The sequence below is a fragment of the Eulemur rufifrons genome, chromosome 6, assembly GCF_041146395.1.
Source record: "Eulemur rufifrons isolate Redbay chromosome 6, OSU_ERuf_1, whole genome shotgun sequence".
Classification (NCBI taxonomy): domain Eukaryota; kingdom Metazoa; phylum Chordata; class Mammalia; order Primates; family Lemuridae; genus Eulemur; species Eulemur rufifrons.
The window spans coordinates 15,899,962-16,041,570 of record NC_090988.1 but is presented as its reverse complement, the minus strand read 5'-3'; the positions used below and the strand labels follow the sequence as shown (position 1 = coordinate 16,041,570).

At 54.3% G+C, this 141,609-nt stretch overlaps 1 protein-coding gene across 1 annotated transcript; it reads right to left on the bottom strand.

The window, feature by feature from the left end:
- Positions 1–62,403: 62,403 nt before the first annotated feature.
- On the bottom strand, positions 62,404–127,403 carry NECTIN1 (nectin cell adhesion molecule 1). The gene is made up of 6 exons (XM_069470787.1): positions 126,668–127,403; positions 78,412–78,762; positions 77,551–77,853; positions 77,132–77,249; positions 75,481–75,632; positions 62,404–66,620 (listed from the first exon to the last, which is right to left on the bottom strand). Exons 1-6 carry the CDS (start codon positions 126,744–126,746, stop codon positions 66,073–66,075), a joined length of 1,551 nt encoding a protein of 516 aa, XP_069326888.1. The 5' UTR covers positions 126,747–127,403; the 3' UTR covers positions 62,404–66,072.
- Positions 127,404–141,609: the final 14,206 nt, after the last annotated feature.

The following is a 141,609-nucleotide window of genomic DNA, read 5'->3' as shown; positions in this document are numbered from 1 at the left end:
CTTTCGTGAGCAAGAACTTCATGTAATCAAAATAAGGGGAAAAGGAAAGGAAATTTTTGTCCTAAGGTAGAATGTCCATATAAAAAAGGAAGTACAGGACAAAACTGAAGCTTTAAGCAAGTTATAGAAGGTTTGTGGAAGATTAATCTTGTGAAGGGAATTTTGTGTGTGACCAAGTTGGCTAAAATTAGAAGAGAATTATTTATAAGTTTTTCTAAAAAACTGTTCATTAATATCAAAAGCACACTGCTGCAAGGCCAGGGTCTGGGCCCCTGTGTTGGAACAACAGGGTTTTCTCAGAGTATTGATCTGCTCTTTAATAGAAAATTTTAAGAGGCTATAAAAGGTTTATGGCAATCTTATTTTGTGTGCTCAAAGCCAACTGAGGTTGGATGGATTAGTTGATAAGATTTCATTAAAATTAACTTTAGTATTGATAATATACTAATATAAAAGTAAAACGTGGTTTTCTCCTTTGAACAAGAATTTCATGTAGTATTAATAAGAGATAGTAAAAGATTAGGTTGCCTTTTGGGTAAACTGCAAAAGAAAAAAGGGTTGGGGAGAGCATTTGCCGCATGCTCTCTGCACTAGGTCTCTTGCTTGGGAACTGAGTCTCCTCTCTATCAAAGAGTAAAAAAACTTTGCTTTTTGAAATCTTCATTATTTTGGCTAAATGAGTGGCTATTATATTACAGTGACCTGTAATCCTATTTTGATCATATGTCTTAAACCTTTCTTATTTTAATACCAAGTGTTTTAAACTATTAATATTGGACATACTTCCCAAAATTAAATTTCAAATTCTAAAATTAGGTCTTTTTGATCTGAACTAACTTGGACATCACAAATAGGAACCCCTGGAAGTCCAAGAGAGATATATTAGGTTTACTTGGTATGTTAAAATCATACAGGAAGCACTACCAAATAAGAAATGGTGTTTGGCCGGGTGCAGTGGCTCATGCCTGTAATCCTAGCACTCTGGGGGGCTGAGGTGGGAGGATTGCTTGAGCTCAGGAGTTCCAGACCAGCCTGAGTAAGAGGGAGACCCTGTCTCTACTAAAAATAGAAAAAATTATCAGGTCATTGTGGCTCATGCCTGTAGTCCCAGCTACTTGGGAGGCTGAGGCAGGAGGATTGCTTGAGCCCAGGAGTTTGAGGCTGCAGTGAGCTACGATGATGCTACTGTACTCTACCCAGGGTGACAAAGCAAGACTCTATCTCAAAAAAAAAAAAAAAAAGAAGAAAGAAAGAAAGAAAAAAATGGTGTTTAATTTTCTCTGAGTTGTATTTGTATAGATACGTTGCTAATGTATGTCTAAAATTGTGTGAGATTCTTAAAAATCTGATATGCCTTGGTATATTCAGTAAATTGCTTTATTCTGATGCTTTTTTTTCTAAAAGCTTTTTGCATATTCTAATGTGTTGTGTCTTCGGGGATATTCATGGAAAGGACCCTAACAAGTACTCTTGAATACAAGTTTCTGGTAACTTTGGAGATTATACAATTGGACTAGGTTAAAAACTTCCAGAACTCTAATAAAACACTGATGGATTCATGCAGATTGTTGACCCAACATCAAGCAGAATAAGAATTAATTACATGACACCTCACTGACAGAGGATTGAAATGATTTTTTTAAACTTTTTATTTGCAATATTGCTGATTCTTTTTATACATATTTTTCCAGAGTCAAGAACATTTTTTTTCTTCTGAGCTATTTATAGTGTACAGCAATTGGGTAAAGTATACTTTTGTGAGCAAAATTGAGACATTTACCTTTCTCTCTCCCTGATTTCTCCAAAATTTGGAAACTATTTGTGAGTATTCTTATTTTATGGTAATATAGTTATTTACATAAATTCAATAAGAACATGTTTTCTTTTGCAATAGGACACGTTGGAGACAAGGGTAATTTTACCAAGGCTTTGACTGGAATGGCGTATGTTCAGATATGACCAGACTGCTTTGACAAATTGAGGTTGACTTCGCAGACCCAAGAAAAAGCGTCTTGGAAAGACCAGCCCGGTGCTTTGTCTTCACCGTTCTCTTAGAAGGTTCCTGATCCTGCGGTCAGTAAAGAATGTCCCTTTCTTATAGGCCCAGGGACCTCAAGATATTTTGAGAATTCAAGAAGAGAGAAATTCACCCAATTTATACAGGTATTATTATTATAGGCACAGTCTGACAGTGAATCCTTAGCCTGGCTTTCTAACCTCAAGAGGCTTTTAAATGTCTAATTTGAGATTCTGTATGAAAAAGTTCCAGGAAAGCGAACTTAAAAGAGCCTATATGACCATTCACTGTTCTTGTTGCACTGTATGTAAATGATCAGGCCAAGTGTAATACCAAAACTTATTTTACAAGTAAATTGGTCCTGCTAAGATTTTATCTTTGGTAGAAATGGGGAACCAGAGAGGGGAAAATGATGTTTCGGAAGAAAAGGGTAGCACACCTATTATTATATTCCAATCTTGAGTGCTATTTTTGAGTTATTATTATTTTCCTACAATTTGAACTAAATCTTGACTTATTTCCTGGCAACAACTCTCTCAATAAGGACTCAGTTTTAGTTTTCTCCATGATGTTTTCAGTTGACTCCCCAGTAGAATGGGGTTTGTTTCATTCTGGCATGCAAATTCTCTTTTTGATTATAATCCTTATGTGCATTAAGTTTCTACTATGTATCTCTCTTTCTTTCTTTTTATTCCTTAGAGATAGGGTCTCTCTGTCACCCAGGCTGGAGTGAAGTAGCAGGATCATAGCTCACTGTAGCCTTGAACTCCTGGGCGCCAGTGAGCCTCTGCTTCTGCCTCCTGAGTAGCTGGTACTACAGGTGTGCACTACCGTACCCAGCTAGTTTTAAAAACTTTTTTGTAGAGATAATGTTGCCCAGGCTAGCGTCAAATTTCTGGCCTCAGGCAATCATCCCACCTCAGCCTCCCAAAGTGCTGGGATTACAGGCATAAGCCACCACCGTGCCTGGCTCTACTAAGTATCTCTTGTTGTTTTCACTTCTTCCTAGAAAACTAAACTCTTGGTACGCTCAAGACTACAATGATTCAACAAATGACAGCAGCTATATAAATCAGTGACTTGATTGAGGTCTCATTTTCACCACCTTGTGATGCCATTAAGAGCACCAGTGTGATTTTATTGCTCTTCAAATTCTTCACTGGTATATATCCTCTTCCCCTCCCTGCCATGTGGGACAGGACCCGTCCAGGAATAATCCTTCCCAGTGACCCAAGACTAAACTCTTGAACATAAAAGGAACCCAAACTGGTTCACCTATGATGCTTTATTTGAAAGATCTTGATGAAAAGGGGGAAAATGGGGGGGGGGGGGAAGAGCTCAGAGCATTCAGTTTGTATGAGGTATGCAAAATTTATCAGGCCCAGAGAGACAGGAGTATAGACTTCAGTCATACCCTTCCACCCCACCCATGCCCCGGGGTGGAGGGGGGGGGCGGAATTGTTTAAAGGAGGCATTTTGTTTCTGACTAGCTGCCTCACCCGTTTTCTTCATGTTCCTGGAAATTATGATACAAAAAACAATGTATAGCCAATCAATAATTTATGTCATTTTATCTATCTATTTATTTATTTATTTAGAGACAGAGTCTTACTTTGTTGCCCAGACTGAGTGTGGTGGCATGATCCCAGCTCAAAGCAACCTCAAACTCTTGGGCTCAAGCGATACTCCTACCTCAGCCTCCCAAGTAGCTGAGACTACAGGAATGTGCCACCATGCTTGGCTAATTTTCTTAACTTTTTTTTTATTTTTTTATTGTTGAGACACGGTCTTGCTATATTGCCCAGGCTGATCTTGAACTCCTGGCCTTCAAGAGATCCTCCTGCTTTGGCCTCCCAAACTGCTAGGATTATAGGTGTGAACCACCTCTCCTGGCTAGTTTATGCTATTTTAATGAAAATTTTGGGTAAACATCTTAGAAACTGCCTCTTCTTTTTTCCTTTAAAAAAACCACTTATATCTACGTTCATGAGGGATATTGGTCTGTAGTTTTCTTTTTTGTTGTGTCCTTTCTTGGCTTTGGTATCAGGGTGATAATGGCTTCATAGAATGAGTTAGGGAGGATTCTCTCTCCTCAATGTTATGGCACAATTTCAGTAGGATAGGTGCCAGGTCTGGTAGAATCTGGCTGTGAATCCATCTGGTCCTGAGATTTTTATTTTTGGGATTTTATTTTTTATTACTGATTCAATCACACTACTCGTTATTGGTCTGTTCAAGATTTCTATTTCTTCTGGATTTAAGCTTGGGAGGTTGTGTGTTTCCAAATGTATCCATTTCCTCTATATTTCTAGTTTGTGTGCACAGAGGTGTTCGTAATAGTCTCGGATGATCTTTTGTATTTCTGTGGTATCAGTTGTAATTTCTGCTTTTTCATTTCTGATTGATCTTATTCGAATCCTCTCTTTTCTTCACTGTTCTAGCTAGTGGTCTGGCAATTTTGTTTATCTTTTCAAAGAAGCAACGTTTTATTTCATTGGTCTTTTGTATTTCTTTTTTGGTCTTAATTTTGTTTAGTTTTGCCCTGCTCTTTGTTATTTTTTGTCTTGTGTTGGCTTTGGGTTTGGTTTGTTCTTATTTTTCTAGTTCCCTGAGGTGTGACATTAGGTTGTTAAGTTCTGATCTTTCTGTCTTTTTGATGTAGGTATTTAGTGCTATGAACTTCCCTTTCATCACTGCTTTTACTGTATCCCCGAGATATTGGTAGCTCATGTCACCATTGTCATTCAATTCAAAAAATATTTTGATTTCCCTGTTAATTTTGTCATTGATCCAAATATCGTTCAGCAGCAGGTGGTTTAACTTCCTTGTATTTGTATAGGTTGGAGAGTTCCTCTTGAAATTAATTTCTAGTTTTATTACACTGTAGTCTAAGAAGATACATGTTATGATCTAATTTTTAAAAATTTGCTGAGACTTGTTTTGTGGCCTAAGATACGGTCTATCTTGGAAAATGTTCATGTGCTGATGAGAAGAATGTATATTCTGCATTTTTGGTGTAGAATGTTCTGTAAATGTCTGTTAAGTTTATTTGTTCTAGAGTATCATTTAAGTCTGGTGTTTCCTTGTTGATTTTCTGCCTTGATGATTTGTCTAGTTCTATCAGTGCAGTGTTTGATATCCCGCACTATTATTATGCTGCTGTTTATTTCAACTCTTAAGTCTAGTATTATTTGTTTTGTGAATCTGTGAGCTCCATTGTTAGGTGCATATACATTTAGGATTGTTATATCTTCTTGTTGAATTGTTCATTTTATCATTATATGATGGCCATCTTTGTCTTTTTTTACTGTTGATAATTTAAAGTCTATTTTAGCTGATATGGCAGGCTCTGTCACACAATGGATAGCACATTGGACTTCTAAAGTCTATTTTATCTGATACAAGGATAGCTACTCCTACTCACTTTTGGTTTCCATTTGGAAGGAATACTTTTCTCTACCCCTTTACCTTGAGTCTATGTGACTATATGAGTTAATTAGGTCTCTTAGAGACAGCAGATATTTGGGTTGTGTTTTTGTTAATCCATTCCACCAATCTATATCTTTTGAATGGGGCATTTATTTAGATTATTTACATTCAGTGTTAATATTGATAAGTGAGACATTGTTTTAGTCATCATGTTGATTGCTACCTAGTTGCTTTGTGTTCTTCCTTTAGTTACTGCTCTATAAGAGCTATGATTTTTTACTTTTGAGTATTTTTACATCGATTAATATAGGCTATTATTTTTGGTGTTTAGAACATGCTTGAACATTTCTTGTAGTGCATATCTAGTGGTGCCAAATTTCCTTAGTGTTTAGTCATCTGGGAAAGTTTTATTTATTTATTGTTTTTGAGACAGAGTCTCACTCTGTTGTCCCAGGTAGAGTGCGGTGGCATCAACATAGCTCACTGCAATCTCAAATTCCTGGGCTCAAGTAATCCTCCTGCCTCAGCCACCCAAGTAGCTGGGACTACAGGTACATGCCACAATGCCTGGCTAATTTTTCTATTTGTTTTTAGTAGAGATGGGGTCTCATTCTTGCTCAGGCTAGTCTCAAACTCGTAAGCTCAAGAAATCCTCTCACCTTGGCCTCCCAGAGTGCTAAGATTACAGGCATGAGCCTCTGCACCTGGCCCATCTGGGAAAGATTTTATTTCTCCTTCATTTTTGAATCTTATTAACAGTTTTGCAGGATACAAAATTCTTGGCAGACAGTTATTCTGTTTAAGAAGACTAAAGATAGGACCCCAATATCTTCTGGCTTGTAAAGTTTCTGCTGAGAAATTTACTCTTAGTCTGATGGGTTTTCCTTTGTAAGTTACTTGATGCTTTCATATTGTAGCTTGTAGGATTTTCTCCTTCAATTTGACTTTGGCCAAATTGATGACTATGTGCCTTGGTGATGTCCTCTTTGCAACAGATCTTCCAGGAGATCATTGACCTTCTTGTATCTGGATGTCAAAATCTCTAGCAAGATCAGGAAAATTTTCCTCTGTTATTCCCTCAAATATATTTTCCATGCTTTTTGCTTTTTCTTCTCCAAAAATCCTTAACAAAATACTAGCAAACTGAATCCGAAAGAAATAATTCACCACAATCAAGTGGGTTTCAACTCAGGGATGTAAGATTGGTTCAACATGTGCAAATCAATAAATGTGATCCACCACATAAATGTAATTAAAAACAAAAACCATATGATCATCTCAATACATACAGAAAAAACATTTGATAAAATCCAGCACTGCTTCATGATAAAAACCTTTAACAAACTAGGCATAGAAGAAACATAGCTCAAAATAATAAAAGCCATATATGACAAACCCTCAGCCAATATCATACTGAATGGGATAAAGTTTAAATCATTTCCCCTAAGGACTGGGAAAAGACAAGGATTCTCACATTCACCACTTCTATTCAACGTAGTACTGGAAGTCCTAGTCAGAGCAATCAAGCAAGAGAAACAAATAAAGGGCCTCCATATTGGAAAAGAGGAGGTCCAACTATCCCTGTGTGCTGATGATATGATCTTATATGTATAAAACCCTAAAGACTTCTCAAAAAGACTCCTAGAGTTGATAAATGAATTCAGTAAAGTCCCAGGTTACAAAATTAATTTACACACATCAGTAGCATTTCTATACACTAATAACAGCCAAGCTGAGATTCAAGTCAAGAACTCAATAACATTTAGAATAGCTGCAAAAAAATTAAAGTACCTAGGAATACACTTAACTATGGAGATGAAAGATCTCTACAAGGAGAACTATAAAACACTGAGGAAGGAAAATGTTAATGACACAAACAAACGGAAAACCATCCCATGCTCATGGATTGGAAGAATCAATATTGTTAAAATGATTGCCCAAAGTGATTTACAGATTCAATGCAATTTCCATCAAAATACCAATGTCTTTTTTCACATAATTAGAAAAAAGAATCCTAAATTTCAGATGGAATCAAAAAAGAGCCCAAGTAGCCAAAGCAATTCTAAGCAAAAAGAACAAATCTGAAGGTTGCACATTACTGGACTTCTAATTATACTACAAGGCTATAGAAACCAAAACAGTGTGGTACTGGTATAAAAGTAAACACATAGATCAATGGAACAGAATAGAGAACCCAGAAATAAAACCATACACCTACAACCAACTGATCTTTGATAAAGCAAACAAAAACATACATTGGGGAAAAGATACCCTCTTCAATAAATGGTGGTGGGAAAATTGGAGAGCCTCATGAAGAAGAATGAAAGTGGATCTTTCTTTCTTACCATGCACAAAAATTAACTCAAGATGAATTAAAGACTTAAATGTAAGACCTGACACCATAAAAATTCTATAAGGAAACTTAGGAAATAATCCTTCTGGATATTGGCCTAGGCAAAGAATTTATGAGTAAGACTCTCCCCCCCAAATACAAGAAAAACAAAAATAAATAAATGGGACTTGATTAAACTAAAAGTCTTCTGTACAGCAAAAGAAATAACCAAGAGAGTAAACAAATAACTTACAGAATGGGAGAAAATATTCACAAACTATACATTTGACAAAAGACTAATATCCAGAATCTATAAGGAAACTAAAAAAATTTCCAGAGAAAAAACAAATTATCTCATTAAAAGGTGAACAAAAAACATGAACAGACATTTTTCAAAAGAAGATATACAAATGGCCAACAAACATATGAAAAAAATGTACAACATCACTAATCGTCAGGGAAATGCATATTAAAACCACATTGAGATACCACCTTACCCCTGTCCAAAAGGCTATTAGTTAAGTTAGAGTATTATTTAACATAACTAAAAGAGTGGAATTGGAATGTTCCTAACACAAATGATAAATGCCTGAGGTGATGGATACCCCAATTACCCTGATTTGATTAATTAACATTGTATGCCTTTATCAGAATATCACACGTACCCCATAAAGATATGCAACTACTATGTGCCCATAATAATTAAAAATAAAAAAGAATGGCCATTATTAAAAAGTCAGAAAACAATAGATGTTTGCATGGATGCAGTGAAAAGAGAACTCTTAAACACTGTTGGTGGGAATGTAAATCAGTACAACCTCTATGGAAAACACTATGGTGATTCCTCAAAGAATTAAAAGTAGACCTACCATTTGATCCAGCAATCCCACTACTGGGTATCTACCCAAAGGAAAAGAAGTCATTCATTTTATCAAAAAGATGTATGCACTCATTATTACAGCACAATTCACAATTGCAAAGATATGGAATCAATCTAAATGCCCATCAACTGATGAGTGGATAAAGAAATACACACACAAACACCATGAAATACTACTTACTCAACCATACAAAGAATGGAATAATGTCTTTCACAGCAAGTTGAATGGAACTGGAGGCTATAATCATAAGTGAAGTATCTCAGGAACAGAGAAACAAATACTGCCTGTTCTCACTTACAGGTGGGGGCTAAATGATGTGTATACATGGTCACATAGAATAGCATAATGAACTCTGAAGACTCAGAAGGGGGTATGGTGGGAGGAGGGTGAGGGATCAAATATTACCTATCAGGTACAATGTATACTATCTGAGTGATGGGTACACTACAAGCCCTGACTTCACCACTATGCAATTCCTCCATGTATCAAAAAAAACCACTTGTACCCCCTAAGTCTATTGAAATAAAAAGAAAAGAGAAAAAAATTAATTAATGAAAAAAACCCCACTTGTAACTGCTAATTGAAGTGTATATTCAGGGCAACTTGGTGGATGCTCATGGATGGCTCTCCTCAAGCTTTGAGCTCAAATAATCTGTATAGTTAATCATATTTTTTGAATCTCATTATTTAAGGTTGACACTAGGAATCCTGATAAAAGTGTAAACTCACTTTTCCAAATTCTAAATCATGCAATCGTATCCCCCTAACCTCCCAGGATCTGAGACAATTCTACCCTTGTCCTCATAAGGTGCCTCAGGTGGAAGCCACAGAAGCAGAATTGTCCCAGTCTTTTGGTAGAACTTCTTCGAACAGAACCTGGCACATAGTAGGTGCTCAGTGAAGCTGAGGGCAACCCTGACCAGGCTTGCTAAACTTTAACCCACCTTGGTTGCTTTTAACTGATCTTAAAAATTACAAACCATCTAACTGTCTCGGAGCTAAGCAATATATCACAAGACTCCCTTCAAACTCCCTTCAGCTTCTCTATAGATAACACCTCTGACATATAGGTCACAATAGTAATGGGAGCCTCAGTTGTTTCTTGGGTACTTAAAGTCAACTCCTTGTTCAGTTCAAGATGGTTGAGACCACAAACCCCTCAACTGGGTTTGCATAAGTGTCTGATGGGTGACCTTTTGACGTTAGAGGGGTGAAAACTCCACCTTCAGATCATGCTAATGCAACAGAGCAAATGGTCTGCAAAAGGGTAAAAATGTTTTCTATCTCTTCAGAACCCTTTCACCCTTTTTGAGAACTAAAACCTACATCCCTGCCTCAGGCCAGTGGTCAGGAGGGGCAGGAGAGTGTCCTTTGTTCTTTATGCCACAGGAGATGGCTCAGGGGAATTATCTGGGTAGAGGTCAGGAGATTGTCTTAGCCGAAGATGGGATTATGGGATTGATCAGGACCTTTAAAAGCTCTGTACTTCTGCTCAGCAATAGGACGTTGGTGCTTTGAGATGGGAGTTTGCCAACCTCCTCATTTGCTGGCAAATTAATAAACTCCTCTTTCCTTCTCCTCAAACCGCTTGTCCTTGTTCTTCTGATGCAGCCTCAAGGACAAGTGCCAAACTTTCAGTGACACTAAAGCCACTGTTATCTGAACATGCATCCCATGAAGAGGCATGAAGCTTCACTGCGCTTGCACGGATCACCGATTACCTCACTTCTTCTTAGCGCCACTTTTCTCCACACCTCAGACCATGCTACTTCTCCACCCCACAAATATCCCTGACACCCATTTTTGAGGAGGTGGATTTGAGACCTGTTCTCCCATCTCTTTGCTTGGCTGCCACATGAATAAACCCTTTTTCTGCTGCAAACATCATCATCTCGGTGTTTGGTTACTGTGCAGTGGTAAACGAGCCTGGTCTGGTAACATCAGTGAATATATGTCACACTATTTTCCACCAAGTGGAGCAGTTTTAACAAGATATTTTATCCCTCCTAGAAGGAAAAAAAAAAAAAGACCCCCAAAAGGCAAACCTTTCTATAAATCAAGCTCTCAGATCTAAGCTTTTCCTCATCCCCCGCCCCTATTACCCAAGCTTCATCCCTAAATCTTTCCAGTTTCATAAGAGGCTGGATAATGTTTTTGAAATAGTAAACCAATGTGTTCCTATTGCCTGCTGGCCCTGCACCCACTGAGTCAATGGCATCGATGCCTCTGGGGAGGGCGGCTACAGCCTCGAACAAAGAAGTCAATTGAGTTACTGAATGGATTTTTTTAACTTGAAGCAGACACAGATACAATAGTCTATGCACAAAGCGATTTTGATTTGCAAGAGCTGGAGCTTAAGAGAGAAAGCTGAAATTTCAAGTTCAGCTTTAAATTCCAAGCAGGCTTAGTTTAAAGTTAGGACTGATCGTTGAATTTTTAAACATTAACCATAGAGTGTCTAGGGATGGAGTAGATAGATGTTTAGATGTTGATTGAATTAACCTTTCTCCCTGTGCAAAAATCTATCTGTGTGACTAAACTGTTATTTTCATGCAATGCTTCTAATATTAGATGGAAGATTTAACAAGTACTTATAGTTAAGATTGTGTTTACCTAGTAGCTTACTATGTGCTCTGCACTATGCTAAATGTTTGATATATCTCATTTAATACTCTCAACAACCTTGTAAAAGTGGTCTCATGATTATTTCCACGTTCCAGATGAGCTCATGTCAGTTGCCTAATACTACCCAGCAATAACAATGTCTCTCTGTCTTTAAATCAATTCTATCACTTCTGTTTCCATTGCTCCTACTCCATCCATGTCCTTGCATGTGTTCTTGTTTCTGCTGGGAATATCCATTGATAGCTTATCTGCTTGGAGAAATCAAACCTCCTTTGTTCTGAGGCTTCCAAGGAGAGATGATAACCATCCCCTTTTGCATGCCACAACTAAACCTGAGTGCACACATAGGTCTTATTTTTGCACTTTATATGCAAAACTTTACTATGATTATTTTGTATGTTAGTCTCCCTTATTGTTTGCTCAAAGAGTATTGGGGTTTTCTATGTCTAAATCTAGCAAATGCTTGGCACATAGTAGGGATCAATGATTGTGAAATAAATGGCTAACTGATGGATGAATGGGAAAAAAAGTTAACCATAGAGCAGAGACTTAAGGGTAGTTGCTCTACCACACAGGAAAACTTCCTTCCTGGGACGTTGAGTTGCCCAAAGAAAGAGCCAGAGTATATAAGAAGCTGTTGGCCTGTTCTCTGCCCTACCACCTTCAATTTTTCCTTAGAGGTAAGAACCCCAAGAGACCACAGGTGAGTCTGCCAAGCCCCAGACAGTTTAGCCCTGCTTCCCTCTGGAACTCTCAGGGCACCCTGCACCAGCAGGGGGTAGATGCAGCAGAGCAGGAGGGTGCCTTTAGGCAGGGTGAGGGCTTGAGGTACGGCCACCTGCAGCACCTCCACCTACAAACCACCTTAGGTTCCTGGCCTGTGGCTGGTAGTGAGGAATCCAGAGTGGCCCCTAATCTGAGAGGTGAGCACTGGTAGGACAGATCAGGAGAGGAGCAACCTGGCAATCAAGATATAAATAGTATTTTAATACAATACTTAAAAAAAAACAAATTGGCAAAGTATGGCCCATGGGTTGGCTGCCTGGTTTTATAAATAAAGTTTTATTGAAATGAGGGCTGGGATTAGAGCGAGGCAAGTGAGACAGGGTCATCCAAGCGGGTTGGATCCTGCCTCTGTGTAAAACTTAGTATTTTGTTTTGATTTTTTGGCATTAATTTTGATTTTTTTAAAAAAATTGTATTAAAATATTATTTATCTTGATTGCTGAGTTTTTTGGCATTGCCTTAAATTTTGTGCCTGAGGTGAGTGCCTCATTCTCGGTACCCTGGGAGTCATGCCCTGGGGGGTGGGGCCTGTGTCAGAGGCGTCATGGGGGTGGTGAGGGCTGCTGTCTCTAGACGGTGCATTTGAGGGGATTACAAAAGGGCATGCCTTCCGGGAGGATTAAGGGCCAAAGGTACCCACTCCCCTGGACTGACTGGGCAATTGTGCAGGGCTTGGTGACGAGGGCAAAGGCTGGATTTGATTCACCCTCTCAGCACACCCCACTGTTCAGAGCACAGCCCTACGGGGTGGCCTCATCCGGAGAACAGACTACAGGTCAGCCCACCACAGCCACTTCAGTGGCAGATGCAGCAAGGACAGAAACCAATGGCCTGGACCATGGAAGACAACTACCCTTCAGGGGATGCCAGGGGAGCCCCCTGATGGATGCTATGATGTTACATAAGCCTCCTCCCATGAGCGAGGCATCCCGGGCAGGAGGCAAGCAGGGAGAAAACCAGAAGCCCTGATAGGGAGTTTGAACTTTGAGTTTGAATCTGGAGTCCGTTGACCCTGAAGAGACTTAAGTTTTGAAAGGGAAGTGATTTAGTTACCTTTACTTGGCAAGATTCAATGTTCTCTGCTATCTGTAGATATAGGAGCTTCAGAACTGTTTTAGTTACCTACTGCTGTGTCACAAATTACCCCAAAACTTAGTGGCCCCGGACGGTAACTTTTATTATCTCTCACGGTTTCTGTGGGTCAGGAATTCAGCTGAGGCACAACCAGGACAGCTTGTCTGACATCACTCTGGGATGCCTGCAGCCGCCGCTGGAAAACTTACAAGCTCAGGGCTGGCGTTGGGACCAGCTTCCAAGGGGCTCACTCACAGGGCTGGCAAGTCGGGGCTGGCTGTCGAAGGGACGTTTTGGTTCCTCTCCACGTGGGCTGCCTCACGGGGATGCTTGAGTGTCGAGTGTCCTCATGCTGTGTCGGTTGGTTTTGCCCAGAGCAGCAGTGTGTGTGTGTGTGTGTGTGTGTGTGTGTGACAGAGAGAGAGAGAGAGAGAGAGAGACAGACAGACAGACAGAATGCCAGATGGAAGCTATAGCCTTTTGTGACCCACACCTGGAAGTCACTATATTACTAATGCTTCTACCACACCCTGTTAGTTAAAAGCTAGTCACTAAGTTTGGTCCACATTTAACAGGAAGGGATTAGATTCCACCTTCCAAAGGAAGGACTGTCAAAGTATTTTGAGGACATTTTAAAAAAATCAACCCAAGAACAAAGTTAAGTTCAATTATGGAGAGATAAAGTCATATTTCTGCACATCCCATTTATGACTATATATGTTTAAACCGTCCATCTAAATACCTCTTGGCCCTCTCGCCATACCTCTTCTCACTCCTTTTCTTTCCCTCCTCCTCCCTCCTCATCTGCCTTCCCCCAAAAATAAATAAAATACACACTTCTTGGGTGGGACCTTTTCTCTCCCTCTCCACTGCCACCTCACACGTGTAGGTCACCCTCACCTCGCACCAAACCTCTTGTAACAGCCTCATGACTGTCAGGGTTTCTCTGCCTCCGGTCTGTTTCCTACCCCGTGGCCGAGGCACGTTCTTGCTGAAATGCAGGCAAGGCATATCATTCTCCAGCTTAACTCTATTCAATGGTTTCCTTTTTTAAAAAATTGAGATACAATTCACATACCATAAAATTCACCATTTTGAAGTACACACTTCAGTGGGTTTTAGTATCGTCACAGAATTGTGCGACCATTACCACAATCAATTTCAGAACATTTTCATCATCCCCAAAAGAAAACTGGTACCATTAGCAGTCACTCTCCATAGCCCTTCAACACTCCCCGCCCCGGGCAGCCACTATCGGCTTCTGTCTCTACACATTTGCCCGTTCTGGACATTTCATTTAAATAGCATCATACAGCATGTGACCTTTTATGACCGAATTATTTCACTTAGCGTAACATTTTCGAGGTAGCATGCCTCAGTACTTCGTGCCTGTTCATGGCTGAATAATATTCAGTTGTATGGATGCACCACATTTTATTTATTCATTCCTCAGAGGATGGATACCTGGGTTGTTTCTACTTTTTGGCTATCAGGAAAAGTGCTGCTGTGAATACTGGTGCACAAGCTTTTGTGTGGATGGAGGTTGTCGGTTCTCCTGAGCGTGCATGTAGGAGCGGGGCTGCTGAGTGACATGGTAACTGCCTCCCAGTGGGGTAACTAGTCTCTCATTGTGGCTGGGGTTTGCATTTTTCTGGCGGCTAAAGACATTGCATCTTTTCATGTACTTTTTGGTTGTTTATATTCCTTCTTTGGAGAATGTTTATTCAAATCCTTTGCTCATTTTTAAATTGGATTATTTGACTTTTAATTGCTGAGTAATAAGAGTTCCTTATATATTCTGTACACTAGACCCTTACCAGTGGCCTTGTTTTGTCCAGAGTTGTGGTCCCCAACCCCCAGGCCATGGCCTGGTACTGGTCCACGGCCTGTTAGGAACCAGGCCACACATCAACGCCTGAGCCAGGCTTTCCCCCTGCACCCTGCTGTCCCCTGTCCATGGAAAAATTGTCTTCCATGAAACTTAGGAACCGGGCTGCACAGCAGGAGGTGAGTGGCGGGCTGGCAAGGGAAGCTTCGTCTGTATCTACAGCAGCTCCCCATCGCTCACATCACCGCCTGGGCTCCTCTTCCACCCACCCTCACTGCCCCGTCCGTGGAAAAATGTCTTCCATGAAACTGGTCCCTGGTGCCTAAAAGGTTGGGGACCACCGGTCTAGAGGATGAATTTCAGTCCCCGAATGGCCTGCAAGGCCCTTCCTCATCTAACCTGGTCTCCTTGGTGGCCCCATCTCCTGCTCCTCCCTTTCTTTTACTGTAAACCCTTTTTCATCTCCCTGTCCAGGAAACGTCCTCTCTCACAACTTGCCTTTAGCTGATGCTATTCCCTCTACCCGGAGCACCATTTCCCCTTCTTGTCCCCTGTCTAGTATCCACTCACCCTCCGCTCTAGGTCCCTCCCTGAGGGCTGCAAAGACAGTGCAGCAGGCAGGCTCATGCCTGCGAGTTGGTGGCTGTGCAGCGCCAGCCTCCGAGAGCAAACGTGGGTTCTAGGCCCCCGATGCTGACAGCGAGGTGGTGGGGAGTGATTGCAACACCATCCCAGTGATTTCAAGGGGGAACAAATCCCTCAGGGTTGGGTGAAATTTTAAAGGTCATTTAGCCCAACCCCAAAGGTGGAGCATTTCTGTAGCTTCCCCATCAAGCTGTCCTGTCTCCAGTTTCCACCAAGGGCATTGGGGATACTCAACATTGTCTTTGGGGAAAGGGGACAATGTGGTTATCTGTGTCACACAGCCTGGGCGGGAGTTCTGGCTCTGCCGTCAGCAATGGAATCGAGGACCAGTCTCCTTGGATGGTTTCTTAACCCGCAGACTGGGCCCTGGTAGGAAAACCCGCTAACATCACAGGGCTGTTGTTTGGCGCAGAGCAGGCACTCGGCAACGTTAGTCCCCTTCTCCTCCAGTTGGAAAACTTTCTTAGATTGAGCCTAAATCCTTTTCCTCTGAACTGCAAACCTTGATCTTGGAGGCACAGGGAGCACATGTCTCTTATCCACACTGTCCGTTCCAGATTTGGGGTCTGTCCGCCTAACAGTCCCTCTTCTGCACCCTCGACATCTCCACTTCCCTCGGCGGCTCTGCTCCAGTCACGGAGCCGCTGTGAGCCTCCCCCAGACGTCCCTGTGAGGCAAACCCCTTCCATGGACAATGGCCGGATTAGCCACGGTTTCTGGTCATTTCTGTCAGGGTGGGAGCCCTTTCTGAGTCCCTAGACCTGGGAGAGCCCTTTGTACCTAGTAAGAACGTAGCAAATACGCGTTGACTAAGCCTGCCTCCCTGGCTCAGAGTGGGAACTCTTGCCCTGAGACTTCTCTCCCCTCCTCAGCTGCAAGGTGAGTCCACGGAGTGAAGCAGGCAGCGGTGCTGTAGGCTCTCTCTAACTCACCCTTTCTGCTTTCACTGACCACACAGTGGTAAACCGAGCACTGGGCCAGGGGCTCTAATAAGAAACCTGTTACTTTCCCAGGGCTGTAGCAACACATTGCCACAAACTAGGTGGCTTAAAACAGCAGAAATCTAGTTTCTCTCAGCTCTGAAGGCTGGAAGGCCAAAACCAAGGTGACAGCAGGACCACGCTCCCTCTGAGGTTCTAGAAAAGAGTCAGTTCCACACCTCTCTCCTAGCTTCTGGTCGCTTCTGGCAATCCCTGACGTGCCTTGGCATCACTCCGGTCTGTCTCTGTCCTCACATGGTGTTCGCCCCTATGTGTCTGTGTCCAGATTTCCTTCTTCTTAAGAAGGCTCCAATCATATTGGAATTAGGGTCCACTCTACTCCGGCATGACCTCATCTTAATCTGATCATATCTGCAAAGAACCCATTTCCAAATAAGGTCACATTCACAGGTTCTAGATGGACATGTGCTTTGGGGGGACGCTATTCAACAGTACAAGAAACAATGTCTGCTCTCAAAGAGGGTTGACAAGTCTGCCCCTAGTCTGGTGGAAGGGGGGGCAGACTTGTCAACAGGAGTGACGTGGTGAGGGACATGGGCATGTTGGAGCCGGGAAGACACCTGTACCAAGCCCCGGGAGATAGGACTTGGTCAGGGAAAAGGTGTGAGTAAAGGCGTGTGGACATTGCCAGGAGTGGGTGGTGCTGGAGCATAGAGTGATCAGGGAGTGAGGGAGGCCAGCCGAGGGGCAAGCAGGGCACAGGCGTGGAGCCCTCGAGCACCACGGGCCAACAAGTTTTAGGCAGGAAAATGATAAAGCCAAATGTTTCTGGTGTGGAGTGGGATGGGCGGAAGGGGTAGGGCGGGCGGCCAGCCAGCTGGTCAGCTGCTGCTGCTGGTCCAGGCCAGGACACGAGGCTGTGGGCTGCTGATGGCGGTGTGGCCAGGCTGCACCCACTGTTATTCCAGAGATAAACACCATGGACCTGCACCACAAATGCCATTTTGCAGGTAGAACTTGACCTTCCAAAAGGAAGGCAGAGAAAGACATCAGGAACTGTTTTTTAAGAGCAAAGGTTGGATTGCCAGAGGACCTGAAGTCAAGGCTGGATTTCCCAATGAGGCAGCTGGGCTCCACTTGGCATTTAAACACCCAGTGGGAGCCCCCTTCACACTCCTGGTCTTCCTCTCACTCCTTCAGCCCCTTGTCACGTGCAGTTTCTTGGCGAGCTCTGAAACTTTTCAACAGTGTCTAGTTGGTGAAGGAGCTATTATGCCCAAGCAGCTGGGGGTGCCCCTATCCTGTAGGACTGTGTGATGCCCCCTCATTCCTGGCTGAAGATCCTCCATGAGCCAATGCCAGTGTGACTGGCCAGGGAGTGCTCCCAGGACAGGGCCCTCCTCTCCCAGCCCACCTGCGCCCTCGCTGTTGGCAGCTCTGAGTCAGAGGCCCCCTCCATTTAGGACATCGTAATCAGCTTCTTTCTCCAGTCTAGACAAAGGAGATATCACACAGGCAGCTGGAAGTGTAAATTTGGGATGTTAACATCATTGTGGGTGGGAGCCGATTGGGGCCAGGTTGTGGGACCACCCACTGTCTGGTGGAGGTGGGGTGATGAAAGAAGTGTGCCAAAGCACAACCCCAGAGAGATGGGACTGGGGTGTTTCTGGGAGTGGACACTTCCCGCAGTGACCCACACAACAGCTGTCCTTGATTCACTGATTTATTCTATAGGAGAAAAATTGTAAAGGACTTTGAAATGGACCAAAAAGATTATTGAGTGTCCTGTCTAGCAGACTCTTCTGGATTCTTTCAGGCTTTCATGGCCTTTGAGCTATTTTACAGCCCTGGAAGTTGTAGAAAACTGGTAATAACAAACTGAGGGAAGGCCAGGCGAGGACACAGCGAGAGGACGCACAAGCCAGGAGGTGAGCCCTTACCAGACACCTCAACCTTGATCTTGGACTTCTAGCTTCCAGAACTGTGAGGAACAGATTTCTGTTGTTTAAGTCACTAGACTGTGGTATTTTGTCATGGCAGCCCAAGCAAACAGAGTGAGCTATATCTGAGTTCTTTGAGTTTTTCTTTGAACCAATTGTAACATCTTATTGGCTCTCCCATTAATTAATGAGCTAAATAGGATTTTTGACACAGGTTGATTTTGTATTTATATGACAGCCATGATTTTATCCTTAAGACAAAGGTTATTCTTTGACCATTCAATCCTTCAGCAAATGTTTGGTGACTTCTCTGGCCCAGGCACTGTGCCGAAGGTGGGAGATACAAAGATGAATTTAACACAATCACTGTCCTCAAAGAGCACCTTGTCTAATGCAGAGGTGGCAGGGAGACACACCAGTGATCGTCACAGAGTGCCAGTGCTAAGGCTGCAGGTAGAGAGGTCACTTTCAGCAGGGATTTGAGTCAGAGTTTGGTTTTTCTTGCTGGAAAAGCATGAGTTTTAGAATCAGACAGGCCTAGCTCCAAGTCCTAAATTCACCACTTCAAAGCTTTATGACCTCAGATAAATTAATTTTCTTATCTGTAAAGTATAAATAGTATTTTCATCTTAAGGGTTTGTGAGAAATAAACGAGGTGCTATGTGCAGAGAGCTTAGCCCAGTGCCTGGCGTATACTAAATGCTCCATAAATGTTAGTCTTCTCATCTTTCTTGGCTATGACTTCAGAAGTGCAAGGAAGGCTTCCAGTTCCTTCCTCTCCCTGCTAGGTGACACCTGAAATTCCTTTACAAGAGGAAAACCCTTTCATTACACAGCTAGCCAAGGGCACGGCGTGTAAACAGCCTGGGAAAGGAAGTACAGTGACTGCAACGCGTGTTAATGAACATGTAATTTGCAGATGCCAGGGCTTCCGCTTACAGGACGTTTTGGGAAGAATACGCCCTTGCCTGCGAGTGTCTCTGAAACACTTTCACATCTTTGACCTCACGGAGTCCCCCTGCACCGATCTGGGGAGGACGGGGCCCGGAGGATCCTTCTCCTTTCACAGAGGAGGGCGCTTGGGGTTTGTGCCGTGAAAAGGCATCTTGCTTCAGGTTGCCCAGCCGTGAGCCCGGAGCCAGAACTCAGACTGGGTCTCTGGACTCATGACACACTCTTTTCTCCAGTGGAGAGAAGGAAGGAGGGAGGAAACTTAAAAGAGGGGGAGGAAGGAAGGGAATTTGGGGAACCCAAACTCAGAGAGACTCAAAGTCTGCTCTGGGTGGAGGAAGCAGATTCTCCAAGGGCCGTGGGTTACGGGTGTGCTATCTACAAATTGTGTGATTTTTAACCACATTGGGCCTCCATGTCTTCTTTTCTAAGATGGAGCTAGTAATACATATCTCCTAGGGTTGCTATATGAATAACTAGGATAAAACAGGTAGTCTAGCACACCCCTAGACCTGAAGACTGGGAGCCGCACCAGGGCAGGAACTGGTCTGACTTGGTCCCCATCGCATCCCCAGCCACCAGGCAGGTGCCAGACACGTGGGCGCTGCTCCACCAGCATTCGCGGAGGGAAGGAGTAAGTCAGTAGCATGAGCTCAGTGAATGGTCCCTGTTGTGCCCACGGTGTAGAAACAGGATTGCTGGTGGAACCAACCAACCCAGGCTGGGGAAGTGGAAGGGAGGCTGGAGGAGCCGGGTCTGCAGGCATCTTCCAGGGGCTGCGGGAGGCCAGGCTCAGGGAAAGACTCAGTTCCTTTGGGTATGAGGATTCCGGGACACCCGCTGCTCCGAATCAAGGGGCCAGGAGCTAAGATGCTCGATACCCAGGCCACAGGGGACCAGGTGACTTCAGGTGGAAGGTGCAGGCACACAGGGAGGCCCCTGAGGGCAGAGGGAGACAGAAGCCCCGTCCATGGGAATGGGAAGTCTAGCACAGCTAGGTGGCTCAAGGGCCAGACAAACAGCCCCCCCCCCGAGGGTGGGCTCCTGTGCTGGGGGTGGGGTCAAGGATGTCCCGGAAGGACCCAGGCTGCCACTTTATTTCCTGGGAACTGCCGCCCCACCCCCTAGCTGGGTTTCTTCCGTCAGGAGCCATTTCCACTCCTCTGACCCTGCTGGGACCACGGTGCCTGCTCGGGCCCAGCTCTTCCAACAGATCTCTGTCCCCCGGAGGTTTCTGGCAGTGTGTCTTTAGGGAGGCTGGCGGCACCCCTGCTCCTGGGCCACGGAGTCTCTGGTCTGTCTCCATCGGAATCTTCACTTCTGCCTTCTCTCCACCCCCCCCCCCCAGGCTCCTTCCCATGATCAGTTAAGATTGCTCAGCTCTCTTAAAGCAAAACAAACAAAACCCTCTCTCCCCTGGCCCCACTTGTCACTTCAGATTACATTTCATCTTTCTCAAACCTGGAGAGAATTCTCTCTCCTGGCTGTTTTACGTTCTCCCTCTCATTCGCTGTTCAAACCAATAAAAGCTGGCTTTCCGGCGTTTTATTCCTCTGAGCGGAGTCCCCCAGGGGTCTCCAAGTCACCAACCCCCTCCCACTCCCCATTTCTAAAGCCAACAGTCACTCTCAGGATGTTTCTGATCGGTGGCATTTGACAATGTGGCTGCTAGAAAGCTCCCACCCTTGGATTCCCTGCTCTGTCCCCTTGGACTTGGCTGGTGCCTTGGCCTTAGGTCTCATTGGCTGGTTGTCCTCTGCCAGCGCCTCCCTGGCTGTGGGTGCTCCTGTGTGTACCCAAGTTCTGGTCTCCTCCCCGCACACGCTCTCCCTGCGTGAGCTCATCCTCCCTGTGGCTCTGATGACCATGTATAGGCCACGGTGGCCTCGCCAGTGTGGGCTTGTCCCGGGAGCAGCGACTGGGCAGCCTGAGAACGTCTCTACTGGTGCCTCACGGGCACCTCGGGCTCCACGTGTGTGTGCACTTGAACATGTTCTCAACACCCCTCCCCGCCTTCCCACGTGGTCACCATCTCCGTGAGCGTCCCCCGGGTGCCCGTCAGAAACCTGGACATGATTCTTGGCTCCTCCTTCTCTGTCACCCCCGCAGTCTGTCCTTCCATTTGATTTGACCCCATTGTCCCTTAGATTTTCCCTCTAATCAGCTCTTCAATCCACCCCCAACCTCCTTTCCACCTCTGTGACGGCTCCTCCAGGCTGCCTGCCTCAGTTTCCTCTGCTCACTGCCCGCAGTTCAGCTGAGCTCTGCCTCTTGCCTTGAGCTTCTCTGCCTGGCTGTCCCCTTCCTGAAGCCTCGCCTTGAAGATTAGCATCAGAGTTAGAAAGGGTGCTCTGGAGCCCATGGACCTAGCTCAAATCTAGATGTCACCCCTTACTGGCTCTGTGACTTTGGGCAAACTTCTTACCCACTGTAAGCCTCAATCTCCTATGTAAATGGTGGTCACTGTGTCGTAAGATTGCAGCGAATCACGTGTGTGTCTCCAGCTGCTTTTGTTTTTTTTGTTTTTTTTTTTTGAGACAGAGTCTCACTCTGTTGCCCAGGCTAGAGTGAGTGTCGTGGCGTTAGCCTAGCTCACAGCAACCTCAAACTCCTGAGCTCAAGCGATCCTCCTGTCTCAGCCTCCCGAGTAGCTGGGACTACAGGCATGCACCACCATGCCCGGCTAATTTTTTCTATATATATATTTTTAGCTGTCCATATAATTTCTTTCTATTTTTAGTAGAGATGGGGTCTCGCTCTTGCTCAGGCTGGTCTCGAACTCCTGAGCTCAAACGATCCGCCCACCTCGGCCTCCCAGAGTGCTAGGATTACAGGCGTGAGCCACCGCGCCCGGCCTCCAGCTGCTTTTGTATCCTAGAGAAAGGCGCTCATTGCTGCCTGGGAGACAGTGACCTTTGTGTTGTTGGAAGAGACCCCTTGAGTGTGACCCACAAAGCTCTCCAGCCCCCAGAGTGAAGTGTGGAAAGAGAGGGCCACACAAAGTGGGGGCTGAATTGCTCTGAAGACAAAAGCCAGGGGCATGTGAGCAGGAAGCCGGTGAGAACCAGGTACACGGAGAGTGGGGGAGGGGAGGGAGGGCCCAGCAGAGGGACCAGAGGGCAGAGGCAGAAGACAGATCTGGGGAGACGTGACTGGTGCAGGAGGGACTTGCAGGAAAGGAGGGCTGACTTTTCAATTTCGAGCTCCTTGCTAGGCTTAAAAAAAGTCCCACCTCCTCCCCAGTCACTCCCAATTTTTAGTAAAATTCTCTTACAAGTTCTGCCTTCTTGTAGTAACATTTTGGGGGAAAATTAAGGAAAGGCAGAGCCACCCGACCTGTCACTTCCTCCAGGAGGTCTTCCTGGACTCTTCCTGTCCCCCACGTCTGGTTTAGGTATTGCCCCTTCTTTGGGCCGGGAAGAAGACAAAAAAGGTACGAACTCAAGAACTGAGTCAGAACAGGGGCGAGAGAGAAGAGGGAATCCGAACGACAGGGAAGCGTGAAAATGCCAGGCCCTGGCAGCTCTCAGGGCTCTCGGTGAGCACGTGGTGTAGAACTATTTTTACCTGAATGCTAAAGGAAAGAGTGAGCCCCAAAGCCTTACAGGGACATCAAGAGAGCATTATTGAGAAGTCCGTTAGATCATGCACCTAAACTTCCTAGCCCCAGGCCAACACGTAGGAAACTCTTAGAAATTTGGGAGTTACTATTTTTATTTTTTCCAAGGAAATGTACACTGGAGGGAGTTACTATTTTTAAAAAACATAATGTCCAATTTTGTAGATAGCAAGGATACAAAAATCTCATCAGCAGTGAGGTGGGCACGGACCTACAGGAGCAGGTGGAATATACCTCCTCTGAGCTTCCCTTGGAACCCAGGCCCCCAAAGGGGGACACAGAGCTGCTGCTGACACTGACCAAACAAGGACGATGTGACCACATCTGTAAACATCCACGTTTTTGGTTATTGTCAGCTACTATTATTTTTAATAACTGTTCTTCCTCTGCGTTCCCAGAGCACCTTCTCTCTGCTTCCACTCATTGGTCGCCGAGTGCCAGTCTTGGATTACTGCTTTTCTATCTGTATGGAAGAAATCTGGCTGATTTTTCATATGTGGTTTATGGAAATAGAATTATTAGTTTTTGGTTCCATTATGCATTCTGTCTTCCTTCCTCTGATTTTCCTGCAAGCTCTTTGAGTCAGAAATCAAACGGACATGTCTCCTTTGGTTCTTGAGTCTTACTCACAGTATCGGCTCCACAGATGTCTGTTGCTGCCGTCGGTGTTAAAAATTCCATCCCTGGATGGGTCCTGAGAGCCCACACCTGGGCAGGAGGCCAGGGTCGGTCCGGAAGCCCCTGTTCTGTCTTTCCCTGTGTCTTCACTCCAGTCTCTCGGGGCAATCTGAGCTGCCCAGATTTGGTGGTGGAGAGGAGACAAGGGAAGGGTCTTTGAGAGAGAGAGAGAAGGGTGAGTAGCGTGAAACTGAGGGACAACTTGGGCATGGGGATTGTGTTTAGTTAGTCACAAAGCCAACTCGTGAGATCTCAACAAGAGACCTGGTCCTTTGTTGCGGAAGTGTGTACACATGTGAGCCACATAGAAAAGGACCTCAGGGTCATCACATCCAACTCTGACCCACTGTGAGAATCTCCTCTTACATCTCTGGCAGGTTTTATTCAGTCTTTACTTGAATGCCTTTAATGATGGAGAGTTCACTACCATTAGAGCAGGAACATTTGCTTACCTAATTATATCTATTCTCTCCACCACCCTCTTTCCTCCTTCCTACTTTTAAGCAAGTACTTGCCCTCCTCCAGGTGCCAAGGGGAGAATCACAACTAATTTGAGGAGTTGTGGTGAGCCCACTCCCTTCCTGGTGGATGATTTTGGCAACGGAATGGCCATCTGACACAATCTGGCTAATGAGGTGGATGAGAATCCTGGTAAGGGCTTCTGGGAAAGTTTTCCTTCCCTTTAAAAAGAGACACAAGAAGGGCTGGCTTCTTCTTTTATTAGAAATTTGAGCATAGATGTGATGCCCAGAACTGTGGCAGCTATCTTAGGACCATGAGGGAAGCTAATCTGAAGGCATAGTGGACAGGCTAAGGCTCACAGAGCAGAAATTTGTAAAAACAAAGCAAAATAAATAAACACACAAGCAGGCAAACAAACAAACAGGAGGGGGGCATTGAACAGCTAAGTTAACCAGTGCTGGGGCCGCACCTACCATTTTAAGCAAACCCCCAAAGCTGTTAACTCATTTTAAACATGTAGTCAATGACATAGTTTATACGAAATGCAACTAAACCAGGCATCTCTAATCCTAAAGGTGATGAGTTTTGAACCGAAAGAAAGGAGTTTACATTCATCTCTGTTACACTTTATCTTTTGGTGTTGATCTAACCTCTCATCTTTTACAGACCTTTCGGATTATCAACTTAACCGTGCAGGCTATTCCTAATTCCTCTCAGCTCTATCTCCTTCACCCACAGAGCTTCAACAAGCACAATTTATTCATTCAAGGAAATGAAAAGAAAGTTGAAAAGAACGAGGCCAAAGAGAGAGCTCGGCAACACCACTCCAGAAACCTCACGCATGACGGCCGGACGTTTGGGGCCCGCCGGGTGGCAACACGCAGCCCGCGTTCGGACAGGTGCCGTGCTGAAATCAGGATGAAATGACTGTGATATGCTGACCACCCTCCCTTATAAAAAACGGACCTGACCATAACAGAACCATGCTGGGTGTGCATGTGCCCAGGGCTGTGGCCGTCTCTGCGTGAGTCTGTGCCCGGGAAGGGATGGTCAGTGTGTGGCCTTCTCTGCCGCTGTCCTAGCTGGGCCCATAGCTCTGGTTTGGGGATTAGGGCTGAGCTCTGGTTGGCAGGGGCTGTGCTGGAGGCTGGAAATGCAGACGATAGTGTGAACTTTCTAGTCGCAGGCATCGGGGTCATCGCCCCACCCGGCTGAGCTCTTTCTGAACCTCTTTCCCTGCATACTCACTTCCGTGACCCTGGCCTTGCCCTGGGCCTTCCTCCTTCCCATCAGGGTGGGGCTCAATCTCCTTTTGATCCCAAAAATAGATCTTGAGGGGGCTCTTGAGAAGACAAGCGTGTATGGGGGCATGGAGCTCCCCAAAGCCTCTACAGCCCCTGGGAGCCTAGATGGGACTAGGAATTTGGGAGAGATTTATCCTATCTGGGAGACAAATCGTTCCTGAGCTGCCCTGAGCGTGCCTGTCCCTGCTCCCCACTCATCGCTGCCCACGTGGGCAGGTCTGGTCTCATCCCTGTGTCCTTTGGCCCCTTGTTGATTCAGGAGAAAGGAGATGACCGGACTCCTAGTCCAGTGTCCTGGTCACTGTGACTGCCAGGCCCTGTTCCTCCCCCTCACCTCTCACAGGGCCTGCTGCCCTGTGGGCAGCATTACGGAGCATGGCCCAGATGTCCCCAGGGCCCTCTCCCAGTGGTGCACGAGCACACTCTGGGGATGCATCCTGTGCCAGGCTTGAGGTTTGGGTTGCTGGAAGGCGGGGGAGGGGGGTCTCTCTCTGTGGCTTTCCAGGGTTGGCTCCCAGCTGGAGGGGCCAGGTTAGAACAGCACAGACCCAGACGCTTCACAACCCCCAGCAGGAGGAGAAGCTCACAGTCCTAGAGCCCCCAGACCTCACCTGCTTGGCCCTGAGGGTGGGCAAAGGCCAGACAGAGGCCGCCCTGGCTCTGAGTGGCCGGCAGAGGCTGTGGTCTGTCTGAGTTGCTTGGTCCCCGGCAACTCAGGGATCTGCCCACAGTGCCCGAGATGGTGGGGAGTATGAGGAAGGACCTTGGTTTTGAGTTTGGAGGTGATTGGGGGGTGCCGGAGAGCTGGCGGGCTGCCTCATGGGGTCCTACTGCCTTTTCCTAATGGCTCAGCTTCCCAGTGGAGGGGACAGGCAGGGGTCTCTGGCCTGGTGGCCCGGACTGGTGCTGAGCCTGGGAGGCCGAGGGGGAGTCCAGAGGCTTCTGTGAGAGGACGGAGAGTGTGTGGTGATGGGGGTGTGCACACGTGCGCACACTCAGGCACACCAACCCTCCATGCTCGTCCACAGCAGGTCACACTCAGTTGTTCACTCACAAGTTCCCCCCATGTGTGGGGCTGGAGGGACGTGGCGTCTGAGGGCCCTGGAGGTCTGGGTGGAGGGAACTGGGATGTGGGCTGAGGCTTCTGTCCTGGGCTGGCCTGGCTGCGGCAGGCGGCATTAGGGTGTGTGCGTGGGGGGGGACAGAGTCCTCTACACAGATGTCCTTGGCAGGAGGGGCAGAGCCCAGGAGCCCAGTGAAGAGAGGCTGGAAGAAGTGGTCCTGGGGAGACAGGTGGGCAGCCAGCTCCAGGTGGTGGTCTTCCCAGAGGTCAGGTGGCCCTGGAGGTCCCAGGGGATGGCAGTTCTCATCCCGGAGTTCTAGGGAAGGAGAGGAGAGGGGCGGGCAGGGCAGGGAAGAGAAGCGGGGATAATGGCTGCCTACACCGGGCAGGCACTGCAAGCTCCGTGTCCTCACGGCTCATCTCATTCTGTCCATTCCACCCCTCAACGAGGCAGGGAGGTGGGCATCATTCTCCCCCTGAGCCTCGCCCAAGGTCACACTCAACTAAGTGGCAGAGCAGGGTTTGAACTCAGGTCTTTCTGGCTCTGAAGCCCATGAGCCATCTCTCCCCTGCACCAGGCCAGGGCCCAGAGGAGCTTCCCAGAGCAGGGAGAGGAAGGGCACTCTCTCTCTCAGCAGGGACGTGGGTGGCAATGGGGAGGTGAGTTCACTCCTGGGGTCCTAAGTTGACCTTCACTTGCTCCTCCAGCCTAAGCCCTGGAGGGGATGTCTGAGTCACTCCACCCTGTCTCCCATCCCCCACCAGAAATCCCAGGGGAGCTCACCTTGAGGGAGGGGCTTCCAGCTCTCAGGGTGTGAGGCTGGGGCACACTTCCTGGGCTGCCCAGCAGGGGGAGCCCCTGCCCACCCCCTCGCTGCAGCAGGACCAAGGCAACCGGCCTCTGCACTGCCCTCTAAGGATGGGCTGGCTCTGGGGAAGGCCCCTTGGCCCTCTCTGCCCCAGGCCTGTCTGGCCTGCATGATTCCTGGCCTCCCATGAGGTTGGACATAAGACTCAGGCCATTAGGCTCCCAAGCCCCCTCCATAGGTGAGCCTGGGCCCTCCCACCTCCTCCAGCCCTGGAGAGAAGGAACATCTGAGACTGTGGAGGGGTGTCAGGAGCAAAGTCATCCTCAGGAAGGGAACAAACCACGCATCAAAGGTCTGGGAAGGACACTCAGGCTTGCGGGGCTCCCGGTCTGCACATCGTGACTCTGGTGTTTGCTGTGTAAGGTGGAACTCACTTCTCAGGGCAGTACTCCCCGTCCACTTGGAGGAGGCTGCCCCGGGCTGAGGAATTTAGGAAGCAGGAGTTTTCCTTGCCCACCTCACCACCCAATGTGTGCCATTGCTGAATGTGCTGCAGAGGGGAGGCAGGAGGCAGACATTTTGGTGGTGCCTCCCTCTGTGCTGTCCAGTATGGCAGCCTGCAGCCGCGTGTCTCTGCTCAAATTAAAATTAAATAGCATTAGCATCACCATAACAGTAACATCAGTTCCTCACTGGCACTAGCCACATTTCTAGTGCTCAGTAGCCTCCCGTGGCTAGTGGCTATGTACCGGAGAGTGCAGATTTAGAACATTCCATCGTCACAGGCAGTTCTACTGGACAGCACTGGTCTAGCCCCTCAACACCTGGGGGAGGCCCTGGTGGCAGGGTTGGGGTTTGCGGAGCCAGGAAGCTGGGTTCAGGAGCAGGTGTGTGTGTGGGGTCCTGCCAGGGGGAGCCCCGGCATTGGGGAGTGCCAGAGGGCAGACATCCAAGGGAGGAGCCGGGGAAGGGTGTGGGGCCAGCGCTGGACACGTGGGGAGGAGGCAGGCGGGTCCCAGGCCGTGGGGCAGGTGCACAGCATCGAGCCTTGTCTGCGTGCCTCGGCTCTGAGCGTCCACACTCACATTCCCAACCTGGGAGGAAGGATCCTGGTCAGACGGTGGGGCGAGGAGAGTCCGAGAGGCTTAGGTTAGCTCCATTACTCTGTCACTACTCGCTGTGTGACTTAGAGCAGGTTCCTTCACCTCCCTGAGCCTCAGTCCCTTGCTTGGTCCACGAGGACCGGCAGAGTCTACCTCCAGGGGCTGTGTGAGGCTCACGGAAAGGCTCAGTGAGTGTCCCCGCCCGCCGGCAGTGGGAAACAGCGCAGCCTGAAGATCAGCTCCTCCTGGTCTCCCCCTGTCCTGGGGGACCACAGAAATCCTTGAGTTCTATCTCCTCAGTTCTTTAAAATTATAATGTATACGGAGTCTGCTTCCTAAGGAGGATTTGAAACAGCTAACCCCTTATTTTACAAATGAGAAAACAAGCTTTGGGAGGTTTAGGGACTTACTGAAGTCACGTCGTCCCTGAAGTTCCCTGATGTTCGGAGCCAGGAAAAGTTTCATAAATGCAGCCTCGGCCTCTTAGCCCCACCCCCTGCCCCATCCAGACGCCATCGTCCCCTCAAGGGATGTGGGGCTGGGCTGAGGACAAGGATGAGGACTCTGGCCAGAGGCTCAGTGCCTGGCAGGGGGTGATGGGGGACTCTGAGGTGGCCACTACATCCTTCGAGGCCCAGGCCTAGAGAATGGGGCTCAGGTGGGGCCTCTGTGTGGAGGGGGGCCCAGAACCGGGAATGTCAGAACTCAGCTGCCCCAGTAGGCCTCCTCCCCAGCACCTCCGTGCTCATCTCCACACATGCCCGTGCCAGAGGACTTCGCAGTACCACAGTGTGCCGGGCGTGGTGGCTCACGCCGGTAATCCCAGCACTTGGGGAGGCCAAGGTGGGAGGATCCGTTGAGGATAGGCGTGAGAGACCAGCCTGAGCATATAGCAAGGCCCTGTCTCCACAAAAAGTAAAAAAAAATTAGCTGGGCGTGGTGGCGTGAGCCTATAGTCCCAGCTACTTGGGAGGCTGAGGCTGGAGGATTGCTTGAGCCCAGGCATTCCAAGCTGCAGTGAGCTATGATGACACCATTGCACTCCAGCCTAGGTGACAGAGCCAGATCCTGCTCTGTCAAACAAACAAACAAAAACCCCACAATAAAAAAATATAATGTAACTCCAGGTCAGAGAGGTTCAGTGTCTTGCCGAAGGTCACACAGCCAATAAGGGGCTGGCTGTGTCAGCTTTCCAGCTGGTTCTCTGCATCTCGGAGCTTCGGTCAAACACAGCGTCTACCCAGCATGAGGCTCTGGCTGAGAACGTGCTTCCCAGGGGGCTGGGCTGCAGGACTCTGGCCTGTCAGGGAGAGTTACAATCTGGTGGGGAGGGGGCGGCTCCTGGCAGGGCCTGCTCTTTGATGGGGGAGCCCAGCTTTGATCTCCTTTTGAAGTCCCGGCCTCTGGAACTGGCAACCTCAATGGGGAGAGCGCAGGGAAGGGGGAGATGAAAGGGCAGGGGAAGCCAGAGGGGGAGAGGGAAGGCGGAGGCAGGCCATGAGAAGACTGGAGGGAAACAGATGTGTGAGGGAGAACAGGGGAGCGAGGGAGAGTGAGAGGCTGCTGGGAAAGAGGGACTGGGGGAGCTGGGGGAAGAAAATGCTGCGGGCAGACGGGGGGGGGGGGGAGGGGGGGCGTGGGGGGGGCAGGCTCAGGGCAAGAGAAGGGGAAGGGCTGAGTGTGCCATGGGGCGAGGTGGGGGGCATGGAAGAGAGGCCGGGGGCAGGGCAGGCGGTGGGGGTCCAGCTCCCTGCCTCTTCTGCCAGCAGGCCGGGCTCTGGGGGAGCCTGCGCAGTGGAGCCCGCAGCCCCCTCGCCCACTGTCCTGGCCTTAAATTCCTCTTCTCTTCCCAAGGGAGGCCCTTGTCTCTGGCTGGCTCTGCTACAGGCTGATTGTTGGTGTCTAAAGGTCCAACAAGTTCCCGGCCAAGCCTCATCAAAGGTGTCGAACGGTCCGAGGAATGGGGTGAAGGGGTGGGGAGGACCTCACATCCGGGACTTTTCTTGGGGTCTAGGGGCCAGGCTGTCGCCCAGGCAAGGGGGCGGGGCGGGCGTCTGCAGTGTCGCTGTGCACCTGTTCCTGTCTGACATCCCAGCTCCTCCAGTGAGGCTGGCACAGGCAGGCAAGTGGGAACACGTGGTGCGGAGGGGGACCCCAGCAGAGAGAGCTGCTTCCCAGCTCAGCAGCGCCCCCCTGCCCGCCCCGCCCCACCCTGCGTCTGGCTCTGCACGCCCATCCCCCACACTCCCCAGGTTCCTGTCAGTTCCTTGCAGCTCCTCCCCTGTGCTGGGCACCCTGGTCCAGCACCTTTCAGACCCTGGACCCAAACAGAGGGCCTCACTGAGGCACAGGGTGGCAAGTGAAAGCCAACAGGGGGACAGCAGATGCCTCCCTCTCCTGGGTCTCCTCCAGGAGAGCCCAGGATTAAACCCGCGGCAACTCCATGTACTTCAGAGAGGCTGGGAGGGCGTCCAAATTAGGATTTATGGGATTAATGGCTGTTTTTCTGGTCCCCCAGCCTGTCTCCCCAACTCCAACCCTCATGGCTTCCTCGAGCTGGGCCTCTCCCGGGGCCCAGACCTCACAAGAAGCTGCCATAGTGGAGCATGCTTCCCTGGGAGGTGGGGGGCGAGCTTGGCATCTAGCCCCCTCCTTGCCCACAGCACCCTTCCTTGGTGAGGCAGAGGACGAGCTGGAGTGGGGAGGCGCCCACGCTTCCATGCCAGGTTCCCCAAGGACGGCGTGCAGCCGACTGCTGGCTCCATGCTCCACACCTAACATGGGGGTTTGAGGCTAAATATGAGGTGCTGGGGACTGCAGGTGGCAGGAGGACAGGAGGTTGCTGAAACATAGTGGGGCTGGGGAACACTGGGAGGTGGGGGACAGAGTTCACGGCTCCTGGAACTCAGCTGGCTCCTGGGAGGTGGGAAACGTTCTGTAGCAGCCACCAGAGAGGCCCCTCCCAGGTCCATCCCCCTGTGCCAGCTGTCTTGGGACCTGCCACCTCCTGGGACCCTGGGAGCTCTCTCACAGTCAGCACCACCATGTCCTTCCTGGTAGTCCTGCCTCCTTCATCCTGTCCTTTCTCTGTCCCCTCCCACCCTGCTCACCCCCAAACCAGCTCAAGCGCAAAAGGGCCTCCACGTTGGGCTTCTCTCTGTGCCAGAGGGTGGGCCCTTTGGCCTGAGTCTCCAGCCCTGTGATTCCAGTTTCTCAGCTGGATGCATCTTCAGCTCCCTCTAACCCCTAGGGAGGTCACACGTTTGCTGGGACTCCTCCCATTTCACCATGTCTAAGTCAATGTCTGAGTTCCTTGCCCTGTGGCCTCCATGTAACTCAGTGTTTTCCAGGGCCCAGCCAGGGAGAGAGTCCTGCTCCTCCGCCTCCCCCTGTGGGCCCATCAGTCCCCTTCAGCCCAGGGGCTTAGGGGTCCTGAGCAGTCCACTCTATTCGGGGTCCTTCGAGGCCAGGGACCATCCTGAGCTCCAAGCCCTCAATACAGTGCCTGGTATGAGCAGGTGCTCAATAAATGTGGGTCAATTAAACTGTTCACTGGGCCAGGGGAGGTCAAGAGGAAATGTGGACATGCAGCCTTGACCCCGAGGGCCCCTTGTTAGGGAAGGAAAGTGGAGCCCCAGGTGCCCATTTGAGGGCTAAGGAGCCACTGTGATGCAGGGAGTGTGGCAGCTCCCGGGGCCATGGGAAGATGAGCAGGCCTCTTGGAGCAGGAAGGAGCCCTAGAGATGACTGGGTTTCACAGGTGGGGAAACTGAGGCTCAGAGAGGGGAAACGATGTGCTCAAGGTAACACAAATTGGTAGCAGAAATGGGACTGCATTCCAGACTTCTGGGCTCCTGGTCCACACCGGTCTGGCCCCTGCCCACCTCCCCAACCCTTTCCAATGCCAAGGCCCCACTCTGCCTCCCTCCAGTCCTACACAGCTGGGGCACGGGCACTGCCGGCACGGGTGAGGAGGGGCTGCCAGAGCAGGAGGGAGGTGGCAGGGTGTACCTGTAGTCCAGAAGCAGGGGTGGATGCTAGGGCTCATGCGCTAGGGTGGGCTCAGCAGGATGGTGGCATACTCCACAGCCTCTCCAGGCCCCGGGTGGGCACTCCACGGCCCTGGCACGAGTTCCAGGGATGAGGTGTCCAGCTCTGCATAGTGGACGTCAGGATCCTTCAGGCCAGAGCCCTAGGAATGAGGCAGAAGGGGGAGATGGCAGGAGGGGGTGAGGGGAGTATTGACCGGAATGAAGCACCCCAGGGCCAGGCATCATGATGAGAAGGGAGGTGTGTTGGGGTGCAGTGGGTGCAGGAGGGGGAAAGGGAGCCGTGGAGGATTGGGGGTGGGGCGCGCACGAGAGAGAAGCAGTATACCAGTTAATCAGTGATCACAGAGAAAACAAAGGCTTGGAGAAGGTGTGTACAAAAATAGGCCACAAAGCATTTGTATCCTCTGCTAAGCTATGTCCCCTTGAACCCTGGGCGTAGGTGGGCAGAGGCAGGGCAGGTCCTACTCCCTGCCCCACTATACTTGGCTCTAAGAGACTGTTTATGCCAACCCTCTCATTTTGCAGAAGAAAGAGGCCTGTAGAGGGGACAGGATGTGCCCGGGGTCTTAGGGAAGTGTCTATCGAAACATTGGTGGCACACAATGGAACTTGGAGTCAGAGGGCCTGGCTTTGAATTTTAGCTGGGCCACTTGCTGTGGCTTGCTAGGCAGGTTCAACACATCTGAGCCTAGTTTTTCTTTTGTAAAATGGAGAAGTAAAACTTGTGAGCACTATCGCTATCCTTAGAACCCAGGGCTCCAACTCCCGGCCCTGTTCTATTCGGTGGCACTGCAGTACTTTGACTCCTAGTATGATTTAGAAATTATTAGAACAAGTGTGCTCTGAGGGCAGGGACTGCCATGCAGTTGAAAGGCAGAGGCCCTCCCTGCCACTGCTGGGAGCCGGCTCTACTAGAGGTGTGGCCATGCCGAGCCCCTCTCCCTCCCAGGGCCTTGGTTTCCCCTTCAGCAAAATGGGAGGGTGGCTTGAGCACCCCAGAGGCCCTGCCAGCTCTTATCTCTGGATCTTCCCTCACAGCCGCCTCCTCCTCAGCTCAGCATGCAATGTTGGTGTTCAGGCAGATGGATCTGTCCACGGAGCAGGGCCTGAGGGAGAGGAGGGCTCTCCCTGGGCAGGGCAGAAAGACGGCTACACACTACTGGAGGGGGGCCTCCGTGACCTGGGCTGCTGCCCACTCTCTTCCCCTTGGCTGGGCTGTCTGGGCAGCAGGGAAGGCCCACTGTCCTGATTTCAACTGTCAACGCCCATCTCATGCCCATCGATGACCGCAGGCAGGGACACGTGGCAGAGCTAAAATTAGTGCAATTAGCTCCTGATTTCTCACAAGTGAAAGTCACACCCTGACGCCTTCTCCTCCCTTAGCCCTCTGCTTCCAGAGACTGCCTGGCGTGGGGGTGGAGGAGACACCTCTTTTCCAGAAGGAAGGAGCCTGGGGAGGAAGTTGGGGGTATAGGAGGCCCTGGACAGAAGGAGGGGGAAGGGGACTGGACAGACAGGAGGTCTGGGACCCAACCCGTAAGCTGGAGGGCCTATGAGGGTGACTGAGGGGCGGGAGGTGGGGGCAAGGCAGGCAGCGCAGTGTGCAAGTGGAAGCTGCTGGCACGAAAGACCTCCAGGAGACAGCCCAGATGTGCCTTGTCCCTTGACTGCACTGCAGGGAGCCCCATGGGTGGGAAGGGTGGATGCCACTCAGGGATGGTGTGAAGAGCTTCCAGCCGCGGCAGGAGACGCCTGCATTGACTGTGTCCTCATTCTCTACACCAGTGGTGTGGTAGGACTGAAGGGGTCCCACCTCTTGTCCTTCCCATCATCATGAGGATGCCTGGGGACAGGTACTTTAGGTGGGTGGCAGGCTGGGGGTGTCCTGGGGTTGCCCAGACTCTACAGGCTCCCGCTGAGGATGTCTGTTGAGAGACCGCCAGTGTCCAGATAACTTCCCTGTGTAGGCCCTTCCCAACTGAGAGCCGTTGGTATAGAGCAACCTTGGCCCTGACCCCCAGGGAGGCCTGGGGTGATGGCAAAGGTGGTGGGAACATCTCATCCAGGCAGGTGGAGGGGGGTGCAAAAAGATAGTTTGAGACCATCTCCAGGTGGGTGGAGGGGAGTTGACCAGTTCATTCGGTAGGTTCCAAGGATATGGGGCTGCCCAGGGAGTGCTGGGCACTTTGCCTTCAATCGTCATAGAATCTGTCTCAAAGGCGGACAGAGAGCAGTGACCTGCAACTTCTGCTGGGTGATGCCAGGAGCAGCCCAAGAAAACAGATGGATAAAGGTAAAAGGGAGATTTGGGCCTAGCTTTCTCACTGCCTGCTGGCTAGGAGGACCCCACCCTGAGTGGAAAGTGGGGCAAGAGTGTCCCTGGCACAAAGTGGTAGCCTGGTTGCTGAAGAATTCAGCAGTGGTGACCTGGGAGGACTCCTGATGGAGGGGAGCACTCTTTCAGGTGCAGCGCTCAGGCACTTGACAGATACGCAGAAAGCGAGGCCTGCAAGGGCAGCAGAGTTGGCTGATTATTCTGAAGTCATTGGCACAGGTGTGTGATATGAGAAGCTCAGGGCTGTCAGCAGTTAAAGGCTCAATGTGAGAGCCGGAGACCCTCTTCGGCTGCTTCCGGAAAGTCCCCATGGCCTGTGGTGGGAGAGTGGACAGAGCTGAGGAGCAGATGCAGGATCTGAGAGTAAGAATCGGAGAGCCTGGGGTGCTCAGTAAGGGCCCTGCTTGGGAAACCTGGGTCCCTGCAACTGAGGTGAGGACGAGTGGCTGGAGATCCCTGAGCAGGTGGCCCACCCTTCCCTAGTAAGAACTGGCCCCACCTACGCCAGAAGACACCACCGAGCCCCCACCTGCCCCTCAGAGCCGCCCCCGCCTCTGTTCCTGGCTGCAGGCTGATAATAGGGTTAAAGCCCACCACCACCCAGCTGGGGACCCGCTGGGCCTGATCAAGGAGGAGAGGTCACACGCCAGTGAGCCAGGAGTGGCAGGAATCAGCCAGTGTGAACCAGCAGAAGCCTGGCGAGCACTCCTGGGTCTGGTATGGAGGGTTCTGGACCCAGGAGGCCAGAACAAAGGCTGGATAAGCAAGAATTCATTGACTTGGAGGCACTTCCTCAGGACATGGGGTCCAACACCCTGCAAGGACCCCAGAGGAATAGGGAAATTCACTGCTAGGGACACGGCGCTTCCCCAGCGCGTAAGCACAGAATTGACATACTGACCCCACATTGGGTCTATGGGCTAAGAGCCAGGTGGAAACCTCTGAAACTGTCCTCACCAGCCAAGAGAATAATTCAAAAGTGATACTGTACTCAGGGTGCGGAGAATGGCAGAGATTATTGTCATCATTAGAGGCCTAAAGGATGCAAGGGAGGGGTGGCCCCTGTCTAACCTCCATTAAATTCATCAATCTGGCTCCTACACAAACCAGACTGATCCTAGGGAATGATGGCCATTGCTATGGTCTGTTGGTGTCCCTTCCCCCAGTTCAGATGTAGAAATCGTAACCCCCAAGGATACAGTGTTAGTAGGTACAGCCTTTGGGAGGTGAATGGGATTAGTGCTCTTATAAAACAGGCCCCAGAGAGCTCATATGCCCTTGCACCCTATGAGAGCAGAGAGAAGACGCTGTCTGTGAACCAGAAAGGCTGCCCTCACCAGACACTGAATATGCCAGCACCTTGATCTTGCACCTCCCAGCCTTTGTAACTGTAAGAAATAAATTTCTGTTGTTTATAAGCAACCCCGTTTATGGTATTTTGTTATAGCAACCCTACTGGACTAAGACAGTCCACTACCCATAGGCTCAGTCCCGTGGTATCCCTGATTGCAGCTGCTGGCACAGTCTTCTAGATGCCAGCTGCAGTGGTAATACTCTGAAATGTGTCTATGTGATGCTCTGTCCTCAACAGGAAGAATACATGGGTCTAGGAACCAAAGGATGAAAGCAGGAGTGACCCCATAACCATCCAGTGACCCACTGGCGGAATTTTCTACTCCCATTCCCACAACTTCAGGCTCTGCAGGGCATAAGGTCCCACTGGACTATAGCTAGGGTGGCTGCTGGGCACTTGGACTCCAGGTGTGGAAGAAGAGGAGTTGCATGTTGGCCCGATCAGCAGGAGGAGGTCAGGCTGCTGCTGCACCACCCGGCCAGGGAGGAACATGGTTAGAGCCCATACTTGGCCTGCTTGGGTGAATGAACACGTGCAGCAACCCTGGCCTGAGAAGGGTATGCTTTTCAAGGGCTCAGAGTCTTTGCAAATGAAGGTTTGGCTTACGCCACCAGGTTAGCCACCAAGGCTGCTGGGGAGATAGCTGAGTGAGGGGAGCTGGGAATGGGTATGGAAAGGAGAGGATGAGTGCGGTGTGGCCCTAAGATCTACCGTAGCAACAGAGGTGCACGCCTCAGGAAGAGAGGTCCATTGATCACGGAGGAGCTGCTCCCTGCACCTGGATGGGCGGGCAGACGTCAGTGCACTGTGGACTGTGGCAGCCCTGGGCCCGTGTGGCTTGGATCTCAGCTGGGGTAGTGTGGCTGGCTGCAGCCCTGCCTGCTGCCCCTCTGGACCCACCTGGTGTTGTGCTGAGACCACCCTTCCCCTAGACTGCTCCCAGCCAATGACTGAACGGACAGGCATCGGGCGCAGGCCCATGCCTGTGGGTCGCAGGAGTCCTCTCACGGCAGTGATGGCCCAAAGATGGGCCATGGCCACACTGCGCTGCCACCCTGAGACTTGCTGCTCACCCTCTTCCTTCCCTGTCCTTTCGTGGGCGGCAGAGCAGCACTGTGGTCTGAAGGCTCTCCCTGCCTCCTCCTGCTCCCTCCCTACTGACTCTCACATGTCTAATCTCACCTTGGCGGCTGCTTCCTGGGGGACTTGAACTGACATAATGGCTTCAGAAACCCATCCCTCCAAAGGCATTGTGTCCAGCCTTCTGCTTCTAGCCTGGGATGTCTGCACTCAAGACTGAGGAGATGGAAGCTTTTCTCCTTAAAGTCAGGCAGTGTCTCTTCTACTCTTCTAGACGTTGGCTTTGGATCCTCTGGAAGTCCTCTCTGGGACCTAGCCTAGGTCCACCCAGCTCTCCCAGTGGTACTCACCACCTGAGTGGACTCCTAGCCCAGGAGCCTTGGCAGAAGTTGAGGGGCGTGAGCACCCTTGGGTGTGTGTACAGCATGGACCTGGTCCACACAGAGGGGTCTGGGCCCACCAGGCTGGGGCTGCCAAGCTGGGATGAGCATCAAGTTGCTGCCCCCCGGGCTCCCTGCAGCCTTCTCGCCCCTCCCCGGAGCCTGCCTCAGTGAACAGGGCATGCTCTGCCTGGCTCCCGCTTGTGACTTGTTGGGAAGGAGAATTGATGACAACATCAATAATGTGACTTGTATACAAGCTGCACTGCCAACAAACCCGAGTACTGGGGATAAATCCTTTCCTGGCCCTGTAATTTCTACGTAAGCCAAAAGGAATTACACTTTTCTTGGCAGCAGCAGAGCCTCCCCAGGATGCCAGAGTTTCCCTTCCCCAGAGGCCATTCTTGCCAGCATCTATCCACCCAGATGCCCCAATCACACAGTCCCGGGCTCAGGACACAGGGTGCAGATGCTCTCCTTGCCTTCACCCAGCCCCTTCAGCCCATGGCCGGTGGGTAGAGGGGCTCACTCTGATTGGATGAGCTCATCAGGGGAACCTGTTGGTCCAACACAAGCAGAGATGGGTAGTGAAGGCCGTTAGGGGGAAGGGCGGGTCAGAGCCATGGGCTGGGGCTGAGGCTGGGATGAGGGGAGGAGTGTGCAGAGGGAGGGGCCAAGGCGGTGAGTGCTGTCCTTGAGCTGGAGCTGCCAGGCTTGGGCTGCTGCTTTGGTGCCCCCAGGGAGGGCTGTGCATGCCAGGCCGAGGGGGCAGCAGTCAGAGAGCAAGACCGAGAAGGCGTTAGTGGGGATTAAGACCGGCTGCAGCTGTTCTCTTACATCACGGCCTTCTTCACGCTGAGCCTGGGCCCACTCTATGGGGGATCCTGCTGGAGTCTTCTATGACTTTCCAGATTGCTAACTTCCATCATCTTACTTCTCCGTCGTGCCTCAGGGCCCACTCCCCCACCCCTCCTTCCACCACGGATCAGACAGACAAGTAAGGCTAGCGACTGCTGAGGACGCTGAGGGAGAAGGCTGATTCGGAGAACCCTGCATGGGGAGGGGGCATGGCTTCCTATTTTCCGGAGATTCCGTGGCTCCCCACTGTATCCTGCCTCACCCGTGTTCAGGCCTGGGCTAGTGTTCTCTCTCTGTGCTGAGGCGGGGTGGGGGTGGGGGTGAGGTGAGGCTCTCCAAGCGGGAGGTTCTCGCCCCGGCTTGGTGCTTGTCCTGCGGCCCAAAGTGGCACCCCGACCTCCAGCTCAGGACTCTGAAGGCAAGCTCTCAGAGCTACCTCGCCTGCCCTCTGGGCTCCCAGAGCTGTGGGGCAGCCAGGCAGCAGCCTGGGCCCTTCTGCAGCACACAGGGGGCCCAGGGCTGCAGAGGGCTTGGCATTAGCTGAGCTGAGCTGTCCTGAGGCTCAAGCCCTGCCCAGGCTCCTTTGTCCTCAGGTGAATTCCCCACACATCTGGTGGTCTTGGTGGCTGTTGCCTGCTAAGGGCCTGGACTTGAGAGCCAGAGCACCTAGGGTCCCAGTTACGCCACCCCAGCTACTCACTGGATGATCTTGCTATGGTTTGAATGTGTCCCCTAAAGCTCGTGTGTTGGAAACGCAATCCTCGATGCAAGTGTCGGGAGGTGGGGGCCTAATCAGAGATGACCAGGTCATGAGGGCTCTGCCCCCATAAATGGGTGAATGTCATTAAGGGACTGGGTTAGTGATGGAGAGAGTGGGCTTGTTATGAAGGCGAGCGTGTCCCCTCTTGCTCCCTCACTCTCAGCCTGCTCTCTTGCCCTCCCACCTTCACCCATGGGACGATGTGGCAAGAAAGCCCTTGCCAGATTCAGGCCCCTCGACCTTGGACTTCCCAGCCTCCATTCCCGTAAAAACCAATCTCTGTTCTTAATAAATTACCCCGTCTCAAGTATTTTGTTGCAGCAGCACCAAGTGTGTTAAGACATCTCTTAAGTTCACTGAAGCCTCAGTTTCCTCCTCTATAAAATGAGGCAACAATAAGACTTATCACATAGATTCTTGTGAGATTAAACAGAAAAGTGTTTGGAAAGTGACTAGCAAGGTGCCTGGCACACAGCAAGTACTCCACGCTGCCACTGTGGTCCCTTCTGTTGGAACTGGCAGGGCTGTGCAGTGCAGACTGGGAAGTAGGGGTGCACCCTCGGTGGGAAGGACAATGATACAAGGGTTGCCCAGCAGCTTTTGAGGAATGGTCTTTGTGTCCACGTAAGTTGGCTGAGGAATAACAAATGGTCGGTGGTCTTTTGCCCTTGCATAGCGTCAGAAGGTGGGGGCTGGGTTGGTCGTCTGGGCTCAGCACCCTGTGAAAGGAATGCTATCTCCCTGGGGGCAGGATTTGGCACCTTAAGATGGGTTCACTTTGGCGCTTCCAGCCAAGAGGGAGGATGGCTGTGCTGTGGAGACAAAGGCCTGGCTCTCCCAGCAGTGCCAGGAGACTGTGTGTTATCTTTGGGCCCAGGCGGTCTGGCCTGGGTTTCTGGGCTGGCGCTGTACTGGTACCGCCCAGAGCCCCAGAGTCTGTTGAAAGGAGCGGGCTGTGGGCAAAGGTGGCAGCCATTCAAGTGGACGCTGGCCCTCCGAGTGGCTGGGAGTGGGCCCAAGAGGAGGGGCTGTGGCTGGCTTTCTGGTGGTCCTTGGCAGGACAGGGGACTGGGGTGCAGGGTACAGAGCTGGGGACAGGGCTTGGGGGACGGAGAGCTTGGCATCAGCCTGGGGCCAGCCTCCCTGGAAATCCCACTCTCCCCAGCTGCTCTGCCCAGCGTGCCCGCAGTAGGCAGCCCTGGGGGGCCGAGGCTCCCCCTGGGCTGGGCCTCCCAGTGCCACTCTGCCACCCTGCCCTCCTCGGCCTCCTTTGTCCTCTTTGCCTCTAAGGCAGCTGGGCTCGAGGCCAGGCCAGGTGAAGCTTGGCTAGAGGTACTGTCTTCAAGGTTCAGTCGTCCTTACCAAGGGGTGATAGGAGGGGGAGACCCCGAGATCATAGTAGGGGGGCTGCAGGGACAGCTTCTGCAGCTCCTCCTCTTCCTGCCGCAGCCTCCCTCCTTCCAGGTGGAGAATCTGGAAGAGAAGGAGGTGAGTGCTGCGCACACTTTTTTGTGCCCCTGCTCTGGGAGGCCCCTTGGACCCCCAGTTTGATTGGGACTCCCCTCCTCCATTCCATGCACCCCCATACCGGCATCTGCCACACTGGTGGCTACCTGGGAGGGCACACTTGCACCCCGAGACTTTAGCTGTGCTGGCTCTACCAGCACAGGGCCAGGCACCCTGTAGTGCTCAGTAAATATCTTGTAATGAATGGATGGACTGAGAGGTGGAGGAAGAGGTTCCCCTGGGGGCCCTGGGGTGGGGAGGGTCCTAGTTTGTTATCTCTCAGGGTGGGGATGGAGGGAAGACCCGGACCGTGGCCTCTAGCCTGGACCTGGCCTTGTGGAAACAGGCCCATGGAGGTGTGCCGGCTCTGCCTTAGGATTGGGCCCCCTCCCTGAGCCCATCTCCCAGTTTTCTCCCCTTCCCCCAGTCTGGGGACCTTGTTCTCTGCTGCTCCAGGCCCACCTGGATGTCCTCAGGTGCAAGGTAGCTCTGCCTGCTGGGAGGAGGCTCCAGCTTCTGGGAGGGGGTTAGGTCCGTCCTGGGGGAACAGGATGAAGGTGAGCTCAGTATGGGGGCTTGCATGGGGTGGTCTCTGTTCTGATCAGGCCACCTGACAGTGACAGGTCCCTGAGCCCTGCTCTCAACGATAGGCCCAGGGCCCTGGTCCTGGCAGCCTCCTGGATGGCCAGAGTCTGGGGTGTGGTGACTCAGCAGAGTGCTTAGAGGCTGAGTGCCCTGCCCACCTTTCCTGGGTGTCTCTGCCCCTGTCCCCAGCCTGTCCTGTCCCTCTCGTCCCTCCTCTAGCCTGGGTACTAGAACCACGCGAATCTCAGGTTTTCTAAGTCAAAAAACTGCGGGAAATCCAAAAGATGCACAGTGGGCCCTCACCCAGGGCCAGGGGAGGGAGGCCCCGGATCCAAAGTATGGGGGTGCCAAAAACCTCAGTCATCACGATAAGTGATATTTAATGCAATGTTTTTGAGATGAAAATTAATGCAGAAATCCATACTCAACAAAATATCAACATTTGAAGTAAAGACAGGATCAGTAATAGCGGCATGCTGAGCCTGAGGCAACAGGGGAAAATCAGTAATTCTAATCCCATCTTTATTTAAAATGTTAATATTTTGTTTATCATGGATTTTTTGAATTCATTTTGATTTTTTAAAATATTGCATTAAAATATTATTTATCGTGATTGGTGAGGTTTTTGGCACTCCCATAAACTTTGTGCCTCACTTGCCACCCTGGCCCCGGTCCTGCCCTCACCCTTGCCAGTGGCTGGGAGAAGGTAAACTTGTGCGAGTTATTTAACCTCTCCGTGCCTCAGTTTCCTCATGTGTAAATTGCAGATTCCAGTGGTGCACCTGCCCCTGGGTGCTGCTGTGAGGCTCCAGTGCATCTTTCCGGCAGTGTGAACACTGGGCAGTGCCTGGCGCACAGCACCCGTGAGGGCTAGCTTTTCCCGCCAAGGGGTCAATGTCCCCCCCACAGGTGGGGGTGGGGAAGCCCTCCGAAGGCCCTGAGCTGTCACCAGTTGAGGTGCTCCAGTGCATCTGGGAAGCCATGCGGCTGGGAGGCAGAAGCAGAGAAGGGAGAGTTGGGGTGGGCAGAGGCCTGTCAACACTCACCCGTCACCATCTGTCCCCAGCTGGCCCTTCTGCTGCTGGCAGTACAGAAAGAAGACAGCGAGTGCCACGCCAAGAATGAGGACCACAGCCACGGCGCCCCCCAGGAGCGTGGGCACGTTTCCTGGGCCTCCCTGGGGGAGGGGCTTTTCTGGAACCGAGAGACAAAGAGAATCAGAGAGAGAGGGACAGACAGACAGACAGACTCAGGTAAGCCAGGGAGAGTCAGGTGGGCAAAAGAGTCGGAGAGTCAGGTGGGCAAAAGAGTCAGAGAATCAGGCCACTGAGGCAGTACTCGACCTTCAACACCCCTGCCCTCCCCGCCCTGCCGCTGTGCTCCTGTTCTAGGAGGGGCCGTCCCAGCCAGGGTGGGAGAGAACCTCATCCTCTAGGTCCCCAGGACCCTGTAACCCTCGACCCTGCTCTGATCCTGGGATCTGGGGCACAGGGGTGGGCAGGTGGAGGGTGCTCGGAGAGGGGGTCTCCACCCTCTCATTCCATTTCTGGCCCTGCAGGGAAGATTCCTGTTGAGGAGTTTAATTTCCTTCCCCTCCCTACCCAATTAAACAAGCAAATGAACTAATTGGAGCTTTGCCCTCCCATTTCTGGAGAGAGGGTGAGGACCCTGATGGGAAGATGGGAGCTGTGGGCCCGGATGGGGAGGGGGCACCTGGGGGCTCCTCTCAGGGAAACTAAGTCTCTCCCGTACAGAGAGGCTGCAAAACCCAGAGGGCTGTGGTCTAAGGCAAGGGGGCTGAGCCACCCTCTGTCGGACCCCCCTGGCCACTGCCCCATGGTAGGGCAGTGGGGCCAGGGTGTCCAGCAGCCCCTCTCAACCTGCTTTGTGGTGGGACAAGTTATGCAACCTCTCTGGGCCTCAGAAAGAGAAGGGCCTTGGAGGATTGCTCGGGTTTGCTGCAATGTTTCTCAGTCTGAGCTGGAGCCACCAGTCTGTCCCTGAAGACCACGAGGCAGCTGACATTGAGCTTGTGGCCAGGGGTATTTGCTGCTCTCTGGCTGTCCAGGCTTGGCTGTGAAGCCACAGCTGGTCCTTTGTGTCCCTCCCTCTGCTGGGCTCCATTTCTCACCTCTGATCTTTACAACACCCAGAGGTGACTTGACTGAGGAGAAAATCATATACTGTAGACTCCTTTCTCTCCTTCCTCTCCACTACCATATTATATATAATTAAACACAGAGCACCTGAACAGAGATGCTAAATTGCAGTTTGCAATAAACATCATGGAGCCAATTTTCCTAAAGTGGAATTGACAAGCACCTGCCTCTCTCTTTCTCTCTCTCTTCTCCATCCCAACGCCAGCTATCTGGCAGAGACCTCAGCGCCACCCTGGCTCCAAGCGACTACGCAGCTCCTCTCTGGCCCTGGCCTCTGGTAATCAGAGAGAGCCCTCTCTGCAAAGGCTCTGGCCCCAGCATCCATCCCTCCATTGCTGGTGGGCTGTGACCCCCTTGGGCAGGCAGTTTGGCCGGGAGTGACAGCCTTGTGTTAGAGTCGTGGGCTCCAGGGGCTGGACCCTGTGTGTGTGTGTGTGTCTATCATGGGGACCCAGAAACCCCAGGCTCGTCCTAGGACTCTCTCTGCCCCAGCATCATGCTTCTTGTCTTTCTCATTTCACACACCTCTTGGGATTGGATATTGCAATCCGTTAAACAAAGCTTGTCCCCTTTTCTCTAAACCTTGGCACCCTGGCACCCACCGTAGCTCCCTTCCGCATTCTCTCTTCTTTATCCTCACGCCTTCTTGCTCTGCCCTGCAACCTTCCATCTCTGTCTCCTGCTTTGGTTTAGCAAACATTTATGGGCCTCTGCTCTGTTCCAGGCACTGCTCTGGCGCTGGGAAGCAGAGATGCACGAGGCACAGTCCCTGCCTCTGAACACCACAGCTCTCAGGTGTGGCGGCTCCTCCCCATCTGCAGTGCCACCCTCTGGAGCCAACCACCAGCATCACCTGCACTGCTGCCACAGCCTAACTAGCCCCTCTGCCTCCAGTCCTGTCCCCTCCAAACCGTTCCCTGCCCTTGAGCCTGAGTGATCTCTCAAAGCTACAGATCTGATCAGGGCACTCCGTACTTAAAATCCTCTAAGACCTCTTGGCCCTCAGCGAAGTGTTCAGGGGCTGAGGCTTTCATGACCCCGCTCCTGGAGGAAATGCCACGCTGCAGCCAGCCTGGCCCTCTTGCAATTCCCGTACGGGATACGGGGAGTCCCTGCTTCCTTTCTGCCTCGGGTGTTAGTAGGAGCGACTCTCTCTCTACAGGGCTCTCTCTTTCTGCCTCTGTCCGGGCCAGCGCATCCTGCAGGTTTAAGCTGGATGTGCTTCCTCTAGAGAGCCCTCTCTGCCTCTGCTGGAATGCGTGTCCTCCTCTCGACTTCCCCAGCACCATCTTTCTGTGTCTTTTCTAAAGATTGTGAGTGCACGTCTGACTTGTCTCTCCAGCCCCTGCACGGTGCCTGGTATGCAGGAAGCGCTCGGTAGGTGCGTGGTGAGTGCGTGGAGGTTTGGCTGAATGAGTGTGCAGAGGGCAGTTCTGGAATCTCACCTTCCACCAGGGGGAGCCCTCACTTTGAGTCCTTAGCCATTTCCGTGCAGGATGCTAGGAATTCTGTTTGGACACAACCCAAACCTATATCCCCTTTTCGTCTCAGCACAGCTGAGGCAGGCTGGCATTTCCAAAGGGCTGGGCTGGGCTGGGGGGTCCAGTAGGGAAATGAACATACACAATGTCTGGCTCACGGAGTTCAGATTTCCCTCCCACATGGCCCAGCCCCACATGGGGTCCGAGCAGGAGGGAGAGACAGTTTGAGGACAGAGGGCTGGGATTTCAGCCCCTGCCTTGACTCCTGCTTCTCGGGGACCTTCCTCAGAGGCTTCGCCCATCACCCCTCAGGGACTCTGGGGCCACTGTGGCAAGAGAGGGAGGCAGCTCTTCCTACAGAGGCCCTCATGTCACTCTTATAGTGAAAACACAAGTACAGTTGTCCCTCGATTGACTCCAGCATCCACCCCGACAAGAACAGCAAAACCCTCCGATCTCAAGTCCCCAATATAGAATGGTGTCGTTGCATATAACCTACGCACATCCTGCTGTACATTGTAAATCGTCTCCGGATTCCTTATAACACCTAATAACACAATGTAAATGCTATGTAAATAGTTGTTACACTGTATTGTTTAGAGAATAATGACAAGGAAAGAGTCTGTACATATTCAGTACAGCCGCAACCATCCAGTTGTGGGGGGAATATTTTTGATCTGCAGTTGGTTGACTCCACGGACGCAGAGCCGACAGGTGTGTGTGGCGAGGGAGTCTGTGGATTCACTAACGTGGGCAGTCAGAAAACCAAGGGTGCAAGCAGGTGGGATGCAGTGGGCAGGGGCTGAACGTGCCAGGGTCACAATGGATGACTCTGATTTTGTTCCTTCCAAATTGCCCTCTCTCCACGTCCCACCCTCTCAAAATCTAAGTGCAACTTCCCTTGGTGCCTCGGAGCCCTGCCTGATCACCTCTACTCCTAGTAGAGAGAAAATGAGAAATGGGGACAAGACAACGGAAAGATGAGGAAAAGACACGGAGGAGAAACTGGCCTGAGTCTGTGGCATGCCAGGCACCGTGCTGGGTGCCGTCGCTGATTTGGGGGTTGTGTGAGCCTCATATCAAGCCTGCAAAATTAGGTAACATTACTCCTCATGAGCACAATGAGGCCCAGAGAAGTTAAGTGATTTGTGCAAGGTCACCCAGCTGGTCAGCGGCAGCGTGGGCACTGAAGCCCACGCCTGTGTGTGACTCTGCCTGAGGCGGTGGGGCCTTCTCAGTAGTCCTGATCCCTTACTCGGCAGGGACCTGCCACCGCGTCTCATCCTTTACCAGACACGGCCCTACCCATTCCCCTGCCCGAGGGGGGAGGGGCCCGGTGGCTTTGTCTCTGAGCCTCGCCTTGACAGCTGTGAGGAGGGGGCCTGGCGCTGGCCCCAGCGGGAGCCCTGGCATGGAGCCCCCAGACACGCTCTGGTTACACCGTGACGAATCTGTTCCCCCACTCCCAGCTCCGCAGGCTTCAGGGCAGGCCCAGTCACCTGCAGGCAGCCGGCCCGGCTGAGCGGGGAGTCTGTGTGAGGGAGGGTGCGAGGGGCCCCCAGAGAGACCTACTGCATGCCAGGCTCGGTGTCAGGCCCAGTCCTCGCCAGGGTCCTGGGAGTTTGGCCGTGTGTGCCTTGTTCTACTGAGAAGGCTCAGAGAGGTCAAGTCAACTGTCCAGAGTCACACAGCGAGGACCACCATGGCTGGACTGGGTCCAGGTGGACTGCTGAAGTCCCTCTTGTCCTGTTATGTCAGAGCACCTGGCCTCTTCTCTCTAGGGACAGCCTGTGCTCTGTCCTGGCTCAGGCCCCAGGCCTCTGGCCAGCTCCCTCCTGGCTGCTCCTGCCTCTGGGATCATAACCTCTGGGCCTCAGTTCTCTCACCTGACACATGGCGACAACACGTTTGGTTTTCCCATCCCTCAACCTGAGAAAGTGAAATCCACCGTGAGGAGGTGAGCACAGACCCGGGCCCCCTTCTGGGGAGCTGCAGGACAGGGACCTCAGGGGCTTCTGTGCTCTTCTAGGAGCCAGGCCTGCCCGCTTCACTGAGGCCTCGTGGTCAGGGAGTCTGAGCAGCCTTGGATCACACCTGCGCAGCCCAAAATCTGAGTCCGGGTCTCCCTACCACCCAGCTCCCGGCTGGACCTTGTGTTCCTGCGCCCCAGGCCTAGTGCAGGGTGGAAGGTGAACCCAGACGTCCTGCTTCACACTTGCCCTGCCCACTGCCCCTCCTTCCATTAGACAAACATGTCCCTAGAACCTTCTATGTGCCAGGCACTGTGCCAGGTGCTGAGGGTCTCGTCCCCTGGCTAATGGAGGAGTCATGCACAGATACAACTAAATACCCTATCTTGTGACTCATGCTGCAAGAGAAGTCTCCTCAAGGCCCAGGTGAGTGTAGAGAAGAGAGTTAACTCTAGGAGTTCATGGCTTCACAGAGGAGGGGCCTTCTGAACAGGGTTTTGAAAGCATAATAGGAGTTCACCAGGAGAAGAAAGGGAGAGAGAAGAACATTGCAGGCAGAGAGAGGGGTGCTGCAGGAGCACATGTGTGAAATGTGGGGTACATGAGGAAAGTTCCAAGTATTGGATATGGCTTAGAAATGGGGTGCCAGGGGAGATAGACAGGGCAGGAATCTGGGGTTGGGGGGAGCAGGGGGCAGAGAATGCTTAGAGGTTTGGATTTCATCCATAGGTGATTGTAATACCCTCTCTCCTGCTGCCCCTACCTGGGGACAGAGACACTGCCTTTCTCAGGAGCTGGACTGACGAGGCTCCCTTGGGGTCTTCTCCTCCAGAGCTCCTTAGGGCAGCCACTTCCTTCTGCCCAGGAAGTCGCCGAGGGTTGGTCTGCCCTCTGCTAGGCTCCTCCGATGCAGGCCAAGCAGGTGTTTCTGGAGAGCCAGGAGCTCGGAAGAGGCTGGGTGTTTGGACCTAGCGCCCAGAGGTAGGATTGGCAGAAGGAAGGTCTGGTTTTACTGCCCAGGGCCCATCCTGTGGGTCAGTGTCTGCTTGGCCATTTATCCAGCCCAGGTGTGCAAGACTGACCTCTTTCCTGTTGCCAAAGGAAAGGGCTGGAGGGAGGGTGTTCCGGGCCAACTCTCCTCTGTCTGGAAGACCTGAGGGTAGAACCCAGCAGTCTTGCTGCTGGAAGGGCCCCAGGACTCATTTGAATCTCACTGTTACATTGAAACCCACTGTGAGAATGCAGGACCTGAGCCCCAGGGACGGGAAAGTGCCGACTGCATAGGCTGGAGCAACATGGAGGCCGGAGCTGGGATGTTGCAGGGCTGGTCCCACACTCAGGGACCAGCAATGGCCATCCCTGCATCCCTGCGGCCTTGGCATCAAGACTAAGCTCCCCAGCCTGCCCCACCAAGGCCCTGCACAAACTTCCCAGCCGGGCCCCACATCGTGTCCCACACGCGCCTCCCTTACTGCGTGTCCTGGCTCGCTCCAGCTCTCTCCGCCTCCATCTCTGTCTCATTTCAGTTCTTTCTTCCCAGGACTCGGAGCTGGGCTGGCTGCTGCCCCATCACACCTGGGGCATGTGGCAATTTCCTCCCCCCTCACCCGGGAGGGGTCATACCCACTCCTCCCCAGTTTAGCCCATACAGGAGGGGACTCTTTCAGGTGCTTTCCTCTGATCCAGGGTGGTGAGAGGACCTACCCAGAGACTGGAGTCACAGAGCTCTTTCCTTGGCCTGTGCAGGCTGGGCCCCTGCCCTCTCCTCCTCTTAGGCTACAGCCTGCGGTGGCCTTGACCTGGCCCTGAGCCTCCTGCCTGCCTCTCCCCTGGTTGGGCTCCTGGTCACTCCCTCAGGCCTGGGCTGAGCTGTGCTTCAGCCTTGTGTCTTCCCTGGTGGGCCCCTTGGTGCAAAAAGCCTTTTCTCTTTGGCCACAGAATGCACCCTGGTTCTGAACTTAGGTGGAGGTCACCTTGTAGTCACCTTCTTCAGACCTCCCAGATGGAGGGTGGAGGCTGGAGGCCCTAGGCTCTGAGCCCTGCCCTCTCATTCCCCTCGCCCTGACTTCCATTCTGTTCGCCTGGAGCAGACATAAATTACGTAAAGTGTTTAGCAAAGTGCCTGGCACACAGTCGATGTGTAATAAATGGTTGCTATTTTTGTTATTAGTGATTTAATAAATGGAAATTAATGGTACTGCTGATGGTGATGAAGTTGTTGATGAAGGTGATGAAGTTGCTGACGATGGTGATGGTGGTGGTGATGATGATGGTGATGACGCTGGAACTTCTGCCCTCACTGGCTTCTTCACCCGTGCTGGCACTCTGGGCCAGATGACGCCTGTGGCCACATTATCATAATATCAGTTCTATGTTACATGTGCTTTTACTTAAATGATTTCATCTGTTACCCCCACCCTTTGCCTCTATTGACAGATGGGTAGCTGGAAGCTCAGAGAAGGTTAGAGAAAGGCTCAAGTTTACACAGCCCATTGCTGATGGAGGTGTGATGGGAACCCAGGCACCCTGACTCTCTGTGCAGTGCTCTGTGTGGCCAGGGTCCATCTTCATGCCCCCTGGCTGGCTCCGTCTCTCAGTTCATCTGTAGAGGAAGACAGGCCAGTCCAACCTCGAATTGGCCACTTTCTTAGTTGTATGCTCTTGGGCAAATCTCTTAAACCCTCTGAGCCTCTGTGTCCTCATCTGTAAAATGGGAATAATAATGGGATTGTTGTCAGGCATAAATGCAGTAATGCAGGTTAGAGCCCTTAGCACAGAGCCTAGACAGCCAGTGTTACTCAGTGTCAGTTCTCCTAGGGCAGCGACATATCTGCTCCTTAGCAGACCCGCCAGGTAGCCAGGGCTGGGACTCCTGCCCTAATCCTGCCTGTGGGCCTCTCTCATCCTGCCTTCAGCTTTCCTTAGTCCCTTCGCCATTCTGATCCACACACCCCAACTTTTCTAGGCCCTTGCGGGCCTCAGGAAGACAGGTCAGAGCATCCCTGTGTGTGTGTGTGTGTGTGTGTGTGTGTGAGACTGTGACCTCCTTTGGGAGGAGTTGAGGACAGTCACTTTCCACTTTGCCTACGATGTTCCCTCTATCTGGAATGATCTCTCCAGGTCACCAGCTCCCCCATTTCTTCCCCCCAGCCCTTCACACCTTGACTTATCATTAGGAAGAAGAAGAAGCCTCATGTGAGGCTAACTCTGAGCCCCCTCCAAGGTCAGGCCCAGCTGGAGAGAGTTACTGGGATTTCACGCACATTCCTGGGGGGAGAGGGACTATCTCCCTGTTGGGGACCCTGCTGAGTAGGGATCTGACCCCCAGCCCTCTTGGAGGGAGGAGGATGAGTGAGGGAATTGCCCAGCCAGGTGGGGCGGGCTGGGGGCGTGGGGAACACATTTGTCTGCCACACACCCGTCCCGCCCACCCCCAGCGTGCCCTGTTCCCTCTCCTCTGCCAGCTCCTAACTCTTTCCTCCCTATCTCCCCCTCACAAAAGGCTTCCTTAAGTGGGGGAGGAAGCGCCAAATCCAAAAAGGCACATAGTGCAGTGGGAAAAATGATGGCGATTCCCCACTTTCTAGCGGTGTGATCTGTGCTGAGCCTCAGCTTTCTCCTCTGTAAAATGGAGAAAGGGTAGAAACAAGTGAGGTTACACACGTGGAGAACCTGGCACGGAGCCTCTGTAGATCGCGGCGGCAGGGCAGGAGTCATGTTCTAACATTATTAGTAGAAAGAAGCACAGCGCGGTGGTGGTGGGTTCTCCCACTTCCCGGGATGGCGGTGGTGGGCTGGCTGCTAGCGGATGGCCTCCGGATCCTTCCAGCACCCAAAGGGTCCTCCTTCATCACCCCCCGCGGCTGCAGCCCCCTAGAGCCACTGTCCAGGACCCAGCAGGAGAGCTGGCAGAGCAAAGGGCCTGAAACTGCCCCTGCAGAAACCAAACGTCACTGGCTTGGGGGCAGTGTCCACTGAAGATCTCTACAAACAGCCAGGTTCCAGGGGTCCCCTCCCCAACCCTGTTAAAGTCACTGGAGTGGGGCCCAGGAAGCTGCCTGTGCAGGGAGGCCTTGGGAGAGTCTGGGTCTGTGCCAGGTCTCTCCAGCCACCTTTTCCCCTCAGCTGCCAACCCCTGCACAGGGACTCCCCGCACCCATGAAGCTTCTCTTCTCCCTGAGGGTGGCAATTCCAGTGGGTCTGCGTGGCTCCCAAGGAGCCTCCTCTCTCCTCTAGGCTGGCAGGAGCTCTGACGCCCATGGCTTGCTTTCCTGGGGCTCGGGTCTGAGGCTGGGGGTAGGAAGGCCTGAGTGACAGCAGCGTTAGATTGGTCAAGTCCGACTCCTACTCCACAGCATGTGGAGTCAGAACGATGCAAGTTCAAGGCCAGCTGGGACAAGCCCTCGGCATCTGGGAGTTGGGCTGAAAGCAGGCTCCACCCCACAGGGCATGGTCTGGAGCTGGCTTGGTGGGTGGGGGAGGAAGAGGGAACCTGTACTTGGGGAGGGGCTGTAAGTGGTGGGTGGGAGGAGGGAACAGCAGACTAACTGCGCCTCTCCTCACTCCAACATACCCACCGCCACAAGTCTCAGAAACAGCCTGTCTTCTGAGCTCCCCTTCTCCCTATCTTGGGGGGTCCTATCCCTCCCTCCCAGTTTTGCTGGGTGCTCAAGGAGACCCTCATCCACTCAAGCCCCAGGACTTCCCTGGATGAGCAGTTTTCAAGAGAAGTGTTAGCAGGAAAATAAGAAACACAGAAAACACAAAAACACAGGAATGGAGGAGTTCACGGAGCACCTATTTCTTCCCTTTATATATCATCCAGCCACAGACTCATCAGAAATCTCTGAAGATCAGTGCTGCCTTTAGCGAGCTTGGGCCACCCTGGGAGGAAGTGAGCTTCTTGCCACTGGGGGGATTCTAGCAGGGTCTCCAGGTCTCCTTGGTGGGGAATGACCCTGGAAGGTCATTGCAGACTGATGATCTTTTACATTGGCACCGAAGTTCATGGTTTACAAAGGGCTTTAGCTTGCATCCTATTATCTTTGCTAAATCCCAGGAAACGGTCAGGGCATGGGTTACTATTATCGTTTTACAGATGAGAAAACTGAGGCACAAGAGTGAAGTGGCTTTTCCAAAGTCACATAGGGGAAGTGACTAAGCTCACTGGGATTTACACTTGGATTCTGAGCCCCGCTGAGGCAGAGCTGCTCGGACTTCGGGACACCCACATTTCTTTCCTTAGTTAATCCAGCATGGGGAGCCCACCCCACCCACTTGCCTCTTGCCTGCCGGTTACCCTCTTCTTCCAGGGATGTCCACCTCTGCAGGGCACTTGGTAGCCGGACAGAGGTGATTCCGGAGTTAATGAGCCATCAGCAGGGATAGTGGAAGCATCACCCTCACACAGGTCACATTAGCAAGACAGACTTGTCACCCAGGAGGGGCTGGACGGGAAGGGGACCTGAAAAGCTTGGAATTCCCAAAGCAAATAGCCAGAAGCTGAGGGAGTGTCTGTCTTCCTGGGAGTGAGGGGTGTTTGTGGTCTAACCCTCTGTCCGTCTGAGCAGGGGGGCCCTCAGTCATCCCAGGACCCCACAATGTGGCCTCAGGTTCTGATGGAAAATCCCCCAAATCCAGTATATACTGAGATAACCTCAGCATGGTCTGAAGTAATTAAAATAAGAGGGGATTTAGACATGTAAATGCTTATGATAAATGCAATTAAATCGAATGGACTTTCTCTTGGCCTTGCCAAGGTGGAAGCACAAATCCACCCTCCTCGGGAGTCCTGGTGCTGAGGTGGTGTGTGTTTTGTGAGGGGGGTGGGGGACAGGATGAGCTCCAGTACCCTGGGGGCACTGAATACGCGAGAAATCTGGGGAACTTCAAGACCTCAACATACTTATGGAGGTGATGAGGAGTGGCAGGTTTTGTTCTGGCAAGTTCTATGGGCAACACCATAGGAAGCTTCAGAGAGAAGATTTGGATTAATTTGTTTATCCCTTTGAAAGTGGCAAACACTCCAAGAAGAGTAACAGGGACAGCTGGACTCTGGGTCTTTCTTGGGAGAGAAGCTGGGCGAGGACTGATTTGGACTGGGGGTGGGGCGGCGTGGAGGGAGTGTTTCCTGTGCGCTTGCCCCTCGCTGAGCCCTGGGGGTAGGCATTCGTGTCTCCATCGTACACTATTTGCCCCATATCACCAAGCTAACAAGGGAGACTTGATTAAACTCAGGCCCAAACTGGGCCCATCTACCAGTATCTGTGTGTGTCTAGGCCATGCTTTGAGATTCCAGAGCACGACTTCAAATGGGACTGTGTGTGTTCAATGCATTTAGTAAGTTATAAGCTGACGGAACACTGTGAGCCGTGGTGGGGTTTTGGTCTTTTTAATGGGAGGTTCAGTACAGTGTAAAGAGCCCCTTGGCTTCGAGTCAGAAGGCCCGGGTCCAAGTTTTGAGTGTATGACTCACCACCTGTGTGACTTTGGGCAGACACTGAACATCCCTGAGCCTGGGGTTAATCGTCAGCTACACAGAGTGGCAGGCCTGCCTCTCCCTTACCTCCCCAGGGGGCTATGAGGACCACAGGGCACCCAGGTCCCCTTCCTGCAGTCCAAAGGGTCCGGTCTGTTCAAGCTGATGCTTGCTATAAATATTTATGTGGAGGATTTTGCTCCTCCCCAGTGCTGTGCATTCCAGATCACTTCCATTTTACAAAATCATCTCCCATACCATCTTTTCCAGGAATGCTTTCCTCATGAGCCCTGCCTGCCTCTGGTGACTCCATTTGATACCAAGTGTGGTTCCCACAAGCTCAGGTTTTACCCTGCCTGGGGCACCTGCTGCTCTGTGGGTGTACTAAAACTTGTCTGGGCCCCGGGATCCCCCAGCAGTTAGCCTGGTGTGGTCCCTCTCTCCTGGGCCAGGGCATGGCCCTGTCCTTCACAGTCTACTCGACAGGCAGAGGGCAGGGTGGTAGAATGGTTAATGGCATGGCCTCTGGGGCCAGACTGCCTGGATGGTGATAATAATAATACCCACCTCCCAGGACTGAGGTGGGGATTTAATATCATAAGGCACTTTGAACAGTACCTGGTACTTACTGATACTGTAGGTCTTGGCTATTATTAAAATATCTTGGGTCACTTTGTAATTTCTGAACATCATATCAGTGTAAGGAATTCTTACTGTCATTAGGTTCCTGGGACTCAATTTCCTCATTTGAGGGTTGGGGAAAATGATCTTTGAGGTTCCATCTGGTTATAATGGTTTGTAATTTTAAAATAGGTAGATAGATCTCTTGCTTGGGATTTGCAGGTGTTGAGCTGAAGGGACAAAAGAATAGGGCATGAGGCAGGACACCCAGGGGCCCAGGCTTTGGACTGGAGAGCCTGATCTCTGGGAAGAGGCAGCAGAGAACACCCAAGAGGAGGCAGCAGGTGTCAGAGAGAGACCCTTCCCCACTGAGGGGCCCTGGGTGCAGTCTTGTCTCAGAGTTTGCAGGAAGGCCCTCACCAGCCGGCTGGGGGCTCCAGTTCCCACTGGGTATGTCTCCAGAAAGAGCTCATGTGAGGGACCTACACTTTTCATGGATCAAAACCCCAAATCGTCCTAGGGTGAACAGACACTTCTCCGGAGGAAAACCTGGGACACAGCAGCCACGGTCTTTCTTGGGGGTTTGTTTCCCTTACCCTGTTGGCCAGAGGAGACGTGGGGAGCCCACTGCCCCCATGTTTTTCTTGTGGGAATCCCTTTTCTGCTCACCTCTTGTTGGGGCTGGGCTAATTTGTTTTGTTAGCAGGTGGGACCTTCATTTCTCTGCGGGGGAGGGCAGAGCGGGGCACTCTCACCAGGGAGGGTTGAGCCAGCCTAAGAGGCGGCTGCCACCTTCCCACACTCTTTCTGTGGCTACTGCCAGCCAGCTGCAGTAGACGGAGGCAATGGGATGGGACACGGGGATCCGTCACTGTCAGGGCTGTCTATGAGCTCCTGGGACCTGCCACCCCAGCCCTGCTGCTTTGTGCCAGGAGCAGCTCAGGAGAGGCCACCAGGCTCCCGTCTCTCAGGTTCTTTGTTCCATCTGCAGAGAGAGGCCATGCCCCAGACCCTTTGATCGTGGAATCACTTTGCTCAGGGTTCCCCGGGGAGAAGCGGCAGAGCTGGAAGCAGAGCCCAGGCGCCCACCTCCCAGGCCACGCCCCTTTCCTCTTTCTCACCTGTGTGGTCCAGCCCTTCCCTCCAACTCATTATGGTCATCGGGGAAAACTCCACCAGGCAGGGCTCCCTGTCCCCTGCCCTTCTTGAGAAACGCCCCCAGGAAATCTGCATTGCTTAGGAGTCAGTCATGGGGACAAGTGGAAGGTTTTTCAGTGAATCCTGCCCAGAGTGGTCACCATGACCCCTCAAGGCCTCATGCCACCCACTCCATGTTGCCTCAGAACTCCTGTCTCCTGATTGCTGGTGTGTCCCTCCTGCTCCTCTGGGATTCCCCCAGAGCACTCATCCTCCCCATTGTCCTCTGGCTGCACCCATCCTGTCCCAGCCTCCCCAGTGCCTCCTGGGCCTCTGGAACAGGGACGTCTCCTGGGAGGACTCCAGCACAGCTGGATGGACACCAACCCCTCCTCTGGAGCTCCAGTGAATGTCTGATGATGGCTTTCAAACATTCTCGTTTTAAAGTCTACGAACCTTTCAAAACTCCAAATCTCTAACACTCATATGAAAAAGTGCTCAACATCATGAGTCATCAGAAAAATGCAAATTATTATACAATCACAATAAGATATCACCATGCTCCTGCCAGAAAGGCTAAAACTAAAAGGACATATGATACCAAGTGTGGGCAAGGAAGCGGAGCCTTGGGAACCTTCATACACTGCTGGGAGCATAAACTGGCACAACCACTTCAGAAAACTGATCATATCTGCTAAACCCTAATTCCACCCCTGGGTATGTGTCCAGCAGGAATGAAGGTAATGGGCCCCAAAGTTACATACAAGAATGTTTGCAGCAACTTTATTCATAATTGTCCCAAACTGGGGACAACTCACCTATACACTGATGACGAATAGAGACGTCCACTGTGGCCTATCCACACAGAGGAATAATATAGGCCCCCATCCCCTGCAACGGACAACGACCCTCATGGATGAATCTCACAGACACAAAAGTATTAACAAAGTACTAAAAATTGAAACAGAATCCTGGTAAGTAAAATGGACCAAAGTTGAGACCCATTCTCTTGCTTCCCACGTCACGCAGCTCCTGGGCCATTTCTGCAGGTGAAACTTTGGAGGATGCACTGAAAGACTTTGCCCTGCACTAAACATGGCCTCACATTCCCGCAGCTGGCGCTGGTCCCCCCTGGCCAGGTGGGTCCCCCCTGGCACGAGGGTGGCCCAGTGTGGGGATCCCAACCAGGCTGCTGCCCCGAGGGGCACTCCCCGCCCCTCCATGTCTGTACCCCTCCAACCAGCGGGTGGGTCATGGTGTGGGGTAGAGCAAATCAGAGAGGGTGGTGGTCACCGCATAGCCAGGGTGGCACAGAGCTGGGATCCCACCTAGGTCTTGGCAAGTGTCTTCATACCCGATGTCATTTCCATGACAGGTTCTGTTTCCCTGCTTCGGGCAGACACAAAGTGGTGAACATAATGGTAAGAAATAATACTATCCTAGCTAAACTCAGCTGAGCACTCAGTCTGTCCCAGGCATTGTGGTGAGCACCTTACAAAGAGATTATTCTCCTTTAGTCCTTGCAGTAGTCTGTGGTAGGTACCTGCTTTACAAATAACGTGCTCCATATACAATCTCTACTCACCCATGGGTCTATCTACATAGCTGGAGAAATACAGCTCAGCAAAGTCAAGCAACTGGCCCCAGGTCCACACAGCTGAGAGATGGTGGAACTAGGATTGAGTCAAGGGCAGTTTGACTCTAAAGCCCTGGCTCTTGCTCTACCAGGTTTTCCATGAATGTCAGCTGTGAGCTGAACGCATGCTAGAATGAGCATCCAAAGGACTGCCCGGGGTGAAATGCTGGCCCTGATCATCAAGATCAAACTTAGCAGGGACACGTGAAAATCACCACATGTGGAGGTTGGGGGGAAAGAGGCAGCCCAAGTACGGGGTGAAGGAGATAGATCTGCTTAGAGGTAGCACATAGGAAAACAACCCAAAGGCTTATGCTTCCATCCAAATACCCATCCATCCATCCATCCATCCTTCTATCCAACCATCCATCCATCCATCCATCCTTCCATCCATCCATCCTTCCATCCATCCATCCCTCCTTCCATCCACCCACCACCCACCAGGAATTTAGCCACTAGGACTGAGCCCCTCTGTGTTCTGTGCTGACATCTGAGGCCAGCTGGGTTGGCTGTGCTCTCTGCGTTGAGAGGGGTAGGCTAGGTCCAGGGAGGGCACATGAACAGTCCCCCACGCCTTCACTCCCCCATCCCCTGATGGTTGGGCCTGTTCCAGGGAAAGGTATTTGACCCTTGGCTCTTGGAATGAGAGGGAGATGGCAATGTGGTTTTTTCAGGAACACATGGAGTAACAGGAACTTTTTTTCTTTCTTTCTAAAAAATAGGCTTTATTTTTTAGAGCAGTTCTAGGATCCTAGTAAGATTGAGTAGAAAGCCCCGAGATTTCCCATAGAATGCTTGCCCTCACATATGCACAGCCTCTCCCGCTACCAAAAAGCCCACGCCAGAGTGGCACGTTTACTGTAGTTGGTGAGTCTATGTTGCTACGTTATTAGCAGTCCACAGGTGACGGGGTGTTTGGTGGGCACTTGCCCTTTGCCACCCACTGTGATAATGCTTCCCGCAGCTACTGATCTTCTGAGTCGACACCTGAACCCAGGTTTGCCTGACTCCAATGTCCAGGCTCCTCACAGCTGTGTTGCTAAGTGGCCTGATGACCATGGCATGGGGTTAAACATATAAGAAAGGGGGTTGGCGAGGCGTGGCAGTCTCCCAGTGCCTGAAGAACGGTGCTAGGAAGGCCAGGATGTTATTCTGTGTTGCTTCCTGGGGAGCTGCCTACACCAATGGGTGACATGTAGGAGAGGGACATTTTGTCTGCACAGAGGAGTGGCCCTGTAGGGGCAGGAAGGGGAGGCCCATCAGCAGAGGCACCTGGGGTGCTCGGGAGGCTGGGTACACCACCCGAAAGGTCTCTTTTGACTCTCACTGTGATAAATTCAGTTTGGTTCAGCATCTGTGGGGCACCGTGTCTGTGCCAGCTCTGGGCTAGGTGCTGGGCATGAAAGACGGGATCCTGGCCTTAAGGGGGCTTCCAGCCCCCTGCCCCTATTACCCCGAAGGCCACGGGGGCTCTCTCAGGGATGAGGGTCCCAGGAGTGTTGTAAATGGAAAGGACCTGGCCACTAACTGAGGGGAGAGTGGGTACGAGGAGGAGGTCAGGCTGGGGGACCCCAGCCCGCAGGCCTCCGAGTCAGTCGTCCCCCAAAGGTCTTTACTCACTGTGCAATAGAAGCCTCCTAGGGACCTTTGGGGCCAGTCCTCAGGCAGAGAGTGAGGGACGTAGGGGCACGGGCCCTGCCACCTCCCCTTCTGCCTCTCTCAGAGGGTCCTCCAGCATCCGCCTGACAGGCTGTGCGGGAACTGCCTCCTTCCTTCATAGGGCATGTTCACTTCAGGTTGGTGCCGCCATGGAGCAAAAACTCCATTCGGAGAGGGCCTGTGGGGCCTCATGCTGGGCTGTGAACTCCTCATCCTGCTTTCCCGTCCCAGAGACCAGGCACTGAGGAGTGGTCTGAAACCTGAAAACCTGCTTCCTGAGGATTACAAGTGTGGCTCCCTCCTGGCTCCCCATGTGCCTCCAGGTGGCAGCCTCCACTGCAGTCACTAGCACCCAGGACCCCAAGTCTCAGAGGCGATGATGATGATGATGATGGTCCATGATGACTATTGATGACAACAGTAAGTCGCGTTGTCTGGCACCCACACCCAATGTGCATTAACTCGCTGAATCACCCGACTACTACCACCCCCACCCCCTGCCCCATTTTCCCATCTCACGACCCATCTCTTCCTCATGATTGACACCTAGAATGGCCTCTGCTCCTCTCAGGGCTCTTGAGTCTGGCTGTCCACTAGAACCTCCAGGGCAGCTTATTACAAATATGCCTCTGACCCCATTGGCCCGGGTTGGGGCCTGATTTTTCAAATCCCCAGATGGTGCTGGTGTGTTTCCTGGGTTAAGCTTTCTGCGCTCAATGGAGCCTGTGGCATATGCTGACGACGCCCTGCAGCTGGTTCTCAAGCACGGCTCTCCCTGTGCCTTTCTCCATGGAGCTCAAGATGACCTTGGATGTAACGCAGCTGGATGGGCAGCTGAGATGAGGCCCCCTATGGAGTGTGAGTGTGCTCTGCGTGTGTGTGTGTGTGTATGTGCGCGTGTGCACACACACACACACACTGGGGGATGAGTTGTTGGCAGAGGGGAGGGAGGGTGAGGACACTGCCTGCAGCTTCTCATCTGGGAGTCAGCTCTGGGGACGGGGAGTGGGCTGGCAGCCCCCCATGGAGAAGGACTTGGCCTGGCTCTGCCATCAAGCTTGTAAACCAGGGGAGCAAAGAGTTCAGGGCCCAAGAAGCCAGCACCAAGATGGCACCCAAGGACAGCTCCCCAGGGGTCCAGCTGTGGGGCAGGGGCAGAGGCGTTTCCAGAAGCAGGTCTAGCTGCTGCTCTCATCAAGCATCCAGAGGCCTTTCCTCCTCCAACTTTCCCACCAATCCATCCTTCCCATTCTTCAAACCATCTCAGATACCACATTTTCTGGGAAGTCTTCCCTGATGAGCCGTGTCTGACAACTCCACTCAGCATGAACGGTGGTTCCTGCAAACCCAGTCTATACCCCACTGGGGGCTCCTGCTGCTTTGTGAGTGAAGAGAAACCTGTACCAGATCTAGTATCCCCCTGGTGCCACCCCTCCCCGTGGGTTCCTCCCCCTCCTGCTGCTCTCAGGACATGTCCCAGCCCCTGCATTTGGTGCATGCTTTCTGCTGGGCCAGTTGGGCCAAACCTTAGTTTCCTCTCTAGACTTTAGTTCTCCATGTGCAGAATGAGTGTTGGACTAGGATGATCCCTTTTAGAACAACTAATGTAGGATGCTAAATTCTCAAGGCTGCCTGGAATACTTTTAATTTAATTTAATTTTTTTTTGAGACAGAGTCTCACTCTTTTGCCCTGGCTAGGATGCCGTGGCATCAGCCTAGCTCACAGCAACCTCAAACTCCTGGGCTCAAGTGATCCTCCTGCCTCAGCCTCCCGAGTATCTGGGACTACAGGCATGCGCCACCATGCCCGGCTAATAGGAATACTTTTAACACATCTCTGTCTGGCGAGCTCATCCTTCAAGGCCCAGGTGAAATGTCACCTCAGATACTCCCAAACAAAAATGACCTCCTCCCGTCTGTGCTGTCACCACACTTTACACACAGCTCTGCTACAGTCTGCCGCCAATATGGCACTGTTGGTTTTGGAATCTGGGATGCCGGGGGTTTTGTATTCTTTGAGAGCAGGAACTTTGGGTGTGACTATCATGGTATTGCACAGTGTCTGGCCCAGAGTGGCCAAAAATATGAAATGAATGAATGCATAAGTGAATAAATAAATCCCTAAATTCATCAAGTTTATTCCCTTAACCATCTGCAGCCAGGCAGGGGTGGGGTGGGGGATGGAGAGAAAGGCCTCTGTGGTCTCCAGAGAGGCCCTTCGGCTGCCCAGGTACCTTAGTCTTGGGCCCACCAGCTGAGACTGGCAATGGCTGGGTGGTGGGGAGAGTTAGCTACTGAGGCTGGTGCTGCCTCTAGGCCATCGGCTTTTGGTCCCCTGCTCTGCTGAGGGTGGTGGTGGGGGGACGTGGGCAAGGGTTGAGGCTTGGGCAGAGAAGCCACAGCCTAAGTATCAAAACGTTCTTCTTAAGCCTAACTTGACTAGAAGTCTAAGACTGACTCCCAGAGCCCTAGGGGCTGGGACGTCCACAAGGAGAGCTGGGACATGCTGTGGCATCTGGGCCTGGGGGAAGGGACTGGGTCTGGGTTCTCCAACCCAAAGCTTTGCCCCGAGAGGTTGTGCCTGGGACGAATTGGCTTGCCTTCCTTCCGCTGCCGTAGGAAGTCTTGGCTAATTTGCCGGAACGCTCTAGTTAAATGCCAATTAGGATGTTCTGTCCATTGCTTTCTTCCAATATATTAATAATGTAATTAAGCATTTATTGCCTGCACAAATTAAAAATTAACTTAAATGGACAGCCTGGAAAACTGAGGAAGTGACCGCTTAAACAACCAATCTGCATCTCATTCGAATATCAACACCTAAACACAGCCCCCTCTACGGTGCCGGATTTGGATTTGGCCTCCCAGTGAGGGGCCCAGCCAGCTGCCAACAGCTGCTGGCTTCTCCTTCACACCGAATTCTGCCCACCCTGCCCTAATCCTAGGTGTGAAGGACATGGCCTCGCCCCCCAAATGGGCAGGAAGGCTTTGCCAAGCAGCCACCTTGGCTTCCGTCATCCCTACCTCCTTTCTCAGGGGTCCATCATGTGGATTTCAGTGAAAGGAGATGCTACCGGGGGTGGCTGGGAGAGGGCAGTCCTTGAAGCCCCTGCCACTCCCACCCCCAGGATCGATTTGTCCTGCATTCCAGCCCGGGAGATGGGAAGCAGATGGTGCTGGTGAGCGGAGGGGGAGGTAACCGAGGAACAAGGAGACCTTCCCTCCAACGGGCCCCCTGGAGAGAAATGGGGTGGGGGCTGGGTCTCAGGGAGAGCTTGCAGGGGGTGGGGCCGGGAAGAATCTTCGAAATAGAAGATGAAAGGATAAAGCTCCCATCTCCTCTCGTCCCCAGGGATCTGTCTAACACAGCAGGTGCGACACTGCTGGTTTTCTTCTCCAAACAGCCACAGGAGGGGACTTGGCAGGAAGGAGCAGGACAGCAGGGAGTGGGGCGACAAAGGGACAAAGGGAACTGGAGAACTCAGCAGCTCTGGGGCAGGAGGCGCCTGAACCCTCTAGAAGGGCTCCAGCCCGCCCGGGCTCTCCCTCTCTGCCGGGTCCAGCGCCAGCCCACCCAGGCCTCCCTTCCATGGGGGCTCCCTCCTGTGTCTGCAGGTGCCAGCCCCGCCATCCCACGTCCGAGGTCCCCCAGCTGTGCGGAAGGTGGTTCCGTGGCAGCCTGGGAGCATTCTCCGACGGGGCCCCTGCGAGGTGTCGGGGTGGGGCTGTCCCCTCCCTCTCCTTGTGCGCCCCTGCAGCTGCACCCCATCCCACCCCCACTGCCATGGAGAAAGGCCGCGGCAGGGAGATGAGAGGAGCAATGTGAGGCAAACGGGCTTGTTTTCAACACTTTATTTATAAAAAAGTACATTTTTTTTCCTCAGTACATTTTTTAACCCATCATTTTTTTAATACAAGTAAAAGGGGGTGATGCAAACACCCCCCGGGTCAGAACCAGGAGAATCTGCTGGGCCGTCCCCAGGACCAAAGGCGAAAAGGGTGACGAAGAAACCGAAGCAAAGGTCGCATGTATCACACTCAGTGAGGATGGCAGCTTCTCCTGGGTTGTTTCCGTTTATACAAAAAGAGAAAACCAATGTTTTCGGCCAGAGTCCCATTCCTCACAGCAGGGGTCAGAAGAGCAGCAGCACCAGGTGGGCAGGGCTCCCCCTGCCTTGCAGGCAGTGCTGCGGTGGCAGTGGCAGGTCCCCGGAGCCCTCAGTGCCTGGGCCACAGTGGGGGGCCTGCTCCCAGCATCCCCGGCACTGGCACTGGGCGTTGGTGAGGTCTCCCTGTAGGTGTGGGGGTTGGGGGAGACCCGCTGGCCCCTCACTGGGAGAGGGTGTCTGTTGGCAGTCAGGCTCTGGAGGTCTCTGTCTGGACCTCGAGGCCTGGGAGCACTGCCCTCCTCCCAGGAGAGGGGACACCTGTGTCCGCTTGGCTCAGCCCGGCGGCCCGCACCCACCTAACACAAGTCCCGAGTCCCCTGCTTTGAGGATGGCAGAAAAGTTATTGCACCAGTGACTTGGGCACATGGGGGTGGCTGGCAGAGGGGGCATATGCCCAAGATACAGGCCCCTTTGAGGCTCCTATGGTCTGAGCACTGGGAAATCACTGTTTCTCTCGGGCTGAAAGCCGGAGAAGCCCCCTTTCTGCCACGTCTGTGCCGAGTGCCCCTCTGGCCGTGCACACTCCTGGCTTGTGTCTGCCGGAGGTGTGCACGCCCACTGTGTGCACGGGTGCTGGGCCTGAGGCAGCGGCACTTGCAGGGCTGTGTTCACCTACTCTGTGCTGCTGCTTTTCAGATCCTTCTGATAAAAGGGGACTCAGATGGTTCTGTTACACATCAGAACAATATCAAAATCTGTAAGGAAACGGGGTGTAGGTAGAGTGGGGGGCGGCAAGGACAGGGAGGGCAACAAGAGGCAGGTGACAACTGGGGAGGCCTTGGCACGATTCATACCAAGTTTGTTTCATTTCCAGCAAAGCGGAAGCTCAGCTCATGCTGGGGCATCAAAGGAAGCAAAATGTCCTCATCTCCCTGCTGGGCCAGCCCTCCCTTGCCAGCCGGCTGTGTCTGTGGGCCCAGCAGCAGTGCCTCCCTTCCCAGACTTGGGGCACAGAAAATCCCCCTCCATAGGCCCAAGTGCCGACCCTGCCTCATGCCCACGCTCGGCCCAGCGCAGCCCATAGGTATGCTGTGGCTGGGCTCCCGGCAGGGCAGGAGCCCCCGTCATGGCCCATTCTACATGGACCCCATAATTTGTGCTTTGCTTGTGGGGTGGGTGTGGAGGTGTCTTAAGGGGGACTCAGTGCTTTGGCTAGGCCCAGGGCCTTCAAAGTCCATCACAGAATAAGGAACAGGGGGTGGCAGTGCAGGATAAGAGAAACGCAGGAGGAGGAGCAGGGGACAGGGAACACCTCCATCATGCAGGCCCCTGGGATTGCCTCCTACCTGGAGGGCAAGGGGACCAAGCAGAGGGGCTAGAGTGGTGTGAGGTGGGATGGGGCAGTGATGTAACATGGACAAGGTCCCCTGCCCTGGGGTGGGGGGGAACACTAATACTGCTAGGAGAAGCAGCCCTGCTCCTCCACCTCCCTCTACCCTGTGGCTAGAAAGACCCCAGAATTTTCTCCCCTAACTCCACCCCATCTACCTCCAATGCCTAGAGGGGAGAGCTTCCCCGCGGCTGGCATGGCTTCAGACTTCTGCTACGTGGCTACTGGGAGGCCTGGGCCAGGGCCAGGGCAGTGAGGCCAGGCAAGGGAGGCCCAGCTGGTGGGCCCAGGGTTGCCAGGGCAGAGACGGAGCTGGCTGGGGGTTCAGTAGCAGCACCAGGGAGAGGAGGTGGGGGGCTGGGTGGCTCCCTTAGGAAGCCTATGGCAGGGTAGGACAGTGTCCGTGGGGCACAGAGAGGTCTGCCTCCCTCCGCCGCCACACTTGCCATCCTACAGAGCCCCTGACTCCCTGGGCCAGGTTAGCTGGGATGTTATTGGGCAGGCATGAGGGCCCCTGGGGACTGCCTCTCCCACCCAGGGTCTTTCCCATGGGCATGCCTGTCTCCAGAGTGCCGGGGGCTCTCAGAGGCAGATGGAGGAACTGAGGCACTTTGAGCTGGGAGGGGTCTTCCTCCATTATACAGAGGAAGACCCAGTCTTGAGGAACCCAGTGTCCCATGCAAGGAGGGAATCTGCACAAAAGGGAGAGCTTCTCCCAGGTCCTGCCGTCATCCCAGAACGGGGCAGCTGGGCAGGGATGGAGAGTGGGCGGGCAGGAGGCTGCCCCACCCCCACCCCGGCCTCCTGCCAGGCCTGAGGCTTCTACAGTGGCCCCCATGGTGGTGACCTGGACTCCTCCGTCCATCAGGCTGTGCTTGCAGAGCTCCCCCGCCAAGCCCCGCCTAACACTTCCATCTCCATAGCCCTGCACGTAGGTACTTCTTCACCTCTCCCTCCTGCAGGTGCTTCCCAGCCCTGACTATCTCAGAGAGTCAAGCGTGGCCAGCACTTGGTAGATAAAGGAGAAATCAGAAATTCCTGTGATGTAAGACGCAGTTTGGGGCTGGCCCGAGATCCTATGGTGGAGGCACTGGGGGGCCTAGTCTTAGCTATCTCTGGAAGCCTCTACAGGTAGCCCCCATCCTCAGCTGGAAAGGGGGGAGAGGTGGAGAAGAGAGGGACGGGTCGTGGGCAGCGTCCACACTGGGTGGGGCACGTGGCCCCAGAGAGAGCAGGGGTGGAGCGGAGCAGTGTGTGTGCATGTGTGTGTGTGTTGGCGGAGGCGCATGGGAAGTGGGGGCCAGAGTCCACCTGAAGCCCCACTGTGTGGGGAGCAGACAGGGTTAGGAGGGACATGTCAGAGCTGGGCCAACTCTACCCTCTGTAGGCCAATGAGGAAAAAAAATGTAAAACCAACCTCACCAGGAAGACCCTGCCCAAGGCCCCACTTAACAAAGACTCCTCTGGGTGCTCGGGAGAAGCCACCCCCTCCCCCTACCTCTGGGGTGCACCGGCTGTCTAGATTGGGGTCCAAACTCCCAGCTGCGTGGGCTCTCCATGGGGGTGTGGGGTTCCCTCTCCCTTTCAGGGGAGGAGGAGCAGCATCTGGGGGTGGGAGGGCTTTTCCTCGTGGAGCCCCCTTGAGCCCTCCACCCGCAATGAGGAGAACATAAATTCCAGTGTCGGGGGCCGGGGGAGGCTGGCTCCCCAAACCCTGGAGGGACGCCCAGGTACACAAGACGAGAACAGGGCTCCCTACACAGAGGGCAGGCGGGTGGGGTCGGTAAAAGGGAAGATACAGCAACACTAAAGCCACAGTCGAACACAACACCATGGGGAAGGGCCAGGGAGGGGGAGGAAATAAAAAACAAAGCCGAGTCATGTCTGCCCTGGGCTCCCCTGGCCCCCGGGAGTCGGGAGCTGGCTTTGGGCAGCCGGGTGAGTCTCTGCTGAGCTCCTGGAGGAGGGGGCGGGCAGGGGGCGTGCGGGCAGGGGCTGGGGAGAAGTGGGCACAGACAGAGGCTCTGGAAGGGGGCTACACATACCACTCCTTCTTGGAAATGAAAGACCCGTCGTTCTGAGAAACCATGTTCTCAGCCAAGTCCAGCTGCTCGGGGTCGTACTGGTATCCCAGAGTCCGGTCCCCGTAGCCATCCTGACGGGCCTCTGCCTCATCCACCGTGAAGTACGGCCGCTTGGCGTCCTCGTCGTACTTGGGGTGGGGGACGCCCACCTTGCGCTCGCCCCCTCCGCCGCCCTCCTCCTCTTCCTCCTCCTCGTAGCTGCTCCCCCCCAGCGGGCCGGCCTTCTTCTCATCGTCCGAGTCATCCGGGTACTGCAGGTTCTGCGCCAGGGGCGGGTGGTGCTGGGGGACGCCCGCCTTGCCGTAGCCGTTGCCGTACACGTGCTTCTTGGTGCTGTAGTCACCCTTGAAGGTGTGGCGGCGCCGGCGCAGGGCGACCACGATCCCGCCGACCACAATCAGCACCAGCAGGACGCTCCCCGCCACGCCCCCAATGATGGCCGTGGGCACCGGCCCGGCGCGCCGCCCATGTTCGGGAGGAGACGGGGTGTAGGGGAATTCTGGGTGAGGAAAAGAGATGGAGGGGACAGTGTCAGCGTGTGCTCCTGGGGCGTTGACAGGGGTGGGCGGGAGGGGGGATGCAGGGGAGGGAAAGGCCGGGAAGGACAGGCTGTCTGCCCCCCAGGTTTGAGCAGTTCCAGTTCCAAAGGCCCCTCGGCACCCCACCCCTCCTGGAGCCCAACTGTGCCGCCGTGTTGCTAGCGGCAGCAGGATAGGCGAGAGGAGAGAGGCAGAAGACTGTCCCCACAGCACCAGGTCCCTCCATCCTGACTGTCCTTGGGTGTGGTGCTAGCCCAGCTTAGCCCCCATTCCTGGTGCAGAGAGGCCACACGAGCCAGCTCCACGCGCCGCGCAGCATCTTACACACCAGTGGCTGTCACAGCCCTGTGAAGCAGGTATGCTATTAATTTCCATTTAATACAGGCAACATTGATTCTCCTGTATGTAAAGCCTTTGACAATGTCACTGGTGCCCCTCTGCCCACCATCTGGTGGTCACTGTGCCCCAACACCATCGGCTTGGCTTCCAAGACCCAGAGCCCGGAACAGACTGGCTGTTCTGGGCTGAATTGTTTCTGCCCCCAGAGCACAGGGAAAACGGGTTCCCAGGTCGTGGCCCAGTAGATGTCCCATGAGTGCCAATCAGCCACCAAGGTACCAGAACCCGGGGCTGTAGTCTGGGCCTGCAGGGGAAGGTGGGGGCCCGCGGTGCTGCCAACCTGAGCTGTAAGTGTAAGACAGCCAGCATGGCAGGGCACAGGCACAGAGCAGGGGTGGGCAGAAGGGGGAGTGGAAGTGAGTGTGTATGTAGCGAAGACGAGTGCACACAAAGAGCACGTGCGCAGGTACACACCCCTGTCATCGCGGCGAGCCCGCGACTCAGGGAGCACATTTCCGGGGGAGGGCCCACACCCCCGTGCTGACATGATGGATTAGTGTACAAATCTGTGCACTCTGAGGATACCGCGGAAACCAGATGGCAGGAAAGGCAAAAAGAAGACAAAGGAGGCCGGTGGGATGGAAGAAAAGGCTGGGTGGTGGCATTCTGTGCCAGTGGGGCCAGGCCACAGTACTGTTCTGCTGTGGGCACTGCTGCATTGTCCCTTCTCCTACAGGGCCTGGGAGGGTAGGTGAAGCCAGGGCCACGCCAGAGGCCACAGTCCCAAGGTGAGGCTAAGGGAGGCGGTTCCTAGCACTACCACAGGGTGGCACCGGAGACCGCGGCTGGCCTCGGTCAGGAGGTGCTGGGTGCGGGTCCAGGGCAAGCCTGGGGCCGACCTCGAGGCTCGGCCAGTGTCTTCAGGCCGAGGTCCGGCTGGGCGCGTGTTGCAGCCTCTGGGAGTCCGCTGCTGCCAACCCACACCCTGATTCAGTGTCACTCCCTCCACGGGAATCATGCTCGGCCTCCCTGCCCGCCCCTCCCCCGGGTGTGAGTGCGGGTGCTGTCCCACCAGTGGCAGGCGGGAGCAGGGTGGGGATTCTAGGAAAGAGGAAAGGCCTTCCTGGAGTTCAGGCTGGAAGGGCTGGTGGAAACACTGGGGCCCAAAGGAGGGGAGGCCCTCTGCCCAAGGTCACATGGCTGGGCTGGGGCCACACAGATGCTCCTGCGCCCAGCCTCTCCTGTGCAGGGGCTGGCAGAGAGAAGCACAGCCACTGGGGGACTCAGCACCCCTCTTATCCCCACTGTGTCCTCAGTGCAGGTCACTGAGTAGCTGCCCAATAAATATTTACTAAATATTTGTCCTCACTGCCCATGTCCAGAGCAGTCTCCCTGGAACCTCGAGCTTCTCCTGGTTCACCAGCTCCCATCTGTTTACTGCCCTTAAAAGGGCCTTACACCTGCTCTACATGAGGTGGGAGCCACGCCAGAAGGGGTGCCCCAGCGGGGAGGGACCTAGCCTCCTCTGCGCCTTCAGCCTGCCTGCTGCTGCTTCAGTTCTCACCCAGATCTGAATGATCACTCCGCTCTACACCTGCCTTCATCTCCTCATCCATCCATCCCATCAGCAAGCATGTACTGAGCATCTAAGGTGCTACTCGCAGGATGCAAGAAACTCACAGCCTTGCCTGGGAACCAGATGACACCCTCAGAGACAGCAGTGCAGTTATCCAGGGAACTGGCAGGGAAATGCTCGGGAGCACAGGGGACGGGGACGGAGCGCTGTGGCCTGGCGTTAGAGAAGGCTGCTTGGGGGATGCTGGGCTTGGGGAGGCCCAGAGAGTAGGGAAGGCATCCAGGTGGAGGGGTCTGCCTTTCTTCCAGAAACGTCTCCCTTGCTTCCAATACAAGGATTCCTCGGCCCTTGCCTTTCCTCTCGGAGTGCTGTCTCTGGCTGCGTTGCTGGTCTCATGGGAGGCCCTGTCCTTGGACCTTCAGCCCTCACTGCCTGCTTTCTTTCCTAGTGGCGGACTGGTTTCATCAGTTACCCTCACCCTGCTGGCTCTCCAAACCATTTCAGGTACACAGCTCTCAACTCTGGGGCGTTGCCGCCACAGCATTCGTCATACTGTGGCCCATGGAAGCCCAAGCCAGAAGAAGGTCAGCAAAAATACGAGGGTCAAACACTTTGGGAAATGTTGGCTCAGACAAAGCCTCAGAGTCCTTCACCTTCTCACGTGAACACGGACCTGTAGGATGCGGCGTTTCCCAATGGACTGGAGTGCGAACCCCTCTCCTGCCCCAGAACCCTCTCACAGAACTAATACTTAGGGGTATACGTTTGAAAACCTGTCCTGTAGCACATCCTCACTTGGAATCCTCACCATAACCTCACAACCCATCTGCTCCAACTCCGTTTGCCACCTTCCTTCCAAACTGTCCCCAGTTAACACATCCCCCTGGTTCCTCCACCGCCACCACCGTCTGTCCACTCTTCCAGCTCAGAATCTCATTCGTCTTTGATTCTTCCTCTTCATCTCTTGGGCCAAGTCTGCTGTCAAATCTTGTTGACTCTTCCCATTCAATACCTTATCACCTTATACCAGAGGTTTCTGTCGTAGTAGATTCTGGACTCTCCCACCTTCGTTTGGTCTCTGCCCCACTTCAGTCACCCAGTTAGTTTTCACTGTGTGGCCATGACCTTCCTCCAACACCAGCTATGATTCCCCTACTGGCTGTTGGGTCCTGCAGTCTGGCCTTCGAGGCTCCCATCATGCCACCTTATCGTGGGCTTGGCCAGTTTGCCTTCCTTGCTGCCCTTGCCTTCCTGAGAGCTCAGGCTGCTCATCCAGGAGTGCCTTCCCATGCTCCTCCTGCTGTAGGTCTTCAGTCCCTTCTCCAGGCAGCCTTCTCTTTTCCAGCTCACACTGATCTTTTTCTCTTTGGAATTTCTATGGATAATGGTCTGCACCTCTCATTCTGGTTTCAACAACTGCTAATGCCATTCATTAATCACATACTGACGTACCATAGTAAAGCCTGCACAAATTGCAAATAAATGCAAATTAGGATTTACCACAGTTGACTCTGGTCCTTCTGCCAGTTTTCAAATGGCTAAAGTTCTTCCCTTCTGCAGGAATAAGGACAGGGGTTGAAGAAGCAGCAGCCTCATGCTAATTTGGGATTGCCTCATTTCAGTACGTTGTAGCTGTCTATAAGTTCCACTGTCCTTACTTTCGTGCTTTCTTCAACAGCAGAGATCCAGTGAAAACCAAAGCTCTCCTATATGTTCCTCAACTAGGTTGCAGTTTTTGGACCCCACTGATCACAGCATGGTAGTGTTTCATCAGCTTCACAAGAACGGCTGTTATCCCAAACCGGTTTGTAAACTATAATTCGCAATGCATCTAGAGCCCGACCCCTTCTCACCGTCTCCTCGCTGCCACCCTGATCCAAACATCAGCGTCTCTCACCTGGATTTACTGCACCAGCCACCTAACTGCTTTCCGGATTCCACCCTTTCCCTCTATTGACTGTTTTCAACCCCGCAGCCAGACACATGCGGCTAAAGTGTAAATCCCATCACATCACCTCTTGCTCAGAGCCCTCCAAGGGCTGTCCCTAGAGCCTGACATGCTCTGCGAGACCTGTGCCCACCCGCCTCTGACGCCACTGCTCTCTGCTTTCCTGCAGGCGGGTTCCGTGCCCACCTTGGAAGGCTCTTCCCCGGGGGTCCCGCGGTTCCCTCCTTCACCTCCTCTGGGGCCTGGCTCAAACATCACCTTCTCATACAGTCCCTCTCTGACTGCCCTATTTAAAACTGCAGCTCAGAAGAAAAATAAATAAATAAAAATAAACAAAACAAAACAAAACAAAAACAAAACAAAAAAATCCCACTGCGGCTCAGGAGCCCCCAGTCCCCAGCACTGAAGATTTCTCTACCCTGCTCTTCTCTCCATTTCATCTTCCAATTTACTACACAATTTTTAAAATGTATCTTATCTGCTGTCTGTCCTCCTGTGCTAAAACGTAAGCTCCACAAGGACCGGGACTTGTCTGTTTTGCTCGTGGATGTATCCTAAGTGCCTAGATTGCCTGGAATGTGGCCAGAGTTCAATAAATACTTGTTGAATGAAAGAATGAATCTATAATGGCAAGGCTATGTGTTAGAGGTGAGCTTGCTCTGGGTGGAGCAAGTATTCAGGAATATGGGGCACACGGGAGACCCGTTTCCCCGGAGTCGGGGGTAAGAAGAGCGGTGGCTTGGAGCCAGGTTATACTGGGTTTCTTTCCCTTCCAGGCACTCTGTTTAACTTTGTTTTCTAAATCCTAAGGAGGTTTACTCTTCCCGGGGATCTCCTGGGACCACAGGGAAGCCTGGTTATTTTGGGTACCCCAGGGCCAGGCCTGTGCAGCGGCAGAAGGATGGCTTTGGTGGCCGTGCAGCACAGCAGACCTCAGAGCGAGGATGCCTGGCGATGGGGCAGGAGAGAGGAGGAGGTGTGGGGACCTAACTCATTTGTGAGCAGAGGGGGTTGTCTGGTGTGGAGTGGAGCCTGCCCCTCCCCCTCCGTCCTTCCAGCTGTCACATTCAGCCATCGCTCCTGTCTCCGTGCCAGGCACAGAGCCTCGAGGGCCGCAGCTGGGAGGAGAGAGAAGAGCTGGGCAGTGGGGTCATTTGCGCTCACTGGCGGGGGCCCAGCCGGCCTCCCCCACATCCTCTTAGAGAGGGGGCAGCTTGGCCCCATTCCTGAAGGGTTGCAGCCTTCCTCTGGCATCCCAGGCTGGCAGGACAGCGGGACAGTGAGGACTCTGCATTCCTTTGGGACCCTGGTTCCCTGACTGAGGTGGGGGGGCTGGTGCAGGGGACTTCAGATGGGTCTGAGGTGGAGTGAAGGGTTAGGGTTTGCAGCCTGCATCTAGGATCTGGAGGTTTGGGGTCAAAGACAATGTTTGGGCTTATTTCCAAACCAATGCCTGGGTCTTCCTCAGGCAGGAAATGTTCCGCCACCCGATGAGACCGAGAAGCAGCAAGAACTACACTTCCCAGCATGCAGTGCAGCGGCCGCAGGGAGAGTGGGAAGGCCTGAGGTCAAACTCTGGGAAGCCCTTCTGTCCTCCTGCAGCTGCAGCAGCTGTGCCTCGTGTCAGACCATCAGGCAGGGCCTCCACAAGCTGGAGGAGAACCGAATCCTCCCAGAGGCACGGACGCAGCTGCGTTCTCAGACCTCCCGACACACTGCCATTTGCTGGCTTGGAGAAAAGCACGTTTGCCCACAGCACCGCCACGCTCCCATTTGCACATTCAGCATGCAGACAGTTGCCTGCCTGCTCACACGGGCTCACATTTACATGCACACAGAGGCACATGCCCGTACTCAGGCCCGGGCATGCACTCTCACAGGCTCACACCCCCTCCCTTCCAGATGGACACTGACCTTCAGAGCCTGCCGTCCTTGGTCTAAGAACCTCAAGCTTGATGGGCAGACTGCTACCTTCACCCCCAAGGGATAAGCCCAGGCTTCACTGGAAATGGGAGCTGGGACAGACATCCTATGTCCTAGTGGCCTCCTTGCCCTGCTCTTGGGAGCGGCAAGAGGCTGGTTCCCAGCCAGAGAGGCCTGGCTACTCTCCTCCTGACACCCCCAAGGGAAGATGCTGCCTCATTTGGTCTCTTTAGTCTGGTCAAGGCCACACCCTGGGCCTCCTCCCCACCCTTAGTGTTACACCCAGAGGAGAAGGGAAGGGAGCTCCACTGGCATGTTTTGTGGCTGCCGGGCCAACCCCATGCAATTGTTCCTTAGTGTAAGGACCTCTGAAATGAGCTTACATGAGGGACCCAGGCCCACGGAAACATATACACCAATTCTGTTCAGGTCATCTCCTCGGTTCTCCTATCCCCACAGCCACAGCCTAGGCCTGCTGCTTCCTGCTAGGGAATCACTCACAGTGACAGCGGCTAACTGGTGCCCTGGTGCCATCCATGCAGCCTGCCGGATGCTCACTCTACTCCACACGCCTCACCACACCGCCTCCCTGCTGAGGGCCCTTCAGAGCTCCCCACGGCCAGCAGAGAGAAGTCCTCATTCCTTGCACTCCTGCCCACTGGGCTCCAGCATCTTCCTTCCCCGTGCCTCCCCTGCCTGGGCACCACACCCTCCACTGCCGCGCGCTCACTCCTCTTTGCAGCAACCACTCAGAGCCCCCTCCTCTGTGATCTGGGGCCCCGAGAAGCCTGTGCCAAAGTGTGTGCACAGGTGTGCAATGGCTCGGCACAGCACGCCCTGCACGCGTGTGTCTCTGGCACACCCTCTGCTGCCAACCTTCTGCCCTGCCCCCGCCATTCCTCATTTCTCTCTCCAGATGAGCCCAGGGCAAAGCTGTTACCCGAACGAGTGGCCAGAATGAAAAATTAAATTTCCACTTATCCCTCTCGCTCATGCATTCCCTCCGGACCAGCGGGGCTTGGAACACAGGGCACGGCTGTGCCCCTCGGGGTGGGTCCCCTAGAGAGTGCGGCGGGCACTGGCTGATGTGGGATGAAGAGTGGTGAGGTCGGCTGCTGCTCGGAAATTGCGCAAGAGCACAAGAACAAACAGCCCTGAAAAGGCTCAGGTCACCTGAGGGGGCCGAGATCCTTCCCAGGGAGCGACAGGCTAACAGCTGCTGTGCCTCTCAACGATGCAGTGAGTGTCGCGCTTCCCTGGCTCCTGCCTAACTGGGCTGTCAGCAAGAGGCACGTTGTGTCCCTCTTCCAGCTGGAACCCTGGGTGGCCAGGCCCACCCACCCTCTAGCCCACATCACGAACGCTTTGGTGTCCCACCATCGGGGAAGGTATCATCATAAAAGCCTGAGATAAGTATGATTATCTCTATATCAGAGATTAGGAAGCTGAGGCTCAGAGAGGTGAGAACCTGCTCAAGGCCACACAGCTAAGAAGAGCCAGTATGTGAACACACTCAGGCCAAGTCTGCCCTCATATGATGCTCCTTCCCTGCGGGTTGGTCCCACTCCTCATGACGACCCTCTCTCCCCCTCCCCCACCCCCGTCTGCCCCCACTGCCCTGGGGCTGGGGCTCGGGCAGCCAAAGGCTCTCACAGAGCTTTGCTCAGACTTTCTCCAGGTGGGGAGAAAAGTGTGACTCTGGCCCTCCTTCCACCTGCCAACCTATGGGAGCCTCCAACCCTAGCCTGAGGGAGGAGTTGCCTCAGTTTCCCCCAGGCTCCTACTCCTGTAACCAGTCTTAGAGACAACGGCAAGGGGTTGGAGAAAACAGCGAGTGACTCTGCCCTCTTGCCCCCATTTGGGAGAGGTGACAGGACAGCCCTGAGCACAGGTAGGTACAGCCCCTGGACAGCTTCAGGCTGCTCTTTCTGAAGCTGTGCCTTAAATGTGCACACAAATGAGGTCTCCCACTCCTGAGACACGGGCCCAGGGCTAGTGAATCCTCAGGGCTGGCTCAGGTCTGTGGCGGGAGCCTAGTAACTGCTGCCCAGTTTACTATATCCCTGAGGTCACCTCCTGTGCACGTCACTTCCTGTCCATCTTGGCAGCAGCGTGACGCAGCTGTGTTCTCTTCTAGCCACTTGCTCTTCTAGCTCAGGTACAATGTTAAAGACACCTCTTCGTGTGAACTTACGATGACAATATACCCCTCTATTGACTTGTTGTGATGTTCCCATTAATAACGATGATAATGATGGAGGTCAGGGTGATAATCACAGAGCGCTGGCCACTTATTGATGGACTGACCTGTGCTAGGAACTTGCCCTGCATTAAGTGTAACTCTGACAGCAACCCCCCAAGGCAGGCCATATGATCCCATTTTACAGATGGGGGCCTGTCCAGGGTCATAGCTGTCTGACATCCAGCCCATGTGAAGTCTCTTCCAGGAACATCCTAGCCCTGTTCCCCCTTTGCCCTGAGACCTGAGACCTGAGGTGGCTGAGCCCCCTCAGCTGAGTTGACGGAGAGAAAGATGCAGAGAAAACAACAATTCAGTTGCAGGGCACACGCACCATCACGGCTTTGGGCTGTCTCCCTGCTTTCTTGCCAGTCTCCCAGCTCGAGCAAAGTCAAATCATGCAGGTTTCCTTACATGCAGGCACGGAGCTTAGAGATAGGCTCCACCTGCAAACCCACCCCACCAAGCCAGCAGCCCATGGAACCTTCTACTGGCAAATCCAAGAACAGGCTCTGCCCCCGCAAAGAGCATTGCTGTAGACAGCACTTTCCTCTTCCCTCCTGGAGCCTCCCTCCTGTCCCTGTCTGATCGGGGGTCACCCTGACTGTCTCCCATACGGCCATAAATGAAGGAGAGAGAAAAACAGAGCAAGATCAATGGCCAAAGCTCAAGGGAAAACCAGAGAAGCAGGAAAAGAAGACACACTTCCTGCAGTGACACAACCCAGAGGTGGGGGACATGGGGAGTGGAGGAACCCACGGGTGGGGACAGGCAGGGGAGGGTGTAGCTTCCTACCTGTGATATTGACCTCCACCTGGCCCGAGCGGGTGCCGATGGGGTTGGTGGCCTCACAGATGTAGGTGCCTGCCAGGCTATAGTTGATGGGTCCCTTGAAGAAGAGGGTTCTGTTCTGGGCCTCCACGCCCTTGGGGAGAGAGCCATTCAGCCTGCAGGGAGTGGGAGACAGCATAGGGTTATGCCTCTCCAGCCCCAGGAAGCTGTCCCTGGGTCACCCACTTGGCTCCAAGCCCACCAGCCCTTTCGCTGAGTTCAAGTGATAGGCTCTGTCTTGGAAGTCGGAAAAATAATAATAATAATCTCTTGCATTTGACAGTTTTATATTATTCAGCTTTTCATATCTGATCATCATAATGCTGAAATACAGGCAGGACAGGTAGGTACTATTCCTACTTAACAGATAAAACCTGAGGTTCAAGGCCAAGGAAATACAGCTAGTCAGCAGCAGTATGGGAGCTCTTGCCAGCTATCCGGACTCCTGGTGCAGTGCTCTTTCTACCTACTAGTCATGGCTCCTGACTGTTGGTCCTTGGCGTCCTGGGTAGCTGGTTAACAATACAGATGCTGGGTTCTAACCCCAGATCCCCCGAAGCAGCAGCTCTGGGGTGAACGGCTGGGGATCTGTACTTTAACAAGCCACTCAGTAATGGGATGGGAATTGTTGTGTTCCATTTCACTATCTCATGTTCTTGCTGGGAATGTCACAGTACTTTTGCATGTGGGGAGCATCCTGGGAGTTTGTTGAGGACAGGGGACCTTCTTCCTTCCTCTTGATTCCGGATGCCACAAAGCTAGGACTCTGTTAAACCCGGCAGCTCTTCGGTCCACAGAGCTGAACTGGGCAAGCAGGCTCTGCCCACCTGCACCTTGAGAAGCATTTTTTGTTCCAAGAAGTGGAGAGCGAGAGCTCGGCCCTGCCAGTGCCCTCTGCTTCCTAGAAAAAGGGCACAGACTCCCCTGGGCAGCCGTTTTCTGGCCACGCATATCAACCTTCTTCGCAGTGCCCCTGCCCCATCTTTCCGTCCATCCAGCTCTTCTCTGGGAAGAGCCTTGGCCCAGGCCAGCAGAGCCGGCTGGGGGCTGGGGTGGGGGGGAGACAGGGCCCCTTGAGGGCCAGGCCCAAAGACCACATGGCCAAGAATGGGGTGATGGGCTGTGGAGCGGCGCCCCACGAGCATAGGCATTCTGGGCTGACTGCTGCTTCTCCCTGAGAATCTGGGGGTGCTGGAGAGAAGGAACAGGAACAAAGAAAGATCTGGGATGCTCCAGAACACTAGCTTCCCTGGGGACACCTCGATAAAAATAAATACTGGGGGTTGGGGTGGGAGTGACTCAGGCTGAATCACCAAAGCAAAATGACAAAACTCTTTATTAGGGAGAGGAAGGGAAGCAGATCACAGGGGAAGCCCCCTCAGGCAGAATGGTGTGTCCCACTGATTCTGACACTCTCAAACTCCGAGGGGGTGTATGTGTGTGTGCGTGTGTGTGTGTGTGTGTGTGTGTTCGCTCATGCACCACTTCTCACTGAGAAACCTGAGCCCAGACCCTAATTTCTTCTCCACCTACGGCTCCTGGCGGTGGGCAGGGTGGCCCCCCTGTGGCGTCTCCCACAGTGACCAGCCAGCCCCGCCAGCCCCACAGCACTCACGTGGTCCAGCGGTACTCGGTGGCTGGGGGGTTAGCATCAGCTTTGCACGTGAGCTTCACATCCATCCGCTGCAGGTACCAGTTGCCATCAAACCCCTCGATGGTCACCTCGGGCTCATCTGTGGGGCAAGGGATGTCCAAAGAGGGTGTGGTCAGGAGAGTAGGACTTGGGGCCAGGGAGCCTCAGACAGGAAGGGATGGAAGGAGCAGCGACATGGAAACAGCTGGAAGGGAGGGAAGCGTGAGAGGGAGGGTGGAAACCACAGAACCCTAGGGTAGAAACAGGAAGGGCACAGGGGAGGAGGAGAGAAAGGAGAGCAGGGGAGGAGGGGGAGGAGATGCAGAGGAGGGGAGCAGCGAGGTGGGGGGAGAGGGCTAGCGGCGCCCACCCCGGGAGGCCCGGCGCCCGCCCCGGCTCACACTGCACGTTGAGAGTGAGGCTGTCCTTGAAGCGGTCCGTGTGGTAGTTGACGATGCAGGCCAGGGACTGCTGGTGGGCCTCCCTGCTGGGCACCAGGCGGTAACGGCTGATGACTGTCACTGTGCCATTGGGGTTCCGAATCTCCTGGTACTCGGCCTCACCCTTCAGCCGTGTTTCCCAGGACACCACACTGGGAGGCTTCCCGTTGGCCGAGGTACAGGTGGCCACCAGGACCTTGTCGTCCTGCCCCTTCTTGGCTCGGAGCACTGCCTGGGTGCCCTCTATCCAGTTGGTGGGTTTGGCTGCAGGGAACCAGAGAGAGCGATGGGACCAGCTCTGTTGCCTCGCCAAAGATGCACAGGCCCAGGAGGGTGTGGCACTCACCATGCCATGTCTCCAAGTCACCTTGGCCACCCCTGCCTCTCAGCCGTGCTTCACCAAAGCCGCTCCCAGAACTTCCTCCCATCTAATGTGTGTCTTCCCTGTTCTACTGGTTAGATCCCCCTCCATCAAGCTTGGGCCTTCTTGGAGTCTTGGCATGTTCCAGCCAAGCCACTTAAGTGTCTCCTTCCCTTACCACGGTGACTGATGCTTTTGTCTGCTTCCTGGCCACCCACAAAGCGCCCATGGTGGGGCTCCAACCTGAATACTGACCCTCCGCTGAGTCTAGAGCTAAGGTCCCCACCCCCCATCCCTAGTGAACTGTGGGGCAGCCTGGCCAGAAGGGACTTGGAGCACCACGCCTGGAGCGGTGGGAGCATGCCCACCCAAGGAGGGTGTCTGGGGCCACTGGGGCACACTGAGGATGGTCAAATCCCCAGGTCTGGACAGGCAGGGACAGGGGGCCGAGGACAGCTTACCCATCACGGTGAGATTGAGTTGGCTCTCACGATTGCCCGTGGGGAAGGTGGCAAACTCGCAGATGTAGACACCCTCATCCTCCAGCTCCAGGTGGGAGAGGCGGATGGTGCCGTCGGTGAAGGAGGGCCGCAGGAACTCCACGCGCTCGCGGTAGGGAGCCAGCACCGAGACGCCCATGGCGGGGTTGTAGATGGCCACGTTCTGCTTGGTGCCATTGGTGGCCTTCTGCCACGTGACCTGGGTGATCTTCACACTGGGCAGCGGGTTGGCAAAGCTGCAGTGCAGCACCACGTCTGTGCCGATGAAGCCATACATGGAGTCATTCACCTGGACCACCTGGGCCTGGGCACCTGGCCGAGGGAGACGACAGGACGTGGTCAGTGGCAGGCACAGCTCCCCCCACCCACCCACACAATTCCCTGCGCTCTGGTCTTGTCTTTTATAGCAGTCATTATTCTTTTTATTCCGATTATAAAAATATTAATTACTTGTTATAAAAACACTGGGCAATACTGAAAAATATTGAGAAGAAAATGACAACATCCCATGATCCTGCCACTCAGGATAATCTTGAAGGATCTTGAAGGACAATCTTGAAGGTTCTATCTTCTTTCACTTTTTTCTCTGCATTTAACCATCTATTTTTTTTTTACAAGATCAGATATTGTTCCATAAGCTGCTTTTTTACTTAGTGACATATTATCAATATCGCTTTTTGATAGTAAATATGCGTCCACACCCTCATTTTTGATGAGGGTCAAACGTGTTGCTTTCCAAGTGGAGCCCCCACCTAGGAGCCACGAGTGCTTCACCTTGCTGGGTCTCGGTTCCCTCATCTGGTAAATGGGGTGGACAATCCAGTCCTCTCTGCCTCACAAGGGTTGCCAGGGGAACCAAGTGGCATAATGGACGAGAAAGTGCATCAGGAGGCAGGAAGCTCTGGGCGAGCATGAGGGCCCACAGTGGCTGGCATTAGGGACACTCCTGCCATCCACTCCCTCGCAGCTGGGTCCCCGTCCCCTGGGGTGCGCTGGCTCAGCCCCTCCTACCCAGTCAGGCAGAGGGAAGTAGGTGCTGCACACGGCTGGCTCGGCGTAGCCTTCACAATCCAGTCTAGATAACTTGGCATTTGACGTCCTTGCCTTTCATCCACATCTCTCCATCAGCCATGCTTTCCAACCGCACCAGACTGGGCCTGTCCTCTGAAAATGCCACGTTCCGTGCTTCCGTCCCTCCCTCCTCCCATTTATTCAGCCATGATTTGCTGAATGACTAGATTGCAGGATCTCTTATCAGCATCTGGGGCATGTCAATGAGCAATTCGGTCCCCGCCGGCCACGGGCACAGAGCCTATCCATGCCACATTCCAGACTCTTGCTCAGGCAGGTCCCTCAACCTAGATGGCCCTTCCCCTTCCCCACCTGTGGTCAGCCCACCAAGGCCACCTGCTTGGGGAGCTTCCCTGATCCTCCCAGACAGAGCTAACCACTCCGGTAACCTCTAGCACAGCTCTCTCCTGTCTTGGAATGTGGTGGTTTACACATCCGACTCCTCCACCAGACTATGAACTCCTCCAGGGCAGAGTCTGTGTCTCTTCCATCTCTGACTCCCCAGTGCCCAGCCCAGTGTCTGGCACATAGTAGGTGCTAGTAAATATTTGTTGTCAGACAAACTGCAATGGGAGCCAAGAGAGCAGAGATTTGCAAGAAGGAGGGAGTGGTTGGTGGTCTCCCCACAGACTGTTTCCTCCCATCCAGAATGTCTTCTATTTCAGCTTCCTTACCCCTGAACTTGGCTTGGCTCCCTTCCCTTGGGGCAGCCGTCTCCGTCACTAGGCTCTGCCCTCCAGCTCTCTTGAGCCCTGCCGACTCCCCGCAAGCTGTGTCCCTGTTGTCGTTTGCACACATCACATCCTTGTATCCTCACTTCACTCGATTTATTGAGCACCATCAATAATATCAATGATGCCAGGCCCCGAATTGGCTCAAGGCAGGGCAGATGGCCCAAGTGGCCCCCCAAAGAGGTCTGGGATCCAAGAGTGGGAATTGGGGCTTACACTTGCCTCCTCTACACGATGGAGACGCGGGAGCAGCACAGGTTCCTCTGAGGGCTCCGCAGCCCATGGTCAGTCAAACGAGCTGCTCCTCCCACCTCCACTCGAGAGGGCACAGGCCAGGTCTCTCTAGGTCACTGAGGTATCCCCGGTGCTTAGCACACAGTAGGTACTCAAGAAATGCTTGCTGAATAAATCTACCTTTGGCCCCACCAAGCCAGGTGCTTGCCACGCCCTGACATGCCCCTCCCCTACAGCCCTTCTGGGCCCAGCGGGACTGTCTCCACCTGCACCCCGCTAGCGGTCCCCTCGGCCAGTCTTTGGGGTGCTCCAGAGCTGGAGCTGCCTGGGCAGGGGCACCATGGGATGGCAGGAGTACGACAGGAGAAGCACCCAGCAGAATCAGCACCACAGGACCTGGCCAGTCACTTCCTGTTCTGGGGCCTATTTTCCTCCTCTGTAAAGAAGCAGGCTGGACACCCCCCTCCCCCATCTCAATGGTCCCTCTGGCCCTAACTGTCTGATGGCAGCCTAGATCAGTGGTGGCCCCACCCCGGGAAAAGTCCCTTAGTGAGGTCAGTGGGTCAGACGCCCCACACTCTCACTGACTGGTTGGCCTGCACGCAGCTAAGCCCCAGGCTCTCCCTAGCAGGATAAGTGGGTGCTCCCTGCCCTTCCCCCAGCCCGTTGGAGGCTGCCCAGCGGCTGAGATAATGCGGGCATAATTGGAGATCTTGCGCCACACAAAGCTAGGAACAGGAAAAGCCAGTTGGGAGGGCTTGGGCCACAGGTGGGAGTGGGGGGAGGGGTGGGCACCAGAAGCCATCTTGGGATTGGCGCCAGGCACGGTGGGCCTGCAGAGGGACATGGCCCACCAAGCCCTACGACCCTGCTCCTCTCACTCCCCTGCAGGTGTGGGACAGGCAGGGTGTAGTCCCTGGTGCACGGGCTGATGTTCACCTGCTGCGCCTTCAGCAGTAACCTCACCCTTCAGAATGTCAGGCTAGTGGCCCCCTTGCATCTACCAATCCCTCTCCAGGCAGCAGGTGCCCCCCAACCCCCGGTCTATTTTGGGGTGGAGGTGGCTGTCTTCTTTCCACCGTGGCTCTCCCATCAGCAACCTCTTGGGGGGGAACTGAAGAAATTTCCTGCATTCCCTCTCCCTGGGCACAGAGTGGGTGCTTCTGGCCCTTGCCATTTTGCCCAGTGATGGGCAGGGGTGGGGTGGGGCGGGGAGGACACAGGTACAGACTCACTTCCCTTTGCCTCTCGGCCACAGCCGACTGTTAGCAGGGCCAGGGGAGGTGGCCCTGGGTGGGCACAGGGAGCCTCTGGAGTATGGGGTTTGGGGACACTGAGGGTGGGGATCCCAGAGCTCTGGAGTTGGGTGGGGCTAGAAGATTGGCAAAGCCTAAAGACTCCCCGTCCTCACCTCCTCTTCCCCACTCAGACTCAGGGACCTGGAACCCAAGCTTCTGGCTCAGGGTTGCCTGTCTTGGTCCAAGGCTGCAGGGTGGGGCAGAATGTCCCTTGTTCTTTAGATTGGGCAGTCCCCCAGGGGACTCTGAGAGGCAAGGTCAGAATGCCTGAGTCAGCAGGGAGCAGGGCTCACCGCTGAGAGGGGAGAGAGAGGGCTTATGGCGAGGACTCCATAAGCTCCATTGAGAGGAGCCTGCTCCAGAGGCAGGAAGTGGGGCATGGAAGCTGGGGGACTGTGCAGCCCCTCTCTTCGCCTGTCTAGGCTTCTCCACCAAATACTCCAGCCCTGTCAGCCTGAAAACATGCTGCCCACTCCCAGCCTCTGAAGCGCTGTTCCCTCACCACCCAGAGGCAGTTCTGTGGGGCTACTAAAAGCCGGGCAGTGTGGGCTTGCATTCCACCTGCTGTCTGGCCTTGGGCAAATGACTTAACCTCTCTGAGGCTCAGTTTGCAATGAGGTTGCACATCTGCAAAATGGGGATTATAATAGTTAATACCTGTCCTATGGAATTGTCGTAAGGATTAAGCAAGGGACCACATGGAAAACTTAGAAAGCAGCACTTAGCACAAATTAAATGCCCAATAAATGTCAGGTACCATCATCATCATCATCACCCCGCCACCATCATCTTTCATCTGTGAAGCAGTAGGCCTCCCTCCCTGGGACTCCATTCAACAAACACTTACTGAGCACCTACCCCACATTGGGTACTGCACTGGGTGCTACTGGGTCCTTCTTCCAGGATGCCCTGAGACTCCCAGCCCTTCCTCCTCAGCTGACACCTCTCTTCATATCCCAAGAGCATATAGCATTAATCTGCACCCCTTTGTTCTCTGCTTCCTGGCAGATGTGTCTAGTCTGTCCCCTGTCTCCCAACAGGTCATAAGCACCTGTAGGAGAGGAAAGGGGCAGGCTTGCCTTTGGGTTAAGTCACCCATGTCACACCAGGACTTGATGAGTTCCCTGCTGACTCTCATTCCCCAAGCAGTTAGGGCTGGTCCACAAAATGCACCCTCTCTCCCTCCCCGAATGTTCCTTCTTGCACGAGAAGCAGAGGCTGGCCCAGGTGTGGGAACTGGGACCATTAAACTGGTAGCATACTGGAGCTCAATGGACCATGCAATCCATCATTTACAAAGTCCAGAGGGGTTGGGTTACTTGCCCAGGGACACAAAATAAGCAGCACCCAGGCCAGTGCTCTTCCCACCCTGCCACCAAAACAGGCTCTGGCTCAATCTAACTCCCTGGGGCCTTGTTCTGGGTGGTGTCCCTCCCAGAATGCAACCTCAATGCCTCCATCAGCCTTTGAGAGAAATGGCGCAAACACCAGTTACAATAAAATGGCCACTACGCCTGCAGGCCACACTGCAGTCCAGCAACTGGGTGTCAGCTGATGGGTCAGAAACAGGGACTCTGAGGAGCCCAGCTGGGGAGCACTTGGAGGCTGCTATGTGTAGAGCAGGAAGAGCCAGAAAGGTGGGGAGGGAAAGAGGTGGAGCCATCCACGGGGACATGTGCTCTTAGCAGAGGGGTTCTTGCAGCCCAGGGATACCAAAGAATGAGTCCCTGTTTCCTGACCTCAAGCACTGCCTGTATGTTCCGTGACCACCCTGTGAGCTTTGGGCCCTGGGACCCAGGCCCTGGGTTTGTGCTCAAGTGCCTCGGTTTCCCCACTAGAGCTCAGGTTGGGCAGTTCAGGCTGCCCAGCTTCCCAGAAGTGCTGAGCCAGCACGGCAGGCATTGGGCTGGCCCCCCCCAGACGTCACAGACCTGCAAAAGCCCGAGCTCAGCAACAAAACACAAAGGCTCCTCAGTTGCAGCAGACAAACCTGCTCCCCAAGGCCTGCCTGCCATGGAGCTAATCTGCAGGCCGGTGCCACAGGTTCCCACACAGCGGGTGTGGCACGCTCTGCGCCCCTCATCCCCACTTTCAGTGGTTTCCTTTCCTGCCCTTTTAAACCCCAGACCCCTCTCATCCTGGCCAAGCAGGTGGGAACTGGGCCCAGGTGGGTGGGTGAGAGAGGGGTGCCTAGGTGAGGTGAGGGTGGGTCGGGGCTTCCTTGCGTGGAGCAGCCCTCTCCAGCCCCTCCTTTCCTGAGGCTCTGCCGGGCGCCCTCAGGTGGGTGGGCAGAGGTGGCAGGCCTGGCCTGGAGCAAAATGGCTGCACATTAGAGAGAGGGAGTCTGTGTGCATGCGTGTGTGCATGTGTGCACACACACGTGTGGGTGGGGGGCACTGGGATCCCCCATAAGGGTCTCTGGGAAATCAATGTCCTTTGGGATCCACCTCTAGGGCTCTCCAGGGATGCTCTCCTCCCACCCCCAGGAACTGGCAGAGGGGGACAGGACGTCCAGATGGCAGCTAAGTAGTAAGCGGGCATGACTCACCCACTGGGTCGGGGAAGGGCCTCCAGCTGAAACCCTGCTGAGTCAGCACAGTGACTAAAGGTTACAGGCCCCCTCCTCCTAGCGCAGCCACTTCCCCAAATGTCAACTCCCAGGGCTGGCCGGCCCCACCTGGGAGAGAGCTGGCCAAGAGGAGTGTGAAATCAGGAAGGAATCCCCTTTCTGGGGTCCCCCCCTCAGAAGGTTTTGCCAATCAGTGTCACCTGGACCTGATCACTCTGCCAGCAAAACCCACATGAGCGGCGCTCTCACACTCTCACTGAAGTCCTTTGAACTTGTCTGGGCTCGTATCTGTGCCCAGGGCATAGTGCCACTTTAGCCCAGGAGCTCCCAGTGCCCTGGCTGTGTCCCTGCCTCCAGACGCCCTCTGCACCCAGCGCGGGTCCAGAGTGCCCCAGGCCAGTGGGCTCAGGGAAGCAGAAGCAGACCCAGCTGATCCGGTTCCTGTCCCAGCAGCCTAGCTCCCCTCCCCGGGGCTGGGCACAGCACGCGAAGGCTGAGGGCAGGTCTGACCCAAGCAGCCCAGCATCTCTGCTTCCATCCCCTGCCTCCTGCAGTGCAGAGACTTTGGCTGGTGGGAGGTGGGTCCTGGGAGGTTCCCTGGGGGCAATGCCTGCTAGGATGCCTCCAGGTGTCTTGCGGCCTTTGGGGCCCTCCACACCTGCCTCACCGGCAGTGGTGATAACATCCCATGATCCCACAGTCAGGGGCTAATTGCTACCGTCCAAGGCAGGCGCCTCCGCCCCTCCTCTGGGGTCACAGAAACTGCAGATGTTTGCCCCTTGTCTGATGTGCCCCCACTCCCCACACGGAGCGGGTTAATGACGGGCTGTGGGGCTGGCGCCGGCGCCTTGGGCGGGTGAGCGCAGTGCGTGGGAGGGGAGGGGGCGCGGCAGCCTGGGAAAAGCCCCGAGAAGGAGCTGAGGCAGGAGCCCGCGTCCAGACAGGCCAGGCCGGCCCTGCTCTGCTCTCTTGGCAGCACAGAACCCCCAGGGTGGCGGCAGCGATGGGGGTGCTCTGGCAAGTCCCATCTCTCTCCGAAACCCAGCAGGACAGGTTGGGGGACAGGGATGAATCAGGGAGCTGAGTTTTGCCTTCTCCCACCGAGAAGCAGGTGGCTGAGGACACCTGGGCTGCTCTTCAACAGGCTGTTTGACACGCTGCTGGCCCCACCCCCAGGGCCCACGGCAGGGCCAGTCCTGAGCCAGCCCCTGACTCCACTACGGTGCACAGGAACATGGAGCCTCCTCTCTCCCGGCCCTGCCCCCTCGGTCTCCAGCCTTCAAGGGATCACCTCTCCGTCCCCTCTGTACTGCCCATCCTGCAGGTACAGGTGGTGGAGAGAAAGGGTACCTGCTGGGATTGGCGGAGGCAGCTCTGGTCCCTACTACTTGGCCACTATTCTTCTGCATGGCCTTGGGTACGGTCACTTTCCTTGTCTGTAAAAGGGGAGTGTTGACCCTCATAACCCCAGAGAAGAACTATACTTTGGACATGACCTGCCCAGCTCTCTCTGCCCCAGCTCTGCACCTTCCCTGACCAACTTCTGGGAACCTGTCTACCAAGTGGCTGCTCTGCCCCTGTATGGGGCCCAGCTCCTCCAGGAAGACCTCCCAGATTAAGCGGAATGCCAGGAGAACCCAGGCCACACCATGGCAAAGCTGGGGCACACGGGGTTCTTCTCCAGCCAAGTAATCACCAAGTCCAGCTGATGCTAGCTCCTAAACAGCTTCTGAATTCATCATCGTGGCTCTGCATCCCGCTGGCCCCAATCCAAACGTCCTGTGCCCCTCCCACGAGCTCCCTACCCCCAGCAGAGTCTCACTTTCTTATTTTCTCAACACTCCTGGGCTGGGACTCTGCACTAAACCCCTTTCCTTTGAGCCTGAGCACCCGCCACCTCATGCTCCCTCCTCCTCCTCCACCTCATGCTCCCTCCTCCTCCTCCCCAGCCTTGCCCGTGTGCAGGCCAACATCAGCTCTGCCTGGTCCACTGTAGCAGAATGCGAAGTCTACAGTCTCCCCGCCTCCAGCTCCCTCTCCAGCCCCCTCTACACTGGGCAGCCAGAGTGATGTCTCTAAATGGAAGACACTCTCCACCTCCAATCCTCCCCTGGCTTCCTGCAGCCCTTGGGACCAAGTCCTTCTGGGCCCTGGACCCCATTTCGGGCATTCCCAGCCTCCAGCACCCCCCACCTTCTCTCATTCCTGACACACTGAACAATACTATTAATATCAATTCCCTTTGCTAACGATGCATACCTCGTCACCTGCCAGGTCCTCTTCACCTTTCCTGAATCACCTTCCACTTGACTTTTGAGGGGAGGCTTCCTGGAGCCCTCTCCCTTCCACTGTCATGGGCTGGGCATCCCCACACCATGAGGGCCCTGTGCCTGGGCATGCATCTGTCACAGCATTCCTCCCCCCACCCTGCCGGGGGAAGGTCAGGACTCCCACCAACCCAATGCCTGACATACAGGAAGCACAGGGGCCTGAGAGGTTGGTGGAGAGGCTGTGAGCCAGCTGAGGACCTGGGTCAGGCTTAGCCACATCTCAGGTCTGACTGCAGCCTCCTGGGAACTGCACACTGGCTGAGGGACAGATGGAAGGGGAGGCCTCGCACCTGCGCGGAAGGGAAGCAGGTCAGAGTCCGAATCTTGTCCTTCCTCAACTGAGAGCAGGATGCTGCGCCCTAACAGGGAGCAGGTCGGCCTGACCTGTTGCCCACCCAGCCCCATATCCTCTGCTTGCCTCCCACTTGCCACTTCCTGATTCCTTTCCTCTCTCCTCTGCCCTGGTTCCTAGCACCCACCCCCTCTTCTTTCCTCACGCCAGACCATAAGGTGACAAATATTTTTCTCACCTAAGCAAGCTGCAGCCCTGAGGCCCTGCTCCTGAGATCTTAGCCCTGTTTGTGTCTGCACGTTCCCCAGATGCACACCCCTCCCACCACAGCTGGGGTACTGCTGTCCTGGCCTTCTGAGGCTGGGCAGACCTGGGACCACCTGGCTCTAAGGCTAAGATTCAGGCAGGTCCCACCACCTGCTGCCGATGCCAACCCTCTCCACCCCAGCTGCAGCGAACTGCACTGCCTCATAGCAGACACTGCAGCCCGGATTTCCCTCGGCAAATGTGCATTTTTAATGACACATTTTGGAGTGTAGGCAGCAGCCTCTTTGGAAGGCTAGTGTGGGGGTGGGAGAGGCTGGGGGCTGCCGAGAAAGCAGAGAGAGAATTCCCCAGGCTTCCCCAGAGAACCCTTTAAAAGCTCAGTATTGACATATACATTGTCTCAGCCCTGTGGGTTCTGTGCTGATGTTCGACACCTGCTTGGAAGCAGAGGGCCCTCGATCTGCCTCTTACCAGGAGGGGCCTGTCGGAACACTCTAGCACCCAGCCCTCCTGATGCCCTGTCCACCTGTGCAGCCGCCTTCTAAGAGGAGCGGGGGTGAGGAGAGCTCTGGGGGCTGGTGGAAGATGGGATAGGGAAGAGAGTAAGAGAAACACAGGGTGGGAGAGTATAACATAATTCCTCTATGAGCCCCGACTTTGAATTCAGATAGACCTGGGTTTGGGTTTGTGTCTGCTGCTTATTAGTGGGATGACTTTGAGCAAGTTGCATCGATCTCTCTGTGCCTCAGTTTTCTTGTGTATAAAATGGGAACAATGATAGTACTATTTCCTAGGGCTCATTTGAGGATTAAATGAGATAATTCATATGTGCTCCTAGCACAGTGCTTGCACATAGTTATGCTACATAAGTGGTTGTATTATTCGTGTAGGGGAAAGAACCTGCTTAGAAATGAGGTGGGCTGGTTTCTGTCCCGGCTCTGACAACCCACCAGGTGACCCCAAGCAAGTCTCTGCTGTGATAAGGCCACTTCCCCAGAGCCCTACTGATCCTGGCACTCTTAACATTTTGAGCTGGAAAATTCTTTGTTGTGGGGGGCTGTCCTGTGTATTGTAGAAGTTTAGCAGCATCCCGGGCCTCTACCAGCTAGATACCAGGACAACCAAAAATGTCTCCAGACATTGCCACATGTCCCATGGGGGGCCAAAGCACCCCCAGTTAAGACCACTGTTCTAGAGGAAGGGGGGTGGAGCTCAACCAGGGTGGTGGTGTTCACGATGGATGTGCAGGGCTGACTGCAGCAAGCGGGTGCAGAGGGGAAGGGGAACACAGTTGGGGGCAGTCTAGTGGGGGATTGTCTTCAGTCGTCTTGGGACAGAGGGCCCAGTGGTGGGCGAGCACAGGGGTGCAGGCCTTCCTGTCTGGGGACCCTGCTCCTGGGCTCTGCAGCAGGAAGCAGCACGTTGTGTTTGGAGGAGACAGGTGGGGAGTGCGGGCCCTCTGGCTGCCAGACATGGTTACAGAGTGGGGCGTGGGGAGTGTCGCGGGCACCCTTAGACAGGGCAGGCAGGGAGGCTGCCAAGGCGGGGGCCGGGCTGTGTTTCGAAGAGCAGAAATGAGGTCAGGCAGCGTCTTCCTTCGCTGGTAAACTGCTATCATTTTGGAAGGATTTTCACCTCATTTGGTTTCTGCTTAAGTGAAATCCACAACATGTGTTCTCTGCATTAGTGGAGTGTTTGTGCTTAATTAGTGGCAAATTCTTTCATATTAAAGTCATTAAGTTTTGCTGTTTGCTCTCCTCACCCCCGGCCTAGGCTCTCCTGTCTCCCCCTTGAACGCAAAAGGGTCTGTGGACCTGCAGGTCGTTCCCGCCTCCCGGTCTCAGGAGGTGCACAGCGCTATCGCAAACACACACACACACACACACACACACACACACACATGCAAACACTCCCTCTGGCATTTGGACCCTACAACACCAGCACTTGAGCCTGTCCCTCCCAGGGCTGGCATCTCCCAGCACCTCCATCCACGCCCCAGGCCCCTCCACGTGGCTGGCAGCTCTGCTCCTGCCCCACCTCCTCCTGCCTCGGGGACATCCTCCTAGCCAAGGATTTAGGGTCTGGATCCTGTCTGCCCAGAGGGACTCCACAGTGGGAGGGGGCTGCAAAGGGAGAGACCACAGTTTAGGCTGGGGCCCTGCTACTGAAGGGGCAATAGGGAGAATGCAACCTAACTGCCTGGGAGGTTGTGCCCACTGGTTCCAGGGGACTAAGAGCTCGCTGTGCACTGCTGGGGCAGCGCTGAGGACGCTGGAGGGATACTGGGATGGGGGGCTCTTGATTCCCTCTTCCCCCAAGGAAGGTCTTGGTCTCACCAGCCCTACTGCTGACGTGCAGGCACCCCTGGGACAATGCTTTGTAGCCACGGCATGGTGGTGACCCTGAACTCTTGGTCAGGGAGTGGGATCAGTGGCCAGGGCCCTAGAGCAATCTCTTCCCCTCCACCTGCTTTCCAAGTAGCTTCAGAAGGTGAGAGGTGTCTGCCACAGGCACCAAACCTGCCATTTCATTTCTGGGCAGGACTCACTGGTCTGGACCCAATGAGCGATATTGTGCTCAGATTGTAGCACAAGGTTTAGATTAGACAGAGCATTCCCGGGCGGGGCTGGGCCTCCTGCAGAAGCCCTCGCTGTACAGGTGGCACAAGAACTGCACCAGGCCTTGGCACGGGGTGCTCGAGGCCTCTTCTGTACCCGGACTTAGGTGGTGCTGGGAGAGGGAGCAGCGATATTGGAGAAGATGGCAGGAGTCCTCTCGCGTGCCCCCTCCTTGGTGAAGCCCTGGCTGGCGATATCTCAGTTGACACAACCTGGACTCAGACCCCAGTGGGCCAGCCTCTCTTTCCATGCCTCCAGGTTCAGGGCTGTCTCCATCCAAAAAAAAAAAAAAAAAAAAAACCACCTTCCTCGCCAACCTGTGAGCTCTGCTCCTGGAGCAGGGCCCTTAGGCCAGAGGGTAGCAATCTTTATCTGACGCACTTTAAGACCAGGGTCTGGGGGCTGGAAACAAGAGAATGGCAAAGGCTTGGAGTCGAGCTTTCTCTTTTCTTTTCTCAGCCAGCTTAGCTCCAGGAGTTCCCTAAAGGGTCTCCAGCAGGTGGGCTGCGGGTGGGCCAGGAGGACAGGTCCCCCAGGTGCCAGCAGACCAGGGCCTTAGGTCTGCTGGGGTAAGAGGAGGAGGTGAAACCCCTAGCCCTTGTGTCCCCTTGGCTGATGTGAGAACCCACACCCCACAGAGCAGAGACTTCCCTATGCCCAGAAACTCAGGCTTATGTCTGGGTAGCATGTGAGCGGGACCCGGTGGCAGGGTCTGCAACACAGGACGCAGCAGAGGCAGTGGGACTCGGGGAAATGGCCTGGAAGAGCCTTTTAATGGTTTCCATCACTTCAGAAGCCATCTATTTTTCATGTCCCCCACACTCAACCTGATTTCTGCTCAGCTACTACCCTTAACCCCAATTCTCTCCTCTGGCCAAGGCTCCAGTGAAAATGAACATTTCTCCTCCAAGTATAAGCTACAGTCTTTTGTTCCACTGGTGCTGGGTCTCCCAAACTCACCCAACCTCTCCGCGAACACCAGCCTTGGCTGTAAGACCCCAGCTCACTGTGCCTACCCCAGAGTCAACCCACAAAAGAATCTTCCCCAACCACCTATGTAAACCCCAGCAGTAGCACCCAGGTCTCAACATCAATGCCAACCTAGACCACAACAAACACCCCGGTCATGACCCTAACCCTAGTGCTAACCTTCTCCTGCTGTAGCCACACGTCACTGTCATGCCAGCCCTAACCACAACTCCTCTGGAGCTCCAGGTCTCAGCCCCAGCTCAGCGTCACCCTCCAGGGGGAGGACAGCCACGGCTCAGTTTCCTTTCCACCTGAGAGTCCTCCGACTTGAAGTGGGCATAGAAAGTGGGGTCCTCTAAGGTCCTGAGGCTGGGTTTCTCGGGGACGCAGACTGAGCACGAAGGCCTGCCACTCTGGGGTGATCTGCCTGGCTGGGGCACTGTGCTTCCATGCTCTGTCTTTGCTCTCTCCCCACTAGAGCAGGGCTTGTGGTCATGTCCTGGTCCCCGGGCTGTCCGTTTCCCCAGTACCCAGAAGGCTGACGGGGGCAGTGGGAGGGCACAGCTTTCCTCTGTCCTGGGGCTAATGTCAGCCTCAGCACTTTCTAGCAGTAGGAGCCACGCACAAGTCCCGAACCTTCCTGAACCCCAGCCTCTTCACCTGTAAAGGGGCCCAGCACGTCCACCTCGTTCTGTTGGGGTGAGGATGGAGTGAGGACGCCTGTATAAAATGACCTCCACAGTCCCAGGGGGCCTTCTGGGAGCCTTCCTGCCTGGCCCCCTCTGTTCCCAGCACCGGGCTGTCATCTTCCCTTCCTCCCCGTTCTCAGCAGCGCTGAAATCATCCCTTGGCAAACTGCTGAGAGGAGCACATCCCTGCCGCCGCCGTCGTGGCCTGTCCTCTTCCTGCCCTGCCAGGCAGGGGCATGCGGGGAGAGGGGACCTGAGCGGCAGGAGGTGAGAACCCCACGCCCGGCCACCTGTCCCCAGCCCTGCCCACTCCCCCCAGTTCCCCAACACTGGTGGTGCCAGAGTTTCGAGCGTGGGGTCTTTCCCCTCCTCCCCTCCCCGACCATCCCTCTGCCCAACATGAATCTACTGGGAGCCTCGCCCAGTCCCGCTTCCAGCTCAGACTTGTTGGGGTTTCAGGAGTCGCTGGGTAGGGGCCGGCATGCCAGGGCCTGCTCCTCGTCCTGCCTCGCAGAGGGAGCCAGCACGTAGGCACAGGGCTCGGCGCCCAGCTGCAAGGCGCAGCCCAGCCTCTGCGGCCACCTGCTCCCCGATCCCGCCTCTCCTTCCCATGCCCGTGCCCTCCTGGCCCCACCTCCCACCCTGCCCAGAGTGGCCCCTGAAGGCCCAGGAGCGGCTGGTGGCAGAAAGCCCTTCGATGGCCCCGAGAATGGGCCCATCCCCTTAGCAGCGGCAGCGGCCGGGTCTCAAGTGCTCCCCTCCCCCTCCCTGGGAGAGAAAGTCCAAAAGGGTTAGTTTCCCTGCCATGCCCCCCAGGGATGGCAAGAACAGTTAACACACGTGTATTACTTACGGCCCAGGTCTGAGTGTTTATATATGTGTTAAGTCACTTAGTCCTTGTGACAACTCTGGGAGCGGGGTACCATTATTGTCCCTGTCTTAGACATGACGAAACTCAGAGGGGCCAAGGTCAGACAGTCCAGGGCAATCTGTGCCCAGAGGCTCTGCTCGTCACCACGCCCGCTGCTCCACGGCCTCCCCGTCTTTCCCTGTCCTGGCCTGGGCTCGGCCAGGGGGCTGACGAGGGCTCCTTGTAGGGAAGGCCGGCACCACCCCCTCTCCGCCTCCCACCCCCGGCTCTGGGGAGAGGCTGGGCTTCTGGCCCCCAACCCCAACACATCCTTCAGGACCACGGGGGCCAGCAGCCCCAGGGCAGCCCAGCCACAGGGACATTTCTGGGGACACCACACAGAAAATACCTCCACTCTTCCCTGCTCCCTTTCCCTCCCTGTCCAGGAGTTCAGAGACTTCAAGTCCAGTCTGAACTGTGTTCTGTGTGTGGCTCTTCCACCTGTGACATGCTGGGGGTCGCAACCTCCCCCACTGCCTCCCGGACTGTGGGCTGTGAGGACCAGGCATTTACAAATACAATCTCGCTTAATCCTCACAACCATCCCAGGCCCCTCAGCCCCAGGCCAAGAGAGGGGAGTGGTGCTGTTTTCCTTTCCCTCCACATTTTCACCCCTGCCGCTCCCAGTCCCTTACCACCCTGAAGCCAGGAAGCGGCAGCCCCTGCTCAGGAGAAATCAGCCGAGGGTGCTCAGGCCTCGCCCTGCGTGGGGGGCTCAGGGTCCTGAGGGGTGCTTGGAGGCCCGGCTCAGCACCCAAGGTGAGCAGGGCGCCCTGACACACCTCCCGGCCACCAGCCAGTGTTGGACAGTGGACCCGGGCTTTCCCGCCAGAGGCTGCTAGGAGAGCACAGCAAATTAGCTTAATGAGCGAGGCCCAGCTTTAATTGGGGCCCTCTGCTTTGCAGCGCCATCTCCTGCTTTCATTTTTAAGGCTGGGAAGGAGGGGGGCTCTTCTTCTCTCTCTCCCATGCATTTTTACCCTGGCTAATGGCTCCTTGCTCAGAAAGGCCCCTACAACTGCTAATTGGATTTAATTACTGGGGTAATTAATGATTCGAACGGAAAACTGAAATGTTGTGGGTGCATTTTGTGTATAAATAGAGAGGAAAGTCAAAGGGACAGAGAAGTCAGCCTGAGACCCAGGGAGATTGTGGGTGGGAGGAAGGGCCAGGCTGACAGTCCTTCAGCGGCAGACCTTAGACGGGGACCGCCTGGTCTAAGCTCCCCATTTACAGATGAGGAAGTGGAGGAGGCGCAGGAAAAGCAGCTTGTCCAGGGTTGCAGGGAAGTTGGTGGGAATCAGGGACGGTGGAGCTGCAGAGTCAGACCCTGGAAGAAGCAGGTGGAGAGGTGTGGCTTGAGATTCCATGGCCCAGTAATGTTATCACATCATTACATGGCCCCAGAGCACCTGGGCAAGAGTTATCAGCCAGACACAAGCCCGTAGAAATGTACTGTGGTTGTTCCTCCAGTTGGGGTTATAAAGGCCCTGCCTCAGGGTCACTAGATAAGCAAATAGCTCATCAAGTCAGGAGGCAGCCAGGTGTAGCAAGAAAGAACAGTGGGTGGCAACTGGGAGCCCGGGTCCCCTGGGAGGCCACTGCCTCTCACTGTGGATCTTTCTCCTCTCAGGGTCCCCTATTCCTGGTCTACAAGGACAGGGCTGGATGAGCCTGTGTCTTAAGCTTCCTGACCTCCTTTCTCTTTCCTGCATGGCTCACACCCACCTACCACCTGGGCCTGAAGCCATGGGGGCTGGGAAGGGCAGGTTGGGTGAGGTATGAGCTCCTTGAACTTTACGGTGACATACAGGTTTTGTACTATTCTGGGGAGCAGGAGGCTGGGGAAAGGAATAGGAGACAAGAAGTGGGTGGGTCAGGACTGGCCATCTCGGGGGTGGACGCTCGGTCTACCCTCCACTCCAGGGTGGGCCCATATGACCCTGGTGATGCCTCAAAGCTGAAGGCCCAAACCCATGTGTCCATCTGCCAGATGGGCATCTCGCCCTCTGTGTGCCCCACTGAACGCCGCTTTAGCTGCTCCCTCACCCCCACCCCTCCCAGGGCCCAACCACATGGGTCACATCACCATGGCAATTTGACTCCCCTTCTGAATTTCTAGAACACAGCCCTTGAGCTCCCCATCCTTAGCTCAACTGGGAGTTTAGGCTCCAACCCACCATTTCTTCTGGAACCACGGTGCTGATAACATTGAAAATAGCAAACCTTTATTGAGCACTCACTGTCTAACGGGTATTATGTTAGGCAACAAATCTCATTCCATCCTCACAAAAATGCTGTAAGCTTTGTTCACCCCCCCTCCCCACCTTGTGTTGGGAAACTGAGGCTCAGGCTGGTGAAATGATCTGTCCAAGCCACACTGCTAGTGAGTGGATTTGAATACAAATCAGATCTTGTTACACAAGTCCCCAGTTGGGCTCTCGACTGCCTTGGGGTAAATTTAAACTACTTATCAGGTCTTCACAATCTGTCCCTGCCCTTATTCTCAGCTTCCTCTCCTGCCCCTCCCATGTCCCCACCCTCCACACCAACCCCCACCCCGCCCTTTCAACACTCAGGTCCCACACTGCCACCAGCTCTGTCCTCAAGTTCCCACAGCACCTGGCTCTTTGCTCAAACCGCTCTCCTTGGAGCAGTGTTGGCTGTGCCAGGAACAGAGACGTGCTCATCTCTGAAGCCCCAGCACCCAACCCAGCACCCAGGGGGCCTGGATCCAGGTTTGCTCAGTGAACTGCAAGCCAGAGTCAGACCCCAGAGAACAACATGCTTGGGGACGGGAGTCCCTGTCGACTTCTCAGGAAGCTGACTGATCAGAGGAGGACAGACTCCCTGGTGAGGGCCACGATTATTTGCAAAAAGGAATGACTGTCTATAAGAGAAAGGCTGAGAGGCCACATGGGTAGGGGGTGCATTCAGGTCACACCCCAGCGGGAAGGGGAGCTCCATCCTTTCCTACCCTGGCCAGTTTGCCAGGGTGATCCCATCTCTCTCCTCCAGCCCCATTTACCCTGATGATCCTGGATTCTGGAATAATTGAGAGGAAAGTGCTGCCCATTTTGTAGATGTTGAAACTGAGACCCAGAAAGGTGAGGTGACTTGCAATAAATTAATTGTAAAAGGTGAAATGAATCCAAGTCTCTGGACCCTTCCCTGGTCCCAAAAGGATGAGGAAGAGGGAGCAGGAAGAGACAGCCCCTGGTGGGTGAAGACTTCTGGCTGAGCGTTTGGAGGGCAGGCTGGCATCCATGTGCGGTGCCCAGAGCCCCCGGCTGGCCTGGATCAGGGTGAAGGTGGGCAGCCCCTCTGCCCATCCCGCCCCACCCCTGGGCCTCAGCAGCCTGTGGGGGGGCTCCTGTCAGTGCAATCAGGAGGTTCTCTGGAGTTCAACCCCGCCCGCCCCCTTGGGGTGGGGATGGAGGAGGGAGGGAAGCCTGGAGAAGCAGGTCAAAGCAAATCCTCCCCACCTGCCCCACCCCCACTGAGAACGGGCAGAGCCGGAGCCTGTAGGACCAGAACCCAGGCGCTCTGTCCTGACATGTCCCAGAGACACAACTGAGTGGGAAGTGAAGGAGTGAGTCAGGGCTGCGAGGTGGGGGAGAGAGAGGGAAGGGGGGCAGGAGGTCTGTCCCATCTCAGAGGACTTGGGGACCAGGCGGCAGGAGCCAGGGAAAGGGTGGGTTCTCAGGGTGGGCTTGCGGCGGTGTTGGCTCAGTGGGTCTTTGGCCTAAGGCACACCCCCCCCCCCTTCCCAGTTACAGGCTCAGACAGGTCCTGGGAAGCAGGGCCGCTGGCGGCACACAGGGGCAGATAGGGCAGCGAGGAGGGAGGCGGCATCTTGCCTGCATTGTCTAGGGAAGAACCCGCACTGAGGCCTGAGAACGGGGAGATAGCTGCTGGGCTCACCCTGACAATGCGCTAGCTACAATCAACAGGAGGCTGGAGGTCTGGCAGGCGGAGGTGGGGTGGAGAGCATCCTTTATCTCCCAGCCCCCTCCCTCGGTGCCGCCCACCCGCAGCAGGCAGGGGCTGGCCTGGGAGGCAGTGCCAGTGCCACTCAGGGAGGGCCCCCTGCGTCCACAATAGATGTGGGGGGCGGGGAGGTTCTGGTGAGGATTAGGGCGGGGAGACTCTTTGAACCCCAGAAAGACTGGTGGGAACTGGTTCTTGACTCACAGCAGAGAAAGGGGGGTGGGGAATGGCAAGGGCTTGTGCTTTATTATTATTTTTTTCTTTTATGAGATGTGAACTCAAGCAATTAAAAATATGCATTTTATTTTACACAATCTGCCCTGCTGTGTCTCTTCATCTTTGCTCCAGCCCTGGTCCCATCAGAACGGCTAGCATTTCACAGCAACTTTTCATCTTCAAAGTGATTAGACAGATTGAGTGTGTGTCCAAGTTTTTACAAGGTTTAGCCCCCCCTCCTTTGTAGGCTCCCTCAACCCTAAAAATAAATACTGGTGGACAGTGTATTTCCTGACTCCCAGAACTCTAGCAGAGAGTTATTTTATTTTCACCAATATCGGCTGAACACCTTCTACGTACCAGGCACTGGGAAGTGCTTCTCTTTTAGAATCTTGTATTTTCACTTCTGTCTTCTGGAGCAAGTACTAATATTCCCATTTTACAGAGGAGGTGACTGAGGGCCAGCGGTTGAGAAATTTGCCAAGTTGCATCATTAAAAGTGGTGGAACCAAAACTTAAACCCGAGTCTTCTGGCTGCAGTGCACCGTGCCCCCTTTCAGAATGACACTGCCCTCTCCTTTTCTTTCTCCTCCATTAGGACCCTCTCCTAAGACCACATTCCAGCTTTGTAGGCAGGCTGTGCCTGACTCACTGGCTTGAACATCCTCAGCTCTGAACAAATTTGCTGCAGTGACTAAGACTGATTTCCCCAGAGGACAGCAGGGTGGGCTGCAGAGGCTGATGCCCTGGGTGACCTGCCCAGACTGGGTCTCCTCCCAGAAACTTAGCAGAGACAGAGAGGGGAAAGAGAGCAAGAACTGGGGTTTTGGAGTGGCGAGGTCTCAGCATGGAGCCAACTGGTGCCCAGACAGGTAGCTGGGGACCACACCTGCCCAGGCCCTGCCCTGCCTGACATGCTGCCCCAGGCACCAGTTGGCAAGGGCTCCCAAGTGGACTTGAGCAAGAAAGTTCTTGGAAAAGCAACACCCATGCCTGACTCTCCTGGCCAGGTGGCAGCAGATGGAAGTCATGCCCAGCCAGAGCTGTGGCCTGAGCCTCTGGATCTTCCCAACTGAGAGGGGCTGTCATATATGACCCTCTGCCTCTGGCAAAGTTCGACCACAAACACCTCCACCCAGGTGATTAAATGATCTCTTCTTCTTCTTTCAAGGTCTGCACTGTATAAAATCCTACCATTTCCCCTGGGAAACTGCTAAAATGTTCTATACCCTTCACTGGTGGAGAAGTTCTTCCTGATGTCTGCCCTCAATTCCTGCTGCTGCAATGGAAGCTTACTTTGTCCCTTGGTGTGCTTGGGCCTGCCAGATCAGGTACCAGAGCTGGAGATCAGACAGTCCTTTCCCCTTAAGGAGAGAATGGGATTGGGGTGTGATGGTGACTAGGGGGGGAGCTTGGGTGGCAGAAAGACCTGAGGCTGGGCTCTTCCACTCACTGGCAAGTTGATTTACCCCTGTAAGCCTCAGCTTCCTTATCTGTAAAATGGACCTAATATTTTATCGCAAAATGCCTATAAGGATTCAATAAAACAATGTACGTACACGGTTAACCAAGTGCCTGACCTAGGTAAGTAATTGCTCTGGAGGTGGTGGCTGGTATGTAGGCACCCTGGGGTCATGGACAGAGCCACAAGCTGAGATCATCTCTCAGGGCTGGAGCAGGGCCCTTTCCAGCACCCCAAAGTGGGTTCCAGGCCCTCCCGAAAGGCCAAGGCTACTCCTGTCTGTCTCTGTGCTGGTCCACAGAAGGATGCACAGCCTCAGCGCCCCACAGCAGGTCCCAGCCAGCTCAGTTGTTTCTCCCCCACAATCAGCGCCCTCACTCTGGCCTGTGGCGCCTGGCCTGCTCCTGGAGTCCTGTGGCCAGTAGCATGGGCACCCAGGAGAGCTCCACAAAGTGCTGGGGTCACCCTCTCTGCAGAGGATTAGGGGAAGTGCCATGTGTCTACCAGCCAGCCTCCGGGTGGGCAGCAGCACAGACCTGTGTTCACATGGTGGCATGCCACGGGTCCCAAGGATGAGGAGAAAAGAAGGACCAGGGGTGCTAGAGGTTTGTCCTGAGCTGAGGGGGCTTCCCCCAATCTCCTTCCCCAGTTCCCAGAGTCTAAGAAAGTTCCAAGTGTCCTCAAGGGAACTCTGGGACTTGTTCCCATGTCCAGCCGACGACGCCAACGAGCACAGCTCCTCCCTCTCCCCGTGTCCTTCTCCCCTCCACCCCAGGCCGGCCACACCCAGCTCTGTCGGTGCCCAGCCCTGAGTCCTGGAGAGCAGAGGCCCCTATCCCAACCGCCTGCCCCACCTCCGCACTCTGGCACGGCGGGCGGGCAGGCGGGCAGGCGGGCAGGCGCGCCGGGCCTCTGGGCCTGGCTGGAGTCATGGGATGGCTGGGAGGGCCCCATTCCATCTCCGCCTGCTCCCTCCTCACCCGTAAATGAGCGAGGGAGAGTGGCAGGAGCCTGGGGTAGGCTCTTTTGAAAGGCACCGGCACTGGCCTGGAGGTGTCACACACCTGGCTCATAAAGTCCTCAGCACAACTTCCAAAGCAGAGGCTGCAAGACAGCTGAAGAGACCGAGGCTCGGCAGCACCCAGGGACTGCCAAAGTCACGGTTAGTGGCAGAGCCAGGACGCAAACCCAGGTCTGCCAGACTCTGAATGCAGCGTGCTCCCCACTGGCTCACCCTTCCTCCCCAAGGCCCCCAGAGGCTGAGGCTGCTTTCCAGGCCCAGCTCTGTTGGGGAAAAAAAAAACCTCTGGGTCTCTGTTCCCCACCTGTAGGGCAGGAGTCACAACCACCACTGCAGGTTTGCTGGGGCCATCAAACGAAACAAGCTCTGAAAGGCGCCGTGCCACTGGAGGAGAGGTGCTGAGCAGCAGCATGTGTCCCTGTGGGAGTGAGGACCTCCCGAGGGCTTTGCCAAGGGCCTGGGGGAGAATCTGTACCCTTGTGGCCACAGTAGACAGGGGAGTGGGTGCGGCTACTGCCCGTGCCCCTGGACGCTGACCCTGTGGTCTGAGCGCATGGGACATATGCCCCACCTCCCTGGGAGGTGCCCCTTCTTGGCTCTTAGAGTCCCTAATGTGACAGATTCATTTAGTTACAATGTCATTTTTCAAGCACTGACACCTAGTTCATGAAGGGGCCTCCTGGCACGGGAGTCAGGAGCCCCAGGTTCTAATCCTGATGCCGCCAAGAGCCAGTGAACTATGTGGCTTTCTCTTTCCGGGCCTCAGTTTCCTCATTTAAAACACAGGAGGGCGGGTCAGTGGATCCTTCCCTCAGGGTCCCCCTGGCCAGCACCAGCAGGCTCCCAGCCCTGGGGGTGTGGGTGGGAGCGTTCCCCTCCACGTGTTCCCAGGGTCCTGGGGGCTGTCAAGCGGCGGGAATGAAACCTCTAGGACGCTATTGCAGCACTGGCGGGACACAGAACAGACTGGATTTTGCAACCCTCCACCGCGTTGCATGCAAGGCGTGGCCGATTCTCAAGGGCCTCTCGTGTGCCCGTGGTGGAAAGGTGTTTCTCAGAGCTGCTCAGTCTCTGAAGTGGCAGGGCTGGGCCCTGTTCTGGGACGGGGGCACACGAGGGAAAATACCAACTCTACGAAACAAACCCAGGCTCTTGCCCAAGTCAAGGGGCAGCTCACAGCAGCACCGGAGCTGCTGCAGCTGAGGGGTGACTCCTGCGCTGGGAGGCCTGGGACTCACACCCAGGAAGTGAGGTGTCTGTTAGTAAGTGAGGCTCCCAGCAGTGAGTCAGGGCTCCGCAGTGGGGCGAGGGGTGGAGGGGTGCTCAGGAGGCTAGGCCGGGGAGCAGAGCCCTTGCTCAGCTAAGTTCCATTCCTACCTATGCCAGCCACTCGCTGTGTGGCCCCAATGAGCTATAACCGCTCTGGGCTTCAGTTTTGTCATCTGTGAAATGGGAACACCAACTATGGCTCCCTATGATTATCGCTAGGGTCTAACCACAGTGACGTCATGAGGATGAAGGACATTTGAGAACTTTCCGTGCTTTGCTTAAGTTCTGTCTGCCAAAGTGACGTTGGGAGCTGGCTTTGCCCGGGCGGTACTCACTGCAGGACATTGTCCCACCAACCCTGACGGAGGCAGGTGCTGCAACTGAGACCTGCTGCTGGGGGTTTTCTGGGTCTCGGCCACCCCAGGTGAGTGAGCAAGAGGGATTGTGGGGTCCATCTCAGTTTGTAGGCCCTAGAAAGGGACGGCAGGGGGCCCCTCCTTTGAGTGACACCTCTTCTGTCCTTCCCTGCTCTCGGGCAGGTACTGTGGGGAGAGACAAGCGCTGGGATTCTGAAGCCCAAACCCGGCCTCTCCCAGACACTTCCCTTCCTCCTGGCTCCGGGGGGCATCTGGAGAGGAGACAAATCTAGGGGAGATGTTAATTAGTTCTGACAAATTAATAAAGAAAGCCTAATTTATTCTCCAGATCTCATTTCCTTCGCTGTGCTTTATTTTTCTGCCCAACAAGCTGCTGCCAGGGAAATGGAGGGGAAAGGTGGTGGTGGGGGGGTCAATCTGAAGACAGAGGCAGCCTAAGTCCACCTGCCCCCTCCTCGCTGGCTCCCCCCCACCCTCCCCTGCTCCAGGAAGCCAACCCCAGACATTAAGCTGTCAAACCACTCCCAATTATCTCCCTCCATGCCCGCCAGCTCCAGGGGCGACAGTTGTAGCAAGCTGTCGTTGACTCATTCTGTCACCAGCCTGCCCTCCTCTGGGAAAATGCAATTTAATGAAGTCCGACGGCAGGGCTGGGGCAGACAAGGTCCCAGGAAGAGGGTAGCACCAGCTTGGGGACAGGCGATAGTCTCTTTCTGTGGGGCAGTGTCTTTGACCTGTGTGACGTGACCTCACCTCCCGACCCTGGAGGGGTCATCGTGGACCTCACCTGCTCCACTCTCCTCTTCAGCAGCTCCGAGCAACAAAGGGATTAACCTTCTCCGCGAGGGCCTCCACCTCCCTTGGCTGCCTATTTTAATAGCGTATGGTCGTGACAGCTGGGAAATTCTTCCTGCTGTTTCATCTCGATCCCTTTGGCTGCAGAGGAAGTCCATTTCCCCACGCCTTTGATGCAGAGCCTGGGAGTGGGTCGGCCACTGCCAGACGCCATCCAGGTCAGGCCAGGGTCGGGCCGAGGCTGTCTGTGGGCTGCCAAACCCGCCCTGCTGCTGGAAGGAAGGGGGTCTTCCTTTTCGCTTTTGGCTGGGCCTGGCCTGGCCTCTTGCCCCCGCCTTGAGTCCTACCGCACCAGGGGCATTTGCTGGAGGTCTCTGTTCCCTCTGGCTGCAGAGCAGAGAAGCCTCTGGCTCCTGGCTCCGGGGCTCAAATCCCAGTTCTGCCACTTGCTACCTTTGTGGCTTTAAACTTTCTATACCTGTTTCCTCATCTATAAAAATGGAGAGAAAATAAATAACTCCCTCAAAGGTTTTTGGGAAGATTAAATAAATTTCTATAAGCAAAGCATGGAGAGCGGAATCTGGCATGGTCAAGTGCGCAGCAGGCGGTGGCTTCTCGTGCTATGGCCCCACCACGCCCTCCCCGGCCCCCAAGGCGGCACCTTGCCTCCGCGTAGCCTTCACTAGCGCTGTCTCCGCTTCTCCCCTCCTCTTCCTCCAGTGCCCATCCATTCTTCAGGTCTCAGTTTAAGCATCCCTCTCCCTGGGAGACATCCCAGACTGGGTTAAGCCAGTCTATGTCCCCACCAGGCCCAGGCCTCTGCCACACCCAAACTAGCATGTTCAATGTCTGGGCCCCCCCAGCCCGGACCATGAGCTCCCTGAGAACATGCATGGCACCTGCCTTGCTCAAAGCTGGATGCCCGGCACCTGCACACAGGAAGTAATAATCACTTCGTGTATGCATGATCGATAATTAAGAGTTGCCTGACACATGACATGACCTGGAGGGTAAGCTGGCTCAAAGTTCCCCCGGCCCCAGCGGAAAGGGTCTGGGACCCGGGCGGGTTTGAGAAATGCTCCTGGCAGAGGATCTGAGCACATGTTTCTCCCACCTGGACCCACTCTGTAGCCCACTAGTCAGGAAGGGCCTCATGCTGGCACCAAAGGGACAGATAAATGTCTTACAGCAAGGTGCAGTTGGACTTCTCCACAGCTCACAGATTGACCCTCGAAAGTCAAGGCACCACACTCCTTCCTGGTCTGAGTGCCGAGGACCTGACCAGGTAGTAGGAATACAGTCACTTGTCCCACACAGATCGGCAAGGGGCTGCGGCAGGACCCTCTTTCCACGGAATCACACCTGGCCCACGTTAGTAAACCGCTTCCTGTCTGACTCCCGCCTGAACTCCCACCCCGACGCTCTGAGGTCCCAGAAGGATCAATCACGTAAGACACAAGTAGCTTATTGCCAGGTTAATGAAATGTGCGGCTCAGCCTGTCAGGCTGTCAACTCCTCCCTATCCACGGCGCCCAGCTTGGGACCGGCATGTGCATGCCCAGGAGCTGTGTTCCAAAGGAGCGAGTGGCCTTTGTCATGCCTGTCCTTTCACACTGGCTGGGCACACACACTTAGTGTGCCATCCTGCTGCCTCTTCTCCAAGACTATCACCCCTCCTTGCAAATCTTCCGGCTCAGGGTCCCTGCGTTAGCACCCAGGGACTTGGTTCTCAGGGCAAGGAGCCACCTCTGGTGGCTCAACCAAGGTCACACAGCTGGCCCACCCCCATCACTTTCCTGCACGAGCACCTGAGGGCAGGGCAGTCTCCTTCCTCCTCTGGGTCTTACCCATGACCACCCCAGTGTTTCTTGCAACAGAGAGAGCCCAGAGCTGGAGAGAATGGCTTCTGGGGACAGAGGGCTGAACAGGGTCAGAGACCTTGGATTTGAGTCTCAGCCTAAGGGCAGGAAGAGGTCCCTTGGGCCCTCCCAGCTTCCACGTCTCCATCTATAACTTGGTTTCCTAAACATTGGGAGTGCTCAGAGTGGGCCTCCCTCTCCTCCGTGGGGTAAATGGTAGGCCTTGGAGGTGGTAAGGGGGCCCTGCTGCACCCCAAGAGGCTCTCTCCAGTGGGTGGACAGGTGCAGAAGGGCTGAAAGCTCAGCTGTGCCTGTACACATGCCAGGGAGGAGGGACCCAGGTGCGCTGGGACATGGGACAGCAAGGGGTCAGTGAGAGCCAGGCTACAGTCCAGACTGCCCTTGCCGTGGGCAGAGAGCAGCTCCTGGAGGGACCTCACCCATCCGGCTGCTTGGACTCCTGCAGCCCGGCCAGGGTGTCAGGCCCATGGCTGGGGGGGCTTGGACACTCTTCCACTCACAGCCCAGTGGGAGCTTCTCTGGAGAATGTGGGCAGCTTCCACCAAGACCCAAGTTTGAGTCCTGGTCCTGCCGTGTACATGTGGCGGTATTTTCAAGCAAGTCATTAACTTCTCTGAACTTTCTTTCCTCAAATGTAAACCATGGAGACAGCCCTGACCTCAGAGGGTGCTAGGAGTCCGAGGCGAGAGCACCCTGTGGATGCCGTAAAGCCCTGCAGGGAGACAAGCCCTGTCAGAGGGCAGCCGTCGCCACGGGCTGGGATGGAACTGCCCTGTGTGCCGGTCAGGGACAGCTTCCCGGAGCAGGCCTCGCACAGCAGGAATTTCAAACAGACCGCGTGTTTGTGTATGTGCGCGCACACACGTGTGCATGCAGGAAGGGTGCGCGGGCAGGAGGCAGCAGCTGTCCACTGGGGTATGTGTTCATTAAAATATTTATTCCCGATGTCACTGAGCACCTTTTGGGTCCTGGGCATCAGCATTGAACAAAAGAGAAAAAATTCTGTCCTCGTGGCGCTTACGTTCTAGCAATGGCAAACAATAAATAAGAAAAGTGTGTGCAGGATTATTTAATTTTAGGTCAAGGGTGGCCAGAGGAGGCCTCACGGAGAAAGGGGGCATTTGAACAAAGAACCAAAGGAGGTGTACCAACCAGGTGGCTGGCGCGGAGGAGGACCTCCAGAGAGGGTGAGCAGAAGGTGCAGTGGCCCTGAGGTGGGCGTGTGTCGGCTGGTGTAGCTGGCGGGGAGAGATGCGGGGGGCCAGATGACGTAGGGCCTAGGCTTCCCCCCTGAGCCAGATGGGAGCCGTTGGAGGGTGTGAGCAGAGGGACATGACCCCGGCTGTGTTTTAACAAGATTACTGACACTGCTGAGAACAAACGGTGGGGAGTGGTGGCAAGCAGACTGGGTAGGAGGTGACCACAATCATCTGGGGCATCTCCGCGGCCTCTGCAGGGTTGGGGAGGGAGAGCCAAGGCTGGAGGCAGGGCAGGGCCGGGGCTGCAGCCAGGTCTGCCGAGGTCACCTCTCCCACCTCACCCACCCGTCCAGGTAGGGCAGCTGGCAGCCACCCCTGGCCCTGCACACAGGCTGTCTTCCCAACCTGGGCCTGAAAGGGAGGCGGCGAGGGCAGGGGCGAGGAGGAAGCCCTGCACAAAACGATGGCCTTGAGCCAAGACAAGAGAGATGCTTGTTCCCCTTTATTTATGAGTGTTATTGGGAGAAATAAAGCCCTCAGCAGCAGCCTCTGCTGGGCGGGGAGCCAGGCCGTGCTCCTCTCTTTCCTTCCACTTTCCCCTTCTGTCCCCACCTCTTCCCTGGGCACAGGCTTCCCTCTGACACACAGAGATCAAATAACTTTTCACTCCAAGGGAAAGATACTATCTCCCCTCACTATTCAGCACCAACACCAATAGAACCGACAGCCCCACATTAAAGGCAATTAGACGGCTTTGTTTTTGTAGGGGCAGGAGGTCTGTCTGGCACCCTCCTTGGGAACTGGATCCCACTGTGGGCAGGGCCAGTGGCTCCTGTGACTCTCAGGGGAGAAGGCTGTGGCCTTGCCCTCAGGCCCACCCCCACATGCCCCCCAACCCACAGCAGCGGAAAGGGCCCAACTTCCCTTTGCTCTGAGAACTGCTGGTGTCCAGGAGAGGGCGGGACCCCCCTCCCCGATCCAGGCAGCCCTATACCTTATCTCTGTTCACCTGTACCCTAGGAGTAAGGGTGGAAGCTACACAGCCTGGTATGCCCCCCACCAGGGCTTCTGATGCCCGGGAAATGTCACAAAACACAAGGGCATGAGAGGGCAGGGGCCATGGTGATTCCGTCCAACCAGAGAGGCCCTGGGCCTCCACTTCCTTCACTCAGTCGCCTTGCACTGGCAGCACACCTGAGAGCAAGCGCTGGCGCAGCCCTTGCAAAGCACTCGTACACGCTACGTTTAATCCTCATGAAAACCCTCCGAGTTGGTATGATGATCCCCCTTTTATCCGCAGTCGATCAGTGTTCATAGGAGAAGAAACTGAGGGCCGGAGAGCTGGCGTAGGTTGTCCAGGCGCACAAAGCTAGCATGTGGCAGGGAATCTAAGTCCACCCCCTCCCTCAAGTCTTTCCCCTGGGGCCAGGTGAGGAAGGAGAGGGGTCAGAATCCATCGCTTGCCCTCCAGTGGTTTTCAGCTGGCAAGAGCCGTCAGACCACTGCCACCCCTGCTGCACGGGGTGGACAGGGAAAGGCCATCCACCCTTAAGTGACCCTTGCAGGATGGGAGGTTTTCGACAGACACAGGTGTAAAGGCCACTGCCCTCGCCTTGACACAAAGCCCCTGGTGACTGGGCTCCTGTGCGCTCCACCAGCCCAGCCTCACCGCTGCCCTCTCCCTACCCCACACTGGGCTCTGCTCCAGGACCTTCCAGGCACTGGCTCTCGCTTGCCTCTGGGCCTTTGCACGAGCTGTGCGGTCTGCTGGGAGCACCCTCCCCTGTACCCACCGCCCCCCTTTTCTGGCTAAAGGTCACCCTGACCTTCTCTTTTATGGCCGTTCCCATTCTGCTTCCACCCCTGCCAAACCTTCTAGGCCACCGCTCACGCCAGTGCCCACTTAGGTGCCCCATAAGGCCAAGGGCACGGCCCATCCCCACCTTCTCTCCCCTCTGACCGTCCCTATAGGAAGTTCCCAGACCCAGTCACACCCCACCTTGTCCCTGCTATGCCACGTTGCTAAACCCTCTCTTCTAGATTCTTCTATGCGGTTGCCTCTCTCGGACTAAATCCACTGATTCTTCTATCTTGTTTTTATTTTTTGAATTTTTTTATTGATATGTCATAGTTGTACATATTTTGAGGTACATGTGGTATTTTGATACATGCATACGGTGTAATGGCCAAATCAGGGCTGGGACATCCATCACCTCACTTACCTCCCCTTGCTTTGATTCATGAAGCGTTCCCATGCATGGACCGTGCACGGACCACGTGCCAGGCTCTGTGCTAGCTGCCTCTGGGTGGAGGGGATGCTGGTGGTGGCAAGAGGCAGGAAGGCAGAGGAATAAGAAAGACTAAGACATTTTCTTTTTCTTTAGCAGCTCAGTCTAGCAGGGGCCCAGACATGAAAACAGAAAACAAGTGAGTGATAAGTGCTGTTTGTTTTTTTAAAATATGAACCCAAAGCAAGGGGAGCGCGGAAGAAGGAGTAATTTTGAGGGTGTCAGGGGTGTCACACAAGAGGATAAGCAGGAGTCCGTCAGACACACACACACACACACACACACACACACACACACACGAGGGAACAGGAAGAGGAAAGAGTGTCTTTAAAAGCACGGATGTGGTTAAAGCATTGGCTATTTGGGGCAGAGGCGTGGGGAATAGCGGTGAATGGAGAGGGAGGTAAGAGCCAATTTTAAAAGGGCTTTGTATTAGACAAGGGTCTGAACTTCACCTTGTAGGCAACTGGGAGCCACAGATGCCTTTTAAGCAAAGTGGTGACATGGTCACATCTGTGCTTTAGAAAGAGGCTCGTGGAATGCTAAGTGGAGAGAGCTAGTCACAAAAGGCCACATACTGTATGATTCCATTTACGAAATGTCCAGAATAGGCAGATCCACAGTCACAGAAAGTAGACGAGTGGCTGCCAGGGGCTGGGGGAGGGAAAATGGGCAGAGACTGCTAATGAGTGATGAAAATGCTCTGGATTAGGTGGCGGTGATGGCTGTACAACTCTGTGAATGTACTAGAGCCACTGAACTGTACAATTTAGGAGGGTGAATTTTATGGTATGTGAATTATATCTCAATAAAAACCGAAGAAAGAGGCACACGAGGAAGGACGGATGGTGGGGAGCTAGACTGGAGACAGGCAGCCCCAGGAGACCTCTGCAAGCCAGCAGCACCCCCGGATGTGGGGTCCCCAGCTCCTGTGCTGCCACGAGCAACGACCTTCTGAAGCCCGAGAGTCACCTTCCTCCCTCCCCCACCTAGGACTGATTCTGCCAGGGGACAGGGGCACTGGAGAGATCCTGGGATCCCCCACCCCCACAGCCAACATGTCTCACATATCCTGCACGTGACAGACAGGTCACCTGACCAGCCACACCACCTATTTTTGAAGACAGGCAGGTCCCCTGGTAATAGAGCAGGCACGCAGACGCTTTGCCATAGATGGGGAAACTAGGGCAGAAAGTGACACCATGAAAACGGAACTGTGTGTCCAGAAATAAGAGAGACACCCTCACGCACATCGCAGCGGGAGTCTGGGGAGCACCCGCGCCACTGCGGAGTGGGCCAGAGCTCTTCTGTGCCACCCTGCGCTCTGCCACTTCCCGCGGGGACAGACTCCGAGGGGGCCGCCACCGCCCTCCAAAGACTGAGTCATTTCTGTGGGGTCCCGAGCATCCGTGACCGGGCTCAGGGGGACACTTATGTCCCAGGGGAGGACATCAGAAGGTGAGGGAGGAGGGCAGGGCCAGCCCTCAGTCTGCGAGGGCGAGGGCGGAAAGTACCGGTGAGTGGAAGCAGGGAAGGAGGCCCGAGGGAGCAGGGAAGAGCAGGTCTGGGGCTGGATGGGAGAGGATACCGGGGGGCTCCCCTACTAGGTCTGGGGGTGAGGGCAGGGCAGAGAGGAGAGGGCTAGGTACACGGGCTTGAGGGGGAGGGCCTAGCTGCTTTCCCAGCATCCCCTAGGCCACTTTTCTCACCACAAACCTCAGTCTCAAGCCACTTGGTTGTCATGGAAACAGGCCGGATAGAACAGATGGTCTCCACTAGCCAAATTCCAATTAAACAGGGCAGAGATGGATAGGGAAGGGGGTGTGATATGACTAGGCCACAGAGGGCTCAGTCCCCAGGAAGGACAGAAAACCTGGGGTCATTATTCTGGCAGGGGGACCTCAGGTGGGTAGAGAAAGCTGCTTGGGGGAGGTCACCACCCACTCACCCTCCTCACCCCTTCAGTTCTCAAAGGTGGGGAGGTGGGGACGTGGAGGCTGAGGGGATGTTAGCTGGGAAGGGCCGCAGCGGGGGAACACAGCTATAAATTTCCAGGAGCACTGAAACAGAGCACATGCATGCACACGTACACCCAGGCACACGTGTGCAACTAAACATTGTGGTATGTACATGCGTTTACATGCACAGAACACACAGGAGCAGTGCAGGAAGGTTAAGCAAAGTCATTATGCAGAGACACACTTTTAACTGAGTACAAAGAAAATCTTAAGAAAACAAAAGAAGCAATTTATTCTCATATATTTAATAAACATGTACTAACCATCTATCAAGTATCTGCAAGCAGGGACATAAACACACACGTGAAGCATATGGTCCCTAACCTCAAGGACACGGGATAAATTAACTAACATGATCACTGCTACGGCAGGACTGTTCACAAAGTGCGATGACAATATCGGCAAGAAATGATGAATTTGAGTACGGGAATTAGAAGGAAGGAAGAGTGTGTTCCAGAGGAGGTAAAATTTCACTGGGCTTTGAAGCATGAGTAGGAGTTTGCCAGCCAGTGAAGTAGGGCCCTGCAGGCAGAGGGGACAGCAAGAACAAAGGCATGGTGAGCAGAGAAGTCAGGGCTTCTGAAGGGGATAAGCCCAGTATGAGTGGAGTTTGGAGTGCAGAGCAGTTAGCGGAGGAGAGGGAGAGGACCCTGAAATGAGCCCTGGAGTGGAAGGTGTCATTTCTGACTCAAACACGAACACCCCACACATAGAAACCTGCCATCACACGGCACCCGCCTGCGAAACCACACATCCACGCACAGCTTCACACACACACAACCACAGAGCCTCCTGGTACTCATAAATGTTGAACAAATAGAAAAAGGATGATTTTGTTTGCTGCAAACAAAATGAGGCAGGTTTGGGAGGTGTCAGGACAACGGCATGCATCAGAGGATTTCCTACTTTGGCTACAGAGGTTAAACAGGGTGCCAAGAAAACAAACCCCAAAGAGGGGCACAGGAGAAGGAAATCTCACAGTTTATTCAGGTTGAGAAGCCAGCCAGCTCCCATTAGTTTGCTGTACATTTATGGGGCACCTACTGTGTACCAGACACTGAGCTAGGGCATGCAGAGATTTTTTTTAAGGCTGAATCCTCTCCTTCAAAGAGTTCAGGGTCTAGGGTGAGGGGAGGAGAGAAAGTAAGGGCTGAACACAGTAGCAGGAGACAGAGGGGGCAGGGCTCATGGCAGGGGCTGTTTGGGAACCAGGTATTTCACAGGGGCGTGTGCTGGGGGTCAGGAGCGAGGCTCGGGCGGGCAGCCGTGCACTGCAGGAGTGGGGAGCGTTAGTTTGGGCTGGAACCTAGACTATGTCCATGGAAAGTTGTGGGAGGTATCTTTGGAAAAGTAGTCTGGTTGCAGTGAAGGCCCAAACCAGTGGTGACCAATTGGAAGTGCCCTTACCCCCCAGGGCACATTCAGCATCGAGTGTCTTGAGGCCAGGAACAGGCCAGCCCCACAACAAAGAATCATCTGGTCCCCAAATCAGCAAGGCTGACGTTGCAACATCCTGGTCAGCTCATGGAATCTGTACTTAAGTCGACGGCACTGGGGAGCCCATGATGGCTTTGGAGCAGGAGAGTGACATGCTCAGACTTCTCTTTGCTCTGCCAGGGTGTGCAGCCTACCCGGGAATGGGGAAGAGGCATCCAGGAAAGCTAACAGTACCAGAGCTCAGAGGGTAGCGGTGGGACTGGGGAGGGACCCTGCAGAAATGGAATGATAAAAAGAGGCAGGGGATGGAGGAGGAGGAGCCACAGCTCCAGTGAATAGCAGAACTGGGGTTTCATCACCGAAATGGGAAGAGCCCGGGGAGGGCTGTGTCTTGGAAAGAGGAGGGCGAGGGTGGCTTTGGATGTGTTGAGCTTGGATTGCGCACAGGTTGGGCTGAAATCGGAGAGAACAGATTGGGGGATTGTGGTCTTAAGCCCCAAATCCTCCCGTGGCCTTCCCAGTCTCTACACCCCTGTCCCCATCCACAGGCTCTGAAGGCACAGGTCTTCTCCCAGGTGTGCCGCCGTCTGGTTCTCCCTCCCTGGGCTGTCCTGGTCACTCTCCAGCCCACTCCTCCTTAGCTTCCAGGTCTCAGAATCCTAGTCACTGGCCCGGGTCAGGCCCTGTGTCTCCATCACAGCCTTGGGCATATTTTAATCACCCAAGTAATTCCCTGAACTGCCCAGAGGCTTTGCATAAAGCATCACCCCAGGGGCAGGACCACACCTGTTCTGAGGCCAGTCCAGCACTACAGCACTCTTGGCCCCAGCACACCAAAGGATTAGAGCAGACAGGAGAGGGCCCCCAGTTCCCCTGCTTCAACCCTTGCTCCCCCTTCCCTTTTTCCTTCCCCTCCCCCCCAACTCCAACACCACAAGGCTTACAAAAACTGCTCTAGAAAGAACTGTTGTGCCAGCCATAGGGATGGGATTGCATCATGGATCCCCAGCAAGCGGCACGGGAAACCGGGACAATCTCTAACCAGGAGTGTCCCGGAGTTAGAGATGAAAAATGCCAAACCTCAGGGACATGTGTCCTTCCCTTCTCCTCACCTAAACTGCCAATCCTGGTCTTCAGGTGCCCCTGATATGTACCAGCCTTTAACCTCGATTCTGGTTGCTTTAAGTACTTTTTCCTGACACACAGTACCTGGTGCACAGCAGATGCCCAAAGAACATCTGTGGACTGACTGACCTCACGTACAGCATCAGGGAGCGTTACCCACAGGCTCGCTCCATGACACCACCTGGCCAGCAGGGAGGGCCCAGCCTAGTGAGCCAATGCGGACAGGTGGCACTGCCCAGGAGGGCACCTGGGGACACCCTCTGGGGTGGCCTCTCTGGGGTGGCCGTGGGGCCTGCCCTTCCAGCAGGGAATATCTAGGAGCATCCAGACAGCCTGTGGGGGAGGGCTGCTAAAGCAGGTCACTAATCTCTCTTGGAGATTAAACACCACCAGGCTGGCTCTGGAGAACAGAAACCAGCTGGGGGAAGGGGAGAGGCCCAGGAGGGCAAAGGGAGGGACAGGGCGAATCTTGCCTGGGAAGTGACAGCCCAGGGCAGGGGTGGGGGTGGGGGCTTCTTTTCTGAAGCCTGGGCAGAGCCTAGAAAGATCTCCAGGGTGGTGGTGGGGTGGGGCGGTGAAGCTGAAATTGGGGGGGGAGGGTGGAAAACATCAATATCCATTAACCAGAGTTACTAATTATTAACCACTAGACTCCTGGACTTGAGGGCCCAATTTCTGTCCCCCCAGCATCAGTCACACTGTTGAAACCCCACCAGCGCCCTGCCTCCCCTCCTCCCCCAGACTATCTCTGCTGGCCTTGTCCTTATCTCCCGGTGGCCTGAGGCTGCTGCTGTGGAATCCCACCCCCTACTCCCAGCCCCGGGGGGAGGGTGGTCAGGAAAGAAGGGGCAGACAGTGATTGAAACTGTTATTTGGGGCAGGTCCTCAGCTTGGTCTGGGTGACCTGGGAGACTGCCATGTCCTTGGGACCCACCCCCTCTTCACTGCCAACCCCTTCACCCCCACCTTCTGCAGGGCAGCTGGGCCCTCCTCTCTCCCTGCTCAGCCCAGGGTTTGGCAAGAGGGGTGGAGGTGCCAGGAGGAGAGAGGCAGGAGGCACTGATAGGCACTGTCCAGTGCCACAACCCTGTGCTAGGCAGTCCCTATGAGACAGGGAGGATGGCAAGGAGCAGCTAGACTGGGGGCCTCGGGGACAAAGCTCCAGACAGAGCCTCCTGGGCTTTGTGGGCACGGGAAGCTGGAGCTGGGCTGGGGGAGCAGATCCTGAGTGATCCCTTCTCTCGGTGTTCAGGAAGGAGGTGAGGAGCTCCCCTAGGATAAAGGGCAGCTCAGACTGTCCAGGGGTGAAAGCCCCCTTCAGCCACAGGCCTGGGGGATCCGGGCTGGCCAGTCTTACCAAAGAAGCTCAGCCGGAGAAGACGCATCCCCGCCAGGGCCCTCCTAGGGGTCTTGCCAGATGGTATCATGAACCTGTGGGGTGGCCCTCAGTTCGGCCACCTGCAGAATCGGCCTCAGTAGCTTAACGCCAAAAAGTGCACCGCCCTGCCCTGTCACATGCCGGGGCTCGCCCTCCCAGAGCCATGACATGCCACCGAGCCGCTGCACTCTGTCATGCAGCACCAACGGGCGATGCGAGAGGCTGCCAGATCACCCCATCTGTGGGGTCCCTGCAATGCGCCTCCTTCCGTGAGTCACCACACCCATCCAAGGTGGCCCTGAATCCATCCCCCCACAATGGCACCAGCAGGCCAACCCGCCTCCAGGGTGAACTGCTGTAGGCCCCCCAGCCCCGCTGTTCCCAGATGGGTGCCCTGACCTTGTGTAATACGTTCCCCCTCTCCGTCCCCTCTCTCCTCATCACCAACGTAATTCCTTAATTCCCACTCGAGATAAGCAGGTCTTTCACAGAAATTCATCATTAATCCAAAGGAAAACAGGGCTGGGAAGGGGTGAGGACCGGGAAAGGGTGAGATGGGGGTGGGGTACATGAAGACAGCCAACCCATCTGCCTCCTCCCAGACCTTAGACAGCTGCGGTGCCTGGGGAAGCCTAGGCCCAAATCCCCCGCCAGGAGCACCGCACCTGTTACTGGGGTTCCAAGGAGGGTCCCCGAGATGGGGAGGGTATGAGACTCAGGAGAGGATGCTGGGGCCGGGCTGTCTGCGAACGCCTGGAGGGTCCTGTGCGAGACCGGATGTGCTCCATGCGCTTATGGGGCAGAAACAGGACTACGGAAGGCAGCTTCTGGGGTGCAGGTCTCAGCTCAGTGCAGGGAGGAACCGGGGTAGTCAGGGCCGCACGGGCTTCCATGGAGGTTGGTGAGTTTCCTGTCACTGGAGGTGCTCATGCTGCAGCTGGATGCCAACGCATTGGCAGGGGTGGGGCCAGGGGGTTTATGAAACGAATGGGGTGTTCCATTATTTCATTTCCCTTCCAAGCCGAGGCTCTAGGATTCTCTGGCTTATCCCCTACGGGGCAGGGAGGTACCTTCAGCTGTGGGCCCAGCTGGGAGGCTCTTTCCAGACCTGGGTCTAGCAGGGGAACAAGCAGGCTCAGGTGTTTAACACACCTTTGGAGAGTGAAGAGAATGCAGTGCCCGGCTTAGTGTCACCTACTCCTTCATGTCCAACCAGGGATGGCATAGGGAGAGCAAGGGGCTTATGCCCAAGGCCCCAGCTCCCTCTCTCCCCAGCCCAGCCAGCGTTCCTGTCCACACTGGAAAGAGCTGGCACCCCCAAGGGTCACCTGCTGTGTGAGAGGTCAGAGGTCAGAGGGTGGATGCCATCCCATACTGGACCGGATGTTATGTTTGCCGCTGTGTCCCTGCTCCCACCTGCCTGCCTGGCACACAGGGGGCACCGAGGGCACACAGTGCTGAGTGAATGCAGGACTGAACCTGCCCGCCTGTTCAGTCCACAACACAGCCAGGGCAGTGGGAGTCCCACAAAGGCTAGCACGGGCACTTGGGGCAGCCAGAACCCTGAACCTTGAGTCTAACTCTTGTTTCCAACTACCCTTTAAGAGGGGAGGACAAGAAGGCTCCAAAGAGCCACCAGGCACCTTCCCAGGTGACCATCTGGGGCTGGGGGCACATACCCAGGAGTCCAGGGCCCTGAGCCCCTGACTTACTCTCCTTACGTTGACCACCCTGGAGAAGTCTCAGGAGCCCAGCAGAGGGGCTCGTGCGCTGGGCTGCCCCAGCCCCAGGGAACGGACCCTCCCTCTAGACTCAGGGTCTTCAGGGAGTCATAGGCCATGGTGTGAAGACTTGCTCCGGGTCAGGCCCTGTGCTAAGCACACCACGTGCGTTCCTTACCTCCTCTAACCTTCCATTATCTCCTCCCCACTGCGCAGCTAAGGGAACTCAAGTGTGAGAAGACACAGACGTACACACTGACACAGGTAAGTCATAAAGGGGCGAGACCATTTGTCTCCAAAATAACCAGTGGACTCAGTCAGTTTAGCAGGGAAAAACAGTCAAACAAACCAGCTGTTTGTGACTCTATAGACAAAACAATTACCCAAGACCGACCTTCACCTGCTCCTTCCCTGGCAGCTGGGGGGCAGTGTAGACCCTGCCCTCCTTCTCCTCACCCCCATCGCCATATCCAGAGTCTGCCCCCGCCATGAGCTGGGTGAGAGCCCCCACCTCCGTGGGGGAGAAGACAGCAATCAGAGTCTGTCTAATCAGGAGCACGTACACACACGGCACGTGACCTCATGCACGCACACACACACACCATAAACCGCCTCATACACACACAGAGGACATAAAAACACTTGTAAAGAAACACATAAACTAGCACAGATTATCATTATAGCGCAAACTGTGCACACAAGTGCCGGGGGGATAGGAGAGATGGAGTGATGAGAGGGCCATGGGGGAAAACTCCTGGGAAGGGTATTTCTGAGCTGAGCTGGGGGTGGGGGAGGCCAGAGAGACCCTGCAGCAGCAAGGAGAGGTGGGCGCCAAGGACGGTCGCTGCCTCCCCTCCTGCATCATCACGGCCCCCCTGCAGCGCTGACCCCCAGGCCTGCCAGTGGACTCCTGGGAGGTGCCGGGAGGGTCACGAAGGGAGCTGTGTCGGGGCAGAGGCAGGCACAGGGAGCAGGGCCTGTCGCATTGGCTCCCCCGGAGCCCATCCATCAAGTCAGTGGAGATAATCAGAGTGCCTGGCCGGCCCAGGACACTGATTACTCTCTGGGCACCATAAACACAGGGAATAAATCTGGGAAGGGGCCAGGGAGGAGGGTGTCTCCGTAGCAGGGCTGGCTGCCCTGCCTGGAAAGGGAGAGACAGCCCTTCCATCATTCTGAGAGATGCAGCAATCTAGGCCAATGAGATCAGGATGGTTGGGGGGCGGGGGAGGTGGGCAGTGATAATATAATAATCCAGTGCAGTGTGGCCGCTCCACTCCAGTCTTATTTACACTCGGGGAGATGCCTGTCCCCGCCTCTGCTCCAATTTATACCCAGGAGCTGCTGCGGAAAGCCTCCGCCATTGATTCAAAACCCCACAAGGCAGCCTGGCCCCAGGGGGCAGAGAAGAGGGGCATAAAAGTGGCTGGGCTGCACCTGCAGGGCCTGGGGCAGCGGGCTCTGGGCAGTGCTGGCCCCTTTGTGCCCCCTGGGCAAGCCTTGGCTTTGGATGCGAGTCAGGCGGGTCCTAAGCCAGCCTTCCTCCTATTGCTTTCAAGCACTTCCTGGGTGCAGGGCAGATCCAGCCCCAGGAGCCGATCGCATAGCTCTGGCTTGTGTCTGGGCCACAGAGGCCGCGCGGTAATTCAAGCTAACGGAGCATGGATAATCTAGAACAGCAGAGGGTCTAGGAGGAATTTCTCTTTGGCGTCGAAAGAGATCAGATGACTCCTTTGCAGCCGAGTTACCTTCCTAATTAAGCAAGGGAGTATGTGAGGCCTGAGCCCACATGGTGACCTGCAGGGTCAGAGTGTGCTGGGAGGAGCATTGGCCCCATGTGACCCTTGCGAGGACAGTCTGTACATGGACGGTCTGAAGTCAACTCGCAGTCCTTCGCCACAACACCAGGGAAGGGTTTTGATTTTTGTGCTCCCATGATCTTCTTTCCCAGGAAAGTTCTCTACCCCCACTGCAAGGCTGAGGTCCCGGGTCAGCTGCCTGTCCCCAGCTCTCTGTCCTGAACCTGCCCGGGGCAGAGGAAGCACCAGCTCTTTCATCCCAGGAGATCAAAGCAGCCAGCACAGGTGAACACCCTAAATCCTCGCCCCATCCCCACTCCCCAGTAAGGGCCCCTCCCTGGCCATCTTTTGGGATCTCTGGGTGAGGGCAGGAAAGACTGAAACCTTCCAGAAGCTTAGGACAGGCTGTGGCAGGGGATTAGCTTACTGAGCCCCGGATCCACCCAGGATCTGGGGCCAGCCTGGGAACACCCACTAGCCTGGGAACACCCACTGGGGGAGTCCCAGGCAGATTCTGTTTTGGAGAAACTACTATATCTGCCTCTAGTCTCACCGTGAAACATAGTAGGAGGCTCCCAAAATGGCACCAGTGATGCCCAAAGATGCAGGGGATGAAAGAGTGATAACATCAAGACATTCCACTCCAGCACAGCCATGTGAATACTCCCAAGACACAACAGTGACCATGGCAGGAACATAACAACTGTGCTTCTAATACTGCTAGGGCATCCGAAGGATGTAACAGTAATACAGGTTTGAGTATCCCTTATCCAAAATGCTTGAGACCAGAAGTGTTTCAGGTTTTAGATTTTCTTCAGATTTTGGAATATTTGCATATACATAATGAAATATCTTGGGGATGGGCCCCAAGTCTAAACATGAAATTCATTTATGTTTCATATGTGCCTTATACACATAGCCTGGAGGTAAATTTGATACAATATCTTTAATAATTTTGTGCATGAAACAATGTCTTGACTGAGTTCGGCGGCGACCCATCACATGAGGATAGGTGTGAAATTTTTTACTTGTGGCGTCGTGCTGGCACTCAAAACGTTTCAGATTTTAGAGCATTTTGGATTTCAGATTTTCAGATTAGGGATGCTCAGCCTGTACCACCAATTCTTTCTGAAGACCCAGCACTAAGGACTCCCCCAGTGTTCCAGGGATATGCAACTACAGCACCAGGTCATCCCGCACCATCAAAGGGACAGGACTGTCAGGAATACGGTGCTATCCCCAGGGTGATTCTAGAAGCAAGGCCTAGTGAGTACTCCAGGCTGAGGAACTGTCTTCCTCCATCACCATCCCACCACTCCCCAGGAAGAGAAGCAGCTTAGCCAGCTGGTTGATCACCGACACCGGGTCTGACTTCCTGGATCTAAATCCGGGCTCTGCCACTTCCTATGGGCAAGTGACCGTGGGCAAGTTACCTAACTTTCTCTGGGCCTTGTTTTTCCATACATAAAAACACAGAGAATATCAGTTGTTATGAAGATTAAATAAGTTATTACATGTAAGATGTTTACAACAGTGCCTGGCACCCAAGAACTCTCAATAAAAGTTTGCCATTATCATCCCCAACAGTCCAAACAAGCAATCATCCATCCTCCAGCATGTACTGCCGACCCCCTATGTGGACGGCACTGTGCCAGGCCCTGGTGGATCCAAGCCCTGGCAGCAATGGAGCTCTCGGGCTTGCAGAGAAGATAAATTCCAGGCCCATATAACTAAATAGCAAGATGGAGAGGAATGAGTGTCACAGGGTGGCATGAGTGAGGTGCTGGGGGGCTTCGAGATGAGTGAAATTATCCTCAGCAGGGAGGGTTCATGAAGGCTTTGTGACAGATGTGGCTCTTGTCCTCAGTATTTAGATGTAGTATTGGACATAAGGGAGAATGTGGGGGAACTGCACATGTGCAAAGGCCCTGAGGTGAGCACTGGGCATGAAAGAGGTATGCCAGGGAGGGCAGTGAGAGATGAGCCAGGGAGGGGCAGCCATCCCACGCTCCCGGGCCTGCAGTGTTCTTCTCAGGTGTGCTGTAGGTATATGCATCCCAGCAGCAGCGTGGGCAGACTGGAGCCAGGAGTTAGGGAAAGAAGTAAGCCAGGGGCTGCGGCTTACAATGAGGATGCTGCCACCAGGATCCCCTGCTGTGGGACCCACATGATGTGGTGTCAGGGCTGGTTTGGCTCAGAGGCACTTTCTCCACCACCCTTGTCCTAGCAGCTGACAGCATTTGCCCCCAGGACACCAGGATTGAGGGAGGGGATGCCTGGGGCACAAGGAGCAGAGCTCATGGCAGCCGCCTCCCAGCCCCACTTGGGGTGTGCGCACCAGGCCAGCTGCACGCAGGCCCTCACAGGCACACTCCATGGTCTGGTACAGGCCTCCAGTCCCTTTTTCTGCAGAGCAGGGCTGACTCACATCTGCCCAAACACATTGGCGCTCCCATCTCTGCTGACGCATTTGGTGGGCACACCAGTTCACCTGCCAAAGCGTGGGCTGACCCGCGTGACCCCCCCCCACAGGTACAAGCATACCACGTGAGCCTGTGTGTGCTAAGAACCAGTTATCTGGGCCTGGCACTCACTTTCCTCCACAAGCCTGGGGCACCGAGAAGGGGCCTTTGTACTCATCTTGTTTCTCATGGCGACATCCTTTGAGCCGAGGTTGTATTCCGGTGCCCAGAAGGTATGCAGGATTGCAGGGGAGGAAAGGCAAAACAGAGAGGGGAGGGCACACGTGGAGAGAAGGCTGGCTGTCAACGGGCACTAGACTCTGCTAAGAAAGAAACAGTCCCGCCTTTGGTGGAAGAGCCCCAAGATGGAAAGCAATGCCCCACCACAGACTGTGCACAAGGTACTCAACCCTGGGGAGGGGTGGGACCAGGAAGCCCCCACCACAGCTACCAGCTGGCTCTTGGCACTGGCTGGTTCTTTCAGCCTTGAGTGGAACTCCACCTACAGGTGAGGGGAAATGCTTCCACAATGGCGTCCCCAAGTCCCTATCCCTACTTTTTAGATGGAAAGAGAGGCCAAGATTCAGGTCAAGCCTGCTATGAGGACTATGGACTCCATGTCTGCTGCTAGGACATACCTCTCAGAGTACCTCCGGATGTAGGGGTGTGGGTGGCTGTTCTGTCCCCTGTCCCCAAGGGCCTCCCTGCACAGAATGATGATTTGCTGAGCTTCATAGCCAGCTCCTCCCAGACAAGGCAGACTTCTCACAACAGCCCTGGAGGGAGCTGGGTCCTTCTCCACTTCAGGCAGGGGGCAGAACTGAGAGTCTGAGTGGGCAGGAGGACCCCATGTTTCCAGTTTTAGGGAGCACGCATTCCAGGATTTTGGAGGGAAGGATTCCATTTAAGCCCATAGAATGAACTCATACCCGCAGTGGGACATTCTTGTGCCTATGGCCACTGGCCTGTTTTGCTGCCAGGGCCACGCCTGCAGCTGTGTCCCAGTGGAGCCACCAGCCAGCGGAACTAATGTCCTCTAATGAGATCCGGGCCAGAGTGGCCAGGCGGGTTTTATTGTCTGTGGCTTGGTAATGAGACTCCTCATAAACTGGGAATGAAATTGGGGTCTGCGCAGACCAGAGGGGGTGGGGTTGGCCCAGGAGAGTTGACGTCCCCTTTGCCTCTCAGCTGCTCTGTGCAGTCCACAAGGCTTTCTGAGCACCTGCTCTCTGCCCCTGGGCCAGGCCCTGCCTCTGCCCTGGGGCTCCACACTCACAACCCAGGGGCCCTACCCACATCTCAGCCCAGATCCCCAGGGGGAGACGCTCCAGTGTCCAGAAGGACACCACTCCCCTGGCCCCCCAGCTGTTAGGCATCCCATACCCTGTGCCAACCAGGGCTCTGTAGTCAGCTCCAGCTGGGCGGCCATCCTCCAACTAGTATCCGCAACTTGTCCCTCACGTCCCCAGGCAGCTCCATGCTCTGGCTTGTGGTTGGGGGAGAGTGTAGGCTGGAGGTGGCAGGCAAAGAGAATGACCATCTCATGGATACACTCTCCTGTGGCCCGGCTCAACTCTTCTCCATCCATCCCAGTTCATTTCATCTTCTCATGTACCGGATTTGCAGTCAGGAGACTCATCTGGCATCTAACTTGGCCACGCTGGCAGGAGATGGTCAGCAGGTCACTAAACCTAGTTTCACCTTCCTCCTCTCTAAAACAGAAGTAATACTAATGCCATTCACACGGGGTTATGGAGAGGCTCAGCTGAAACTACGAGCTGTGAAGAGTGCCACCAACAGTACCATCACCGTGTTGTGCAAGGATTCAGTCTGCAACAGGAGGAACGGAAAGGACTTTCTGCCAATGAGAAGGTGGTGACCCCAGGGGGGATCCTCTGCCTGTCCAGCTGGTACCATCTCATCTGGTGAGTGGAGTCCTGAAGGGAAGGTCCTGTGGCCCACCCTCCCCTCACATGTGGGAGTTCGAAAGGAGGCCGGGGCTGAATCCCAGGCTCTCCCTGCCAGACCCAGGCTGCTGCCACTGCGAGCCTCCAGATGGGTAATAGTGCCCCGGCTGGGCCGCAGCCAGGGAGCGAGGCGGGTGCTGGTAGAGCCCTCGGCGACACGCTACAGAACAAAGGCCGCATAGCACCCGCTGTCTGTGCAGTACTTGACCACTGCAGCTGGGCCTGTGCAGGTGCCCCAGCCACCTGAGCCCCCGGGGCTGCCCCCAAATTGGGAGCAGGGACTCACTCCCAGAGCAGCACCTGGTTGGAGACGTGGGAAGTGAGGTCAGCAGTGGGCAGGCAGCTGAGTGGCTCTTTCTCAAGGGAACACAAAGTTGGCACTGCCCAATTAGCAGACCCAGAGGGGGCCAGGACCGTTCCGAGGACAGGCACAGGGAATAACAGAAGTTACACTTCACTGCCTGTTCTCACATGCCTGGCAACATGGTAGGCATGTTTTACACATCATTCTCAGTCTCACCTTTCACAACCTCTTGGGAAATCTGTATTAACAAAAAAAAAAAACCATTTTACCGATGAGAAAATCAAGGCCTACAAAGTTATTTAACCAAGATCACTCAGCTAGCAACTGGTAGAGCTGGGATTCCAACCCAGTCCAACTGGCCCCACTTTGTGATCTCACTGTGGTGGGCTGCCGAGACGGGGTAACCAGCAGGTTGTAGGGAGAGGAACTGAGCTATCTGCTGCACCACTGGGGCTCTGCCCTCCCCTTGCAATCTGTGAAAGGCACAGATCCCACCAGCCCCCAAGAATATGTACCTATTGCCTCTCCCCACCTCAGCCAAGGATAAACCTGGGATTATCCATTGCCCTGAAGATCCTACAACCTGCTGTCAGAAAGTGTTTCTTTCTGTTCTTCTTGGGACTGTTGCACTGAGTTCATCTCTGCTTGTGGAATGGGTCAGGGTTCAGATATTATGGTCAATGTGTTTTCTCATATCTATTCTCTTTCACCATTCCCCAGCCCCAAACAGCACAAGAGAATCCAGCACTTAAAGGGTTAACTGGACTAAAGGGTGTTATCTCCAGCTCAGGGCATTCCCTGGGCAAGGTGATCCCTGCTCAGATCTTAAGTTACCTCCTGCCCCAGCCAGCACATCTGCTGCTGGCTCTGCAGACCTGGTCTCTACGGAGAGGGGCGGGCATCACAGGGAAAATATTTTCCAGTTGGGCTTGCGCACAGGGTGCTGGGCTCCCGGGATTACCCTGTTCTCCACTCCTTGTCCCTCATTTCCACTTCCTTTTCCAACAAGGGGGCTCCTGCTTTCTGCTGCACGAACTCAGGATGCTTCTAGGCACACGTATGTATGTTGCTGACCTGGGCACACATATGGCTCTGCAGGGCTGCTCATGAGGGACCGAAGTCCATGTTCATGCCCCTTTTTAAATGTCTGGAATATGCTACTGCCTCCCCCACCACACACACACACATACACCATGATTCTTTCCCCAAGTACCCATGTAGGAAGCAAAGATGCCAAATTAGGAGCTGGAAACCTATCTCCCTCGGCCCCTCCCAGCCATTCAGGGATCCTGAGAACCTGTGGGGCAGGCCTGGCCCCAGTTAACACCAGGTTCCAGCACCGCTCTGTTTGCCAGCGAGACAACAGAAGGCTGACAAGAGAGAAAAGTCTCTCCAGGTGTTGTCAAGGTCTTTGGCATCTTCCCGGGAGGATTCAGAGGCCCAATCTAAAGCCAAGTGCAGAACAGAAAAAGGAAGCAACGTCTAGGCTCCCCACCTCCTAAAGGACCCAGCAGCATGTCCTGGAAAGAGCTAACCCTGGGCAAATCCTGGGTCTCCTCCCAAAGTCACTCTGACATAAGCACAGACATTATCAAGGCTCTGGACCACTCACAAAATCCTAATCAGAAAGCTATAGGAGGTTAGTTACATGTGAACATACATTTGTTATTTTGTATTTATGGCCCCAGGCCCGTAGGGACCCACAGATGCAAATACACATACCTCCTAATCCTAGTCCCCACAGATCGGCACATGCACCGTAGACTGCAGATTGCCAACACAGACACACAAAGCCCTGCACACATGTGTGCATGCATTCACTCTACAGTAAAGGTGAGACCATATTCGAACTGTCAGATATGTTACAGCCTAAGTTCCACAACAGGCTAATGTCCATTCTGGCCTGGCATGCTGGCTAACGTTCAAAGTAAAAAAAAAAAAAAAAAAAAAAATCAGCTAAACAGGTGAATATGCAGATACCTGTCCATGTGCCCCTCCCCCAGGTGGGAGGCATTCAATTTACCAGGTTAACCAGGAAAGATACAATCAGAAAAATCGAAGATACATTCACACCTCCCTTGGGTGTTTTCTGTTTGTGCTGAACAATGAACATTAGTCAGCTGCTAAACAATGGCAGTATCATAGACACAGCAACGGGCCGACCCTCTGCCCCTCCAGCCTGGCCCACTTGCTCATCTGTCAGCACTAGGGTTCTGGCCAGTGCAACCATCCTGGCAGCAAACAACTAGGTCCAGTGGCCACACAGTGGCCAAGGAAGATTCATCGCGCAAAGCTGGGTGGCTGAGAAGGGAACTGATAACACCTCTGGTCTCAGCCAGCATCAGGCAACAAGGGGCTACTTGTCTCACATGCTCAGAAGTTCAGGTTCAAGAGACACTTTCTAGGCCACTCAGCCAGGGCAGCGGGACCCAAGCTCTGCAACGTCCCCTCTTCCTTTCTAGCCTTGCCTACGAGGCCTAGAATCTGATTCTGAGACACTCCACAGCGCTGCTTTACAAATAGGCGGTGAGATTCCCCTTTACACGTATTGCAAACCCCAGGCCAGCAGAACTGTGTTTGCCATAAAGCCCTGCCCAGCACGCCTAAGCACACCACTGTCTATGAGAAACCGGGAGCGAGGAAGGAAAATAACCCAACAGCCCTGACACTCAGAATTTCAAAGGAAAACACCATGACAGTGAGCTTTGCACAGACTGCAGAGAGGGGTGTGCTGTGACCTGACAGGTATTCCAAGGGTGTGCATGACACCTGGGGTGTGTGTTCTCTTTCCAGACAAAAGGTGTGGGGAAGCCAATTAGGGAGGGTGTGGTATAGCTGGGACACTGGCTCAGCGCACCTGCTTCTCAGGCAGGTTCTCTGCCTCCTCCTTGGCTCCCCCGTCCCTCCTTGGGACGCAGTCCACATGCCCCACTCACCTTCTCCTCTAAATTAATTGGAAGGGGCCACAGACTATCATCTCAAGAAACAGGCTTGTGGGGCCTCAGCACTCCGCCTGGTAAAGTCTGTGTTGTTGAAAACATACTTCTGTGTTTACACTTCAGTAGCCAGATTGGGAGTGTTTTGAAGTTGGGGGCCATGGGGGCCATCACACACACAACACACAAGGGCTCCTCCCTCATCCTCTCCTCATCCGCAGCCCTCCCCATCCCCCCATGCTCCCTGTCACCACCCAAGAGAACCCAGAAAAGAGCATCAGACTGGCAAGTCCCTAGAGAGAAGCAGTAGCGGGCAATTAGGAGGAAGCCGAGGGTGGTGCAGAGTGGGGCGTGGGCTGGCAACTTCTGGGCCTACTGGCCTCCATCCAAGTGTCAGACTGGGCACAACCGTATCTACTTGCCTCCCTTCGCAATGGACCCCAGAGCAAGCAAGCAGAGGAGGCCCCAGGAGCCCAGGGCAGAGGAGCTTGGCAGGTCCGGGAACTTTGGCTGTGGCGGATGCTACACATCCATCAATTTCAATCAACAATCAACGGCAGAGCACTTATTAAGTGCCTGTCTCAGCTGTGGTTCCCTTCTCTGCATCCCACCCCCTCATCTGGATTTTTGGTAGTGGCAGTGTCCACCTTGAGCCAGGTGAGTGTCACCTCCCAGCCCCTGATTCTCTAGTGGGTGGAACACAGCAGACCTCCATCCCCCAAATGAAGGAATTAACCGCTGTGGATCACAAAGCTGGGGACAGAGAATAACAAAAAGAGGGGAGAATGGGGTGAGTTCCTTCCCCCTCCCCCAAACCTTCCCACCCTTTGTCCATCCCAGGATTAGATTAACCCCTAGTGTGCCGGACCAACCAGAGCTCAGGGAAAGCTCTCCTTTCTCTGGGTTTCCGATGGGGACACAGGGAATTGAAGGGTTCCCAGAAGCCCAAACCCTGGTGGTCAGGCAAGTCCTAGAGCCGGAGCTTCTGTATCTGCGGCAGGCTTCCCAGGCAGTCCCGTGTGAGATGAAGACCTCTCTGTCTCTCCAATATCACCCTCTTGAAGAGGGACTCAGCCCTGCCCCTGTGAAGTGGGCAGTGACACCTGTGAGCTCTGGAATTTTCCCTGCCCCCCACACTCAGCAAGGCAGCACCCCAGGCTGTAGGGGTGGGGGCACCCCCGTACAGGCTTTCACAAACTGCTTCCCAGCCATCCACCACTCAGCGAGATCTTCCCAGCCCTAGCAGTGAGCTGGCTGGCGGGAGAAAGGGCACAGAAGTGAATGAGGCCAGGCTCCTGCCTTCCAGGAGTGCACCGGAGCCGGCAACCGGGCTGGCCCCTTGCTAATAAACTGTATGGCCAGTCTGCAGCACCGTAGGCGCTGGGGGTCTAATATTCTTGCCCCTTGAGGAGCTGCTGGTCTCCCTATTCTGACCCTCTGTCCTGGCACCCCAAGGCGAGGACGGAGTGATCTAGTCAAGCTTTTCCCCCTGCCCCCACCAAAAAAAAAAAAAAGCCCATCTTGCTAGGGCTGGAGGTCGTCTCAGGTTTCTTCCCAGAGAGCTAGAGGAACTCCCCTCCCCCCTTGACCCGCGTTGGTGTCGCCAGCCCCAGCAGGAGCCCGGGCAGAGTCCCCAGGGACATAAAGGGTTAAATCCAGGCAAGGGGACTCGGTCGGATTTGCCTCCTAAACGCATTTTCCAGTTCACTCCCCAGCACAATATGCCTGGGCCGGTCCCAGCCTCCGCCACCACCCCATCCGCCAGAATGGGCCACCGCGGGCCACCTCCGGGTCGGGCGCGGGGTTAACCCCTCAGCTGCCGGCAGCTCGCACCTCCAGGAAGGACGCGCGGGGCACCCCCAGGAAAGTGGGTCATGCAGCCACCTGGCTGGCACGAAGCCCACGGCGACTCCTCCAGGGAGAACCCCCAGAACTGGGAGCGGAGTTTCGAGGTTGAGCCCAGTCCCGCGCAAGGCCCGGAGATTGCGATCCCCGGTGGCTCCGGCCTCACCCTCCAGGAAAGAAACCGCAGGTGAGCCAGCAGCCGTCTCTGCCGCAGAAGCGGGCTCTCCGCGCCCGCTGTGGGGCGATGTGGGGCCCGAGCGCCCGAAACGGTCTGGCAAAGGGGCTCGCTAAAGAAACGAAGCCCCCCTGCCATCCTCCAAACCCACAGCCCACCGGCCCTAAGACTGACGCCCTCCTCCTGGGGCTGTTGTCTCGTACCCCGACACAGTGATTACGGTGATTATTTTGCATTTATGTAACATGCAGTGTTTCCAAACTGCTTCCCGAGCTGAGAGCTGGTTATTAAATAAATAGAACGCTATTACATATTATTATTTTTGTGAAGAACTGAGCGGAGAAAGTGCTTTCTCGCTACATAGAGACGTGCATCCGACTGCTTCCCTGCAGGGCAGGCTGTTGGGCTTCGCAACCTCTGTTTCTCTGCCGTGCCACCTCCCACCCCCTTCACCCAAGCCGTGACCCAACTTTTCTGGATCCTTTCACTCCCTACTACCCAATCGAGCCCCCCCATCCAGCTCGGAGCCCCGGGGAGGCACTGGATGGGGGGTGGAGGAGGTGGGACGCGCCTACCTGGGAGGAAGAATGCAGTCAAGCCGAGAGCGAGTCCCCACCAGCGTCCAGCGGCGCCCGCAAGCCCCATCCGAGCCATCGGGGGCCGGGGGTCCGGCGAGAGGGGCGGCGAGGAGAGCGCTCCTCGAGCTCCAGAAACCAGCCCGGAAGACGAGGGCGGATCACTGGCGGCCGGCGGGCGCTCGGAGGATCCAGGTCAGCCGCAGCCGTCGGCCGGGGCGGGGTGGGCTGGGTGGGATCGGCGCGGCCGCAGTCCGGGGCCCGGGCCGCCGCCGGCTCAGAGGCTCGGCAGATGCCCGCCGCAAGTTGCACGAGTCATGCCCCTTCGCCGCCTCCGCTCTCCTCGCCGCGCCGTCCCCGCCCTCTTCTTCCACGCAGAGCTGGGCTGGGGAGAGGGACCCACCCCCGGCGCGCCCGGCTGCCCGGCGCGGGCTCCCGGCCCCCGGCGCGCTCACACCCTCCCGCTCGGCTCCAACTTGCAGGCGTCCATGGCCGGCTGTCCTCCGAGGGTGGCGGGACGAGCCCGGCGGCGCGGAGGGCTCGGGGCCCAGGCGGCGGGCACGCGGTTGGGCGGCAGCTGCCCGGGCGGCGCGGGCCGAGCAGCCGGGCGCGAGGAGAGCGAGCCGGGTGCGCCGCGCGTCCCCACCGCCGCCGCTCTGCCGGTGCCGGCGATCCGCAACAATGTGGAGCCGCCGGGGCGCCGAGTCGAGCCGCGCTCGCCGCTCTCCCTCTCTTTCTCTCACTCGAGCTCAGCCTCTCACCGCTCTCCCGTGATGTCAGCCCGAGGGGAGGGGTTAGCGTTAACCCCCTCCTCGCCCAGCCGCGCGCCCGCCGCGGCCCGGCCTCTGCCCGCCGCCCGCCGCCCGCCGCCCGCGTGCACCTTCCGGCCCGCGGCCGAGGCGGGTCCCGAGCGCGGCAGCGGGGTCCCGCTCAGGCCCCTCGCCCGGGAGATGCCCCTCGGCCGCCTCTCGGCTGGGGAGGGGCCGGGGCGGGCTGCCTCCTCCCTCGCTGACAAAGGCGGGCAGTGACCCCTAGCGGCCGGCGTCGGGGAAGCTGTCCGCGGGGGTGGAGTTAACATGGGGCGGCGGGCGGCAGTGCCGCGGCGTCCGGCACGGAGAAGCCCGGTCTAGCAATGTCCGAGCGGGAAGGGCCTCCGCAGCCCTCTGCTCCAACCCTGGCCCCATTTCACAGATGAGGAGATAGAGGCCCGAAGAAGGGCAAGGCGACTCGCCCAGGGAAGAGTGCCAGAGCTCGGATCCCTCTCCGCTGCATCGCGTGGAAGCTCAATGGAGAGGCAGCTAAACGCGGGGCCAACAGGAAACAGCCAGAGAAGTCGGCGGTGGGCTTGAGTGGGTGTGATGCGGCCACTGTGTTTCTGGTAGGGTTTCCTTCCTAAGCCCTGCTGCCTTCAGGGGTTCCTTTTCCAACAATTGAAGCACCGTCCCCCTTCCCCAAGTAGAGCAGCACTCTGAGCTCCGCTCCCTTTGCCAGCTCCTTGATTTTGAGCGATTTGCAGTATTCCCGCGAAAGTGGCCCATCCAGTCAGTGTCCCTGGCAGGGCAGGGACTCTCCACCCCATCCCGTTCACCATCCACCACATCCGGGTGTGGTAGGCTTCCTGCCAAGGCGACTGCGCCCTCCCGGCCCTTGGCAGCCCGAAGCCTGCCCTCTCCCCGTTCCCTCTGGGCCTCCCATCCGCGTCCCATCGTCCCATCGTCCCATCGCCCGGGTGGGGGAGGCAGACAGGCAGGGTTTCCTACTAAAGAGAGACCAGTTCTCCCTAGACGCCTGACCGGACAATGCTCCCTTTGCCCTTTGCCCAGCCCTCCAAGCAGGCAGGAGCAGAGGGACTTGGCCGGTTTCTGATAACATGTAAATTCTGGTTCCTGAAAGGAGGAGGGGCAGAGGGAGGAGGGGTGAGGATAGCAGCACATTCCCACTGCTTGGGATCCGGCCCTGGAGTGTCTCGTGGATTCTCCGCTGCAGTAGTCAAATCCGGCACTCACATGAACACTCACCCACTCACTGTATGGTCTTTCACATTTAACAAATGTAACCTGGGCTCTCTTTGTACCAAAACACTGTGCCAGGCTTGGGGATACAGAGACACCATCATGGCCCTAATGGAACTCAGTCTAGTTGGGGAGCAGGGGGGAAGACAGATATAGAAACGGATGCTGTAAAGAAACATTTAATATGGTGTGGGTGGGTTTGGTGGGTCGGGGAGAAAGTGCCCAATTTAGCCTTGGGTGGGGTGGGAGTCAGGAAAGGCTTTGGGGAAAGGGAACACAGGGTCTCAGTGAGTCATCAGACAAGGGAATGTGCTAGAGGGAGGGGCATTCTTGCTGGATTTAAGGTAGAGGGTCAGCAGGAGGAAAGGCATGAAGGTGAGCAACAGCTGGGTGAGTAGGGGGCCCACAAGTAGTCCATTGGTTGTAGCCCTAGCCTAAAACTTGAGGAAAGGAGAGGCCTGCAGATCTGTGAATCTTGCCCTGTAGCCACTGCTCCCAGTTTTAAACTGGGGAATGCTATATCAACTTTAGTTTGTGGCAGCCAGTTCAGCAGCCAGGAATCTCCCATCTGGCTGCTAAGTGCTTTAAGGGCCAGGGCTGAATTGGGTCATTGCTATGGCCTCCAACTCTGGGCCTGGCACATCATAGGAACTCAGTGGATGGATTTGAGGGGGCAATTCCAGATGCACCAATGTCTGCTAGTTCCCTGCTCTTGTTCTTCCGCCCTCTCAGTCCTTGGGTAAGGCTCCTTGATCATTTGCTCTTATATGGGCTTCCAGAGAGGATGTATCTGGGGGGAGGGCTTGGCTGCCTGGGGATGGGTTGGGGGTGAAGATGGAAGCCAGTAAATGAGATAGAATGGTTGTTCACTCATCATCTTTAAACAAGCAGGGAGGGCTGCTGGAAGAAGTGACATTTGACTGAGGCCCTGAAGGACGGATTAGATTTGAACCAAGGGAGAGAGAATCTCAGGTGGAAGGAATAGCTTGTATAAGGACGTGGAAGTGCATAGAAGTGGGAGAGGTTCCACCTGTGTTGGAACAGCAGGCAGTCCAGTTTATTTTGCATTCTGGGAATGCATAAGAGAAAGGGACAGGTAGGTGCAGCCAATATGCAAAAGGTCTGGAAGGTTTCCTTCAGTGGTGGGAAGAAGCACATGACCAAGTATCAGGAAAGTAGGCTCTGGTCCATACTCTTAAGCTAGAAGCCCAGGACTCCTTCTTGCTTCTTCCCTTTTCTTCAGCCACCATATTCCAATTCAAAAGCAAATCTTGTTGATTCTACCTCTGATATACATCTTAAGCCTAGTGACATTGTTTCACTTCTGCTGTTATCACCCTAGTTCAGCCATTCATGATTTCTGCCTGGTCCTTTAATGCCCTCTGGTAGTATGGCCACCACACACTGAGGGGAAGGAGTAAAACATAGTGGTGAAGCACATGGGACTCTGGAGCTACTGCCTGGATTGGAATTCTTAAACTCCAGTTCTGCCATTCACTAGCTATGTGTCCTTGAGCAAGTGACTTAACTTCTCTGTGCTCAGGTTCCTCATCTGTAAAACAGGGGGAAATAATAGCACCTACCTTAGACAGGAGCTGTGAGGATTAAATGAGTTAAACATGTTAAGTACTTGGAACAATGCCTGGTGTACAGGAAAAACTGTTTAAGTGTTAGTCATTATTACTGTAATCTGTCTCTCCATATCCAGTTTTGCTCCTCTCTGCCAGAAGGATGTAAGTATTTTACAAACTTTTTATTTTGCAATAATTTTGGATTTACAATAGAGTTGCAAAGATGGTATAAAGTTTCCATGTGCCCTTCATCCAGCTTTCTTAAATGTTAACATCTTATATAACTGTGGTATATTTATCAAAACTAAGAAATTAGCATTAGTATAATACTATTAATAGAACTACATAATTTGTTAGAACTTCCCCAGGTTTTTTCCCCACTAATGTCTATTTTCTGTTCTAGGATCCAATCTAGGATACCACATTGCATTTAGCAGTGGATTATCTTCTAATGCAAATGGTCGGGTCCCAATGCCTGAGAACCCTTCCATGGCCTGCCAGACTCTGAGGCCAGTGTCAAGTCCAAGGCTTATAGGGCTCCTGCCTGTTTCTCACCCTGCTCCAAGGCTTTGAGTGGGAGCCCCTGGGCTTTCCTGAGGTTCCAGCCACCAAACTCACCTCCTTTGCCTTCATCTGAGTTGGTCCATCTGCACCAACACTCTTCCCTTATTTTTGGAGAGCTCCTTATCCTTTAGGGCTCAGTTTACATGTGTCAATTCCTCATGGTGGCCCATTCAGCCCTTCCAACGGGGCGAGTCTCCTGCTATGTCCTCTCACAGCTCCATTTGCGTACTTGTAACCACTTCAGTAACTACTTGTAGTGCTTCATTCGCTCCTTCCTAGGCTGTCAGCTCCTCCAAGGCAGGGGCCATATCAGTCTTGTTCTCTGCTGTACCTCTAGTACCTAGAACATGCCTGGGACCTGGTAGGCACTTAATAAAAATGTGTCGATTGACTACCTCACATCCTGTGTCACCCTCTGCCAATCCCTTTCCCTCCCTGGGCCTCAGTTTTCTCATCTGCATACTGAGGAATTTAAATTGTTCACTGGTTTTCAAACTGTGTTTTGAAAGCCCTAGGATTTCCTAGGCTCCCCACTCCTTGCTTCAGTAGGAGCCATGTTTAAAGAGCATGTTGTTATCATGCACTCTAAACATTGGGCTTCTGAAAAAGATTCTTCTTAATGAATTTTGAAGATTCTGCTGCTTAAAAATGTTTGAAAAGCCCTGACAGATTATTGCATTATATATTACATGTTACATATAATTGCATGATTTTACAACTCCATGATTTTTTTTCCAGGCAGTGGTGAGCCACTGAAGGTTTCTGAACAGAAAAGTGCTTATTGGGAGCTGTCAGAGCTGTGCTTTCAGAAGATGAATCTGGCAACAACGTGGGTAGGACGGACAGATGACGATTGGTCAGTGAAGGAGGAGGGAAGCGAGGAGAGAGGGTTGTCATGGAAGCCAAGTGAGAAGGGAATTTAATAGAGGAGGAGGAGGAGGTTGCTAATAGCAGCTGATGCTGTAGAAAGCGGGTGGGGATCAGAAAGGGTCTTTGGAAGCAGTGGCAAAACCACCGGTGACCTTTGAGAGAGTGATGTTGGTGGCCAAGCAGGGGCAGAACTCAGATCAAAGGGGAAGGAGGAGCAACTGGAAGGTGGAAAAGCAGAGGCAGCAGGTGTCTTCTCTGCTTTTGAGAAGTTTGTTGGAGGACAGAATGAGTGAGATGGATCAGAAGCTTGAAGAGGGTTAGCAAGACAGGCCAAGAGGCTTATTTTCTCCTTTTCATAGGAAATCAAAAGGTACTGAGCATCTTGTAGTCAGAGAGAAAGGAGTTGGTGGATAGCGAGGGACTGGAGAAGCAGGTGTAAGAAGTGAGAGAAGATGTAATTTGTGGAGCAGGCCCTGGAGAGGGTGGGTGGTGAGGGGGCCAGCCTTGAGAAGGATCCACCTTTCTCTGAGCTTGGAGGGCAGGTGAAGAGAGCAGTGAAGGGGTGGAAGTTAAGAATAAAGTCATTGCAGTCAAGTGAGAGCTGAAGTGGCATGCAGAGGGAGGTTGGAAGGTGACTTCAGATTTCACAACTGAGAAGGCCAAAAGGAGTGGAAGGGAGGTGTGATTACAATCTTCCAAAACCTGCAGGGAGAGAGGAGCAAGTGTAATCTGTGTGCCTTCATAGAGGAGAGCGAGGACCAGTGGGCATATGTTTTGGGGAGGTAGATTTCAGGTTGTTCTAGGGAAGACTTGTTTAGGCTTCCAAGTTGACCCACAATGGCATGAGCTCCTAGTCACTTTCCACCTGAGGCTGCAGGTCCATTTGTCAGGGATGCCGTAGCTGGGCTTCTTGCCTTGGCATGGAGAGTCGATGTGTTGAGTTCCATGTTCCCTCCTGGCTCTGAGACTTGATGACTGTAGAAATGACAGTCCACTGCAAGGACAGGCAGTTGGGCCCACCTTTTTCATCTGCCCCAGGGCTGGAGGCAGCAAGGGGGGTGCCAGAAGAAGGTGCCATCCCTAGGAAACTCTCCCCCAAGCCCTCCCTCAGCTTCCATAGCTCTTTCAGTGAGGCAGCTGTTGGGCTTGGAAGAAGCCCAAAGTCAATACAATAATGACTTCCCCTCCCAGCCATATCCTGGGCCCCTCTGTGTCATTCAGTAATTGGCTAATAAAGCTCACTTTGATGTGAGGGGAGCCCTATTAAGAAGTCCCCAAGACTCTCCAATCCCCTGAAATCTGTTGATAGGAGAAGATATGTTGGAGTGGTGTGCTGGCTGGGAGTCACCCCCTCCTGTGTCCCTAATCCTCAGTCTGGGTCAGTTGAGCCTGAGGGCAAGGGGAGAGGAAAAGAGGAGGAATCCCACAGAGCAAGTATGGCCAAAGCCCTAGCCAACCCCAGGGAGGACCCACCAGGCATGGGTACCCTTCCCTAACCTGTCAGGCCAACCTCACCCCAGGCAGTGTTCCTGGGGGTAGTTGGGAAACCACAGAATGTAATTACTGTTATCATCACCCTGGTGGCTGTGGTGATTACGGTGGTGCCTCCGTATCCCACAGTGCTTAGCAACATTTAATTACTATTATTCCCACAGAGATCACTGCAGAGCCTCCCTATTGCCTTGGCTGCCATTGCTCTTGGGGATGGATCAGCTGCAAATAGCTGCACCCACTCCCGGGTCTGACAACCCACCATGTCAATGTGCCACCAAGATGGCTAACAGGCAGCCAGCTCTCTTTGGGGGATCTGCATGGCTTTTGGGGCCAGAGCTCTGTGCAAGGATAGAAAGGCTCGAGTCCTAATTCTCCAGAAGAAAAGGACTCCAGAAGGTGAATTTGTCCATGCCCTGCTCTGGTCGGAAGGCCCTCCATGCATTCTTGTGAGTGGCCACATCTCAAATCCTAGAGAACTCAGGATGTGAGTGGAAGCAGCATTCCTCACTGGGGGTGGGAGTACTTAAAACTCGGCAGCAGTACTGAGAAGAGGGTTTCATGGAGGCTCCACATGGACCAGGGAGCTTAGATCGCGAAGGTGGAAAGGAACTAGGTGGAGCTCAGGGAGGAGCACGCCGGATGGGGGAGCGACGAGAGGGAAGAGGACTTGGAGAAAGGAAGACACTCAGCCTCCTCCACACATGCTTTTCCCTGTGATGATGCCCTTACCTCCGGGGGTGGGTGTTGTGATCAGGGTAATTATCAGAATGGACTACTCGTCTAGAGGAACAAGAATTTTTTGAGAGCCTTATGGAAGCCAAGAAACAGAATTTATTGTAAGGAAAGAACAGAGTTCCTGGGTCAGCCCAAGCCCAGAGGAGGAAGTGCATAGTGGACGCCTACCTGGGAGTGCGGACATGTGGCCGGGGCCGTAGAGCCTCTTTAGTCTTGCCTCTTTGCACCTCAGCCCACATCAGGATCTGATGAATGCCACATCTCTCTGCCCTGCGAACGGCACAGACACATACGCAAGGATGGTGTTTGCATGGCAACCTGCGGAAACCCAGCTGGGGCCCGGAGTTAGAAATCCCTGCTGAAGAAGGAGTCCTCTGGGAAGGAGGCAGCCCTGAGCCCAGATTCCCTGTGATCTGGGCTAATGAGGGATGCTAGTGACATGGAGAATCCCAAATGAGGACAATCCAAACCAGATTTCTATAATGCGAAGTGAAAAGAACAAGTATTACACATACACTGCATTATGATTCTGTAAAAATATGTACCTATAAAGACAAAAATGTGAAGGTGACATGGAGAAATGAAAATAATTTGTGAGTGAAGTTTTTTTTATTTTAATTTTATTTTAAAATTTACTTTAATGTCATTATGAAGTTATTTTAATAATAGATTTAATTTTTTTCTATATTATGTAAAGCGCTTTTCCTGCAGAAATGAGTTTCTGAATTATATTTGATTTAGGTTAATATTAATGCCCTGTGCTCCTCGAGCACACATTTCCAGGGAGAGGTGCTCTAGGAGGGTGCCAAGTGGCCTGGAGGTGACATCCAAAGGGTAGGCAATGCCCATGCAGGTAACTGAATTTTGAGGAACCTGAGACCACGTGTTGCCTGAGAGGCAGCCAGGCAGGGGGAGGATATTATGATCTGGAGTCGGGAATACTAGGTTTGAGTCCTGCATCTGCCATCTACTAGCTGTGAGACCTTGGACAAGAAGGGTGACCAACCATTCTGGTTTGCCTGGGATTGAGGAAGGAGTGGTTCCCAGAACATGGGATCTCCAGTGCTAAAACTGGGAAGGTCCTGGGAAAGTGGGACAAGTCTGTCGCCCTAATTACAAGCCATTTTACCTCTCTGGGCCTCAGTCTCTTCCCTTGTAAGATGATGGTGATGACTCCAGACCTTTGTAAAGGCATTCTGTGAACTCCACCATCTTCACACCCAAATGATGATGATGATGATTGGTGGGGTGGGATGGGAGAGGGGGAGTAGGGGAAGGGGTTGTTCTCCCCAGCCTTGAGATCTGAGAGAACAAGAACCTGTTTGAACACCATGATTTGTATGCGGAGAGCTCAAGGCAGCTGGTCTCTCACAGCAGGCCTTTAACAATTCTCTCAAGAAGTATTTACGGACCATCTACAACCAGGCACTGGGCTAGGCCTTGGGTTGAAGCCATGAACAATTGAGACACGCTCCCTTCCTTCCTGGGATCAAAGTCTAACGAGGGAGGCAAGGGCCCACAAGGAAGTGGGGTGATAGGGAAATCTAGGGGCCTTCAGGAATGTCCGGTGTGTAGGGACCCTTCCCTTGTCTAGAGGGTCAGGAAGGGTCTGGAAGTGTTCCTGTGAGCAGAGCCCCAAGGACGAGGACTGGCTAGCCAGGGGTGTCACATGGTGGGGAAATCAGGCACGGGGGAAGGAAGCAAGGAGGCGCAAAGGCTGGGCACGCTGAAGAACTGAGAGTAGCTCAGTCTGGCTGGTGAGAGGCAAGAGGAGAGCATGAGAGAGGCGGCTGCATGGGGTGCGTGCCCATGTCGCGTGGGCCTTGTTTGCTGCGTTATGGAGTTTGGTCTTCATCCTGAGGGCAGCAAGGAGCCGTGGTAGGGCAACAGCAGAGCAAGAATGTTTCCCACCTGGCCACTCAGCAGCCCCCACCCATATTGTGCTCAGGCTCTGGTTAGGCCCAGGCACCCTGGAGCTGAGGGTACTGGCTCTGTCTGTCCTGCTCTGAAGGCTCTGCGCCTAGCCCATATGTGAAGCCCTCCTGCAGCTCCAAACCTGGTGGAGTCAATCTGTACGTTCCGCTGGCCGGGGCCCGCTGCCTGGCACAGACTGTGGCTCCCAGAGAGCGGAGTGGAGCCCCCTCGCAAGCACCCTGCTGTCACCACAGTGTGTCTGTGTGGGTTTGATGGCTGCGTGGCAATGGCGCTCAGGGCATGCCGGAGGCTCACGCAGCCCAGACAGCCAATAAATAACAAACAATTACACTAATCGGCCCAGCAACAGGGAGGTGGGTGTGCATCCATATGCATGTGCATGCACACACATGGACACAACACACACATTCAGATTCACTGACATTTATGCCCACACTTTCACTGAAACTCGGGCAAACACACGGAGAGATTCCCTGCTACCTGGCTGAGATGAATAGGCATGACATTACATTACATTACATTCATCTGAGACACGCCCCCTCCAACACGGACACATGCGTGTTGTAAATGCTCTATACGTGGCCTCACACACGCGTCTGCACACCTATGCTGCCCCACACCCCCTCTTTTATGAACGCATCACAGGGATCCAAAAGGATCATCCATATCAAGTGTTTAGCACAATGCCTGGCACATAGGACTATTATATTTTAATATGTTACTATTATATTAAGATACTGTAATGTATGCACATGTACCAACACACTTATAGACACACACACATTGCCCCATACACTCCTTTAAAAGCAGGTGCAAACACGAGAACTCCACCCTTCCATAAAACTGGTGCATATGCGTCCACGTACACAAACAAGATCACTCTCAAAGACACGCAGGTTGCCATAATTTGCTCTCCCCGTTGCACCTACACACAATCACAACAGCAATAATAACAATAGCAAAACCAGGTTGGGTGATTGCTTTATATTTTTCAAAGGGCTTTCAGACCTGTAATCTCATTTGATCCTCACAGCAGCCCTGTGAGCTAGGTGGGTGGAGCAGGCATTATTACCCCAGGTTTATGGTTGAAGTAGCAGAGGCCAGAGGGGTGAAGTACGCCATCTGGGAGGCGGCCTGCAACTCAGATCTGACTTCTCAGTAGTGAGCTTCCCATGGCCCTCGGATACCTTTTTGACAACTTTCAGCTCTCACCACGGAAAGCAGGAGCCAGGGCAGGGACCTGCTAGATTCTTGATTCCTGGTCAAAACATTTCCCGGAGTCAACCCCAGCTGAGAAGTGGGAATTGGAGGCTGATAAAGGGAAACTGCCATCATTAGAAATCCCATAAAGTCTCATTTACAACTCCCTGTCAGATGAAAGGAGCAATTGACTACATTGGAGGGAAAAGCAAATACCGATTTCCTTTAGGACTGCCCAGCCTCAGAGGGAGGATCCTGGGAGAGCCTGGAAGGTCCTGGGGGTGGGATCTTGTCCCATCTGGGCTCTCCCCAACTCTGTGCACTTCCTCTCCCCTCTGTCTAGACTGGCCTGTGATTCCTTCAGCTCTGGTTTGAGGTGAAGGGAGGAGAAAAGGACAAAGGAGGGGGCTTTTCTTCCCTGGAGCCCCTCTCTCCTCCTCCACCCGCAGTGGGAGCCTCTCTCTCCTGCTTGGTCCTGTGCTTTCAGCACAGGTTTGGCACACCACTCCTACGCAGACATGAGGGGCAGTCTGCAAGCCCTCTTCCACCTGGCCTGCCAAGACTACAGAGGCCAGGCCCTTAGATCCGACAACTTTGAAAGGTGACAGGGGCAGCTTCCTTCCAGGGCCTGGGCTCAGTAGGGAGATGGCCTGATGGCAAATGGACAGGTAGAGTGATGGTCCCTTTTGCTTCTGCTGCTGCTGCTACTTCCCTCTGGTTTCACTGTCATTGTGTGCCTTAGTTTCTGCATCTGAAAAATCGGGATAGGAACCTCAAACTCACAGTGCCGCTGTGAGGATGAGATGAAATGAGGTGTGTAAAGCCCACAGCATAGAGTCTGGCACACTGCTGGGCCCCACGAAGTCCAACCCTGTCCCCTTCCCTGGCAGCTTCTCCAGGAATGCCTCCCTTGCCAGGGCTGGAGGGGTGGCATGGCAAGGGGCACTTCCCCAGCCTCCTGGGTGTGCCAGCTCTGGCTGGGAGGGAGGGAGGGAGGGGACATCTGTTTGACACTCTTGTCAGCATCCGTTACCTGGTGTGTATTTTCCCAGGAGCTGATTACATTACAGCATGTGTTGATAAACATTTGGAGTCGGAGTAGAGAAGAAACTGAGCAGAATGTTAAGCGGGTGGTGGTTTGGTCAGGAGATTCTGAGAAAGGGCTGGCTGTGATGAGCTGGAAGTGGGGACAAAGACCCCAGTCTGGAGGTTTCTTAGCCTGTCCAGCCCCTTTCTCTTTCTGATTTCTCTCCTCTTACTGCTCTGGCCCCCAGCAGGGCATCCGGACGTGGCTCCAGAGGATGCCAGTTATAGCAGAATAAGTATGGGATTTGGACCTCAGGCAGTTATGGGTTCTGGTCCTAGCCTGGCCACAGATCAGCTCTTGGCATTCTGGGCCAGTTGTTTACCTCCCTGAGCCTCAGTCTCCTCCTCTGTAAAGTGGGCTTAACATCCACTCCACTGAGTGAAGGAAAAGTTAAATGAGACGACATCCCCCATGCTTCGCATAGAGAATTAACTCCGGGTAACTGTTGGCTCTTTCCTGTTGTCCCCGGTTCACCCGGAGAAAAAAGATCACCCTAGCCTTCATGGTGCCTCAGATGTTAGGCAACCGTTTCTTATTTCTACTTGGAACTAAGAGGAAGTGGGCTGTGTTCTTCATGACGCAAACTCCCCTACTCCCAACCTTGGCTAGGGCTGGAGCAGGCAACCCAGGGTGCGTGTTGACTCTTCCTCCCTAAGTCTTTATATACCTGTGCTCTTACGTGACAGCTGTAGCTAAGTAATTATTTGTACAGCTATCTGCCTGATGTCTTTCTCCCTCGCTAGTCCATAAACTCTTGGAGGGGGACTGTGTTTGCCTGGTCACAATTGAATGCCCACGTCTGGCCCAGGGCCACTGACAGGAATGAATGGCTCTCACCTATCTGACTGGTCTAGAGTAGGTTGGTCAAGATAGTCTCTCTCCACGGTTGTTTCTGAACTTCGGGCACTGGCTATACCTCTCACTTGGCCTTTGGCATAGATTGCTGCAAATTAACTTTTCCTGTGCATCTCTCTAGTCTCTCTGAGGTTGTGGCCTTCTTGATGGGGGTATTATATTTAGACTTTCAAGGGAAGGATGTACAACTGTCCCTCTGTCCAGCTGCCCAATTCAGTGGGGATGGATAAAGGAACAAATGAATGAGTGACTTCGAGAATGCTGTTCCCATCTCCCTCTCCTCCCTCTGTGGGTCCTTGAGCAGGCACCTGTCACCGCCGCCCACCTCCAGGTGCGCCGGCGCCTCCGACACTGCCGGGGCTGCCTGGAGGCGGGACGAGCACGGCGGGCCCAGCGCCACCTAGCGGGCGTCAGGCCCGGAGAGCGCGCGGCCGGGTCTTTCCTGGCGCTGGGACTGCGGCCGCCCCACGGCGCAGAATCGTGGAAGCTCCAGCCGCTGCCCCTGTCGCCCCATTCTCTATGTCCAGAGGGTGTGCAGATCCTCCGGGGGACCGCACTCTCCCGGGTTCCGGGGAGCCCTGCCCCGACGGCAGTTAGCCCGGGTGCCCAGGAGGCGGCCTTCCGCCCCTCCCCCCCGCACATGCCGTTCCGTCCCTCTGTGCCACAAAGAGGCCATTGATTGGGAAGAGTAGCTGGGTTGTGGTAGGGAAGCTGGGGGACACGCGCGGGGACACACACACACAGACACACACACCCGCCCCGCCCAGGACGAGCCCAACCAGCCCCCTGCAGCACCCATCGCTCTCCGGGGAGTGGGAGGGACGGGCGGGGGGCTGGGTGGGCTCCTCCTGGGAAAGCGCTGCCTCCCGGGTGCTGGCTCCTTGGCCCCTCCTCGCTCTCGGTCTCCTCTCCATCCCCCTACCCGACCCTCTACTTAATTTTTGCAACTGGACCATCTGCCTTTGGATGAATCCGCAGCACGTGGCTCGCTCCGGGCTGGCCTGCCTCCCCATCCCCCGGTGTGTGGTTTCCTCTTCCCAGCAAAGACCTTCCGTGGCACTTAGGGGCCCTTTTTAATACCAGGCGAAGCCAATATTGTTAGGGAAGAAGAACTGCTGCGACAGCTGCGGCAAAGACAAATCCTGTGCAGTAATGCATCCCGGGCTGGTAGGGCGGCCTGAGTAGCTGCTGCCCGGGTTCATCAGCACGGTCCTCTCCACACGGTGGCGAAGAGGGGGCACGCAGCTCCCAGAGCGAGGAACGTGGGGGGACCGTGTGAGGTGGTGGGAGGAGAGGGCAGGGATAGTTTTGACAGCAAGATTTCTCTGAATCTCTCGTCTTATCCTACCCCTAAAAGGAAACTGCCCGGACCTGAGGGTGTCACTGGATTCGAACCTTTGGGAGAAGTGGGACTTCTGACCCTTCTGCAAACTCTTGCTGGGTTCCGTCTGTGATAGGGAAGTCGCCGCTCACTGCATCTGAATTCTGGGCACCCAGCCTTTAGAAGCCAGGAAGCCTCAGGTTCCCCATTTGTCCACCTGCAGCAGAGGGAGAACCAACACCCTCTACCGAGCCCCACTGCTGCTCCCTGCCCCCCACCCTGCCTCAGAGCTGGGCCCTGGTGGGGGTGGGGTGGCTGGCAGTTGGTACCTGTCAAAAGGGAACAGGGAGTGGTAGGAAACAGGCTCTTTGGAATCCTACCTGGTGCCTCCCTCAAAGCTCCTGCTTGCCACCTGGATGCTGTGTGTACACAGGAATTGGCTGGGCGTGGAGACCCTGGCTTGCCTGGTTTATAACACTGCTCCCTGCTCCCCAAAGCCAGTGCACAGAGTGTACCCCTGTATGTGTGTCCCCATTTGTGGGCAAGGCTGTGCCCACATGGGTGCCTGGAGATGTGGGTTTACTTGCATATTCACAGGTTCTCAGGCTTGGAAGGGACTTTGGAAGAGACCTTCCCCTCCTCCTCTCCCTCTGCCACTTCCATGCCAAATGTTCATCTGGGTTCTTTTTGATCACTCCTAGGGACTGGAAACTCACTTCTTTCCCGGAAAGCCCATCTCTGCTGAGGGTTGGAATACTCCGGAAACTGTGCCAGGCGACTACCCACCACTTCCATCCCATCTGCGGGAAAATAGGGCCAGGACAGGGTGTCAAGAAACAGCACCATGAGGTAGTTACAGCTAACATTTACCAAATTCCTGCTATCAGCCAGGCACTGTACTAAGTGTCGCACATATATTCACTCTCGTAATCTACATAAAACTCCATGAGATCATGTTTGTTGTTATTCCCATTGTATTGAAGAGGAAACTGAAGCACAGAGAAGTTAAGGCACTTGCCCAGAGTCTCACAGCCAGGAAGGCTGGCTCTGCCTGAGTTTAATCACCACATTATATTGCAGGCACTGCCCAGAGAGAGGGAGACAGAGAAAGGAAGAGAGACAGAGACAGAGACCAAGTGGACAGTATGCCATTTCTGGAAAGCAGAGCTCAGTGGTGTTATAGACAACTGGGAACACTGGATAAGAAATTAAGACATCAGAAATTGCCTTTCTTCTTCTTCCTCTTCCTCCCTTTTTCCTTTCCCTTCTTTTCCTCCTCCTCGTCCTCCTCCTCCTCC

Bases quoted from the DNA above. Each gene is read 5' to 3' on its own strand.
- NECTIN1 (XM_069470787.1), bottom strand. From the start codon at position 126,746: ATGGCTCGGATGGGGCTTGCGGGCGCCGCTGGACGCTGGTGGGGACTC. The intron at 78,763-126,667 runs GTAGGCGCGTCC...TCCCTCGGCCAG, and splicing joins GACTGCATTCTTCCTCCCAG to GTGCCCAGGCCCAGGTGGTC. The intron at 77,854-78,411 runs GTAAGCTGTCCT...GGTTCCCTGCAG, and splicing joins ACTCAATCTCACCGTGATGG to CCAAACCCACCAACTGGATA.